General features: G+C 45.2%; 1 protein-coding gene across 2 annotated transcripts; it reads left to right on the forward strand.

Annotated features, from left to right (window-relative positions):
• Window positions 1–12747: 12747 nt before the first annotated feature.
• TTC21B (tetratricopeptide repeat domain 21B) lies at window positions 12748–99398 on the forward strand. 2 transcript variants are annotated; one of them, XM_066575922.1, is made up of 29 exons: window positions 12748–12837; window positions 15919–16048; window positions 16132–16242; window positions 18976–19142; window positions 20574–20696; window positions 21825–21982; window positions 27403–27487; window positions 28813–28911; window positions 30938–31130; window positions 32844–32941; window positions 35079–35279; window positions 39423–39552; window positions 41328–41485; window positions 42860–43084; window positions 52373–52611; window positions 55928–56000; window positions 57651–57761; window positions 57825–57963; window positions 60139–60245; window positions 63068–63256; window positions 66356–66466; window positions 69913–69994; window positions 74007–74157; window positions 79070–79231; window positions 81252–81447; window positions 86348–86572; window positions 94420–94540; window positions 96075–96142; window positions 98915–99398. In XM_066575922.1, the coding sequence occupies exons 1-29, from the start codon at window positions 12814–12816 to the stop codon at window positions 98990–98992; spliced, it is 3954 nt and encodes a 1317-aa protein (XP_066432019.1). In that variant the 5' UTR covers window positions 12748–12813; the 3' UTR covers window positions 98993–99398. The 2 variants fall into 2 exon arrangements, with proteins under 2 accessions (XP_066432019.1, XP_066432020.1); XM_066575923.1 differs by having other exon boundaries at window positions 86351–86572.
• The last annotated feature ends 44781 nt before the right edge of the window (window positions 99399–144179 follow it).

Below are 144179 nucleotides of genomic sequence, written 5' to 3' on the forward strand. Positions count from 1 at the left end.
GAGTATGATTTTTTTTTTTTACACTAGTTTGGGTTGTTTTTCAGGGAAGGATTTATATTTAAAGCTCTTCCCTGAAAAACAATAAAGGGGTGCCGGCAGCTCGATCCTCTACCGCAGCTGTCATCTGTGACAGGTGCAGCAAGGAATTCTTTATTCCCCGCGGCGATTAAGAAAACATCTGCCGCATGTGGCAGATGTGATCTTCATCCCGGCAGGGAAACAGCAGCCCAACCAAAATACAGTCCTGTAATAGGGCTGGTAAAAAAAAAAAACGGCACCAGCCTGGCGGGAAAAATACTGGCCAGGTTGGTGTATTACCAGCCGGGTGGCAACCCTACTTAGGGCCTGTTCACAGGGGTGTTTGCAGGATTCAGTCCCATTAATACACTGCATATTTATGCAGCTGAAAAATCGTAATTGCCTGTGTCTTTCAGCCAGTTCTGTGACACTGATACATGAGATAATTCTTTTCTCAGAAACCATAAAACCTAGGGAAATTATTTGTAAACAGAGTAGTCTACCTCACCTCTATGTGTATATACTGAGGAGAACTACCTCACCTCTATGTGTATATACTGAGGAGAATCTACCTCACCTTAATGTGTATATACTGAGGAGAATTTCCCTCACCTCTATGTGTATATACTGAGGAGAATCTGATTCACCTCTATGTGTATATACTGAGGAGAAACTAATACTCCTCTCTGTGTATATACTGAGGAGAATATAACTGACCTCTGTGTGTATATACTGAGAGGAATCTACCTCATCTCTATGTGTATATACTGAGGAGAAACTAATACTCCTCTCTGTGTATATACTGAGGAGAATCTAATTCACCTCTGTGCCTATACTGAGGAGAATCTACCTCATCTCTGTGTATATAGAGGAGAATCTACCTCACCTCTATGTGTATATACTGAGGAGAATCTACCTCACCTCTGTGTATATACTGAGGAGAATCTAATTCACCTCTGTGCCTATACTGAGGAGAATCTACCTCACTTCTATGTATATATACTGAGGAGAATCTACCTCACCTCTATGTGCATTGTAACATAGTGTTTGTGGATCCACTATGTCATCCTGCCGAGTGGAACCACCCGGCAGGATAGACAGCTGCCCCCAAGGTAAAGGCTGAGCAAATGCCGGTACCTGGTACACAGAACGCCAATGGGCCTTATCCTGAACTCAGATGGACTATATATCTTTGTCATGGAGATACCCCTGGTGGTGGAGAGATCCAGGCCCCCTTTCCTAACTTTGACTCCTCCCTACCTACCTGGTAAGGATGGGAATCCAGAATCAGATGTTCCGAGCCACATGGATATGCAGGAGTGGATGTAAGATGGAAACCGGAGCCAGTCCTGTGCAGAGATTGCAGATATGGGGAACAGAAAGACAAATAGAAGCAAAACACACAGAGAAATGGGAACACACTAAGACACAATATAAACTAGTAAAGAACACACAAAGAATAGGAAGCTGATTACAAATCCCCACAGGCTGGGTGGAAGAGCTGGACAGAGTAACCCTGTAAATGCTGGAAGAAACAAAAACAGACTCAGAAGACAGGATGATGCCTTGGTCTGCTGGACCTAACATACATAATATAAAGGAGAATATAACAGACCTCTGTGTGTATATACTGAGGAGAATCCAACTTACGTCTGTGTGCCTATACTGAGGAGAATCTACATCACCTCTATGTGTATATACTGAGAAGAATCTACCTCACCTCTATGTGCATTGTAACATAGTGTTTGTGGATCCACTATGTCATCCTGCCGAGTGGAACCACCCGGCAGGATAGACAGCTGCCCCCAAGCTGAAGGCTGAGCAAATGCGGGTACTCGGTACACAGAACGCCAATGGGCCCTATCCTGAACTCAGATGGATTATATATCTTTGTCATGGAGATACCCCTGGTGGTGGAGAGATCCAGGCCCCCTTTCCTTACCCTGACTCCTCCATACCTACCTGGTAAGGATGGGAATCCAGAATCAGATGTTCCGAGCCACATGGATATGCAGGAGTGGATGTAAGATGGAAACCGGAGCCAGTCCTGTGCAGAGATTGCAGATATGGGGAACAGAAAGACAAATAGTAGCAAAACACACAGAGAAATGGGAACACACTAAGACACAAAATAAACTAGTAAAGAACACACAAAGAATAGGAAGCTGATTACAAATCCCCACAGGCTGGGTGGAAGAGCTGGACGGAGTAACCCTGTGAATGCTGGAAGAAACAAAAACAGACTCAGAAGACAGGATGATGCCTTGGTCTGCTGGACCTAACATACATATACTAAGGAGAACATAACAGACCTCTGTGTGTATATACTGAGGAGAATCCAACTTATGTCTGTGTGTATATACTGAGGAGAATCTAACTCACCTCTATGTCCGTATATTGAGGAGAATCTAACTGAACTCTGTGTGAATACACTGAGGAGAATATAACTGACCTCTGTGTGTATATACTGAGGAGAATCTACCTCACCTCTATGTGTATATACTGAGGAGAATCTAACTGAGCTCTGTGTGTATATACTGAAGAGAATCGAACTGACCTCTATGTGTATATACTAAAGAGAATCTACTTAACCTCTATGTGTATATATTAAAGAGAATCTACTCACCTCTTTGTGTATATACTGAAAAGATTATAACTGACCTCTGTGTGTTTATACTGAGAAGAATATAACTGACCTCTGTATGCATATACTGAAAGGCTGTAAAGTACATAAGGAAGCAGCCATGGACTGCAGGGGTGGAGCATGCTTTTAAGGCTATGAATGGGTTGCAACCTTCAGTCTGAGGGTAAATTTGTACATAAAGGAATGTTACCCTAAGACTGTGGTCACAGGGGGCGTAAATCCCACCGAAATCTTGTGGAATGTCAGCAGCGGGACTGCACGGAAATTCCATGAGATTTCCACAGCAGAAAGGCAGCTTTGAAACCCACACCGTTCAGTGCGGGTTTTGAAGCGGCTTTGCTGCCTGTATTCCGCTGTGGCCACCTCTCCGCATGGAAAGGACAGCACCCGCAGCGGAAACGGCAATAAAATTGACATGCCGTGGCTTTGAATTCTGCATGGCATGTCAGTTTCATCACGGCTAGGGCACAACAGCTTGTCAGCAGCGTGTTGATGAGATTTTTACAAATATCGTCCACTTTGCTGCTTAAGCTCAGGTTTAAGATTGCCAGCGGAATATCCGTGTAGAAAGTCTGCACGGAAATTCAGCCCCATGTGAACCCAGCCTGAAGGGTAAAAAGTGAGGAGAGTGGGAGAGGTAACGCATGCTGCAGAAGGACATCGGTACATGCAGTCTGAGGAGAATCTAACCCTCCTCTTTGTGTATACATATTTTATTCCTTGGTTCCTCTGAAGTAACCATGACTTCATAAAATTTTCCTGTACCAAATTAACTTGGGCAATGCCAGGTATATCAGCTAGTTGAGTATAAAATCTTGTGAGCAAATTTCAGTACATCAGTTGCAGTGTGAATCCACCATAGAATGAGCAGTCTGAGTGACTTAGATAGCTAGATAGATATGTGATAGATAGATAGATAGATAGATAGATAGATAGATAGATAGATAGATAGACATGAGATAGATAGATAGATAGATATGTGATAGATAGATAGATAGATAGATAGATAGATAGATAGACATGAGATAGATAGATATGAGATAGATAGATAGATAGATTTGAGATAGATAGATATGTGATACATAAATTAGATAGATAGATAGATAGATAGATAGATAGATAGATAGATAGATAGATAGATAGATAGATAGATAGATAGATAGATAGATAGGTGATATATAGATAGATAGTTAGATACACAATGTGACAGAAATTAACCCATCATTGGGCAGCTTTGAGAACTCATGTCAATATTTACATCACCGCAATCATATACTCAAGGTCTGCAGTGGTTGACAGCCACAATCCTGTAGCAAAAGCTGGGAATTGGAGGAACCCTCCTATCTCAATGCAAAATCTGTGGCTGCACATTTGCCATTTACATTAATAAATGATTAAGTTAAGTGCTTGGAAAAATGATCTCAGCGATGCCGCACACAGAGACATTGTTTAGCTTGAGGGCATTTGCAAATAAGAGCAATGGTACAGAAAGTGAGCACAACCACAGGCCGCCCCGTAATGTACATAGTAAATGCAAATATATAGGAAATACAAAATATTCATCTTCCTGAATCCATGAATGACAACCCCACAACATGAAAACCACGGAATTTGTTTCCTAAAGAACTTACACAAAATAGTTACATGCTTTTAAATCGACCCTCCGCTCAAGAAACAAATATGGCCACACCGCTTCTCTGACTACCTGATGTACATTGTGTATTAGTATGCATCAGTAGTCTCATGTGGGCAGCACAGGCCAGTTACATCAGCATGTAGTGTCTGACTACCTGTGCATACTAATACACAGAGTGTCAGGTTGTCGGAGAAGCTGATGCGGCCATCTTTGTTTATCCAGGACAGGAGAGTCGCTTTAAATCTAATAAAATGTTTACAGCTCAGGGATCAAGATAAAGAAACTAGTAATTATTAGGAGAATATAGTACCGGTGTTTCTGGTGGTGCCATACAGCTCTGCTACATGGTACATCCATTATGATCTCCACACATCACACACAGCTCTACTACATCTATTCTGATCCTACACATTCCAGACACAGCACATTACACACACAGCTCTACTACATCCATCCTGACCCCACACACTACAGATACAGCACATTACACACACAGCTCTACTACATCTATTATGATTCCCACACATTACACACACAGCACTACTACATCCGTCCTGATTCTCACACATTACACACACAGCACATTATACACACCCAGCTCTACTACATACATCCTGATTCCCACACATTGCACACACAGCTCTACTATATCCATCCTGACCCCACACTTTACACACACAGCTTTACTACATCCATCATGAACCCACACAGTACACATAGCACATTACACACACAGCTCTACTACATCCATCCTGACTCCACAGATTACGCACAGCACATTACACACACAGCTCTACTACATCCATCCTGAGACCACACATTACACACACAGCACATTACTCATACAGCTCTACTACATAAATCCTGACTCTCACACATTACACACAGCAGATAACACACACAGCTGTACTACATCCATCCTGACCCCACATATTACACACACAGCACATTACATACACAGCTCTGCTACATCCATCCTTATTCCCACACATGACACACACAGCTCTACTACATCCATCCTGACCCCACACATTACAAACGCAGCACATTACACAGCTCTACTTCATTCACCCTGATTCCCACACATTACACACACAGCTCTACTACATTCATCCTGATTCCCACACATTACACACACAGCTCTACTAAATCCATACATCCTGATTCTCACACATTAAACACACAACACATTACACACACAGCTCTGCTACATCCATGCTGATTCACACACACAGCTGTGCTACATCAAGGCTGATTTCCAGATATCACCAGCTCAGCAGACTCTTGGATACAGTGATCAGCCCTTGGTCATGTGATCCCTGACTCTACCCACATATATGATCACATGAAGGTGACATTATCACAGGTCCTAGTAGCTGCTGTTCACTTATCCGGCATACAGTACTTTTTACTAAACTGCAGAATTGCTCCTCCCACAGCAGTGATGTCACTGCAGGTCCTTCAGACCACAGGATCTGTGTGGTGGCGGTAGGTCGTGTCTTCTGTCAGGACCACTGAGTTGTGTCTCAGATAATAACAGCTTAATTGTATTCTCATTTTGCTATTTTTGTCCTCCCATTCCAAGAGCCACAACTGTGTTGTTCTTCTGTCGGCCAGGCTCTGTGTTTTGTGTATGTTGTTGGACCTGCAATGACGTCAACAGGGGTGGAGCGATGATGTCACCATGGGCGGAGCATGAGAAGCACCCACGCACAAACATACTCACGGTCAAGTGGTCGTTAGAAGTTTGATTACACCGTTTAAGGTTTTGCTAAAGGTTTCATCAGGCTTGGATGGAGAGAGAATATCCAGTCTGTCATGATGAACGTTATCCTGGATAATACTTTTTCTCTGTGACATCACATCCATTAGTTCATATGACAAATGTATGTGACTGGGCAATTTGGAGATGTATATATATATATATATATATATATATATATATATATATATATATACGCATTATATATTATAACGAGCTGATATACCCGGCTTCGACCGAGTTAATTTGGTACAGGTGTTTACCTGTTGTTCGCACTGAAAATTTTATAATGATACTGCAAAAAGGTTATCTGCAGACCCCCATCTTAGGGCTCCTGCACACTGGCGAGAGCATAGGTGATTACCAGCTGGGGTGCCACAACTCCCAGGCTGGTAATCACTCACTGGCGCTGCTACAGGATGTACACACTGACGGCAGTGTGTGCACCCGGGATCTTCCTCTCATGACCCCGCCTTATTGGTTCCACAGGAGGAGAAGAGAGGGGAAGAAGAGACCAGGCTCACACACTTCCGTCAGTGTGTACATCCCGTAGCAGTGCAGAGAAAAGGAACAGCGGCGCTCTGAAGACCAGGAGAAGGGTGAGTATATTGGTTTCATGGGGGGTCTCTAATACTACTGGGGCTACTGTGGGGGTCACTGTTACTACTGGGGTCACTGTGGGGGTCACTATGGCTACTGGGGCTACTGTGGGGGTCACTATTACTACTGAGGTCACTGTGGGGGTCACTATTACTACTGAGCCAATGTAGGGGTCACTTTTACTACTGGGGCCACTGTGGGGGGGGGGGGTCACTGTTACTACTGGGGTTAATATAGGTGACATTGTTAATACTGAAGCTACTGTGAGGAATCACTATTCCTACTGGGGATAATATAGGGGTCACTATTACTACTGGGGCTACTGTGGGGGTCACTATTACTACTAAGGTTACTATGGGGGTCACTATTACTACTTGGGCTACTGTGGGGGTCACTATTACTACTGGGGCTGATATAGGGGCACTATTACTATTGGGGCTACTGTGGGGGACACTATTACTACTGGGGCTGATATAGGCGACACTATTACTACTAGGGCCACAATTTGGGTCACTATTACTACTTGGGCGGATATAGGGGACACTATTACAACTGAGGCCACTATTACTTTCTGCTGTCAGCGTTCCCGATTCCCAGCAGCCTGGTCAGGTGCGGTGCTGCTAGTCAGGTGATGCTGGTCAGGTGAGACCACTGTAGGCGAACAGGAAGCCGGGGAGCGTTGGCAGCGGGAAGCATCCAAAGGAGGAAGTGGGGAGCGCTGCATAGTATGAAATCAGCTGCGGTAACACAGCTGATTTCCAGTCAAAATCCATAGCAATGGTACAGATTTTGACTGTTTTTTGAATGCAGAAATGATGAGGAATTTGCTCCCTGTCTATTTTGAACCGGCACTGTACTTTTCATAATGATGGAGGAAAAATAATACCTAGTGATAAGCTCCGCCCTGACCACACCCCTTTATTTTGACCCTGGGAAAATCTAGTCACCTTACATAGGTATTACCGCATTTGTAACTACACAGACAATGAAAATATTTTGTTATTTATCTCGCATTGTGAATAATTTTAAATACAACGCCAGAATTACTATTTCTCTTTTGTTCTCCTCCCAAAAAATGCTATAAAAAGCAATCGAAAATTCACATGTACCTCCTACTGGTACCGATAAAACTTCTACTCTTCCCGCAAAATACAAGTCCTCATAGAGCTCCGATGCTGGTAAAATAACAATATAATGGGTCTTAGAATGCGGCTGTTACGTGTGCTGCTGGGATCTGTAGTTCTAAGCTTCCTAGCAGCACAGCTCTCACAGGGTTAATTGATTGAGCTGGCTGGGTGTGGTACTTCCTGCCAACCAATCTCCTGGGTCTGTGCTCACATATAAACCCAGCTCTTGGTCAGTCTCTGTCTGGTGTTCAGGGGGAGCAGTCATGAAGCCTTGTCTGCTGAAGTTTGCTGTGTGATCTGTGTCTTGCTGGTTCTTGTTCGTTTATATTCTGTCAGTTTTGTGTAAGCTTGCTGTGTGACCTGTGATCCGTGTCCTGTCCTGTTGCAGTGTTCTGTGTGAACTCTGTCCGGTTCTGCTGGACTCCTGGTTAGTGTAGGGACTAGCAGTATAACTAGGAGCCGTGAAGTTGGCCCGCTAGCTTTCACGTTTTGTACAAAATGTCAACTAATACCTGGTATTTACATTCAGCTTATCTGTTACTAGTGGTTGCATAGTGGCTGCTGTATGCTGTGTATTCTGGCTGTGTGTGTCCTGTTGTTCAGTCCCTGTCATGTGGCATGTGAATGTGATATGTTCTGGTGCGTGGCTCCTAGGATCAGCTAGGGCCCAGATCCGAAGACCGCTGGGCTGCCCTTATTGGGGCAATGTCCCCGCTTAGGTAGGGCACTGTCCTCCCCCTTGTAGCACAGGATCAGTTTGCCTGAAACCCGTGTGCACCCATGTGCGTGCATCTCTCTCATGGTCACAATCGTGTGGGCCCCATGCTTAGTTTGCCCACACGATCGTAACAGCGGCGATGCAGATTCAATTGTTTTTCTTTAAAAACATCTTTTTATCGTGCAAAAGTGGTAAAAAGTTTTAAAAATTTTGTATCGCAGTAATTGAGCTGATCCAGATAAGAAGGTTAACTCTTATTTTTTAATGAATGGTGAACGCTGTAAAAACTAAATCAAAACACAATGGCAGAATTTCTGAAAGTTTTTGTGCATTGCCCCTCAAAAAAGTTTGTAAAAGTTATACCACAACTTGTCTCAGAAATAAAAGACGTTACACCGCTATGTCTATGAGTTATGGCTCTTGTAATGCAATAATGAAAATCATTTGGTCTTTAACCTCCTTAACTCCACAGGGTGTAACTGTACGCCCTGGCTGCGGGGTACTTGACGCAACAGGATGTACAGTTACGCCCTGTAGATAGCGTGAGATCAGAAGAAATGCCACACCATCCGGGAGCGGGAGCTGGCTGTCACCGATAGCCGGCCTCCCACTATAACAGCGGGGGTGCATAAGAACAGCGATCCCCACTGTTAACTCCTTACATGCCACAGTCTATGTAGATCGTGGCATGTAAAGAGTTCACAGAGGGAGGGTGCTCACTCTGTGACGTTATCAGACCCGCATGATGTAATAGCAGAGGGCCAACAGGTTGCCATGGCAAACAGGATGCCAGACATAGGCGTCCTGCTTTGCCATTGCCTATAATCACTATTACAAGAGATAAGGCATTGCAGGACAAGTCCCCTACAGGGATATAAAAATTGTAAAAAAAAAGATAAAAATAGTGTAAAAAAATGTAAAATAAACAAAAAACAAAACCTTCTGTGCTTTTTCCTCTCTTAGTATTAAAAAAATTTTAATAAAAAAAAAAAACCACATATTTCGTATCGTCACATCTGTAACGACTCGTACAATAAATTGAACACACTTTTTATCTTGCACGGCAAAACGCATTAAAAACCCCTAGAAAACTGAGGCAAAATGCTTATGTTTTTCATTTTGCCTCCCAAAAACTTTATAAAAGTGATCATAAAAACCGTATGTACCCAAATTGGCAGCCATAAAAACTACAGATCATCATGCAAAAAAACAAGCTCTCACAGAGCTCCGTCCATGAAAAAATAAAAAAGTTATAGGATTTTGAATGCAGCGATTTCCAAAAAAGGCATTTTTATTGTGAAAAAAACTAAAAAAAAAAGTTTTGATATTGCTATAAACATACCGATTCGCAGAAAAAATGTATCGTGACATTTATGCACCATGATTAACCCCTTAACGACCAATGACGTACCTGGTACGTCATGGTGCGTCGGGGTATGTATGAAGAGAGGTTGCGATGCAACCTCTCTTCATACAGTGCGGGCATCAGCTGTTTATAACAGCTGACATCCGCGGGCAATAGCCGCGAGCGGCCGCGCGGCCGATCGCGGCTATTAACCATTTAAATGCCGCTGTCAATTCTGACAGCGGCATTTAAATCCCCCGAACATCCGCACGGCCCCCCCGCGGTGAGATCGGGAGAGCCGTGCATGTGTCATGGCAGCCGGGGGCCTAATGAAAGGCCCCAGGGCTGCCTTAGCAGACTGCCTATCAAGCCGTCGCCGTGGGGTGGCTTCATAGGCTGCCTGTCAAAAAGCAATATGACGTAATGCTATAGCATTACGTCATACTGCAGGAGCGATCAAAGCATCGCATATTAAAGTCCCCCAGGGGGACTTCAAAGTAAAGTAAAAAAAAAAATCAATAAAGTCTTTTTTTAATTGAAAAAAAAAAAAAGTTGTAAAAGTTTAAATCACCCCCCTTTTGCCATATCTATTATTAAAAAATCTAAATAATAAATTAAAAATATGTATTTGGTATCACCGCGTCCGTAAAAGTCCGAACTATCAAAGTACCACATAATTTTTCCCGCACGGTGAACGTCGTTCGAAAAAAGAAATGAAGAACGCCAGAAATGCATTTTTTTAGTTACCCTGTCTCCCAGAAAAAACGCAATAAAAAGCGATCAAAAAGTCGTATGTATTCCAAAACGGTACTATCAGAAACTACAGGACATCCCGCAAAAAATGAAACCATGCTCAACTACGTCGACGGAAAAATAAAAAAGTTATTGTGCGCACAAAATGACCGCAGAAAATAATTGAAAAAAATTTTATGTCTTTAAAAAAAAAAAAAGAGGAGTATAGTAAAAAAAAACCTATACAAGTTTGGCATCGTAGTAATCGGACCGACCCATAGAATAAAGTTATCATGTCGTTTTTGTTGCCATTTGTGCGCCGTAGAAGCAAGACGCACTAAAAGATGGCAAAATGTCGTTTTGTTTTTCATTTTACTCCACTTAGAATTTTTTAAAAGTTGTTCAGTACATTATATGGTACTTTAAATAGCACCATTGAAAAATACAACTCGTCCTGCAAAAAACAAGCCCTCATACAGCGACGTGGATGGATAAATAAAGGAGTTATGATTTTTTTAAAGGGGGGAGGAAAAAACGAAAATGGAAAAAGAAAAATGGCTGCGTCATTAAGGGGTTAATGCTGGGAAAAAAAAAACAATGGCTGAATTGATGAAGTATTCTCTCCCTGATATCATAAAAAAATAATAAAAGTTTTACAATATCTATGTCTATGTGTTACAAAGTCTATGTGCCCAAAAATGGCACCAATAGAAAGTACAGATCGCCACGCAAAAAACAAGCCCTTATACGAACGTATCGACAAAAAAATGAAAAAGTTATGGGTTTTGAAAAGTGGAGATGAAAATCTTCCCAAAAAATCATTGCATCCTTATGGCCAAAAGAGGCCGTGTCCTTAAAGGAGATGTCTCGAGGAAGCAGTTAAATTTTTTTTTTGCCCAGTCCCCCCCATTAAACATACATTACTAAGCCCCCCTGTAAATGACATTTCTAGCTGGTTCGTACTTACCGTTCCAGCGTTTCAGCAACTTATATAAGTTTCCTCAAGATGGCCGCCGGCTCTTTCCCCGTCGCTCGCTGCAGCCCGACGTGCGCGCTCCCGAGACGCCGCCAGCTGTGTCTCCATGGCAACCGGACGCATCGCAGCCGCCGACCAGACGCCCCGCAGCCGCCGACCAGACAGCAGGTAACCGGCGCTAGCCCCCGGCTCCCCAGCGCTAGACCCTCAGCCCAGGTGAAGGCCCCGGAGCCCAGCGCTAGTTCCCCCGGCCTAGCGGCAGCCCCCCCCGGCCTAGCGACAGCCCCCCCATCGCAGCGGCAGCCCCCCCCCGGCCTAGCGACAGCCCCCCCCCGGCGCAGCGGCAGCCCCCCCCGGCCTAGCGACAGCCCCCCCATCGCAGCGGCAGCCCCCCCCGGCCTAGCGACAGCCCCCCCGGCGCAGCCCGGCGCAGCGGCGGCAGCCCCCCCCCCGGCGCAGCGACAGCCCCCCCCCCCCGACAAATCACTTACCTGGGAGGCTTCTCGGGGCTGCTGGGCTGGGCTGGGCTTCTCCGCTGGGCAGCTCCAGTTTCTGCACCTTCCTCTAACAGAGGATGGTGCAGAATGGCCGCTGCAGCGCGCTCCCGAGCAGTGACAGCTCGTCTGCGCATGCGCAGAAGAGCTGTAGCGGGGAGCACACTGAAGCGGCTCGTGCTGAATGGAGAAGACCGGACTGCGCAAGCGCGTCTAAAAAAGCAAGCTGCCAGCGAATTTAGACGGAACCATGGAGACGAGGACGCTAGCAACGGAGCAGGTAAGTGAATAACTTCTGTATGGCTCATATTTAATGCACGATGTATATTACAAAGTGCATTAATATGGCCATACGGAAGTGTATAGACCCACTTGGTTTCGCGAGACCACCCCTTTAAAGGGTTAAGGCAAAAAAGTAAGCTGGTGACCAAGGGGTTAAATAAATTAGTACCGTTGCTTCAGTAGCACATGCCCCGCCGTCACCCCATAAACAGCCCCACATTATAATGCGAGGCGAATACAAGGCTTTCCCTCTAGTGCTCGAAAACTAGTCCACTGACTGCGGGAGAAGGAAGAGCGCTGTGACGTCATCACGTCAACGTTGTCTCTGTCCGAGGGCTTCGAGCGTTGTCAGGAGCGCCGGCTGCGTACTTCCGGTGGGCGGAGCTACGGAACTGGTCCATAGTAGGAGCTCCGGGAGTGTACTTCCGGCGGGCGGAGCTACAGAAGTGGTCCATAGTTGTGTGCGGAGTCCAGGCGTTATGGCTGCTGATGCTGCCGCTCAGGTGGGACCGGCTACACCTTGTTACTGACTGCTGCGGGCTGTACGCGAGCGCCGCACAGTGGCTGCTGCCTGCTAGTACTTGCATGGCGTTTATTATTAGCACCGAGATATTATGGGACATTCTGGAAAGGAATGAAAATAAAGCGGATACAGTGTTACTGAGATGGATGTGTGGCTTGTAGTGCAATGTATACCCCCCCCCCCCCCCAAGGCTCCTGCAGGCGGAACGTATTTGCACCGCCCGTTGCGTGTGCGATAAGCAGAGAATAGAACACATTGGTGCACCATGAAGGGGGGGTTGGGGTGCGCAAATGTACGTGCAATACGCTGCGTAAACCCGGCATCAGGACCTCATTAGGCTTTATAGCCATTTATTCGGGGCAGGGGTGTGCCATGTGAACGCGCCGTGCCTGCGCAGATACGCACGGTAATGTATGCAGGCGAGGGGGCAATCAAGCGGCGTTCGCAGATACATTGTGTTTAGGCGAGCGTGTTTACGCATCTGAGGGAGGTTCAATAGAGATGGAAGAACATGTACTCCCCAGAAGTATAAGAGAAAAGTGGAATGAACAGGAGCCTACTAATGTTACTGCGCCCGATGCATGTGGAATAAATGGGGCGGGGGTATAATAGAACTACGGCTTATAGGGAAATGAATCTATAGTCCACAAAAGTAGATGCCTAGTATGCAGTGGGGCAAACGGGGTAGCGGCCGAGCCTGCGGTGGGGCGACCGGGGTAGCGGCCGAGCCTGCGGTGGGGCGACCGGGGTAGCGGCCGAGCCTGCGGTGGGGCGACCGGGGTAGCGGCCGAGCCTGCGGTGGGGCGACCGGGGTAGCGGCCGAGCCTGCGGTGGGGCGACCGGGGTAGCGGCCGAGCCTGCGGTGGGGCGACCGGGGTAGCGGCCGAGCCTGCGGTGGGGCGACCGGGGTAGCGGCCGAGCCTGCGGTGGGGCGACCGGGGTAGCGGCCGAGCCTGCGGTGGGGCGACCGGGGTAGCGGCCGAGCCTGCGGTGGGGCGACCGGGGTAGCGGCCGAGCCTGCGGTGGGGCGAACGGGTTAGCGGCCGGGTCAGCGGTGGAATGAGCAGATCATCTTCATAAGATGCCTAATAATTGTCCTGTGTCGGATGCGTGTGGAATGAGCGGGATAGATGTGCAGCTTAGTGGCGTCCTGTGATTTTGCTGCGCCCCGTAGATGTGGCATTCTGAGGATTTGTGTAGCTTATAGGGGAATGAACATATACGCCACAAAAGTAGATGTGTAATTTTCCTTTACAATACAGAGATGGAATGAACAGCAGAGATGTGTAGCGTATAGTGGAATGAACAAGTGCCTGTAGATGCAGAGTCATTTTCCATTTTCACAAGTTAGACGTGAATAGAATGATAGAATGAACCCCGTGTTCCGTATACATAGAGGTGTACGCAACGACCTGAAACGGCAGAGCGCGGTGGAAGCCTGTAACCTCAGAGACCGGCGAATGAACCGACATTGAGCATCCTCTGTTTTTCCATGTAGACCTGTTTGGATACATATGGATGGCTTTTCAAATTGCCATGGGCAGCAAGCATTAGGCCCCATCGCTGGCGAATCATGCCAGCCGACCCTTTCTATAGCATTGCTATGGAAAGTGCCGACCTCTGTCTGCGAGTGGAGAATCATTGCAATCCTCCATTTGCAGTGGGCAATTCGCAGCCTATCTATGGCCCCCTGTTCACGGCCGTTGCGAATTCCTGCGGCAGATCGCCGCCGCAGAATCTCCGCCGGTCAGCCCCTCATGCTGCGAATTACCCGCCACGAACGGAGAATCACAATGATTTTCTGCTTGTGGACAGGGGCTGGCGCTTTCCATAGCAATGCTATGGAAAGCGTCGGCTGGCGTGATTTGCGGGCGGTTTACCGCAAGGCGAATACACGTCTGTGGACAGGAGGTCTATCAGATAGGGCCGACCAGCGGAGATTCGGCGGCGGCTCCCACGGGACTTTGCAATGCCCGTGGACAGAGGGTCTAAGTATTGCAGATTTTGGTTACTCCTCCTGCTGCATCGCTGAACCTCCACGCGTGACAAATAGGGCCTTACATTGAGGATGACGGCGGCTGCAGAACTACAGCGCCAATTTACAACCACTCTACTACAATTTATAGTATGATTAGTTAAAACACAAAACTAATAGACCCAAACCATAATGCCGCAATATGGAGGATGCGGCTGACCTTTCACCTTTGAAGGCCTGGGCACTTCGTACCACTAGCTACAACCTGGGAACAGCACTCTGTCAGCAGTCTTCAGCCGGGCTGATGCGTAACATGTGGTATGACGCAGCTTCTTACGGCCGTGTGAGCAGGCATATCCCGGCGTGAGGCAGTGATCTTGCACGGCGCATAACGGCGTATCTCACTCACGCTGCGATGCACATTTTGACTTGTTCTAGTTTTTTTTCATTGCCCGGTCTGTCGCTTAACTGATGTTGCGTAAAATAAAGCGCCTGTACGCAATGTACATTTATTACCCACCCATAGAGAACAATAGGGCTCCATTGTGCGTAGCACGTGGTAAAATAGAACAGACTGCGTTCTTTTGTACGCGCGTATGATATGCGATCATAAAACGCTAGTGTGAACGGGTCGATGAAAATCAATGTACTTTCGTTACAACGTAACACGTGATGAAAAGACAGTCATGTGAGCACGCTCTTAAAGTGACCTTGAAATCAATGAGAGCCGTGCCTGCAGTTACAAGCGCCGGCCACTACACGGAGGTCGGCGCAGTGGCTTCCTCTACGATTTCTGTGTATTTGCCGCGCTGCCCTGTCTTCTCAGCTGATTGGTCGGGGTCCCGAGCGATGGAACCCAGACGATCAGCTATTGATGACTTATCCTGAGAATGTTTTTTTTTTTCCTGGAAAACCCCTTTAAGATGAAATAGCTTGTTGATTCTGTGTTTTATGCATCATGCAAATGTTTTCACGCATTTTCCTGTTAGCTTTTAGTATGAGTTTACCCAGAATCCACTGCTGGTATGGGAATGGTCGGGGGAGTTCTAGCAAGCACTTGCTGCAGTAATTGTTTCCTCTTTCCAGGCATTAATTAATTACTACTGCCAGGAAAAGTACTTCCATCATGTGCAGGCGGCCGCTAACGAGGGGCTCAAGGAGTATGCTAATGATCCGGTGTTCCTCTTTTTTCGGGCCGTCGGGATGTTAATGGAAGGTAATAGATTCTATGTGAGGTTCGCTCTCGGTGGTCTCCGCCGCAGCACTAATGTCACGTCTGCTTCCTATTGTGTATCACAGATCAAGTGTCCGAGTCCATCCGAGAGCTGGAGGCGGTAAAAGACAAGGCGGACGTCTCGCTGTCGGCTTTAATGGCTTTGATCTACGCGCACAAGAAGAGCTCCCATCCAGGTAGTCATCACCGGTTGCTGTTGGAATTAATAGTCCTATCGGCGGCTGTCGGGGAGGATTGATCAGATGGATACACAGCATATAGACGTCTAGTCTTAGAGGGCTCGTCTCATGACTGACTTGTCTTACTTACATTATGGGGGTTTCACTGCTGAATACCCCATTTATTCTGAGAATGGTGACCCCCGTGCCTCCTTTTTCTTTTTCCCACCGTGGGATCACTGAACCAACCTGCGGTGATGGCATATTGCATGCAGCGTTAGCCCCACATGCGTTCTGTCTCTCCATTCATTTCAATGGGGCTGATGGTTGGCTGTTTCCATCAGTCCCATTGGAAGGAATGGAGTAGCGCATGCCTGACCACGGCTCCATTCAGCGTGACGTCGCTACGGGTTGGTTCAGCAATCCTGCAGCGATGAGAAGAGGGGGGACATGGGACCCTGTTCTTGGGATCGGTGGGGATCTCCGCAATGAGACCTACAACGATGAGACTTATCACTTTATCCTATGGTGACAGAAGTCAGCTGTCCGTAATCCTGCTGGCAGTGTACAGAGCCGGAAGCAGATAGCTCTACACTCCTTGGCTCAGGTTGGTATGTGCAGGGACTCTTCTGGTTTAACTCAATGGGGGCTGTGCCTACAATACCAACCCAGGCTGCTGCAATGTCTATGGGGTTGTCCAAAGTACCGAATTAAGTAGAAACAGTGCCAGTAAAATGGAATATGATGGGAGCAGTGCCCGTAGTACCAACCCAGTTGTCTGCTCCGGCTCCACGCACACTGACTGCGGCCCCGTGAGCAGCTAATCACGTCCTGAGCTTGGACTGAGAATAGGCCATCAATAGCTTAGGGTCCTTTTACATGGGACTATTTGACGGGTGCTGATTTCCCAACAGGTTGTCCTAGCAATTAATTTAGAGGGGTTTCCCCCTAAAACAATATATTAACTGCACACAGGATAGGTGATAAATGTTTGATCCGTAGTGGTCTGACTGCTGGGACCCTTAAGGATCACAAAAATGTCTCATTTCAAGTCCTCCTAATGAATGGAGCTGCAAAGCAAGTGTGTGATCATCGCTCCATTCGCTTCTAGGAGACTGACAGAGATAGCTGAGTGATGCACTTTGCTATTTCCATAGGCAGTAAGTTGAAGGGTAGTCACTAGAAGGGCTCGAGGTCCGCTGTTGGCATCCTCCCTGGGAGTCCTAGCCATTGGACTCCCAGCAATCATAAATTGATCACCTATTCTGTGGGCAGGTGGTAAATGATTAACGCCTTTAAATGCGTGAATTTCTCACATACAAGGTAAGAAAGACACATTTGTGCTAAATATTAAAGATTTGGGAGGTTAAAAAAGAAACGGCACCACCCTTGGTGTAAGGCTGTGTCTGGTATTGCAGCACAGTGCTGAACACAGGCTACAGACAAGAGTGGTGCATTTTCTGAAGAAGAAACTTTTTATTTTTTCTTCTAATTGTGTAATTTAAAAAAAAAATGTTTTAATTAAAATGCGAGTCTGTAATTGTAATGCATGGACGTAGATGTGTTTTTAATTGATTAGCTAATTGGACCCACCGGGCTTCATCAAAGTGCTCCTCCACATTGGAACCTCTTAAAGAAGAACTTTTTTCTTTCCTGACTATAATAGTCTGATTGGTGGGGGTTTCATCACTGAGACCCCACCGATCCCAAGAACGGAGGTCCTGTGCCATTCCCTCTGTCTTTCACTGCAGGCTTACTGCAGCACCCACAGTGAGGACCAGACTGAATGTGGAGGTGGTCGTGCCTCCGCATTTATTTTCATGGGACTGCCAGAGATAGTCGAGGGCTTGTACTTGCCTGTTTACGTGAACCACGGTGATATGAATGGAACATTTAATCTGTTGTTACTGCAGGTGGGTGACACAGTGACAGAAGAGTTGGACACGGGACCCCCATTCTCAGGATTGGTGGGGGTGCCCAGACTCCAACTGATCTCACTTTTATTTGTGGATAGGTGATAAGTGTTTTCTGTTACAACCCCTTTAAGTAAGTACTTATAATTCCGATAATAAAACACATATGGAGAATTTTTCTTAGAACTCTGTTTTGTGCTGTTCCTCAGTTATTCCTCCTGGAAATGTATGAATAAATTGACAGTTCAATAATTTTGCTAGACTGGAAACACCCTAAGCGGTCCACTAAAGCTGCCTGGATCTGGGTAGTCACAGCGTGGTGTCCTTCTATAAGCTCACTTATCTGGCTCAGGGTTGCCCTGATAAGGTATGAGGGCAATGGACAGATTACCCAGCAATGGCAGAAGAGATACCAGCTTAGTTTGCCCGCCCTAGTGTGTAAGAGATTCTACTTTGTAGTCTTCCCTTCCTAATGTTCTTAGTCACGCTGAGCGAGTTCTTCGCTGTGTTTTCCTCCTGTTTATCCTGGATTCCCCAATAGGGAATCTATTTCCCCCCGGTTTCGTAAGCTTGCAACAAAATGTAACAGAAACGGGTACAAAAAATGAGAATTAACCATTTATTTGTGCAATTTTCTCCAGTCCTTTGGCGCTGCATATATCCCGAAGTGCCTTTGTGTTTTCTTTGTTTCATTGTAACAATTATTTCTTGATATTTCATGTTTATCAATAAATGTTCCTTTAAAAAAGAAAAAACCAAAAAGCGTGTTCTTACTCTCTTTTGCTACAATGTGTGATGGTGCGGACACCTTTTATAAAGTTACTCTAAATCTGCCCAGACAGGGAAGCCATTCAGGATATGGAAATGAAGTTGAAAGAGCAACGAAAGACGGCCGGACCCAGAGCCTTATATTACGCGGGGCTGTTCCTGTGGCACATGGAGCGCCATGACAAAGCTCGGGAGTATGTCGACAGGATGATTAAAATATCTAGTGGAGACAGAGACGTAAGTAGCACAACGGCGTAATACACCCACATCTGGTAAACCTGCGGAGTATCACATGGGTGCTCCCACCTTGTAAACTGATGGCATATTGCTAGGCTGTGCCGTCACTTTATTATCGGTGGGAGTCTGACTTCTGAGACCCTCCTGCTCCTTAGAAGGAAGGGGGTATAGCACTGATTGAGCACTGGACACATTTAGGCTGTATTCACACGGGCGACTGCGGTCCGTAAGAAACGGTTCAATATTTCATGTGTTGTTTTGTTTTTTTTTTGGTCAAAAAATGGCTAAATTCAGCCTTAGTCCTTCCTTGCACAGCTGACGCTCCAGCCACGCACTGTGCATTCAAGATGCACCCGGCGTTATTCAAGTAAATCTTAGGCTCCACTCCCATCCAAAGCCTTACTGAGGATCATGCTGGATATTAGCACTCGGATCTGTGATCGCTGTGCTGGCAGACATTCTACTGAGCGTTTAGCTGCACTCCTGTATATGTTGCATTTTGGCCTAGCTCATTTGGATGTATGATTACCGTGCATTACGCGAGTGCTGTAAGCCCGTGTGACACGCAATAACTCACAGGCAATCAGTTACATTGCCTTTATGCAGTTCAGATGACATTGGCATTTCGGAATTGCGCAAAAAAGAACGCAGCATGTTGTATTTTGCTGCGTACCTATGTGAGATGGAGCCCATTATTCTCTATGAGCACGTACACATTCGCCCATTCACCTTTTATAGTGATAAAGTGACGGTGCAGGAAATAGAAACAAAAAGGCGTACCGCACCTGATAGCGTGCGTGCTGTTATGCACAGTACAATTGCGCCATTATACGCTTCAGTATGCCAGGTCATAGAGCTGGCTCCAGAGCTGTAAGACACTGCATGACCCCACAGTGTGTTACACTTACGGCCTGTGAAGGATAAAGGACTACAATTATCTACATCCAGCATGTTGTTATACGCAGGTTTTAGAGAAATGACTCTGGAGGAATTCGCACCAGATGCCCAAGCCTCTTAATACATTTGTTGCATCTTCAGCCTCTTATGCGACTCCTCCTGAAGTGTGCACTCAGACACTTCTGCCTCCTAACCCAATAGTTTAGCGCCGGGGACCCATCGCTGTCCGTGCGGTTGGCTGGATTTTTTTAACCAAAGTTTTTCAAAGTAACCTGTAAAATGTTCTAAGAGAAGATCGCAGGAAAGAAAATCCCGGAATTGTAGCAAAGGGCTGATTTATCATTACAGCAAGTAAAAAAAAAATCGCCTTCTATTTCACGCCTTGCGTTATATGCCCACGGGAATGTAAGTGCTGAAAGAGGTCAGAACTCCATCACAAGTGATTCTGTGAAGAATCCTACGACTTCTGACCTAGAAGAGATGCGTTTTATTGTCTGACGGGAAGAAATGAATTTCCGAGCTCTGGTCTTGCAGGGATTGGTGTTGAAAGGGTGGCTGGATCTGACCTGTGGGAGAGAAGCGTATGCCAAAAAGGCTGTGAAGTACTTGGAGGAAGGCCTGCACGATGACATGGATGTGTTCGCCATGATGGGAAAGGTAAGGGCTTGAAAAATACTGATTGGGCTGCAATCGTATCGGGTAAGGAATCTACTTGCAGATTGACTTTTTAACAACTATTACAACTTTCCACTAATTGAACTCAAATTTTATTCAGTAACTGAAATTACTGAAGTAACTTAAAAACCTTTTGATGTGTCTGAGCAACATGGCAAAAGTTTTGATTGGCGCGGGGGGGGGGTTGAGTGCTGAGACCACCGCTGATTACTCAAAGGAAAGGGCAGCAGCGCTTACCCGAGCTCTGTGCCCCTTCAGCTGTCTACTGCCTGTTGGCTTCTCTTGGCAGCTGATGATGGATGCATAGAAGTGAGGTCTATAGAAGTCTATGCACTAGAGAGAGGCGAGTATACTCGCTAAGGCACATTACTCAAGCGAGTATTGCCTTAGCCGAGTATCTAGGAAAGGAGGGGAGATCTCTCTCTCCCTCTCTCCCCCCCCCCCCCCCCCCCCGCTCCCCGGCCCCCAAATCTTTAGAGACGAGCGGGGAGATACTCAGCTAAGGCACTACTCACTCGAGTAATGTGCCTTAGCGAGTATACTCGCTCATCTCTACTATGCACCCATCGCCAGCTGCTAAGGGGAGTTGACAGGCAGTGAAAACAACTGAAGGGGCACATAAACGTGATCGCCATATCGAACAGCAAAAGTAACACTTCGACTTTCTCTCCACTACATAGCCCCCCGATCATTTGATCAGGGGTGGGGCATGTCAAAGGCTTTTAATCCCGAGTTACATCAGTGTCTTGTGATCTGGGGCAGAGCATGTAACGCACGCATGGACAGGTGGTTGTAGGTGTTTTGATTCTGGTTGCAGCAACTATACATTATCCATTGTATAAATGGAGTATAATGAAATTTTGGAACAAACTTTCTGCAATGATTCCTACGTCTTGTAAGGAGCCTCCACCTGTCCGAGCTGCAGCAATGCAAAGAGTTTATTCTCCATGGGAGGAAAACGTCGCCTTTCTGGCTGAGTGCATTTAACGGTTTTAGGACGCTGCGTTTTTTGGGGGGTTTTTTTTCGGTTTCTCTGTGATTATTTGGAAAGAATCAGATTGCTCGCGCCGCATTCAGCACTTCATGTATTTATCTGTTTTTCTCCTCTAGGCTCACTATTATGAGCTGCGACAGAATTATTCTGGAGCCCTGGAAGCCATGAACAAAATCCTCGCCAGCCATCCAGGCTTCACCCCAGCTCTGGTGAAGAAGATGAAGCTCCAGCTGGCCCTGCAGGACTGGGAACAGACGGTGGAGACGGCACTAAGGTTCACCACACAGCTTTCACGCCACCAATGTGTCATGTGCCTTGTTTCCCGATAGAGAGGTTGCGCTGTGTGCCCGCCGCTGGCATCTCACTTGTTAGGAAAGCGGAGAAGAACTAATTGGGGAATTAAACGGCTGATACTTGAAAGCGAGATGTCAATCTTCTGTAGCCTGAACGGTTTTTCAGAAGCCTTGCAGATTTTGTGTGGATGTAAATAACATCACTGTGTATTGTCACTGCATCCGTAGTACATGCTCCATGTATAAAGGGTAGGGGCAAATTCAGGATTTTTGCAGAGGATTTTTCCAGTGCATTGGTGAAAACAGCAAAATGCACCCTCCACCCCCCCCCCTTCCCCTTTCAACTCACCCACCTATTTTATGGACTGTCCTAGCAGTTCTGGAAGTTTAGTAGTGTAGAATAACACCTCGCTCTGCGTATGATCATGTTTGTATCCGTATATGAGCTCCTTTACATAAATGTGTTTGCCGTCCACGTTCCAACTTTTACTATAAACACAAGGCCGTATTCACATGGTTCTTTTCCTGTGCGAGTTCTTTCCGTCTCAGAATCTTACAGAACTTGTACGGGAAAATCGCCCGTGTGACTACAGCCTAAATAAGGGAAAAGGAATAATACCTCTGCAGCGCCACCTATTGGAAGGCTGCATTCCTGCAAGTCAATATTAGACTCTTTATACAAGCCTTTTAACAATGACTGGGAATTGAAAGCCGAGCCAGAATCCATACACAGACAGCTGTCTCGGGGGGTGGTGGGTGGAGTGTTGCCCCTCATCAATGTGCAGTAAGGAGAAAAGATAGCGTTCCTGATTGCAGCCTAAATAAATGTTTTACTTGCAGCCCCTGTGTTTTAGGCTGGATTCACACCAGTTTTTGGGTTCCCCTGCATTGAACAGATCCTATGATGGCATTGGACAGTGCTGAATGCACCCTGTAGACTACAATGGGGTCCGTCCTGCTTCCTTTATACCTCCGGCATTCTCTGGGATGAAATAAGGCAGCGTGCTGTTCTGTTCTATCCAGGGTTTTAGGCTGGATCTGCATCGAACGGCACCTCTGGCACAGATGTAAACGGAGTCTTACTATAGTTTAGAAAACACTGCTTGAGTTTATAGCGTGTTTAGCTGCTTGGCAATACTTGGCCACTGGGTGGCAGTGTTCCCTTGTTGTGAGATTCAGTTATTTTTCTCTTGATTTCAAGGGGTATCCCAGGTATTTACTATTGAGGACCTATCCTGGAGGATAGTGCGATGGTTTAGGTTGCTGCAGGTGGTGGATTGTTTTATTTTATTTTTATTTTTTAAATATTCTGTAGTGTTTATTGTTGTGTTTTTTTTTTTTTTATATTTTTGAAAGTATTTTTTTCCCCCCAGTTGCCATATAAGACATATGGGGTACATTCACAATTTTTCTTATTTCGCAGTTTTCCACTGTAGGTGGGGCATCCATAGGAGTCCAAGTAACATGGGAAAACATCCCGCCGTGGTGACATTACTCATGGGCAGAGCTGGGCTGGGGTCTGCGCATACCCTGCAGCTCTGTCATACTGCGGGTATCATGTGATCGCTGAGTGCAGTACAGGAAACGGTGCCGCCACTTCCTCTATTCACTACATAGCACTGACTGAGCGCCATGTAGGTTGGAGAAGAGAACGCAGAAGCTGTTATAAACCGCTTGTCTTTTCCGAGGCCCCCGCTGTTTTTTTCTTAGATTGTGGTTATTATATTTTTTCTTTGTTATGTAATATTAAAATACTGTGGTTTTTATGCGATATTATATACTGAATATATTATATCTCCTCTTGTGTTTTTACCGGTACAGAATATACGATCTGATATTATATTGCGTTGTGTGTGGCTCCCACGCTGGTATACTTGATGCTCCGTTATTAGTGTGGTGCGGGATCTTGGATTGTGCTTGTATTAACATGCCACTTGTTTATTACTTTTTTTTATAACATTTTTTCTCTTGGAGATGGAGTGACCAAAAAACTGCTTCTGGTGTGGTGATCTTTTTTTTTTCTTTCACTGGGCGATGTTCACCGTGTGTTTCTTTGATAGATTGGACTTTTATAGATGTGGCGATACCAAATAGTTTTTTTTTTTTTGTTTTTTTTAAACTTTATTATAAATACGGGAAAATGTGGGGCGGGTAGACTTTTAATGCTTTTAATTTTTCTAATAAAACCCTCTTACTCATTTTTACATCCTCCAGAGGGGGACTTGGGGACTTGAACTTGCAATCGTTTGATTCATCATATAGTATAGTACCATACTATTACGTTATACCATGATCTCACAGGCATTCTACCAAGCAACGCCACGGGCATGGCTTAATAGGTTACCAGACATGAAGGTGCTGGGGACCAACAGAAGGCCCCAGGCTGCCATGGCAGCCGAACGGCAACCAGGGATCTCATCGCAGGGGGGACCATACAGGAACCCTGCATAACCAATTGGGAAATTTAAATGTCAGAACAGACAGTGGCATGTACATGGTTAACAGCTGCAATTGGCGCTCGCTCTGATCGTGGCTGTCAGCTGTAGAGTATAAAGTGGGACCGGCTCCCGATTTCCCTCCATACAAACCCGAAATGCATAGGACTTGTACACCCCGTGTCGTGAAGGGGTTGAATCCACGTCATATATTTACAATTGCTTACAGTGTTTGGTTCTTATCTGGTTAATGAGAAGTTTATACAATTATGCCAAATCCTATTTTTAGTTTCTGTGGTTTCCACCATCACATATATATTCATATAATCCTTATTGGAAGCTCCTGTATTTTTCGAAGGTCCTTGATATCTTGTGCTTCAAGTAACCAGTGACCTTAAGGGCTCATTCACACGGCTGTATGAGTACAACACCGGTGAGTCTCGCAGTGTTGTACTCATCGCAGTCTCTACGCTCTACCAACAGAAGACCCATCAGATTGCATGTGGGCTGCGATGGGCACTACGCATGCCCGAGATTATGATGTCACGGACATGCGCACTCAGACATTTTTTTTTCTCAAATCCCCCAGGACTCCACATTAAAAAGGGTTGTCTCGCGAAAGCAAGTGGGGTTAAGTACTTCTGTATGGCCATATTAATGCACTTTGTAATATACATCGTGCATTAAATATGAGCCATACAGAAGTTATTCACTTACCTTCCCTGCGCTGGCGTCCCCGTCTCCATGGCTCCGTCTAATTTCAGCGTCTAATCGCCCGAAGGTAAGTGAATAACTTCTGTATGGCTCATATTTAATGCACGATGTACATTACAAAGTGCATTAATATGGCCATACAGAAGTACTTAACCCCACTTGCTTTCGCGAGACAACCCCTTTAAATGCATTGTGAAGGGGCGGAATTTCAATATGCAGCCCTTTAAGGTCTCCGTATGAAACGCAGAGAAATAGAGCATGATGCGATTTATTTCTCTTATGGATGTCCCCTCGCAGCTACAACGCAGGTGTAAATGGAACAATGAAAGTCCATTGCCTCTATTCACCACGTGTTACATACAGGAAATACCTGTGCGCAATACGCCGTGACAATACGCCCGTGTGAATGAGTGCTAATGGGGTGGAAGTGGGGTCTACATCTCTTAGACATTTATGGCATTTTCTGTGCATATTCGAGAAGTGTCTTAAGATTGGACTATTTCTTTAAACGTTGTTCCCATCTTGGCCAAACCTGATAGTAACACTAATCTATTTCCATAACCCCCATAGAAGTCGATAGGAGTACCTCTGCAGCTCCACCTATTGGAAGGCAGCATTCTTGCAACTCAATGTTAGATGGGAATACATCATACCATAGACTTGTTGTGGAATTGTAGCTGCCAAATCAGAACTTCCACAGAAAAGTAAATGGTGCTTTAACAAACCCCATTCGCTCACAGCACAAAGAAAATCTGTCATGGGTTCTTGGCATTAACGAAAATCTTCTGTATCGTACGTTTCCGTCGTCATTCACAACTGATTGACTCACTATTAGGCCTCGTTCACACAGGCGACAAAGTCGTGCGATTTTTCACGCATTGCGACAATGCTAAAATTCGCATTTATGTGAAGCCCATATTTTCCTATGAGTTCCTTCACATTTGCGATGTTTTTGAGCATGTGACATTGGGAGTCAAAAACTTTGCGTGTCCCGTGATATGCCCGCGACTTTTGTAGCCTTTGTCTTCCTATGAAGCCTTCCTCTCTAGGAAATCCTACTGTCAAAGCCTAAACTAAACCCTAGCTGCAGGAAAAAATAGAAAAAAAAAAATACATCACCTTAGAAGCGCTGTCCGGCTCCGTTGCATCTTCATCATCTCTTCTGGCTGGGGATTGACAATTCCCTGCCTCCTGGAGGTCCTGCCTCCTGATTGGCTGAGCGCTGTGATGCTTAGCCAATCAGAGCCAGCGCTCTATGAATCATTGAATGGCTGTGATCGGTACATCGAGCGCTGGCTCTGATTGGCTAAGCAGTTATGGAACCTCCGAACAGAGGTTCTGACGCAGATGTGAAACCGACCGTATTTACTTCTATTCAATTCCTTACTATTTTCAAGATATTGGTTTGCTGTCAGTGAATGAGAACACCTTGTTTACATTCAGAGGCAGCAAACCTTTAGGCCGGTCTCATACGGGGCGATCTGGATTCCGCATGTGGGTGCCCGCAGCTAAATCCGACTCTGACTCCAGACGGTGACCCTGTGTACCTGCTAGTTCTGTATGGTGCTCACCGTCGGTCATGCGCAGTATGGATTTAAAAAAATATATATATTTGTATTGAGGTACCTGTGGCCTATCCACAATGTCAATTGCAGACAGGCTGCAGGTCAGGTGGCCTCGATTGAGCCTGGCCCTGATGAAAGCGTCGCTACTAGGGATGAGCGAGTATACTCGCTAAGGCACTACTCGCTCGAGTAATGTGCCTTAGCTGAGTATCTCCCTGCTCGTCCCGAAAGATTCGGGGGCTAGCGCGGGGCGGGGAGCTGCGGGGGAGAGCGGGCAGGAACGGTGGGGAGATCTCTCTCTCCCTCTCTCCCACCCGCTCTCCCCTGCTCCCTGCCGCAACTCACCTGTCAGCTGCGCCGGCCCCCGAATCTTTAGGGACGAGCGGGGAGATACTCGGCTAAGGCACATTACTTGAGCGAGTAGTGCCTTAGCGAGTATACTCGCTCATCCTAGTCGCTACTTTTTGCCCTTTAGACATTGTAACAGTGTCTGATCGCATTTATCCTCTCCTACCCACACACTGTAACCTACAGAATACACTTTCCATACAATTGCCACATCACGCCTTTTCCTCTAGTACATCTAATATATATGAAAAATATTTATTTGTAGCCCAGGTAACCCCTTTAAGATTGTTTTAGAACTTTATGAAAGTTCTAAAGTTTTTTTTTCCTTGTCTCCGATAGATTACTACAGAAGGAGAGTCATAACCTGGAAGCCATCCGGATGTTGGGGATCCATTACTTGTGCAGAGAAGGGAATGTTCATGAGGTAACAGAAGCAGCCGGGCCACCAGGGTTTATCTAGATTATTGCTCAGACCGGCCAGCTGTTTTGTTGATGCGCTTTACTCTAAAGGGTCCGTCCATCTTTGCGCACCACATCATAGTTTATATATAGGGGTGATTTACGTAAAAATGGGAATTGCTATGTAAAGACATTTATAGCACATTAAGCCACCACTTATGCTTATGATGCTTTTTACCCGGTGGGAAGGAAACTACAGGAATTTATCACATTGACGTTTTGGATCCTTTATTACATTTTTCTATATACTGTTTCACTTATTTTGCACGATTTTACTGATAAAAAGCTCTGAATTCCCTGCATAGGTTTTAAATATGTCTAACAGGCTCTAAAGGGAACCGGTCATGTCCTATAAGCACTATAAACTTAGCCCAGAGAACAGGGGCGTACTTCTGATATGTGCCTGGCTCCCTGTTCCTTTGATGTCAGTCCAGAAAGCTGCTGCTTTGACCCCTCCCCGCTGCGCACGTCAGCAGTAGTTTTGTGGCTGGTTTGGCGGGGAAGAGAGAGGGACAGGGAACACAGGAAAAAAAAAAGCTCAGCAACTGGCGGGTCCCAAACAAAAATGCTCGAGTCTCCCATTGAAGTCAATGGGGTTCGTTACTCGAATAGAGCTCTCGAATTTTACGAAAAGCTCGACTCGAATGACGAGGACCCGAGCATTTTGGTGCTCGCTCATCTCTACAGAAGAGATGAATCCACTTAATGCGCTAAGTGACAGTGAAGGTACGCTGAGCCCGGAATATAAGACGACACTCCGGTCTCTGCAGCAACCGTCCTGTGAGCCCTGGAGCTTAGTTTATGGTGCTCCTACCTAGGACGTGGCAGGGTGCCTTTTCAAAATAAAAATTTGGCTTACCAAGGATCATTGCCTTGAGGCAACCCCCATAGAGCAGCAATACCCATCTAGGGGCATAGAGATCATAGGGAGGGTCCCACTGTGTTATCAGAATGAAGAGCCCTTCTGGCAGACCCATGCTGTAGTTAACCGTGGCTTTCCCCAAAAATGACAGCTGATTATTGTGGGGAGGGCGTGTTGAGAGGTTGTTGACCATTTTAAAAAGTTGTTGTTCTCTGGAGGCGTTTAACAATGTCTTAAGCTAAAAATTCCATTTTTTTCAACTTTTTTTTTTTGTTTCCAATATAACTTTACATTTTCTCTGTAGGCCGTTAGAGCGTTAGACGGAGCACAGTATTGCATGGACTGCAGTGTGACATGACTACTTCACAGCTGTTTGCATTGGTGGCTGAGATAGTTGTATTGAGTCTAACATGCTGTTTTATCGCCAGGTGACAACTAAACTGGGAGAGTTAATCAACGCTTTGGACCGCTTTGAGCCACACAACGCTCGCCTATATTATAGCATGTCACTAGCCTTTAGCAGAATGGTAAGTCACATGTTAAGTGCCCAGAAAGTAATGTACAGCATGTAGCAATCGTAGAGAGTTAAAATCGAAATATACGCCTACTTATACATTTACACAAGCTCCTATCTGGAGGAACTATCTCGTTCTTAAAGAACATGAAAAGCAAATATGTCAAAGTTAAGAAAGAAGGAAAATAGATGCAAAACACTGTACACTTCTACTCAAATGCTACAGATGAGAAACCATACTTATGGGGGAGCGCTTCATTTCTAACGAGTAGGACCCCAAATGAGAATTGCTGCACAGGAGTCCTCTGCCCGGAGAACCAGTGGCTCAGTTGTCTATTGATAGTTGGGCTCTTGCTACAGTGGCCTTAATAGAAGAAATGTCCTGTCCAGTTGTACAACCCCATAAATGCTAGGGTAAATGCTGACCTGGGCATCTAGGTAGTTGATAGAGGGAGGAGGCTCCCTTTGTCACTCATCGTCCCCCTACAATGTGATTGCAATGTGCTGAGAGATTGCTATAACTCTCATAGGCTTGAAATGACCCTCCAGTTCTGGACAAACAAAGATGGCCGCCCCATTTCTCTTACTACCGTACTTGATGCACACTGTGCATTAGCATACGTCATTAGCCTAAGGCACTATACCTGTTTTGATTGGGCAGCACTGGCAAGTCAGAGCAGTATGTAGTGTCTAAGGCCTCCCTCACACAGGGCGTTTGCAGAAACGCAGCTAGGCTGAAAACGCAGCCAAGAATGCTGAAAAGAAAAAAAAAAAAAGCTATACTCCCCTAGCCGCTGCAGTCCGGGTCGCGGCCGCTGGTCTCTGCCGCTGTTCTCTGCCGCTGATCCGGGCTTCCTCGGCACCCCAAAGTCTATTGCCGGAGGCCCCTGGCCTCCGCCAATAGAGTGCTGTGATTGGTTGTCGGTGCTTGCTCGATGCCCAATCACAGCCCTTTATTGACTGTCTCAGCCTATCAGAGCTTGCCGGCGCTGATTGGCTGAAACAGTCAATGAAGGGCTGTGATTGGGCATCGAGCAAGCACCGACAACCAATCACAGCACTCTATTGCCGGAGGCCAGGGGGCTACGGCAATAGACTTTGGGGTGCCGAAGAAGCCCGTATCAGCGGCAGAGACCAGTGGCCGCGACCCGGACTGCAGCGGCTAGGGTGAGTATTGCTTTCTTTTTTTTCTCTAGCCCGCTGGGACTGATTTTCGGGGTAGGGCTTCTATTACAAGCCCTCACCCCAAAAATCGGCGAGCGGTTAACGCTGCCAAAAACGCAGCACCAAGTGTTGCCGCGTTTTTAGCAGTGCCAAAACTGCTGCCCATTCATTTCAATGGGCGACGCAGGGCTGAAAACGCCCCAGAATAGAACATGCATCGCTGTGAAAGCGCAGCGTTGGGAGGCGCTACGTTTTCAGCCCTGTGTGAGCAGCCCCATTGAAATGAATGGGAGTCTTGTACAGCGTTTAGCGCTGGGCTGAAAAGGCAGCGCTAAACGCTGTATAAAACGCCCTGTGTGAGGGAGGCCTAAAGGCCCATTTACACGGGACGAATGTCGGGCAAACTATGCCTGACACTCGTCCCCACACATACTCGCTCTTTTGCTGCTGCACAGGAGCTAGTATCGCTAGCTCACAGCAGGGTAGCTGGAGATTTCTCTCCTCGCGCTCCCCCGCCCCTCTCCATTCATTTAACATATCTGCGGCCATCTTTATCCAAGATTGGAGGGTCACTATAACAAAGGATAGCTCTGGAGGCAGAAACAATAGGACGCATGTTGGATGCTTATCTTAAAATGTACAAGTTGTCCTGAAAAAAAGTCACATGGCTTATATTAACTACAAATGTTATGGATTTTGGAATGAGACAAAGAAAAAACATGGAAAAAAATGTGGTCCAAAATGGGCGGATCACGAAGGGGTTAATGTGTATTGGACTTGGCAGGAAAGGTAGCTTACAGATAGTTCTATAAGAGATGAGTGACTGTGGAGGTAACAAAGCCTATCTCTCCTTCTGTCCTTTCTTCTTGCCTTAGTGTGAGCGGAACCAACTCGTCCTTCAACAAACCCAAATCTTGGTGGAACGTGCGGTGACTTTGGCTCCTCATGACGCCACGTTTGCCACGGAGCTCGGCTATCAGCTTGTTCAACAAGGCCGAGTTAAGGAGGCGTTAAAGTGGTACAAAGCAGCAATGGCTCTGGATGAGTCAAGTGTCTCGGCACTTACCGGTGAGGGGTCATAGTGTTGGGGTTGGCTGCGTATCGGTCCTATTATCTTCCTATTATCCTTATGCAGACCTTGTTCGTAGTATAGCAACCTTGCAAAATGGTTGGAGGGGTTTGCTGATTTTATTCTAATATAGGTTCTTTAAACATCGGTATCGTGGGACACCGTCATGTTGAAAACGGTACCTATCGGACACCAATGAGGCTAGGGCAATAGGGCGACACTAGCAGTGAAATGGGTCAACCAAAGACTGCTGTGTAGCCCTGCCACCACACATATCAAAGTCAATGCATTGCGGTAGGAGTTCCCTAGTGATTTCATATTGATAGTCCACCCTGAGGATGGGCCATCAATGGTATACTACTGGAAACCCCCTTGAACTACAGCATCCGTCCCACTTGCCGTCAGTGAGAGACCCTTTCTCCTATCTATCTGAGTAGCTGAACATATATAGTATTACAATAAGGGCCCATTTATCTTGCTGTATATTCCGGCCTGTCCGGTCTGTGTATACCATGGCTCATAAAGTTATTCTTATGGCTGATGGGCCATATGGAACAAAAAATTTTGCTGCCTATTCCATTCTTAATCATTTTAACGGACAAGAATAGCACATACATTGTTCGGGATCCGTGAATACTGGATAGCACGCGGATAGATTTCAGTTTGCTGTCCGATGAATGTTGTGCCTGAGTTTTGCATATCGCGGTCTGAATACGGCATAAGGCTGTGATGGCGAACCTATGACACGCGTAGCCGCTGTCGGCCAGTTCACCTCGTTGGTGGTGAATACCGGCAGGGGCCGCAGCTCCCCTGCCGGTATTCACTTAGCAGCGCTGATCCCGGCACACCGTGATGTCAGTGTGCAGCTGGGAACCTCCTCCTCCTTCCCCTGACGTCCCATACTGCTTGGTTCCTTGAGAGCGTCCGGGGGAGGAGGCGTCCAGCAGTACACTGACGTTACAGTGTGTGCCGGAGTTCATCGCTGCTAGAGACGCGCCGGGCAGAGGAGGAGCCGAACTTCTACGAGGTGGAGGGGGTAAGTATATGGGTCTCGGGGGTGGGGGTGGGGGTGGGGGGCACTATCACTGCTGGGGGCTGCTGTGGGGGGGGCCACTGTCACTGCTGGGGGCTGCTGTGGGGGGCCACTGTCGCTGCTTGGGTCCGCAGTGCCCGGCTGCTGTCACTGCTCGGGGCTCATCATTACTGAGATAAGTGAGGGTGAGACTGGGAGAAGCGAGGGCCTGTGCTATGGGTGTTTGGGGTTTATTAAATACAGTTATATATTACAATTATACATTTTTGTTATTTTAACTATAAATATCGCACATTTTTTTTTTTTGGGGGGGGGGGGGGGGAGGGCGAATTTTGACACACCATGCTCAAAAGGTTGTCCATCACTGGCATAAGGAGTGCTGGGACGTGTGGTGACATCAGTCGGGGGGAGGTAACCGGTTGCTTCTGCCTGGGGTTCTTTATAACCAGTATAGCTATATTCAATATAACCTGAGGAATCTGAGATGCCGGCATGAAAAGACAGATAACATTCAAACATACCCTAGCGCTTATATTATACCCACTGACTAACACGTTCCTTCTGCCATTTCAGTAAGGTGATGGTCTTGCCATATGGGAACACCCAGCACTCCGATGTAAGTGCTCAGCGTGTAAGTGCTCAGCGTGTGTGAGTCTGGTCATTCTGTGCTGTCTTGTAGGTATTATTCGCTGTCAGATACTGGAAGGACAGATACAAGATGCTGATCAGCAGCTGGAGTTTCTGATGGAGATTCAGCAGTCTATTGGAAAATCCGGGGTGAGTCAAACGAAGGGGCTCCAAGTCAAATGATTTCCACAGTCTGTATACCCGATAGATAGATAGATAGATAGATAGATAGATATAGATATATTTTTTTATTATTATTTATTTACTTTTGAGTTTTTCTGAATAATGGATGCGGCTCTTATGGAAGCCCCAACTACAGTGAAAAAGTGTAAAAAAAAAAAAAAAGGAAAATAAAAAAAGGCGATGTGAATATCCCCAAGATGTCTTATATGACATCATGGGGGATATAGATAGTAAAATTAAAAAAACTTACATAAATAAGTTAAAAGTTACAGAATAAAGTACAAATGGATACATAAAAATACATAAAGAAAACAACCCAAAGCCGACATCAACCAAAACTGTCGCCATATGCGTCCATATGTAATCCAAAACCATGCATATTATGTATCAAAACTTCCTAAACAAAATGAGGAACCCGTTCCCATTCTTTATTTTAGCATAAATATACTAATTTAAAAAATGAACTATAAATGCTATAAAACCTTTATTTTTTATTTATCTTTTTACGCCCAATTAAACTTAAAATGTGGGAAAAAGTCAGTGAAAGAGATATTTGAAAAAATAGCCCTATATGCCACGGAAAGAAAAAATGCTGCAAGAATAATTTTGGTAGCTGAAGGAAAAAAAAATAGGGCAGTAAAACCACCACATGGGTAAAATCCCTAAAAAGTGTCTGGTCCTCAAGGTACAAAACAGTCTGGTCCATAAGGGGTTAAGGGTTTAAAGGGCGCCTGTTAGCACCTTGTAGACCTAACGGTTATAAACTGTTCTGGTGCTCAAAGGTGTGGGAATGAGGAGTCTGGGGACATATATATTTTATACTTGGTCCCTGCACATTGGCACGCACTCAGATCTTTGACTCTTCAGACGGCTCGGTTCTCTCATTGATGTCTGTGGGGACACGGCTAGTAAACACACTTCCCCAGAGTCTCCTTTCCCTCATTTTCTGAGCACCATAATGAAGTTTATCCTGCTCAGACATGCTGTCAGAGACCTTTTAGAGGGGCGTTCCGGTGATCGATTCAAAGGGAGTTATATGCTGTATAAGGCGATAAAGCGTAATTACGCAATATGTAATAACTTGTTTTACAAAGCTGCGGAAATACCGGTACTGCTTTTCCTGTGATTTCCACCGCTTCCTGCTTAGTTCTTCCTTTGTATCCAATGGTTACTTCCTGTGTGTTCCTCTATTTCACTGGTCAGAATGCTCAGTGCCTTCATATTCTGTCATGACAGTTTGTACAGTCATTGACTGGCAATGGGGCATTGTGGGAAATGTAGTTTCTGTAAGCCCCGGTGGCCATTTTGAATAACAATGCGGGAATCTGCAGCTGGCTGGAAAGCTTCCGTGGTGCAGGTCAGCAAAAAAGGTACTTGAGTTCAATTGAATGATTTAGATGGCCATTTGTAGTAACTTTTAAACTATTGCCCTGTCTCGGGAATACCCCTTTAAGTAACAGAAAACTCTGAGCCGTGCCAATGGGGTTTAAGTAGAGATGAGTGAGCATACTCGCTAAGGGCAATTACTCGATCGAGCATTGCCCTTAGCGAGTACCTGGCCGCTCAGAAGAAAACATTCGGCAGGGGAGAGTGGGGAGGAACGGAGAGGAGATCTCTCTCTCGCTCCCCCATGCTCACTGCCGCAACTCGCCTGTCACCCGCGCCGGCAGCCAAACCTTTTCTTCCGAGCGGGCAGGTACTCGCTAAGGGCAATGCTCGATTAATTGTCCTTAGCAAGTATGCTCGCTCATCTCTAGGTATAAGCTATCTCAGTCTGAACACCAGCAGTGGTCTAAGATCTCCGGTCATCAGTGCGATCTTTACACATGCATCTGTATGTTGGAAGTTCATTTTTTGACTGGAGTTTCCCCTTTAACAACTTTCGATAAGTTATGCTGAGAGTGAAACCTTTCTTCTGTCGAGTGCCCTGTATCTGGAGTTGGTTCTATGCAGAGCCTGTTAGTACCAGTCTGGAGTTACCTGATCATGTCGTCTTTGGCCTTTGTGTTATCCATGGGGGTTTCAGCTTTTCCGCCTTGGTATTATAAATGTTATCTCGCCAAATAACCGGTGAAATTGAAAGCGCCAGTCTCTTCTTTTTCAGGAATTATCTTACCTCCGTGCCGTTTTGGCTATGAAGAAGCAGCAGAAACAAGAAGAGGTCATCCAGCTGTTAAACGATGTCCTCGACAATCACTTCTCCTCCTTGCAAGGATTGCCTCTCGGGATCCAGTACTTCGAGATGTTAAATCCAGATTTCTTGCTTGAAATAATAAGGGAATATTTAAACTTTTGCCCCAACCAGGTAATTTGTCTCCATCGCTGCAAAAATTGTGTCTGAAAATGTGACTCTGTGGGCCGCCGTGATATTTTGTCCATAGTGACTATGAGTACACTGCCTTACGTGATAGAGAGAACCGGTAGTGCGCTTTGGCGGACAGGTAATAACGCAGCGCAGGTCTGGGCACACTCGGTCTACAGGGCAGCATGGGGACAAGCTGCTGATGCTGCAGCGCTATGCCAGCAGTCATGTTAAGGACTAGATCGGTATATGACTCCTGGTGCAGCGCTGCAGCATCAGCAGCTTGTCCCTGTGCCATCTTGTGGTCCGACTGTCCGCAGACCTTCGCTGCATTATTACCTGTCCCCCATACACTCTTGTAACCCCAACTGTCACCTGAGCAGTGGCAATGGTATCAGCCAGCACCTGCATGCTAACTTTACACCTGTACCCTCTTTGTAGCTGACTTCTCTCGGAGCAGCGGTAACACTATTTGCCTGTGCCACCATGCCCTTATTTAGCCCCACTTAGTGGGGCTTGGGGCTGCAGCATCAGCTCATCAATCAGATCTATTATCTAATGGTGGGGGCTCTCTGCCTTATACTACGGACAGACATTCGCATGGTGGTATTACAGTGTGTCCATGTTCTGGCTGGCACACATTCCCCCCTTTTGCATTCTTTGCTGATGGAATCCAGATGATGTGATGCTTGTCCCCTAAAAGCTACACCTCTGCCCCCCTCCTCCATCACTCCCTGCACCCCCAATGAGAAGTGAGATGTTGCTGGTAGACTGGCCTTATCAGAGTGTGGGATCCTGCAGCTCCACTAGGTATAGTCAGCAGAACTTCAGGAAGTGCGGTCAGGCCCACATTACTGTGTCCTGCAAGCGTTTCCTTCTCCCCTCACTTCACACTTGTCAGGGAAGGAGCAAGGATCTTCTCCAAATGAGAAGCAGGATCCATTAGTTTGTGTTATCCCATTAACTAGTAAACGTTTATTTATTTTTTTAAATGTCTGCCTTGGTTTTGTCCCCTTTTTTTGAAGTTTTTGTGGGCTGCTAGTTACTGCACATTATGGGGGAGCAAGACTGCGCCATTGTATCTAGTGTCACAATTATTTAGTACCTTGTAGTAAGCAAATGTCTAAGGTGGCGAGTGAGCACTGAGGAGGTAAAACAAGATAACAAGCAGAGCTGTCCTCCTCCTATCGCTAATTTATGTAGTGGTGGAGGTGCGCTGTCTTAAGGGCTATTTACGCTCACGATTGTGGCGCATTATTCGTTCAAACGAACGAATGCACGATTATCTTTAGTGTACGGAAGCTTTGCACCTTAGACTGTTTGTTCACTTTTCATTTGTCACTCAGTTTCAGCCTGCATAAAAATCATCAGTGGTCCGGTCACTTCTTGCTGCATCTAAATCACCCCCCCACCTCACTCACTCACTCACCCTTACACACACACACACACGCACGCACACTCAGTGTCTTATATAGAATGTGAAGCGCTGAATGAGAAGTGAGCGTTTCTCAGCGATGATCAGAAACGCTCTTTTCTCCTTAGGGAGAGCAACTATATACTATAAACTAAGTGAGGAGACTCAAATGGCCACGCACGCTCCTCTGGGTAATATGCAAATAATATGATTCCCAGTCATTGTAAGAAGACTTGTATAAAAAGTCTCACTTTGACTCGAAGGAATGCTGCCTTTCAATAGGTGGCACTGTGGAGGATTTATTCCATCTCCCTTATTTGCATATTACCCAGAGGAGCGTGCGTGGCCATTTGAGTCTCCTCACTTAGTTTATAGTATATAGTTGCTCTCCCTAAGGAGAAAAGAGCGTTTCTGACCCCTGTCCCAGGCCTCTCACTAGCAAAAGCCAGACTCCTACTGTACACTGATGATGGGCAATAACCCGGAAACAGCTGTATGTACATGGAGTCTGGCTTTGCTTTTGATTCCCAGTCATTGTAAGAAGACTTGTATAAAAAGTCCCACTTTGACTCGAAGGAATGCTGCCTTTCAATAGGTGGCACTGTGAAGGATTTATTCCATCTCCCTTATCAGCGATGATCTGCTTGTCTAAACATTTTGCACAAGCGCAAACAACTGGCGGTGACGTCACCTGCTCATTCGCTCATTTAAACGACATTCGACCTGCGTAAATGAAGCTTTCTACTACTGTATGCCGACCCCAACCCCATCCCACCGGTGGTCTCTGAGAGGGACCTGCCGTGAGTTACTGTCCTGTTTCTATGCACTCTGTCAATGTGTGGTCAGCCTCCTTTAGTGTTTAACCCCCTTTTTTCTAGCAGGGTGATGGCAAAAATACCTTTTTTTTTTTTTTTTCCTTGCCAAGTTGATTTGAACTTAGAATTTCTTTAGATTTTTCTAGCCCTTCTACGAAATCCAAAGATTCTTCTATATTTTTAATAGTTAACAATGGATATATAGCTGCCTAATTAAAAATGTAGTCCACTCATTCAATCCATTGGTCAGTTTTCTATGAGCTTGACCAATCACAGGGCAGTTTCGGACCAGCCTACAGGAAGTGACCAATGGAATGAGTGCAGTATATTAATTAGGCAAGTTTTCCCATAGTTCCCCTGCAATAAAGTCGGAAAAAATTTCTGATAGCTGGAGAGTGATTTCAGCTTTGGTATAATACCGATCTACTCCTTAGGCCTCTTTCACACGGGCGACAAAGTCGCACGATTTTGTAGCGTTGCTACAATGCAGTATGAGAAGCCCATGCTTTCCTATGGGTTCCTTCACACATGCAATGCGACTCGTGAGGTTTTGTAGCCTATGTTTCCCTATGGAGCCTTCCTCTCTGTTGCATGGAACTAAAGCGCGGTTCTCGTGCGGTGTGATGCAACTTTGACAGTAGGAAATCATACTGTCAAAGCTAAAATTTAAGCCCTGGCTGCAGAAAAAAAACAAAACACACACACATGCATCACCTCTCCCACGCTGTCAGCCTGGCCGCATCTTCTCCCTAGGTTCCCAGCAGTGATCTTCTCCTCTTCTGGCCGGGGATTCAACAATCCCCACATTCTGGAAGCGCTGGCTGTGATTGGCTAAGCATCAGCCAATCACAGCCAGCGCTCGATGAATGGCAGTGATTAAACCAATCACAGCCATTCATCGAGCGCTGTGTCAGCCAATCACAGCCAGCGCTTCCAGGAGGCGGGGATTTTTGAATCCCCGGCCAGAAGAGAAGATGATCTGTGCCAAGGACCCGGGGAGAAGATGCGGTGGGACAGGTGATGTATGTTTTTTTTTTCTTCTTCAGCTACAGTGTATTTTCGAGGCAGGGCTTATATTTCAAGCCTCCCCCGAAAATCCTCCCATGGGGCGCTACAAAGTCGCAGTATCACCGTAAGAAATAGCAGCGATATCGCACGAACCAGCAATGCGATATCGCTGCAATTTTTCTCGCAGTGATGCCGTGTCGCCTGTGTGATCGAGGCCTAAACATGACTTCTGGTGCACCGCTGTGGCATCAGTGGGTTGTCCTTGACCCCCATGACTCCTGGTGCACTGCGGCGGCATCAGTGGGTTGTCCCTGACCCCTATGACTCTTGGTGCATTGCTGTGGCATCAGCGGGTTGTTCTTGACCCCCATGATTCCTTTAACCCCTCTGTCCCTGTAGTAGCAGCAGCAGTACTTGCCGTTGTGCCCCCAAACACTCCCTGAAGAAGCAGCAGGGGCATCAGCCTGTGACCTCCTTCCCCCAATGCCGCCTCTAACCTTTCTGTCCTAGTAGCAGACGCACCTGTCCTTGTGCCCCCTTGTAGCCCGACCTCTCCCCTGAGCAGCAGCAGCATTTACCTGTGCCAACATGCCCTCATTTAACCCCTCTGCCTCTGAGTAGCCCTGCGGGTTTATCCTGTGCCAATGTGCTCCTGTCTTCTGAGCAGTGCAATCTCAGCCTGTGTGAAACAATTTTATCTGCCATCTGTTGGTGGAGAAGGGATATTACACCTAGTAAAATCTGCTTTCCTTGGAGAAAACTTCTTAGCGTGTTAGGTTGTCTCTCCTCAACTAGTTATATTGCGTCGCTGTGTCGGGATAACTTGAATGGCTTAACGTATTAACACTTGTTCTCTCTGTACTTTTGGTTGCGTTTAAAAACCTGCATAAAGTTCTGTTACTTCTTCAGCCCCCCGCAGCTGGACAGCCCGTATCTCCCCTGTTGAAGCACTGCACCTCCGTCCTGGAAACAGTAGTAAAGACGGCTCCGGGTCTTCAACAAGCCGTGTTTCTGATTGCAAAAGTGAAATATTTAGCAGGTACGTCTGAACTAGAGCACAAGTCCGGGATGTGATGTGGAGGAGGGAAAACTGTAGGAACTGCTGTATAATGTATTTAGCTTATCATACTCTATTTATTTTTTCTTAAAGGGATTTTTTTGGGACCTGAATATTAATGGCCTGTACTTGGGAGAGGCCGTCATAGCAGATGAAGTGTGAGTCCAACTCCAGACACATTGCTGTACATATTGTAGCGGCTGTGCTGGTACTGCAGCCCAGTTCCAAGCACTTAAAGGGGTCGTTCCCCATGTTGGTGTCAAGTTAAATTCATCCCATAATTATAAACCCTTTTTGTACTTGCACTTATTAAAAAATAATAATAATGTATCCCCAGATATTTTAGAATAAAAGCTAAAATAACACCACCTGCTCCTTTTATTGTTCCCAGACCAGTATTTATTCCAAGGTGGTCACACATGCTCAGTCTTGCTTCATTGGGTTATGTGGAGGGATCCCTGGAGTTGAACAGCTGCTCCTCTGATGTCAGTAGGGATGCTGAGCGAGTGATAAGAGAGGAGACTGCGCTACTGCAGAGAAGTAAGACTGGCCATGTTGGACCACCCCGAAACATTTACTGAGGTCAAAGTTCATAATTATGGGCTGATTTAATTCTAAACAATATTTTTTTGTGGGGCAACCCCTTAAAAGCAGACTGCAGTACAAGCCACAGCCACTACCAAATGTTCAGAGCTGTGCCTGATAAACAATAAAGGTGGCTCAATGCGGATACACCACTAATATTACAGCCCCTTTAGGGTATGTTCACATGTTCTATTTTTCCACTGCAAACTGTGGCATGGATCTGGGTCAGGTATTACATGCAGGTTTTGGTAATTTTGATGTGGATTTTATCTCCCCATTTAGAGACCTCAAATCCACTCTGGCAATCTGCAGCATAAATTGACACACAGTAACATAGTAACATAGTATGTAAGGCCGAATGAAGACATTGTCCATCTAGTCCAGCCTGCCTATCCTACTGTGTTGATCCAGAGGAAGGCAAAAAACCCCAAGGCCAGAAGCCAATTAGCCCTTTTGGGGGAAAAATTCCTTCCCGTAAGCGGATTCCAGCTGTGAGCTCAGATGGTAACCCTGCATACGGCCACGTATGGTGGCGAAATTGTACTGCGCATGATTGTGTACTCAAGCAGGCGGTCATGTGCACTACACCTTTTTTTCCCCATTTATATTTCCCACGCCGTCGCTTAGCGATGACGTCCATATGCAATGTAATTGTGTATGGGCTGTGGGTATATCCGCGACAAAGAGAATAATGGGCTCTAAGTTGCAGCTATCCGTGGTAAAAAAAAGAGCCTGCTGTTTTCTTTTTTCAGTAAGCGGATTATGCAATTCTGACCCGCTAATGTGAGCGGAACTGTGTAATTCAATGCATTTCATTGATCCGCGTATTACCGCCAATCATACGTTAGCGGAATCCGCAAATCATTTCAATCTAAATGAGATTTTGGGAAATCTTCACAATGCTTGGACTGTAAAATGCTGTGGATTCTCGGCAGCCAAGTCCACTACCGAAGCGTCCGCAGCATTCCTGCAATGTCTGAACAGACCCTTAGGATGAGTAACATTTTCAGGTGGACCATTTAGTTAGAGGGATGGGTTACTCCCATCATTTTTGGTTCCCCTCCATTTTCCTAGAATGTGTGGATTACTATGTTCATTAACCATTTGATTGAAGTGTGATCTATTTTCCAGCCCCACCGTACATTCTGTAGTATTTTCATTTCTTTGTGCAGGTGACGTTGAGGCCGCTCGCAGTAGTGTTCAGCACTGTCTTGAACATAATCCGTCGTATGCTGATGCACATCTACTGATGGCTCAAGTGTACTTGCACCAGGACAACTTAAAACTATGTTCACACTCTCTAGAGCTGTGCTTGAGTTATAGCTTTGAGGTGAGTTGTCAAAAGATATGAAATCTCATGCCACCTGTAGTTGTATAAATGACCTTAAAGAGCTCGTCTTGGACTTTGGGCATTATTTTCTATAAATGATCTATCCTCGGGATGGTTGATTGGCAGGGGTCCGTCACTGGGCATCCCTGCCAATCAGCGGATTCCAGATGCCGTTGGTAGTACGGACAGTGCAGGAAACAGACTGCACTGGCCAAAATGCAGCGGCCCGGACTGGTACTGCGGGCACAGCACACATTGAATTCTATGGGAGCTGTGCCTGCAATACCAAACCAGACTGCTGCAGTGTTGTCAGCACTATCTGCTTGCATTGGGAATCAGCTGATCGTCGGGGATCCCAAGCAGTGGACTCCCACCAGCCATCTATTGATGTCCTATCCTGTAGGATAGGACATTAATAGAAAAATGCCCAAACACCCCTTTAACCTATTTAAGGCCAGAGAGATTTTTTTTAATTTTTGATTTTTTTTTTCCGTTCTCCTCCTTACTTTCCAAGGGTCACAACTAGAGATGAGCGAACCTACTCGTTTCGAGTAATTACTCGATCGAGCACCGCGATTTTTGAGTACTTCATTACTCGGGTGAAAAGATTTGGGGGGCGCCAGGGGGCGGGGGGAGGTGTGGCGGCGCGGGGGGTAGCAGCGGGGAACAGGGGGGAGCCCTCTCTCTCTCCCTCCCTCTCCCTCCCTCTCCCTCCCACTTCCTGCTGTAACCCCCCACTCACCCACGGCGCCCCCCGAATATTTTCGCCCGAGTACGGAAGTACTCAAAAATTGCGGTGTCGGGCGAAAAAGGGGCGTGGCCGAGTAGGCTCGCTCATCTCTAGTCACAATGCATCCCACAAAAAAACAAGCCTTCATTCAGATATGGTGACAGAAAAATAGGAGTTGTAATTTTTAATAGTGCAATTTAATGTACCATACAATGTACTAAAAAAAGTTTTAAGTGGGGTGAAATGAGAAAAAAACGGACTTGTGTAATTTTGGGGGATATTTAGTTCCTACGGTGTCCATGGGGTGGTAAGATGATGCGCATGTTATTCTTCTGGTCAGTATCATTACGGTGATACCAAATTTATTAAAACATTTTTTTTCTTTTGTGAGTGATTTGCAATTTTTGGCGTTCTCATTAAAATGAGTGGAGCGTCGGCACACGTGTTCTCACTCCACTTATTCGGGGACCGTCTGTGCTCCATTCTCTGGATTGGTGGAGATCCCAGTAGTCAGACTCCCACCGTGCATAAGGGGATACCTTTTAGATGCAGGCAATCTGAGCTTGTACATTATCTGACCGCCCGTTGAGGATTTATTGCCCTGTCATGTCTGGTCTCGCGCAAATGTTTGTGCTTTTCTTTAGATTCGCGAATATCCATTGTACAATCTACTGAAAGCTCAGACCCAGAAACGGATGGGAGAAATTCAGGAGGCCATCAGAACACTACAGATAGCGATGGGCCTGCCTGGAATGAAAAAGGGAGGATCCTCCTTAAAGGCAAAAGGAAGAAAAATCGAAGTCAGTGCAAGTGACAGAGTATCCATCTTCCTGGAGCTGGTGGATTGTCATCGTATGAATGGAGAGCAGGTAATGGAGCGAAAACCGCTTGCTACATGTCACTCTTATCACAGGAGAGACAAAGTAGATACGTTTGTATTTTGGTTGCAAGAAATATACTTTACAAGGATAGGCATCCAATAATAAAGTACCAAGTAAAATACCAGTTTTTTTTAAAGAACACTTCAGCTTGATTGATGCCAGGTTTTACAGGATGCATCTTTAGAAAGCAAAAATGTAATTTCCAACTACGGTAATGCAGCGCAGTTTTACATGTGCCTGTAAATAAAACGTAATGGGAAAGAACAGCAACAATTCAAGGGTAGACTGTCTTCTAATATGGGGCATCTACGGCCTGAGCTCAACTTAGAAGAATACAAGTGAGCCAGCAGAGTAATGAACATACAGATGTAACAGGAGCCAAACGCACTTTCTTTCTTTGCCATGGTGTGCTATGCTAAAATGATCAGTGCATTGCAGGGAACCTGACAACAGTCCCATAAACTACATTTATAGGGCTCAAAGGTGAGGGAAGGGGGAGTCTGGGGCATTGGTTTTTATACTCTCTAGGTCGCCCGTTCCAGTGCGGTGTCCCCTGAGAAATAAGTGCCCATGCACACAGCGCGACTATTTTCAGAAAGCTATGGGCACATCTCTGCCATAGAGATCAATGAGAGGGCACCCGCACAGCCTTCCTAAAAGAGTCTCGCACTGACTTGGTTACGAGCTGAAACGCGTCCTCCAGCCTTTTCTTTTTAAGTGGGATATGTAATGGCAGAGTTTATTTAATAAAGAAAAGCATAACCTTTCTCGTCCGTATCATTGGGGGCCACAGCCTAGACCATGGGATATAGCCACTGCCCTAGGAGGCGACACTAAGCAAAAAAGTGTTAGCTCCTCCCTACCTGGCTATATCCCCCCTGCAGGCACTCAGCTAATTAGTCTTTAGCTTAGTGTCTGCTAGGAGGCAGACATGGAAAGAGCTATTCGCGGGAATCCGGGGAGTCGGGGCTTTTCCCTGGCTCTACTGGCCTCCCGGGGGAGACGCAGGCAGGGGGTGTCTCCACCACTACTGCGGCGTCTCACCCAGAGAAGAAAAAGGGGCCCGACCATGCAATGCGCATCTGAGTCGGTTACCCGCCAGCCATAGGGCTCCCCCTCCCTGGAGTAGCGCACTGTCTGACGGTGACGCGTAGGGGGCAGCACTGCTGGAGTAGTCGACGCAAGGGCAGGCTGTGGCTCCCAGGACAAAGACACCCCCGCTTGGGACTATGGAGCATTCCGGCGCCATACGGACAGACCGCACAGCCAAGCTTTGAACACATACCTTAAGGAGCATCAGGACGTCGGCGGTGGCAACGGCGGGGGCAGCGGCAGCGGCGACGGCAGCGGCGATAGCAGCAGCAAAGGCGGCGGCAGCGGCAGCTCTCCCGGCCAGGGATAGAAGCTTGCGTGTCGCAGGACGCCGGGACGCCGGCCGGCAGGCCACCTCCGGGCACGGCGCTCCGGGGGGCGGAGCGCCGTCGTCACGGCCGGAAAGCGTCACTTCCGGGTCGCGGGGACGCTTCCGGGGCAGGCCACGCCCCCTCCGACCGGGGTGAGTGTAAAAAGACCGCCGGACAGAGGAATGGCCACGCTCTGGGACACTTCATTGGTCTACACCTCTGAGCCCAGCACCTGCAGCTCGCCTGAAGCACACAGCAGCCTTCCAGCCGTTCAGCCCTGCAGTCCTGCAGTTTCCCTCTGCAGTTTCCTTCTGCAACGGAGAAAGCACCCGGACAGCAGCAGCACCTCCTGTCTCGGGCACCAGCAGCAGTAGCAACTCCGCAGCAGTCCCTGCCACAGCACCTGCCGGGTCACCAACGCCGCGAGATCGTATGGTACACCAGCGTCGACTTCCGACAGCATCCAAGCGTCAGGACCAGAGGCTCCAGCTGGACCGGGGGAACCGCAGAAACAGATGCTAGACCGGGTAAGCCCTGCCCAAGGCAGCACTTTGCGGTGTTCTCCCCTCGCCCTCCCCATCCCCCCTGCAGGCATTCCTGTAACGGTACTCAGCTTTCCCGCTACCTGGGAATTGTTTTCTGTTGCCATGTCTGACCCTAGATCAGAGGGTTCCAGCTCGGCCAAGGGGAGGGTGAAGCATTACGCTTGCACTACCTCAGCGGTAAGTTCGCTTGCGGTCAAGTCGACCCCCGCTGCACTAGATGTGCCGCGGTGCGCGCAGCCCAGGGTCCCCGGTGCCCCCCGCCGCCCCTGTGGAGCCAGGGCCCGAACCCCAACGGGCGAGGTCCCTGGCCGCTGCCGTTTTCTGGCTTGGCCATATCCTCTGCGGCAATGTTACGCCGGTTAGAGCCCAGCTCAGACGCGTCCTCCTCGGAATATGCACGAGAGAGGGCACACAAAAGGAAGAGGTCCCTTAGCAGCGAGGACACTCCCCATAGAGCGCGCCACACCGGGAGGTCGTCTGGACCCTCAAAGTCCAGACGATCCAGGGACTCTCATGGCTCTCATGGTCCAGGGAGTCCGTGCATGCTTATCATAGATCAAGGCATTTTTTTCACGGTCCCGGTATTCTGCGAGACCAGCCCGGGCTCGCGATGAGTCCCCTCGAGCATCTTGCTCATGGGCGCCCCAGGACACGGCCCAAACGGCAGGCAAGGGCAGTGGGTCTGAAGACTACGACCACTCTGCAGGCTCGTCAGTTTTGGAACTAGACGAGGAACAGGTGTCGCGCCTAGCCAGCCTAATGTACGGCCTGGTAATATCCATAAGGGAAACCCTCCAAGTAATGGAGGAAACAGTCCAGACGCCTCCTTCCGCGGTGTCATTTAGACGGCAGAAGGAGATCACGACAGGTCTTCCCAGACCATCCGGATTTTTCGGAGGTTCTTAATAAGGGATGGCAGAACCCGGATAAGAAATTTAGGCAACCCGGGAAGACTTGGGAAAGTACATACCCATTCCCAGGGGGCCTGAAAAAGGGGTTGGGCGGTACCTCCGGTAGTTGACTCGCCAGTGTCGTGACTGTCTAGAAGCACAGCACTGCCAACAGCCAAGGTAGCAATGCTGGCTAATCCTCAAGACAGGAAGCTGGATGCGTGGGTAAAACCGTGTTTTAAGCCACAGGCACCGCCTTACAGCCGAATTTTGCGACCGCATGGGTCAGCAAGGCATCCATAGCCTGGGCCAAGCAGCTACGGAGAGACAGTGTAGCAGGCGCTCCACCAAATGAGTTGCTCGAACTGACAAACAACGTCATACAGGCAAACAAATTTGTATGCACAGCAGAGCTAGGCGCAGCCAAGTTCGGTGCCCGGCCATCCGCCGCATCGGTGACGGCAAGGAGAACTCTCTGGCTGAAAAAAAAAAAAAAAAAAAAAAAAAAAAAAAAAAAAGAAAGCTGGTCAGCAGATACAGCATCCAAGATGGCCCTAACAAAATGGCCATTCGAAGGAAACAGGCTGTTTGGACCTAAACTAGATGACATGGTAAAGGGCGCTACAGGCGGCAAGAGCACGTCGTTACCACAAATGCCGGCAAGAAAGGAGAAGGTTCCACTAAAAAGGAAACCGTTCTTTCTTTTAGATCCTTTCGGCGTTTTTTTCATCCCACCCAGGGTCAGGGCAGTGGTCCCAGTCTACAAGAACCCCGACAGACGCAAAGAGGGGCCCCTCTTTCAAAACAAGGCAAACATGGCGATCCCGACCCGGAATATCTAAAACAGCGGGATCAAAAGAGCGCGGCACGAGATGCTGCCCCCACCCAGTGTCACCAGAGTGGGGGGGGGGGCAGGCTCTCCCAATTGCGAGAGACATAGGGGAGGCGCGTGAGTAACAAGTGGGTGCAGGAAATTGTGACATCCGGTTACGCAATCGAATTCACGACTCCCCCACGGAATTCGTTCTGCAGGTCCAGAGTGCCTACCACCCTGGAAGGAGTAGCCAACCTACAGCAGGCAGTGTGGAACCTTCTGGCACAGGGGGTTGTGAAACCGATACCGGAGGCACAAGAGAGGCAAGGGTTCTATTTGAATCTTTTTCTTGTACCCAAAAAGGACGGCAGAGTGAGGCCGGTGCTGGATTTAAGGAGGTTGAGCCAATTCATCAGAACAAAACATTTCCGGATAGAGTCAATCAAGTCCGTGATAACCTCCATGCAACCGGGCGAATTTCTGTCCTCAATAGATATCAAGGACGCTTATCTCCATATCCCGATTCGGGAAACGCATAAAAAATTCCTTCGTTTCGAAACACAGGGAAGGTTTTTTCAGTTTACGGCGCTGCCATTCGGCCTGTCTACCTCTCCAAGGGTCTTTACGAAGGTACTAGCAGCAGTGATGGCGCCACTCCATGCGGAAGGTATATCAGCCATTCCATACCTGGACGATATACTAATAAAGGCACCGTCGTGGGACGGCAACAGCGTACACGTCACGAGGAAGATTCTAGAAGAATTCGGCTGGATAGTGAACCGCGAAAAATCATGCCTAATACCGACACAACACTTGGAGTTTTGGGCATGATATTCGATACCAGCCAGCACCAGGTCCGGCTACCTCAAGCAAAGGTAGACAAGCTCCGGCAGGGGGTCCGGTCCCTAACACAGGGGAAACCGTTAACCCTCAGACACTGCATGGCTATCCTGGGCCAGATGGTGGCAGCATTCGAGGCGGTTCCGTTCGCCCAGTTTCCAGTCAAGGAAACTACAACACTTGATATTGTCACGCCGGAATGGGTTCCGGATGACCCTGGAACAGCGAATCCAGATAACCCCTCAAGGCCAAAGGTCACTGAAGTGGTGGCTGGAACCTGGGAGGCTTCAGGCGGGATGGCCTTTGGGCACAAGTCGCTGGACAGTAGTGACGACGGACGCCAGCCTTTCAGGTTGGGGCGGAACACTAGGGGATCAGTCTGTTCAAGGAGTGTGGTCTCAAAAAGAGACAAGGCTACATATAAACATCCTAGAGTTGCGGGCCATCTACTTGACTCTCCGACACTTCGGGCCCAATCTCAAGAAAAAATGTACGTATTCAGATGGACAACACCATAGCGGTGGCCTATGTCAACCGACAAGGAGGAACACGGAGCGTGTCGGTAATGAGCGAGGCAGCAGGCATACTAACGTGGGCGGAGAAGCATCTGAGCTCGATTTCCGCAGTCTACATTCCCGGAATAGAGAAAACTGGGTGGCGAATTACCTAAGCCGAGAAACAGTGGATCCCGGCGATTGGGGGCTGCACCCAGAAGTATTTCGGACGATATGCCGGAAGTGGGGCACGCCAGACGTGCACCTCAGGGCGTCCCGACTAAATTACAGGCTACGCCCATTTATGTCCCGAGCACGGGATCCACAAGCAGCGGCAACGAATGCGCTAACCATTTCGTGGGAGGAGTACAAGCTCCTATACGTATTTCCACCCGTTTCTCTCATACCGAGGATCCTAGGGAAAATCAAGCAGGAAGGATGATCAGCAGTATTAATAGCACCAGACTGGCCAAGAAGAAGCTGGTACGCGACCATCATAGAAATACTGTTCGACACACCGTGGCATCCTCCAGAGCAAAGAGACCTGCTATCCCAGGGGCCTTTTTTTCTACATCCAAATTCCAAGTCTCTACATTTGACGGCTTGGCCGTTGAGACCGAGGTGTGGAGGAGGAAAGGTTATTCGGAGAAGGTTATCCAGACTATGATACGGGTCAGAAAACCAGCCTCATCGGCAGTTTATTATAGAGTCTGAGAAGCGCTTCTTCACCTGTGTGAGGAGGGGCGGGTACAACCGATGCAATTGTCGGTGGCCAGAATTCTTGCATCCTTACAATCAGGCCTCGAGGTAGGATTGAGGGTAGGCTCGTTAAGGGGACAGGTGTCGGCATTAACGGTGCTGTTCCAAAAACCAATCGCAAAGAGGATGGCAGTACGTACATTCCTGCAAGGAGTCGCCCATACGACACCCCCGTTTAAACCCCCGGTCCAAACTTGGGACCTTAATTTCGTGTTAGACACTATGACGGGCCAGCCGTTCGAGCAGCTGAAGGAGATTCCTATGCGACTACTGACCTGGAAGATGGTATTCCTCGTCGCCATTACGGCAATCCGTAGGGTCTCGGAGCTGGCGGCTTTGGCTATGCAGGCGCCATATATGACCGTCCACCAGGACAAAGTGGTGCTGAGGCCATCACCCAAGTTTCTACCAAGGGTGGTATCACAGTTTCATACTAATGAAGAAAATTGTCTTGCCTTCTCTTTGTCCAGATCCAGTACACAAAGAGGAAAAAATGCTGCACCACCTGGACATAGTAAGGGCGCTGAGGATCTATGTGAAAAGTACAAAGGCGCTTCGTAGGACCGACACCCTCTTCGTTATTCCGGAGGGGACCCGAAGGGGCTTGGCAGCCTCAAGTCACCCTACCCAAATGGATAGGGTCCCTGATAACAGAGACATATCGCACCTCAGGGCGCTCGCCGCCATTTCGGGTTACGGCCCACTCCACACGGGCGGTAGGGGCTTACCGGGCAGTCCGTCACGGAGCCTCAGCCCTTCAGGAGGGTAAGGCAGCCACCTGGACTTCCTTACATATGTTCTCAAAATCTTATAAGGTCCACACAGCTGCATCATCTGACGCCGCTCTTGGCCGGAAGATCTTGCAGGCGGCGGTCGTTGACCGCACAGCCGAACTTTGAATGCCCACCCAATATATTGTTTTCGGGACTGCTTGTGGACGTCCCATGGTCTAGGCTGTGGCCCCCAATGATACGGACGAGAAACAGATATTTTTGGTATAACTTACCGTAAAATCTCTTTCTCGTCGCGTTCATTGGGGGCCACAGCACCCACCCCTTATTTATTTAGGCGGTTGCTGGAACTTTCTGTTCTTCGGTCATGGTTCGGCAGAAAATTGTGCCAAAGAGTTCGTTTTGGTATGTATAAAACATAATATGTATAATTTGACTCCCACTGGCTTCCTACTGCTTGCAGACAGACTAATTAGCTGAGTGCCTGCAGGGGGGATATAGCCAGGTAGGGAGGAGCTAACACTTTTTTGCTTAGTGTCGCCTCCTAGGGCAGTGGCTATATCCCATGGTCTAGGCTGTGGCCCCCAATGAACGCGACGAGAAAGAGATTTTACGGTAAGTTATACCAAAAATATCTGTTTTTAGAGAACTACCGGCTTCGTTTTCCTTTTGGAGATACTTTATGCTACTACTATGTTGCCGCTTGGGTCTGGGCGGTGAAGTCGGTCTCTCACCTGGCTGAAGTTAAAGGATTGTGCAGGAGCAGACATTCATGTGGGAAGCAGCCACTGCAGCAAGTGTATGAACTTTTTCTTTATGGTCAACATTAGTTTGACTCTGACCCACCAGTCATGGTACCCCCACTTCCTATTCGAACGCTCCCTCCTTATTTCCTTACTTAAAGGAAGGCAATGCTGGAGGCCAAGGCTATGTCTCAGAGAGAAAGTTGAGTATTTTGCCCTCTATGTAAGCATTAGGGGTTGAGATCATTCCCTTCTATTCTTATCTTACTCCTCCCACATCACTTCCACCTGCACCATTCCCTTAAGGCTCACTGCACTGTATCCCCCCCACCAGCTTTTATTAGGGTCCCAAGACATACTCTTTAGGCTTCTTCTTCCTTTTTTCTCCGTAGCAGGTAAACCTTGCCTGGTAGCTTGCTTCTCGCCTCCCTGCTCCTCCTGCAGTGCCCATAAACAAGCGCTATACTGACTACTAGACAGTCTTTTGGGCATCATGTCTGCCTCCAGAACTGAAGGCTCCAGTCGGGGTCCAGGTAGAGCCATGCAATTTGCCCGCGCTTCAGCACCGTCAATAACCTCCTGCTGGACTTTATGGCTTATGTCCTGGGCCGCAGATACCGCTTTTAGGTGGTCATTAATAGGTCTGCCTTTTGTTGGCTCGCGCCTCTTTGATACCAGACTGAGCAGGATTGTTTCTGAGACAACTGATGGTAAGAGTTCTCATTTACCACGAGACGGGAGAGATTTTACGGTAAGTACAAACATCTTGTTTTTCTTGGGGGCAGAGTGCTGGAATAGGGGACCTGGCGAGTATAAAAAGCAGCTCCTCGGACTCCCCGTTCCCTCACCTTTTTTGAGCCCTATAAAATAGTTGATGGGGCTCAGAGGTGCTGACATTTATCCTTTAACAGTGTAGAGCTCCATGTAGATTATCTTGGGGGTTTGGTTACAGATCCAAGAAGGAATTTTAGTGTCTTGAGTTTAAACGATGTGTGATCAAGGGTGCAAGAAGTCTGGAATTTGTCCATCTGCCCCATAGTTTAAGAAATGTTGCCTCCTGATCTTTTGTTCTTAATTAGGGGTAGGAAAAATGAACAGATCTTATCTAATTGGAGAGAGTGTGGGGCTAGAGGGGCTAATCAGAGTTTAGCCAAGAATGCCAGATTTGTGAGTGCATGTGAAAATTCAACCTTTTCGCATACCAGTAATTCATTAAAGTGACTCTCTGGCTTTAGAACACAACTCTGTCTTGTGACCAGAGGGGGATACATTACTTGCAGGTGTTCTTCTCTGCCATATTTCCGATCCACCTGTTCCAGGACCCATTTCTGGTTGTCCAAGATGACTGAAGCAGTCCTCAGACTACGTTATTCCCACAGTGCATTGGTAGCATTAGACTAACAATGCACTATACCTGCTCTCTGATTGTCCAGAGCTGCTCAAATGATAGGTAGTTCAAAAATTGCTGTAGCCATCTTGGACGGCTGAAAATGGACCCAGAACTGGCGGCAGAGATGAACTGTAGGTAATATACCCTTCTCTGCCTTGTCTCAGGATAAAATCTTGTCCTAAAACCAGGGATTAGCTTTAATAAGGACCACATTGGTGGTCCTGGACTAAAATACTGATGACCTATCCTTAGGATAAGTTATAAAAGTGCTGCGGCATTCATGTTAGTTTAATTGACTTGTGAAATTGGACCATTCCCATTGTCCTAATGATGTCCCGTCTCACTCTGACATTGACAGTGTCAGACTGAGGGACACTAGTAGCAAAGGTAATGCCCAGTTGCCAATTTGTAAAGTTCCGAGAAGAGTAACAGAGGAACGGCACAACAGTAGGTGCTCTAGGATTGTTTCATAGCATAGAAGTACTTACTAGCACAGATATGAGCGGAGAAGGTAGCAGGTCCTCCATCCTAACAAGAAGTAACATTTGTTACATTTACTGTAGGATCTGATTATATTCACTCTCCGGAAGAATTGGAGTATTTTCCTCCCAGTGAATGTCGTCATAAATCTGTATCACTGTAACCTTTGCTTTTTCCCCATATACAGCACGAAGCTGCAAAAGTGTTACAAGATGCCATCAACGAGTTCTCGGGGACACCAGAGGAGCTGCGCCTCATGATAGCCAATGCTGAACTGGCTCTGACTCACGGGGATGTGGAACAAGCTTTATCCATGCTCAGGAACGTCTCCCCGGAGCAGCCTTATTTTACCCAAACCAAGGAAAAAATGGCCGCCATTTACCTCCAGCACAGGAAAGACAAGAAGCTCTACATCAGCTGCTACAGGTGTCGTACATGAAATTGTGTCCGTCTTAGGTCTAAGTTACATAACCGCATCAGAGCATGGAGAGTTGTGTGTGCAGCGGCCACTAGGTGGGCTTTAGGGGCTCATTGCATGCTGTTATACTATGGGGTTCACTGTAGATGCTGTGTGGTCCTAAGCTTCCCTTAGTGGTTTTATCACTTAACCTCTTAAGGATCAAGCGAGCTAAATATATGGAACTTGTTCCTGCGCTTTAATCCCAGACGATAGTAGAAATACAGCGCTGGATTAAAGCTTCTGATCCTGCAATCAAACAGGAGCAGGTTCGGTTGTCAGCTATTAGTTACAACCAAGGACCTGTAGGAGAAGGGAGAAGCGTTTTTTAACCACGTCTGCCTCCTCCTTGCCCTGCTACATACCGCTTGATGAGCGTTATGTACTAAGAAGTGAAAGTTGAAGCGTGTCTTCCACTATGCGACCCGGCGATGATGTGACCGCCGTAATTCCCTGGCACAGCAGAGCTGCAGGGTCCTAGCGGATCCTGATCAGCTCTGCTAGTGACTATTGTCACTACAGGGGGATGTTTTCCCCTGTAACTGGGGCTCCTTTGGATGCGGCTCCAGCTACAGTGGAAAAGTGTCAAATTAAAAAAAAAAGACAAATGTGAATGTCCCCCTGAGATCGTATGATGTCATGGGGAACATGGATAGTAAAAAACATAATTACGAAAATAAGTAAACAAAATTTACAGAATAAAATAAAAATATATACAAAAAAAGAAAATGACCCAAAGCCAACTCCAACTAAAACTGTCGTGGTATGCGGCCAGTAATCCAAAACTATACCTGTCATATATCAAAACATCTGAAACAAAATGAACCTGTTCCCATACTTTATTTTAGCATAAATTTGCTAATAAAAAAAAAGGTAGCCGTATTAGCTACAGAAACATGTTGTGCCCTAAATCTAGGTGTGGAGTGGGTCTTCCGGACCTCAAAACATACCACTCAGCGGCGGTCCTCAAGAGGCTGTTAGACGGGCATCACCATGCTACCTCGAAACAGTGGGTTGAACTAGAAACAACATTGATTTGGCCCCACTTGTGGCTACTACCCTGGATCAAGAAGGAAGATAGACCCATGACTCTACCCCACACCCCAATGACACTGAATTGTTTAGAGACGTGGGGCAGACTGACGACCAGAAGGGACGTGACGCTTCGTAGAGGGGCTCTAACGCCCATATTTCACAATCCAGCATTCCCGCCAGGGTGGGAGAGACGGAACTTACTGGGGTGGCAGGAGAAAGAAGATACAAGGTACTGTCAGATCGTGGGCGCCGGAGGACTTCCGTCCTTCAATGACCTTCAGGCGTCCCGACCTGGACAAAAATTGCTATGGATGGAATACCTACAGCTATCCTCGTTTTGGAGGTCCCAACTGGAGTCGTGCACCTTTGGGAACCCCCCTGAACCCATTGAGGAACTGTTCCTAAGAACCCTCCCTCCAGATCGGGTCCTTTCCCGGATTTATGGAATCATCCTAGAGAGGCTTGCACCAGGCCTCCCGGGCTATACTGGGAGCTGGGGGAGGGAGCTGTCAGTAGAATTGTAGGACTCCGATTGGGAAAGAGCCTTCACGTTCGCACACAAGCTACCCCTAGCCTGCGCTGCGCAGGAGGAAAATTTCAAGCTCCTCTCCAGGTGGTACAGTTGCCCTGATCTAATTCACCGCATTTTCCCCTCAACCCCAGGGGAATGCTGGAGATGCGGGACCGAGCGTCGTACCATGCTACACCTCTGGTAGACCTGCCCACTTATTAAACCTTTCTGGAGTAAGGTGTTTGAACTGCGTCGCACTGCGCGGTAGTGGTTACCCTGCAGTTAGCACTGCTATCAATTATTCCTGGTCCATTCGCCACTATCAAAAAGGGCTGTTGTGGCACTTCCTTACTGCAGCCAGAGCGGTTATCCCGCGCCGCAATCTAGCCCCTTCCACACTGGATTTGTTCAGGAACTGAACCAACTAATGTATATGGAGGAGTTGGGCGATAAAGGATCTGATGGACCTAGGCAAGGCGCTCAAGCTTGGGCAATATGGAACGCATACTGCGACTCACCGCAATTCCAGCTGACGGTGGGATGGTGAGGAGACGGGTGTCAGAATGCAGTGGGAAGCAGGTTTTGCGTTCTAGATGAAGTTAGATGGAGTTACCTGGAGAAGGCCAAGGAGGACTCTCCCCCCACCTCTATGCGCTGGCAAAGTCTCTTTCCCCTGAGATTCCTTCTTTCTCCCTTTCATCCTTCACCCCTATCCCCCTCTTTGTTTACCCAATGTTGGTTTATATCTTTGTTGAGGAAGGCTCAACCAGTTGAGAGCCATATCACTTAAGCAGGCATAGGAAAACATCAGATGTGAGGACCTAATGCCATGCTTTAATTGTCATGTGTTAGTATCTTATCTCTTTATTATTCATAGATGGCCGCCTGTAGGGGGCCCCGAGAGAGAATCCCAGAAGACGATACGGTTCATTGAACTATTGTTGCATTTGTCTCCTATACTTAACCCATTTGCCTTGGCCCTGTGTGGCCTGATACAGACAGATGCCTTCATTTTCTTTGTTTTATACGTGTTTAACATGTAAAATCTTAATAAAAACATATTTAACATAAAAATCGCCCTTAATGTCACGGAAGAAAAATAGATCAAAAATCATTTTGGTAGCTGAAGAAGAAAATAGGGCAGTAAAACCACCACATGGGGAAAATCCCTAAAAAGTGTCTGGTGCTTTAGATACAAAACTGCCTGGTCCTTAAGGGGTTAAACGTTTTCCCCCATCCACAAAGTGGATAACGAGCTGATTGGTGTAGGTATGACCACTGGGACCTTCGCTGATCATGAGAATGGGGGTTCTTGAAGAGTGTTGGAGTGTTGGTCATGCATGCGCAGCATCGCTCCATTAATTCCAATAGGGCTGTTGTAGTTGGCCAAGTTCATGTACTTTCCTGTCTCCGCCAGTCCCACTGAAATGATTGGTGTGGTAGTGTGCATGCTTGACCAACATTTGTTTATGTATCTTTGGAACTCCCAATCTCATGGGGGTCTGGTACTCTAGATCCCTACCGAGCAGCTATTTATCTCCTACCCCTTTAATTCTGCGTCTATGTTTTTTTGAAGCTTTGTGTCAAAAAATGGAGCTTCAACCTCTGCTAAATTGTATCAAGTTTACATGTTACATCCTCACTGAAGTACACCACTAATTGGTAGCACAAAGCTTCATCTCGGAAGTGTTGAACTGCTCTGTGCCATGTGCATTAATATATATATTGTCTCTTTTCAGAGATCTGGTAGAGAAAGTGCCCAGCTCTCATACTTACCTCCTGCTCGGTGATGCCTACATGAATATTCAGGAGGTAAGTTTCATGTTTGGTGTGTTGGTTCTGTATTGCTGACCTGAGATCTACAAGATTAGTTTTCCCACTAATGACACTTATTCCCTCACATGATCGCGGGGAGTCTCACCGCTGGGACCCTCAGCGATCCTGCCATTTCTGCACTGCAGGTTCACTATGTGAATGGAATCGTGGTCTGCATGCATGACAACTGCACCATTCACTTGTATGTGATGGCGAGAAATTGATGCTGTCAGCAACCTCCCTCCATCTCCTAGAAGTGAATGGAGTGGTAGTCATGTATGTGAACCACCACTCCTTTCACACAGTGAATTCAGGGTGCAGAGTTGCTGGGATTAAGGGGGGTGCCAGCATATTCATGCCCCTCAGTGATCACATTTTTATCTAGTTCTTGTGGACAAAGGATAGAGGTCCTCTTTAAGCACAGCCATGATAACTGTAGTAACTACCTATGCATCTGCATGTCTCTCACATAACTAGAACTGATTCTTATGTAGTGGAAGTAAACTATGAAGTTTCCGAATGAATGACAGCCAGTAGAGATCTTAAAAACAGTGAGGAATTGATAGAAAGTACACCATCACTCCAGAAGTATTGTCTTATTAGCATGTCATGTCCTAAACCATGCTATATAAGATGCAGACCCTTGGAGGTGTCAGCCATGAACCAGTGGGTGTGATTTGGTGCTCGAGCGCTGCGGCTCAGCCAATCAATGCAGCGCTCAATAAACCAATCAGAGCCATCACTTCCTGGAGGCGGGGCTTACGAACCCCATTACCAGAAAGCGATCTTCTGTCTGTGGCTGCAAGCAAGCTGCCGGAACGCCACAAACATGCGGGACGGACCTGTACCGTGCTAGGTACGTAGCACACAGACTTTTTACTGCGATTTACTGTAGTGTTTTGAACACCATGGTAATTATGGAATAACGCTTCCATTGATTTTAATGGGAGCCTTGCAGACATGCGCTCGAACACTATTTTCGAGCACTGTCTGCTCTATTTTTGCGTTTAGCGCACCGCATCAATGATGGGGTGTGCTAAAGCCGCTGTCTGAGGAAGAAACGCTGCCTCTGAAAGCTTAAAGTAAAATCGCAGCAAAGCGCCTTGATTGAAATTGCGGTGCTCTGCCCCTGTTAGAACACACACCCCCTCCCAAAAATAAGATCCTGTCTCTGTTGGGGTCTTATTTTCGGGGAAACACAGTATTGCCCTATTGAAGCATAAAACTTTCACTTTAAATCACTGGAATGCCCCTGTAAGTACAGCAGAGGTTCCGTTATGGTCTTGGGATGTGTTATGTGGCAATACTCTGAGCATGCACACAACCTTGTTTAAAAAAAAAACAAAACACCATGTGTGCGTGTGGCAACTTTGCGGGGCCACAGCACTGGTATGGGACACCTGGTGAGTAGGGAACGCAGCTCCCCGGACTCCCCGTTTTCTCATTTTTTGAGCCCCATAAACTACGTCCAAGATGATGACAGGTTCCCTTTAGGTTGTAAGTCTATTTGCAGCCCAGTGGTTAACCGTAAAATTGGAGAGTTGCCCTTTACAATGTAATAGCAGCTTTATGAAAAAGTCTTGATTCTCCTGTCCTCTTGTATCATTTTCACTGCATGTTTTACAGTCCAGGATTTTTTCCTAATAGCCTGAAACAGCCATCGAGATCTATGAGCAGGCTTTGAAGAAGAGCCCTAAAGATGGAGCACTCGCCAGCAAGATTGGAAAGGCCTTGATCAAGACTCATAACTATACCAAGGTGCGTGTCTCTGCTCTTTTCCTGGTAAACCGTATGAGATACTACTATTTCTGTTTTTACTAGGCGATCAGCTACTATGAAACCGCCCTGAAAAGCGGTCAGCAGAACTTCCTCCGCTATGATTTGGCAGAACTCTTACTTAAACTCAAGCAATACGAAAAAGCAGAGACGGTCCTTCAGCAGGCGCTCGATCATGAGATGGGTACGTGGGGGACTTTTGTGTAGGCATGAAAAGTGAGGCTACAGGCCATACATATGATGTAATTACATCAGCCAATCTCTGGCCTCAGCAATCTCAAGCCATACTTGCTAGCATCATTGCTGAAGCCGTGGATTGGCCCAAGGAGTCGGGTGGATGGACAAGACATCCTTGCTTAGAAAAAAAATAAGCAAAGATACCGCTTACGATACCAAATTTTATTTTTTTGCTTTACAAAAAAGATCAAATTTCAAAAATTCTCTTGCCACCTTCTGACCACCATAACTTTTTTTATTTTTCCATCCATGCAGCTATGTGAAGGCTTGTTTTTGCAGAACAACTTGTGATCTCTGTTGGTACTATTTCAGGGTACATACAACATTTTGATATTTTCATTACTTTTTTTTTCTTGGAGTTACACATTTTGGCATTGAGTATTTTTTTCTCTCAGCAGTGTTCACAGTGCCTGATGTGCATATGTTTATATAGTTTAGCTTTTTTCATTATTGGAATATAATTTTTTTAAACGTCTAGTATTTTTGTAATTATTAAATGTTATTTTTCAGTTTTTAGTGATTATTTGATTGCTTATACGGTATGCTGCAATACTTTAGTATAGCAATATATTGTATTTATTCAGGCATTCTATTAAAATGTGCCACAGGTACATCTTAGTAGATAGAAATGCATGGAAGCTATAGGGTTTCATTGCTGGACTAATAAATCCTTAACCCTCTCCTGTCCGATTCCAAATTGGTAGTATAATAGGTTTTAACGAGTTTGGAGAAAAAAACCAAGACTGACACCAGCCTCCGACTGGAGGGGGAAGCCTGCTCTTCATAAGAAGGCAGAGAGATAAAATAATGAGTTTTTCCCATGAGAACAAAGCATGAGGGTAGATAGAAGAAACTTGGACATGCAAGCATACAACATTGAACACTTAACTATTTAGCTGCTGCTTGTACTAGCAGGGTGCTATATCTCTTGCCCAGTCTAGGGGACTTAATACATATGTTCCCTTATCCCTCTTACAAGCTTTCACAAGGCCCTAGGCTGTCATGACACCCTAATGGCACCCTGCTAGATCATCACAGGGTAACCATTTGGAACACTTGAAATTGCCACTGGGTCATTTAAATGCTGCTGTCAGATTTGACTGTGATACTTGCATGGTTAAAAGCCATGATTTATGTTCTCTTCAATTGCATCTCTTGCAGTCTGTTGTCAACTGTCGGAGACAGCTGGCACCCATGGTGTATGGAGCTCCTGAGCCCACCCCATACAAAGTCTGGGCACATTCTACATACGTGTACGGTGGATGTCGCTAACATGCAGACATTCTGAGGACACCTCTTATTATGACGTAGCTTCATAGTAATATATTCGGGTCACATGCCCAGAGTATTCAAATCTAATCTAAAAATGCCCCTTCTACAGTACTTGGATTTGGCATTGAATTTTGCCCTTAAAGGGAACTTGGCACGTCCCCACAGCTCCATAAACTAAGTTAAGGTGTTAGAGGACGTGACAGGGACACCTGTGAGGTACTTTTTATACTTACGCACTCCCGTGATCCAACGATGTTCCCCTCTGAAGTTGATGTTCGGCACTAAAATCTGGCTCTATTCATAGTTTCGTGCGCTTGCTTTTACCCAAGTCTATGGCAGAGTATGCGCACAGGACTCTGAAGAGTCGGATTTTTGTAATACACTGACTCTAGAGGGCGACACCGCTGGATCACAGGAGTGCGTGAGTATAAAAAAAACATCGCCTGGCTCCCTGTCACTTTCCCTAACAGCACCATAACTTAGTTTGTGGGGATATAGCAGGTTTTCTTTAAGTTCACACTAATCCCTCCCCTACTTTCATCCATTGCAGCGCTATTTGTTTTACCTGGGCAACATAAATATACCTAATGGTTAATGGTGGAGATCTCGGTTTTTGACAGCAAGATTAGCGATTATGTATATTGTGCAGTTCTTCCCATCACAGTTGGTGAAAAACCTGGGGAACTGAATGCTAGTAAGAACTGAGCAGTACTGCGGTACGGAGGGGCAACATTTTTTTTTTCTTTTTGCACTTGGCATAGTGTTATAATATCCAATTCTTGCCTTTTAATTCCAAGCATAAGATATCATTGTGAAGGTTAATCACGTTCATTGCTTTTATTTTCCTTAGTTAATGATTTATCGGCGCTCATGGACGACAGCCGCTATCTTGTTCTTCTTGCCAAAACGTACAGCAAGATGGATCGATCAGAAGATGCACTTGTGTCTTTGCAGAGGGTAATTGTGACATTTTATTCAATTTGTTTTACATAACTCAAGAGGTTGCCCCCCGAATGAAAGTGCCCCTAAATATACTACTTGGGCCATATTTACACAAGCGTGCGTGAATGAGAAAGGCGGACTGATATCGCACTTGTAAACCTGCGTTTTTTTCGCACATGTAAAAACCGCAAGTTTTAATAACATTTACATGCGACTGCGGTTTTATAGTATTTTTTTTTGGCTTCCTATAGCCGTGTCGCTGTGAGATAAATCGCCCATATAAATACAACCACTTAAAATAATGGTCTCTTCTCACCTGTGATCTCTGTATATCTAACAACGCACAGATATCGCACGTGAAAATCGCCCTGTAAATTCACCTTTGAGGCTGCATGAGGATTTGAATATTTTCGTTGGGAAGCATATAAAAAGATGCACACATCCCTAATAATTGCACTTTCCTTTTGGCGTCCCCAGCTGTTCATGCAGTATAGGTCCCTGCACGATTTTCCAATGCGGCTTTCCAAGAAGATGGTCAGACATGGTCAGTCACAACCCACCACCAGATCTATCTTCTATGGGAGTTTGGGCACAATCATTGATCAACCTATTACAAGATGTCAAATACACGTTCCATGCAATGCTGAGGAATCCGGGTATGAGAGAGTCGTTGACCTGCAGGAGTGCAAACTTATCTGCACATGCGCTTAGGAGCGCCAGGGACCTGAGATCTACACAGGTGAAGTGTCAGAATGCAGTATATGCTGGGAAAGTCATAGGAGTGACGGGGACCTGCACTCTGCAGCTCCCGCCAGTTACCCATGCTCTCGTTCTTAGAGACGGTGGCCACCCTCTTTGAAAAATGATTGCACCCAAACGGCCATATACCCATAGATATTAGGTCTGGCGGCTGTCTATGTGACACATGGGAGTCCTCTTGGGAAGTCTCATCGGAAAAGCCCTGCAGATGGAGCTCGTAGGTAGGTGCAATAAACAGAGATGTCTTCATCTTTTTTTAAACACTTCTAATGGAGCTGTTAACTTCATGTAAGGAGTATATTTAGGAGCACTTTCATTTGTAGGAGAACTTCTTTAAAGGGGAATTCAGGTTTTAGAAATTAAAGCTTATTCATACATGTGGTGAACACACAGATGCATGACTCGTTACCAGACACAACTTTGATAACTCTGTTATATCTTGCTTAAGGTATTTGGACATCTGAGTAGGAATCAGAAGTGTTTTTCTTTCATCTGTTAATACTTATTGGAGCTCCTTTGGTTTTAATGACATTGGATGCTCTCCGGGGTATACTATCTACTAACATCTGATACACTTCAGCTGGTATTTCCCTCCATTCATCTTGGAAACCTGTAGTGAGTTCTTTTAAAGAAGATGCATCGAGCTGTCTACAGCAGTTCAACGAGTGTCGTCATTGGATAGTTGAGCAATGAAAGAACGTTTCACTACTCCATCCTCAAATTAGATAGATGTAACTGGATGTGCAGGAGCCTGGGGAACGCCTTTTGCCTGAGTGTGTTGTGCCAACAGTTACATATGATGGAGGTTCCGTTATGGTCTGGGGATGTTTTAAATGGCATGGTATTGGTCCGTTGGTTGTAGTGGCAAGAACTATGAACACTGCGGTGTACCCTGACATCCTAGACTATAATGTGCTGGTGACAATGTGGTAATACTCTGGGAATGGTCAGCAATACTTCCAACAAGAGAACGCATCTTGTCACAAATCCAATGCTGTTGTACATCGGTTTGAGGATATGGATGTCCCACGATTGGACCGGCTGCACAGAGTCCCGACCTGAACCCTACTGAACCTTTTGGGACAAACTGGAATGCCGGGTCAGGAAATATGAGCAGCATCCATCTTTGTTGAGAGAACTCAGTAGATGTTTGCAGGATGAATGGAGGGAACTACCAGCTGAAGTGTATCAGGCAGCAGTAGAAAGTATGCCGCAGAGAGTATATGATGTCATTAGGGCCTAAGGAGGCTCCACGAAGTATTAACATATGTAAAAAATAAATAAAATATATATATATTTTTGAGTTTTTCTCAGGTGTCCAATTTCTTTTAGTAGGATGATGTATGTGTGTTCTTTCCATGGCTAGGACAAATTGGATGTAAGCAATGAAGGTTCCTATTGAATGGCATCAAGCGTAGATCTTGATAACAGAATTAAATTGATACAGAAAGTGTATTAGAAAATTGTGCAACTTTGGTAATGGTCTTGGTTTAGTAAAACTACCTAAGGGTATGCAGAAAATTCTACAGCATTTCCGTCTAAAAACATGCATTAAAATCTACACCGTAGGTACCCTACACTGCATATCTGCAGCGGATCTTAGTAGCTACATTGCTCCCCCCAACCCCTGTGCTGGGATACGCTGACGGCACCATGTAGTTCAAAGTAAGGGGGAGCGATGCAGCTACTAAAATTGGCTGCTGAAACAGCTGATTGCTGGTCAAAATCTGCATTTACAATGAGGGAACACTGAAGAATTTGCAGCATTTTTGCAGTATTTCTGCCTCCTGTGATCATACCCTAAAAGGAAAAATGAATTTGTTGCCCATAGCAACCAATCAGTGCAGTTTCTGAAACGGCTATGGTAAATTAGGAGCTAAGCTCTCATTGGTTGCTATAAACTACAGGAACAGGTTTGTAAAATGGGGCTCAAACAAGCTGAAACCAAATCGGCCTGTACTGTCTCCCATAGCTTATCATTGCCGAAGCCTGCTGCAGTCCCTTGGCTCTTGCTGATCATTGGTGGTCCCTGGCCTAAGATAGGCCATCGATGTAAAATATTCTATTTTATGACCTAGGCCCGAGAGATACAAGCCAGGGTGCTGAAGAGAGCCCAACTTGAACAGCCGGATGCCGCTCCTGCCCAAAAGTCTCTGGCTGCAGAAATCTCAGCAGAAATCGCTAGACATGCCGCCGTCCAGCGAGACTACGAAAAGGCCATCAAATTTTTTAAAGAAGCGCTAGTTTACTGTGAAACTGACAACAAGGTAAAAAGTGTTTACAAGGCAACCTGTACATGATTCTGCTTTCTGAAGGATTCCCTTAGGCTTCAGAGGTTTTGAGAATAGAGGAGCAGCTTTAACAGGCAGTGCGTTCATACAAGACCTACCTGCTTCTGTAACAGTGTCAGGACTGGCTACTTGTCAAGGCTTTCTGGGACTTTTGCTACTGTTTCCCTGAAAATGAGACCCTGTCTTATATTAATTTTTGCCCCAAAAGAGGCACACTGTCTTATTTTCAGAGGATGTCTTATACTTGCCTAGCAGGTGCTGTCCAGGTCCCTCCCGCTGGTCTCCAGACCTCCGGCGCTTTTGCCTCAGTCCTCAACAGCCAACAGAACATGGCTTCCTGAGTGACAAAAACCCCGCCACCAGGAAGTGATGTTTGGTTTGGCTGAGCTGCGGCGCTCGAGGACCTATCAATGCAGCACTCGGAAAACCAATAACCACCCGAACATCAGGGTAGGTCATACTTTTGAGGAAGCACGGTATTCATGTACTATTCTCAGGAAGGTCATCCATAGTTGATCGACGGGAGTTCATCACTTGGGATCCCCAATTATCAGCCATGCGCTGACAGCTCTGTCCACATTGCAGCAGCCTGGGTTGGTATGGAGTTGAATTCAATCAGAGATGCGCCTGCATTACCAACCGGAGCCGCTGCACTGCGGACAGAGCTGACTGTTTCCAACTCTGCCCACGATGACAGCGGGCCCAGTGATGAGCGGAGATCCCGAGCTGCGGATCAACGATAGATCATCCTGAGGTAGAATCCCCGGACAAACCCTTAATTTAATCCAGACGAAAGCATCTCTTGCCTTTCTCCTACACCTTCAGGTGTGGACTTGGTTTTTCTATTTTGGTTGATTACCTTGCTGCGCAGTTCATCAACCTCTTTACAAAATCTCATCCACATGCTGTGGAAATGTTCGGAGTGCAATTTGACTGGTGGTGCGGACTTTAGAGATGCTGTCACCAACTCTTTGCCCTCCTCTCTGAGGGTAGCATAACATAGTGAAAGGCACGCTGATTGCAGTGATGTCTGCCTATGTACAGTAGTTTGGGAGAGTTCTTTTTTTTTATTTGTCTGTAGCGGCACATACATAGTGGACTACAGGAAGTAGTCCTGGATATTCGTGAGTTCCAGGCTAGCCACACCCACCCCTCCCTCTAGCCAATGGCTGACTGCAGTCTACCTGCTACTATGCTGAGAGCTGCCAATCATTGGCTGGAGGTTAGGGTGGGTGTGGCCAACCTGCAGCTTATGAATATAGAGGAATAGTTTTCTGTATGTGGCTGCTACTAATAAAATGAAAGTTTCCCCCAAATTACATTGATTACAGGCATATTTCACAGTTTGTATCTGTGCATTAATTTCAAAAGCTGTTTTTTTTTTTTGTTTTTTTTTTAAGGCTCAATTCACTTCTGATATGGATTTTAAGAGCCTATAGATCAGTAAATCCCTATATATTAAAATGGCATTTGGGAAGTTTATCAGCCCTTTAGATATTTTACAGGAATTAAAGCAAAGTGCATCAGAAATTAGACCCCTTCCATGTTTTTTTTTTTGCAGTTTTTTAATTTAAAACCACTTTTTCTATAACAGGAGTTAGTAGAGAAACAAAAGTCTGAATTTATTACCTGGATTCTCCAGTTTTTAGAAATGCCCCATCTGTGGCTGTAAACTGCTGTTTGGGCACATGGAAGGGCTTTTGGCATGCAGATTTTGCTGGAATCCTTTTCAGCCCCCATGTAGAGTTTGCAGCCCCTGGAGTTCTAGTGCATTTGAAACTCCCAAGAACTGACCCTATTTTGCAAACTTCACCCCTCATGGAATTCATTGAGGCGTGCAGTGAGCGTTTTGACCCCACAGGCGTTTTTTGAATTATTGTTTTTTTTTCAATATTTGGATTTGAAGACGAAAATTTCCAGTAATTCGCAGTGGAGATAGACGAGCGCTTGTACTTGGCTATTGGAAGCAACCCCATTGAAATGAATGGAGCAGCGCCACGCATATGCAGCCAACGCTCCATTCAGTGTGATGTCACTGCAGGTAGGTGCTCCAGTGACCCACACAGGGACAGGCAGAGGGGGACGTGGAATCCCCATTCTTGGGATCAGTGAGACCCACACCAATCAGACTTTTATCACTTATCAGTTGTTTTTGGTACAGCCCCTTTAAGAAAAATACAAGTTATTACCATAAATAGTTCTGGAAACAAAGCAGCATTATTTTAGGTTCCAAATATGAACAGTTTTAGACATCAATTAGATGCATGGTTAGTAGAGATGAGCGAGCACACTCAGTAAAGGCAGATACTCGAGCAAGCATCGCTCTCCTCTCGAGTAACCGCATTCTCATCCGCGCAAATGCAGGGGTGCAAGGGGGGGGGGGGAGATCTCTCTCACCTCCCTTCCTTCCCGGTCCCCCCTCATTTGCTCGGACGAGTATGCAGTTACTCGATGCTTGCTTGAGTATCTGCCTTTACCGAGCGTGCTCGCTCATCTCTAATGCTTAGCCAAATTAAACTTCCCTGATGCAGAGGCCTTTTGCTGTTTCAAATGAAACGGAATTTGGACAGCAGCCTCTTCAGACGATGCGATCACCATTTATTTTTTTTAAATGTCACCAGTAGGTGGCGCTTTAGCAGATCAGATATCTATTGTGACAGACTTGCATCAGTGCAATTAAAGCTGGCTCACTGCGTTCAGCGGTAGAAAATATGGTTTTGTGAATGAAGAGTGTTGCTGAAAACCAAGGAGGACATATTAAACTGTTGTGGATTTGCATAGCTACAGCACCACCTGTCAAAAAACTTTGTGTTCATTTTTTTATTTTAAATCACTGTCAAGAAGTGGCTGTTGTCCAAATTTTGTGTCACTTGGAGTAGCAGGACGCCCTCTGGAGGCCTCTGAGTTGGGGGAAGTTTACTTTTGCTAGCTCTCAGTTGCGCTTGGAGAGAAATTACCCATATAGGCTGCTGCTCCATGTAGTTCTTCTGAACCCTAGATTGTACAAGTAGTCAGCGGACTGCTGATAGGTTTGTCTGTGAAGGGTTATTTAAAGACCATTTCTGTCTTACGTAGGTTATAATGGAGCTGGCGCATCTGTATCTCGCACAAGAGGACATTGACTCCTGCCAGCATCAGTGCGCCCTTCTACTGAAGAATGACCAACACAACGAGGCTGCTACAATGGTGAGTCAGAAATACATGCTGTATACAACACACAAGGCGGCGTTATAAGGACTCGTACTTTATCACAGACGTAGCAAGTAAAGGGGAAAAACTCGTCCAAGTCAAAGGAATATTTAAAAATCCCCTTCACACCTTGCAGAGTAATAAAAATGCTGGCTGTGATAAGTAACCTCCTCAACATACCATACCCCTTGTTGAATTTTTTGAGAAAATGCTGTATATTTAAAGGGATTGTACCACAATTGCAAATTATTCCCTATCCACAGAACAGGGATTAACTCGCTGATCAGTGGGGGGTCTCATGTCGATCTGCAGAACAGGACTCCTGGGGCCTATTCTGCCTGTCACTGGGGTGGCTTCCCCCTTCCTGCATTGACATCAACATGAAGGGAGGCCGGACCGAATACGGTTTCTAACAATTCTTAGCAATGATTGGGAATGGGAAACCAAGCCGGTTTCCTCATTTCCAACCATTAAGACTTGTTAGAAAGTCACATGGATTTGAAGGAATGCTGCCATCCAATAGGTGGCGCTGCAGAGGTATTGTTCCATCTTCCTTATTTGCTCATTTAAAGCGACCCTCTGGGCCTGGAGAAACAAAGATGGCCACACCACTGCTCTGACTACCCGATGTACACTGTGCATTAATATGCATCTGTAGTCTAAAAGACTACATCTGGTTTTATTGAATAGTGCCGCTCACTTGAGCGGTGCTGACCAGTCAGAGCAGCATGTAGTGCCTTCTGTCATCCCGTGTAAGTGCACCCTGTCGGGTACAGATGCCTGACAGGTCGTCTCAGTGATAATCATTCCTGTGCTTTTACGCTGGAATGGGCATCGCTGAGTAAATGTAAGCAGAGTGTGCCGGAGATTATTCCAGTCGGCCACCTGCCTCCATTCACAGTAAACAGGCAGTCGTTCATAAATGAATGACTGCCCCTTTACACGGCCCGATCATCATTCACTTTAAGCAGGCATAAAATTGAACAACGAACGAGACGCTAACAAATTCTCACTCGTCGCCTAGTTGGTGCATGCATTTACACTGAATGATAATCGTTGAGATTCCCGTTGGATACTACTTATCAGCCTGTGGATACGGGCCCTTGGACTACCGATGCACACCGGTGCACAGCATGCATCGCATAGCCAGAGACGTTGTGTGGCCATCTTTGTCCAGGACTGAAGGGTCGCTTTTAATGGTTTTCTATGGGTAAACATATGTGATATTGTTCACAGGACATCCAACTACCCTGTTTCTCCGAAAATAAGACGCGTCTTATATTAATTTTTGCTCCCAAATATGCGCTATGTCTTATTTTCAGGGGGTGTCTTATTTCGCCACGGCAAATCCGTCTGTGGCCGCTAATCCCTCAATTGGACAGCTTTGTGGACGAAATTTCTCAGAAATCTCGTCCACATGGGACAGCAAATCTGTCATGGCAAAGCTGGGAGAAGCCGGTGTTGTGGTGCGGATTTACTGGCCACAGAAACAGAAAAGCGTGCAGCCAGGTCGCTTCAAAACAAGCGGCTGAGTGCCGTGGGTTTTGAAGCAGCGCTTTCCCAGCGGAAATCTCGCTGTTTATCGCTGTGGCCAAACTGCGAGATTTCCGCTGGAAATACGCTCTGTGAGAACCCAGCCTTAAGAATCACACAGAGGTTGCCTGACTCACACACAGAGCCATAAAAAAATAAGGGCTGTAAAGTAACGTACCTGTCTGCAGACAGAAGTTCCTGTACCACTTGTAAGCAGGGATGGTATTGCAGCTTCCGGCCACCAGGGGGAGCTCTGCAGATCTACCTATACATCTGGAGGTAGGAGACAACGGGGATGGCAGCAGGGGACAGGCCTCTTGACTTGCCTGCACACTTTACTATGCCTTACTATCGGGGGTGCCTTATATTTGGGACTTCTGCAAATTTTGGGGGTGTCTTATTTTCGGGGAAACACGGTATATACTTAATAGTGGATTAGAGGGCTTCTGCAGACGTTAAGGTTGTGGCCTATGAGTTTTTTATAGTATCGTGGGAGATGTACTGCACCTCGGCGGATGACGAACTTCTGCAGGGGTGGGGGGGCTGACGACTGCGCAGACTACATATACCGTTGATGACAACAGGAAGACTTGTGATTTGTGTACTGTCAATCGTAGTTGCCAGTCAAGTGAGAACACTCTGAGCCCAGATTTTGTGGCCAAGCGAACAACGGGGTCTAATTTCATCATTTCTGAGAAAATCCGGCTTCAGAAAAGCGATGAATCTCTCCGTGAACTGACATGATGTCATTTTGCCCACTGGGTTTGGCAGTTTTTCGGTGTTTACTAGCAGTCACTTGTTTGTATGGAACACCTAATCTTCTTGCAGTTTTTAGTTTGCGTACTGGACTTGTGAATGGCTGATGTCACTGACACTGCTGTCTGGAAACAGAATTAAGCTAAGCTTTCCATTTAAGACCCATCCACACTGGCACTTTCATGTGCATTTCACGTATGTGAGAAATATACATGAAAAAGAGTGTAAACGCATGAATTTTAAGTTTTTAAAATTTTATTCAGGATATACGTTTTTTATTGATTTTTGAATCCTCTTTTTATAAGCAAAACGTATGTTTTTCATTGTAAACGTTTTTTTTTCTAATCAGGTTTTGTAGTTCTGTACATGACTATGGGAGCGGGCAGTCATCATGGCTGAGCTGCAGTTAACAGAATTTAGAGAGATGGTTTGCAGCGGAACTTATGGACTATTCACATAATGGATAGTATGGGGCCCATTGACTTCTATGGGGGAGTGTTGTGGCCATGCTCTGTGATGTGTGCATAGGTCATTGTGCAGGAAGGAGCTGTAAAACCTCACCTGTTGTGTGAACATGTATTTTCCACTGTAATCTTGCCAAAATGCGTAAAACACTCAGAAAAACAAGGATCTGGTGAGTGATTTACGCATTCTTTCTGCCTACCGTTGAGCAAAACTTTGGAAAAGTGGGACAGCAAACTAGTAGCTCCCAAAAGTTGTTGCACTGCTTTGGTCAATAATGTTTTGTTTTTTATTAGAGGTTTTCCCATCCCTTCTGGAGATGAACTGCTTTCATAAGGGGTTTTGTCACTTTGAATATGGTTTCTGCAGACACCATGTTGTAAAGCAGGAGGAGCTGAGCAGGTTGATTTATAGATTTGTGGGAAAGGATTGTATTTTTTTTAATTTAAAATCATGCTGTTTGTATGATTAGGAGTCCAGTGGGCAGTCCTATTAGCGACAGCCTTGCCTAGATGACACTGCATACAGAGATTGCTGTCAATCGCTGATAGGCCCGCCCATGGGACTTCTAATGATACAAAAAGCAGGGATTTAAATGGAAGAAAAAAATATATATGTACTTTTCACCTATTGCCTAAGTTATGATTTATATTATGTTTAGTTTCATTGTCCTTCCTTCACATTTTCTACAGATGATGGCCGATCTTATGTTCAGGAAGCAGGACTATGAGCAGGCTGTGTTTCACTTTCAGCAGCTTCTAGAACGCAAGCCAGGTAATCTTGGTAATTGTGTTGTATCTTTTATATTGGATCTCACGCTTACAAAGTGTATTGGTTTTAAAGGGAATCTGTCACCATACTAGAGCTGCCTTATCTGGGTCAGCATAAACTAGTGATGGAGACTCTGATTGCAGCGGCAGGTGACTTTGTTAGCTGTTGTACTTTTCATAGCCGCAGTGTTTCTGTTCTCAAAGCTGTTCCTATACACAGTAAGGAAGAAAGCTGTCAATCATCCACTGGAAGATGGGGCAAGCTGGGGCTCCTGAATACTGCAGACTAAATGCTGGAACACAAACGATTTAAACCTAGTGACAGATTGTCTTAATTAACATTGTGCAAAGGCCCTGATCACGTCTAGGTCAAGCTTTCCTTTTTCCATGCACTATTAACAAGTTATGTAGACAGGTGCTCGCCTAATCCCTTCCCGCCCCAGCATGTAAATGTGTGTCCTGGGTAGGAACCAGTTCATCAAGTGGTCATACATTTACCTAATATGGATGGTGCAGAAGCTGATCCCGTGTCATCTGCAATGGGAGCCGGCTGTGACTGACGACTGCCCTCTCGCTGCAACACCGGAAGTCGATGAGACCACCAGTTCGTGACATGTAATGGGTTAATAGTAGGATCAATGTTGACTTACTTTATGGTGCTTATAGAATGTTACAGGTTCCCTTTAACCTCTCAAGGACAAAGCGCAACAAACATACGGCGCTTGGTCCTCGGCTTCAATCCTGGCCGTAGTAAAAATATGGTGCAAGATTAAAGCCCCTGTTCTGCAACCAAGCAAAAGCAGGTCGGGTTGTCAGCTGATAGTAACAGCTGAGAACCTGAAGGAGAAAGGAGACGCAGTTTTTAACCACTTCTGCCTTCTCCTTTCCATAGTGCACAGCTTGAGCACTATGTACTAAAAAGAGAAAGTGCAAGTGTTTGTTCCACTACGCGAGCCGGTGGTCATGTGACCACCAGAATCCCCTGTTATAGCAGAGCTGCAGGGTCCTAGCAGACCCCAATTAGCTCTGCCAGTGACTATTGTCACTACAGGGGATGGTTTTCCCTGTAACTGGGGCTCCTATGGATGCTCCAGCTACAGTGGGAAAGTGTGTAATAAAGCATGTGAATGTTCCCCAGAGGTCTTATGTGGTAAAAAATATATGTACTTAAAGAAGTAAAACAAAATTACAGAATAAAATTAAAATATATACATAAAAAAATCCAAACCATACATATTATATTTCAAAGCGTCCGAAACAAGATGAGGAACCCATTCCCATACTTTATTTCAGCGTAAATATAATAATTTAAATAAGATTAAGAAATGTGGCAGATATAAAGGTCTGCACGTGATACAGGGTGGGCCACGAAAATGTAGCCACACTGTCTAAACAAAAGTCTTTGTCGCCCGTGGTGCGGATTTAATTTCTTATACTTTTGAGGTAGATGAAAGCTGCGATGTGATCGGTTGCTGTGGGCAACAGAGACTTTCTCTCAGACTGCTTTCACAAAGGTGCTTTTACACGGAACGATTATCGTTCAAAAGAAATCGCTGGATAGTTCGAATTTGAACAATAATCGTTCTGTGAAAACACGGCCAACAATTAAACAATGAACGATAATTCGTCTGCTTATCATTCATTACATGTAGGCATAAAGACAGATAGATAGATTTTGCAGCCTGCCCTTTGCTATAGTCCTGGGTTTGAGGCGAGTACTATTGGAAATGCCCTACATGTTGTGTAGATATCTGTATTAACGTTCACCTTTTCCTTACAAGCTCGCGTTCAATCAGACATGGAGACCCTACTGCACTCTGCAACCATGGAAGACCGTCCCAAGCACCAACCTCGTTATTGCCATTCAATCAGTTTTAACACTGTCGTAAATACAGCCGTTTAGTCATAAAATCTATAGTGTGTGTATATATGTATACATATAAGTACGCTTCTGGTCCGTACGAATTATACTCATGCGTACATCCAGTAGATGATACTTGATACTAAACACCTTCAGGCACTTTATGTGTGACCAAAAGGCATGGCTTCAGTAAATAGATGGAGGCCTAAATACGCCATTGTGTGCCACATTGTATTGGAATCAACTACTCCAATACAATGAGCAGGAAGGAAACAATCGTGTGCCTCTAGTAGTGACCTACAATCCGCAACTAGAGGTACTAAGGAAAACCGCAAAGAAACTCCATCATACCCTACACAAGGATGACCGACTGAAAACCATATTACCAGACCCTCCCATTCTGTTACAGGTAACCTCCTAACTTGAGGAACTTTATAATCAGGAGTGCATTACCCTCTGACACACAAAAAGGAACTTATCCCTGTAATGTAAGGAGCTGTAAGACCTGCTCACATATACTGACTGCGGACAGGATACGGATCCCCAACACACAGCAGGACTATAAGATCCCAGGGACATTCACATGTTCCACGTCCAATGTTGTGTACCTGATCATGTGCAGTAAATGTCCTGTTGGGGGTCTTTATGTTGGAGAAACAGGACAGAAACTGAAAGCCAGGATGAGATCCCATCGCCACACGATTAAACACAAAGAGAGAATTACCTGTGGCCGAGCACTTCTCTAACCATGGACATGACATAGGAGATATGAGAGTCTTGATATTGAAGGGTGGTTTCAAGTCACAAAACCACAGAAGAATTTGGGAATATAAATTGATAACAACCTTTGACACGCTGAATACTGGGTTCAATTATTCCCCAGGATTTATGTGTGAATGGGAAGTGTGAGACTTGATTGCACAGACAAGACCCCCATCAACAGTAATTCAGGGACCATAAACTTTCACTCCCTTATCAGTGTCTAGTTAAAAATGTTTGTGTACCTCTTGTAGCATTCCTGGTCTGAACCCCCCAACAGTAATTCAGGGACCATAAACTTTCACTCTGCTATCAGTGCCTAGACAAAGTTTGTTTTCCGTTGCAGAATTCCTTTTAAGTGCGAACCAATCACATCCATATCTGTGCCTTGTCATAAGTATGTATGTTATAAGTGTGTATAAATATTCATGCCTCTTCAGATCTATTCCAATTTTAGCCTGATGAAGAGCCCGAGAGGTTCGCAAGCTCGCTGCTATTACATCATGTAATTTTGTTAGCCATTAAAAGGTATCATATCTACAAGATTACTTAGTTTCTCTTGCTGGGAACAATCACATTGTGCCACGTTGTGGCACAGATTTTGATATAAACTAAGGCAGTGAATAGGTGGTCTAAAGTTGGGGTCCGTTTACAGCAAACAATATATATCGTTTGAATGAGCCAACAATATCGGAGTTTGCTCACAGGCAGATACATCGTTGGCTCGTTCAAACGAGAAATCGTTTAGTGAGAAGGACTGAAGGATGGCTATTTAAACCGAAACATAAGTGAACGAGCCAGCGAACGATTAGAGCTTGTAATTCCATCATTGGCTGCATTTAGACTGAATGATAATCACTTTCGCTCGTTTGAATGATTTTTTTTGAACGATAATCCTTGCATGTAAAAGGGCCCTTAGACGAGACAGTCTAAAGATGCGCCAGACTTCAGCAGAGTCACTGTGATAAATCTGCAAATAAGGGAGATGGAACAACACCCCGCAGCGCCACCTATTGGAATTTCCAATCATTGTTACAAGGCTTGTATAAAGAGTCTAACGTTGACTTGCAGGAATGCTGCCTTCCAATAGATTGCGCTGCAGAGGTATTGCTCCCTCTCCCTTATTTGTATATGACCCAGAGGAGCATGCATGGCCTGAAGTCTCCTCACTCATTCACCTTCTAGGTGCTCTCCCTCAGAAGAAACGATAGCGTTCCTGACCCTGTAATAAATCTGGTACATTTAAGGACTTTCTAGTCTTTGCGCTGTCTAACCAGTAAATCTGCCTTGCTGTATTTTGAAGCCTGCTGAGAATGCACTAATAGTGGTGTGTTAGGAAATTGCTGTGTAAGCAGTTTTCCATAGTTTGATCTAGTCATTGTTTCTCCTTTTGTAGATAATTATACTACTCTTTCTCGCTTGATTGACATCTTGAGAAGAGCTGGAAAACTTGAAGAAATACCAAAGTTTCTTGATATGGCAGAGAAATGCTCGTCTAGAGCAAAGCTGGAACCCGGCTTTCACTATTGCAAAGGGTTATATCTATGGTATGTTCCAGTCCGTTACTACCATAGCTGGTATTCCTGTGCAGGATGTACACATGGGATCGTTTCCAGAACAGTACTCCTATCCAAGCGTGTGAACTCTGGTGTGATGGGGTGCTGGCTATTTGTGCCTATGTCATATGATTAGTAATGAGGGGGTCATTCTGCATGTGTGAAGGATCGATCAGCAATTATTACTTTTCATAAACTATAGGTGAAACACTCAAAGTGGTTATCCTAGGATACAGAGTTATCCCTATCCACATGACTGACAGCCGGCCTCCTGCTGCAACTCTGGTAATTAGTGAGAACACCAATCCCCACTGTTAACCCATTACATGCCATGATCAATGTTGATTTTGGCATGTAAAGGGTTCACAGAGTGAAGGCACTTCCTCTGTGATTTCTTTGCTCTCCTCAATGTAATCACAGTGGGCCAATGGGTTGCCAGAGAATGGCATCTGGGTCTGCGATGGCCTGTATTTGCCAATAATGTATTGTCCCAGAAAGCGTGGGATTGCTGGTTTAAGTTCCATACAGGAATATAAAAAAAAGGTAAACAAATTCTTTATGCAAAAACAAGATTTTTGTATGTACCGTAAAATCTCCTTCTCGTCCTGTTCATTGGAGAACACCGCTAAGGACCGTGGGTATAGCTTCTGCCACTAGGAGGCGACACTAAGCAGAAAAGTGTTAACTCCTCCTACCAGATATACCCCTCCTGCAAGCAACAAGCTACTCAGTGTGTATGCAAGCAATAGGAGCAGCCAAGTTGGATACAACAATAATAGTTAATAAATAACAATGCTTAAGAACTGCAATTTATTCTACCGCCATGTGCGACTGCACTGAGGACCCTCCAGTGAAGAGGTGTATATGTTACAGTCCTAACAGTCTGGGCAGGTGTTGTGTACCCCAATAAACAGAATGAGAAAGATTTTACGATAAGTACAAAAATCTTGTTTTCTCGTCCATATCATTGGGGGCACAGAGCAAGACCTTGGGACGTTCTAGAGCAGTACCCAAGGGAGTGGGAGAATATAAGTAGATGCATGTGTAAAGAAGCACAATTGTATCTTCAACTGCGGCTAGCGTTAATGGATGCCTAGACATCCAGCATGCTCAGAGATGGAGTATAAAGGGGTCCGAGTAACTGTCCCGTCCACCCACCGGGAGAGAGTTCCCGACAAGGAGCTTACTACGAGGCACCCGCTGTCCGAGTAATGTGTGCCATAACACGGCCTGAAGGTATGAAGCCCCTGGCACGGTAAACCTGTATTGCCAAGGAGCGAAGTCAGTGCGAAGAGCCCACCTCAGAAGCCCGAGGACACTGGTTGGGTTGTCAGGAGTGCCAGCAGAGAGCTAGGGCTACTACAAGTTTACCCCTCAAGTGGCATTCTTCAAAGTCAGACAGAGCCCACTTGTGACCTGCGCTATAGATAAAAGTGTAAACTGAAGTCTTCATTGAAGTGGATACCTGATACCACGTGCAGTTAGGTAATATGCAACAGGTCGTATTCCAGCAAAAGCCCTGCTGACGCAGTATACCCATTTGAAGGGAGGTGCGTCAGCCATAGAGAGCGAATTGCTTTTCGGCAAACGAGATACTAGAGGATACATGACATCTCAACTCTACGGTGTAGTGAAATATTCAGCGGACAGGCTCAACTGTTGGACCAGAACCCTACATATTGTACCTGCAGAGGAAGGACCCTTTGTGAACGCTCTAGGAGCGTAGTAGAAAACTGCTCTGCATTTAGAATACGTCTTAAAGGGGTTGTCCCGCGCCGAAACGGTTTTTTTTTTTTTCAACCCCCCCCCCCCCCCGTTCGGCGCGAGACAACCCCGATGCAGGGAAGTAAAGGAAGTTTACCGGAGCGCTTACCTTAATCCCCGCGCTCCGGTGACTTCAATACTTACCGCTGAAGATGGCCGCCGGGATCCTCTGTCTTCGTGGACCGCAGCTCTTCTGTGCGGTCCACTGCCGATTCCAGCCTCCTGATTGGCTGGAATCGGCACGTGACGGGGCGGAGCTACACGGAGCCGCTCTCTGGCACGAGCGGCTCCATAGAAGATTACAGAAGACCCGGACTGCGCAAGCGCGGCTAATTTGGCCATCGGAGGCCGAAAATTAGTCGGGCTCCATGGGAACGAGGACGCCAGCAACGGAGCAGGTAAGTATAAAACTTTTTATAACTTCTGTATGGCTCATAATTAATGCACAATGTATATTACAAAGTGCATTATTATGGCCATACAGAAGTGTATAGACCCACTTGCTGCCTCGGGACAACCCCTTTAAGGCAGCAGTCCGGCTTTCCACAATAGTGGTAGATTTGCAGCCCGTTCTGCAGCCAAATCGAGGTCAACAGGGGATTCCGCCTCAACAGTTATTCATGCATCAAAGGAGTCATGAATGACCCACATCCGCATGAAAAACGTCTGATTCAACTAGCAGTCAAGTCTTTCTAGAATGCACTAGCAAGTCTCAATAAGCCCAGATTAATGCTGAGGTTGATTGGGCAGGGTGCAGGCGGCCCATGGTGCTTAGGCAGTTAGGGCCCAATAGTATTGGGGTAGAGGATGGGCTGTGCATGGAGTGTATAGTTGTCATCCTTAGTGTGTGACTCAAGCTCATTTAACGCTACCTCCTACAGAGCAGTGTCTGTCACTGGCCGTGTAGCGACACATAGGCCGCCTCTCGGCCACATAGGACCCTATGCTCTAAACACAACAGGGCTTACTTGCTCGGCTGCACAAATACATCGGCCGTGCTGATGCTGGCACGTACGCAGAATGGCCCAGTTAGTTAAGCAGAACAGCCAGTGGCAAATGCAGGCTACATGACGGCCGTCGGCAGCGAAATTCACAAACTGCACGGCGGCCAAATACACAGGCCGCATGGCGGCTATACGCACAGACTGCATGGTGGCGACCGTACACTGAGGCGGCGATACAGACATGCTGCGCAGCGCTGTATCCCACATGGTGGTGAAATACCCTAGCCGCATAGCGGGAAAATACCGAAGCCCCATGGCAATAAACACAAATGCATAAAAGCGCATAGTGGGCACAGTGGCACAGGAGCAGACTCCTGTTACAGGAACAGGGAAGCAATGGGAGAGATGCTGTCGTATTTACTAACCTACTCTGCCGGTTGTCACAGTGCTGGGGAATACTCCCTCATATCCAGCAGTGAATCCCATCTACTCACCGACCTAGGGAGAGGGGGAGTGCTCCGGGACGGGAACACCCTGGCTGGCACGTCTAGATCAAACAAAATTGATGTGCCTCCTGTTTTTCTTGGGGCAGGACAGACAACTTGCCATCTGCCCTCCTTGTAGGGGAACAGGAAGAGTCCCGCTTGCTCTGTGTTGCCGACATCCATGTGGTCTGAAGATCGTTAATTGAAGAGGTCCTGCAGAAACTAAGCTAAAACTGAGCAGCTTGGTGTTTGCAGGTGAAGTATAGCTAGTAGGAGTTAACACTTTTCTGCTTAGTGTTGCCTCCCACTTGCAGAAGCTATACACCCTCTCTTTAGCAATGTCACTCAATGATAAAAAGACAAGAAACCTTTTTTGCTGCATTTTTAAAAAATTACCCACATTCTGGTATTCTCATCTCTTCAATTAACCCTTACAATAAATTAGACACTTCTTATCCTGCGTTGCAAACTCTATTGGGGAAAAAACAGCCAAAATACTGCTTTTGTTAGTTTGGCTCACAAATTAAAGCAATAACAAGGCCATTAGTTCCCCATAGTGGTACCAGTTAAAAAAAACTACAGCTCGTCGCGTAAAAAAAAGCCCTCATAAAGCTCAGTCGATGGAAAAATAAGTGTTATGGGACTCTGAATGCAGCGATGCAAAAAAATAAATAAAACCCGAAAATGGGTTTTTATTGCGCAAAAGTGTGTGGTGGGGAATAAATATACTTTTGGTATTGTGGTAATCATACGACCCGCAGAAAAATTGTATTATGTTATTGATGCTGCATGCTTAATGTAAAAATGGCACAAAAAAGGCAAAATTTAGATCTTTTTTTTTTTTCCCCGCCCGCTTTACAGTTTCTTTTTTTTTTTTTTTAAGTTATGCAATGCATACCAAGAAAAACTACAGCTTGCCATGCTAAAAACAAGCCCTCATACGGCCATGTTGATGGAAAAATAAAAAGTTAAAGCTTTTGAAGAGTGGAGATGAAAATCTCCCAAAAGTTATCGCTTCCTTAGGACCAAAATAGGCCATGTTATTAAGGGGTTAAACCACCACTTCTCAAAAGAAAGGTTCCAAAGTTAGCTCCTAGGATAGGCCAATGTTTCCTAAATAGGGTTCCCAGGACTTTCTGTAGCTCTGATTGGGGTCTCCAGAACCCAACAAGACCCCTCACTTTTACAATAGGGAAGTCAAACTGATTTTAGCCTGCTCAAAGCTGGAATATGCTATCAGTATGTCATGCTACTGTGTTCTCCCAAAATAAGACCTTCTGAAAATAAGACCTAGCTACAAGTCCCCAGCTTTGGGTCCCTCACGCCGGACTGTGACAGTCTTCCATGTAGCTTGAGAGCACTCTCTTCCTGGTAACGTAATACCCCGCCTCCAGCAAGAGATTTCTTTGATTGGATCGCGAGCGCCGTAGCTTAGCCAATTAGAGCCAGCGCTCGATGAACCAATCACAGACGTTCAGTAAATGGCAACATTGAATGGCTGTGATCGATTCATCAAGTGCCATAAGTATTAAGACACCCCCCGAAAATAAGACTCTGTGCCTCTTCTGGGACAAAAACTATTATAAGACAGTGTATTATTTTGAGGGAAACACAGTATGAATGTATCTAATCCAGGTCTAGCAGATGGCTTTTGAGGAAAACTATAAGTATTGAATTTCCACCCTTCATTCTTGATTCTTTAATGTACAGGTACACCGGTGAGCCTAATGACGCCCTTCGACATTTTAATAAAGCTCGTAAAGACAGCGACTGGGGACAGAATGCAATCTATAATATGATTGAGATCTGCTTGAACCCTGACAACGAGACAGTAGGAGGAGAGGTCTTTGACAATCTGGATGGCGACATGGGGTATGAATATAATATATTGGCCGTGTGGAAGTTCTGTTTCGATATGCAAGACTTTACATTACTTGATTATTTGTGTTTTGCAACCATACTGTTACATCTTGTATTAGAAATGAAGAACAGTAGATGATGAGAAATAACCTTCCAATTTTCCTTTCACTAATCCGTCCCCAAAATGCAGAAGACCTGAGCACTGTAAGGCAGCAGTGCTTACCACTGAGCCACCATGCTTCTTCCTCCTCCTCTTCAATAAATGTATATATGTACTATGCAAATGAAGGTGACTATTATGAAGAATTAGCCGACACAAACATGGAAAACATACAAACTCCATGCAGATCATGTTCTTGGTCAGATTTGAACCTTGGACCCCAGTGCTGCAATGTAACAGTGCTAACCACTGAGCCACCTTACTACTTCTCCCCCAGAGGTTGACTACCTCTGCTTTCCTGGAATTCGCCACTAGATTGCAATTCTGTGTTCAAAACAAGTGCTGCACTTATGACCATGTGAGGCTTCTCAGCAGATCAGGGTGAAGTGCATTCTAATTTGCATATTTCCTCTTTGGCCATGTAGTACTGCACACCGCCGTTATGTAATACTAGATTGTCTGACTGCCCATGGCTTTCCCTGGTAAGATGAGCTATTTCCAGGAATGCTAAGAGCTGGACCCCAAGAGCTTAGCCGGGGTCCTGCAATCTAAAGGTGATTGTACAGCTAATGGTTTATTGTTCAAGCGAACTATGTCAGATTTCACTAAGGCAGACTTTTTATACAAGCCGATAAATCGTTTGCTCGTTCGTTCACTCGCTAAATCCTTCAGTCGTTCGGTTTTAAATATTGATTGATCAGTTGTTCTCATTCACTGGTACAATGAATGCGAACAATTGGCGAATGAGTCAACGATTATTTTCATGTTTCCAAATTGTCCGATCGCCGGCTGCGTTTACACTGAACGATTTAACTTTCATTCTTGAATGTTTTATGTTCCGCATAAAAGGGCAGTTTTGTATGTTGGGACAATCCCCTTAAGGACCAAGTGCTGTAAATTTACGGTGCTTGATCCTGGGCTTTATTCTCACCTGATTGCAGAAATAGTGCGCGGGATTAAAGCCTCTGATCCTGTGAGCAAGTAGGAGCAGGTCAGAGTCTCTGCTGTTAGCCACAGTGGAGAACCCGGAAGAGAAGCATTTTTTAACAACTTCTGCCTTCTCCTTTCCTTGGTAAATAGCGCTTAATGAGCACTATGTACTAAGAAGGGAAAGTGGAAGTGTTTCTTCCACTACTCGAGCTGGTGATCACGCGATTGTGATCAGCTCTGCCAGTGATTAGAGTCACTACAGGGGATGTTTTTTCCTCCTATGGCTGCCTCAGGTACAGTGGAAAAGTGTCACATTAAAAAAATAAATAAAAATGTGAATGTCCCCCAGATGTTTTATATGACGTCATGGGGGATATAGATAGTAAAAAATAGTTACAAAAATAAGTAAGAAAAAATCACAGAATAAATATACACAAAAAAGAAAATGACCCAAAGCCGACGCCAACGAAAACCACTGCCATATGCACCCAGTAATCCTAAACCAGACATGCTATATATCAGAATGTCCGAAACAAAAAGAGGAACCCCTTCCCATACTTATTGTAGTGTAAATATACTAATTAAAAAAATAACTATAAATGTTTTAAAATAATCATTTTTTTTTTACTTTATACTCCCAGTAAACCCCAAAAAAAAGGGGGGGGGGGGGGAGTCAGTTTAAAAGATGTTTATGAAAAAAAATGTCACAGAAAAAAAACACAGCAAAAATAACTTTGCCGGCTGAAGGAAGAAAAACAGGGCAGGTAAACCACCACATGGGTAAAATCCCTGAAATGTGTCTGGCCCTTAAGGTACAAAACAGCCTGGTCCTTAAGGGGTTAAATGTCTGTTTTAAAACCTCCAATCAAAAAATCCTCCGGGCAAGAAATAGACCTTGAGTAGTAGCGGTAGTAACCAATTTTGTTCATTTTTTGTTTATAGGAATTCCACTGAAAAGCAGGAATCTGTACAACTCGCTGTGAGAACCGCTGAGAAACTTCTGAAAGAGCTGAAGCCTCAGACTATTCCGGGTCACATCCAGCTGCGGATCATGGAGAACTACTGCTTGATGGCAACCAAGCAAAAAGCAAATGTAGAGAGAGCCCTGAGCACATTTACTGAAGTGGCCGCTGCGGAGGTAACATGACATCTTGTGTCCTGTACCTCTTAAAGGGGTTTTCGCGACTTCAGCCATTTTTTCTGTTCTTGACATCCCCTCAAGATAGGACATCGATAGATGATCGGCCGGGGTAGTACAAGCGCAGCTTCCATTGCATTCAGTAGGCGTTGTGCCTGCAGCACTGCTGCCAGTTAACGCATCCCCGTTGATTTATACATTTCTGGAGTGTCCCGTTGGTATATCCCTAGGCCCCTGCGCACAGCACTATGGTTTCCAAGTTATAGTCACATCCATTAAAATAATGAATAGTAGAAAATGGCAACCTAAAAAGTCAATGGGATGATATAGTTTTCCAAATTAGGTTCAATTCTATTGTGTCAGAGGACCTGTCATGTCCGTGGGCTCAGCTGCATGGCTTTGCAACCAAGATTTGACTCCTAGAACTTTAAATCCATCAAGTAGAATAACTAGATGATCATTGGGATCTAACCATTCGGACCCCTACTGATCGCCATAACGGGGGTCCAGTGTCCTCCTGAGGGTGGCAAATGAATGGAGCTGCCGCACTGCTCCGCCTTTTTCAGTGAGAGCACCAAAATAGGTCTGCGTTCAAGTGCTTTGCAATCTCTGGTGCTCTCATTGAAGTGAATGGAGTGATCATGGTGGCGCTCTTTTTGTCAGTCTCTCAAGGAGCATGGGCCCCCTTGGTGGCAATTGGTGGCGGTCCCAGCAGTCGTGCCCCCACCACTCGACTATTTAACACCTGTGGTTAGGGGATAACTTAATCTTATTGAAATAACCCTTTAATCCCTCCCCGTCATGCAAGCTGTTATATATACCTCCTAACTCCATATTCCCCGTGCTATTAGGATGTCTAAAGCTGGCCGCAGCATATGCTGTATAAGTAGTGGGCTCGGGAGCCGAACCTGCTTCATACATGGAAGGTATTGGTTGTCTTTGACAGCTGATACCAACTCGCAACAGTCGCCATTGGAGACAACTCTGATCACTACTGTTAACCCTTTAAATGTCGCTGTCAGTTCTGACAGCAACATTTAAATGTCCTGATTGTTCAGGATGTAAATGTCCAAACCCGCCCTAATATCGTGGGGGTGCCGTCTTGCTGTAATGGCAGCCAATGGGCTTCTGAAGGCCCCTAGGGCTCCCGTGATTGTTTGCCTATTAGGATGTGCCTGTGACATGTCTTTAAAGGGAGCCTGCCACTGGCTATGAGCTCCATAAACTACGTTCTGGTGCTCATAGGAAAGGTTACCAGGAGCCCGGGGAGGTATTTACTATACTTACCCGCCTCTCCGCATCTGTGCTATCAGCCCTTAAAGTCAGCACGGCAGAATGTGAATCGGACTCAAAGCTGCACGCTGTTTCAATGCCCTCCCATTGGTCTCTATGGGAACGCGCCCCCTCAGCCTGCAACTTTGAGTCTGCTGCACTGTCCGTGCGTCAACTTTAGTTACTGACAGTTGTAATGGTATTCATATAATTATTTGATTGTAAGGTATTATAATAATTAGATGAATTTAAAAATGCGCAATGAGAGACACCATTGAAATATACCAGGAGAAGTTACTTCACAAACTAGGGACATATGTCTGGATGAGATAAGAATATCAAGAGGCTTCCACATGTTAGCTGAAGGGGCCCTAGGAATATCAAGATACTAAGGGAGGGGTTGACTCCTCACACTAGGAATAAAAGAATAATGTTCATAAACTAGAAATGTGTGGATGTGTATATATATGGATATACATGTATGTATATATGTATGTGTATGTATATATGAAGGTGCACATGTATGTATGTGTGCCTATATGTATGTAAATGTGGGTATATAAGTAATATTTAATATTACGCCACAGAGTCATATGAAAAGGACTACACAAAATGGCCGACCACATGTTTAGCTAAAGTACAAGGAATACATACCCTGTTTCCCGAAAATAAGACGCGTCTTATATTAATTTTTGCTCCCAAATATGCGCTACGTCTTATTTTCAGGGGGTGTCTTATTTCTCTGCGGCAAATCCGTCTGTGGCCGCTAATCCCTCAATTGGCCAGCTTTGTGGACGAAATTTCTCAGAAATCTCGTCCACATTGGACAGTAAATCTGTCACAGCAAAGCTGGGAGAAGCCGGTGTTGTGGTGCGGATTCACCGGCCACAGAAACTGAAAAGCGTGCAGCCAGGTCGCTTCAAAACAAGCGGCTGAGTGCCGTGGGTTTTGAAGCAGCGCTTTCCCCACGGAAATCTCGCTGTTTATCGCTGTGGCCAAACTGCGAGATTTCCGCTGGAAATACGCTCTGTGAGAACCCAGCCTTAAGAATCACACACAGGTTGCCTGACTCACACACAGAGCCATAAAAAAGTAAGGGCTGTAAAGTAACGTACCTGTCTGCAGACAGAAGTTCCTGTACCACTTGTAAGCAGGGATGGTATTGCAGCTTCCGGCCACCAGGGGGAGCTCATCAGAGCAGACATGTACAGCAGGAACAGAACGTACAGTATAGACTTTTCCAGCCAGCAAGGGGAGCTCACAACAGCACACTCATACAGCACAGCAGGGACAGGATAACAGCAGACTGTCTGCAGATCTACCTATACATCTGGAGATAGGAGACAACGGGGATGGCAGCAGGGGACAGGCCTCTTGACTTGCCTGCACACTTTTCTATGTCTTACTATCGGGAGGTTCCTTATATTTGGGACTTCTGCAAATTTCAGGGAGTGTCTTATTTTCAGGGGGTGCCTTATTTTCGGGGAAACACGGTATGTATTGATAAGATAAGAATTTTGAGCCACAGGGGCCCATCGGCACTCTGTGAACATGTTACTCAATACTGACTTGGGAGTTTCTGGGTGGGATGAGAAACTAGCCAATAAACGGACATAGTTAATGCGACCCACCTATGTTGGGAGCTATAAATAAAGATGCCCGACATCGATTTGTTGGGAATTCTTTGATGAATCCATAACTGTGTGGGCTCTGTCATTTAATTCCTCCGTCATATGACGTACTGAACTCTAGGTGTGGCAGCCCTACTGCACGGGTCACCTAGACTTCAGTCACAGGGTACACTCTGCTGTCCCTCATCAGGCTATCGCCGTAGCATGGTTCATATTACGTCATTCACAAGGTACACTCCGCTTCCCCTAGATGGCCATATATTTTTGCCGCGACACAGTGCAGGCAGTGGGTGGTGGGTAAGTATAAAACCTACTGCTTCAGGCTCTTGAGAACCTGCCCTATGAGCACCAGAACTTAGATTATAGTGCTCACAGCCAGTGGCAGGTTCCATTTAAAGACATGCTATAGGGCAGTGATGACCTTTTAGAGACCGAGTGCCCAAACTGCAACCTAAAACCCATTTATTTATCGCAAAGTGCCAACACGTCAGGGGGCGGGGCTTATCACGATGAATGATTTTACCACCGTCGTTCTAAAAAGGACAGGGCTGTTTCAAAATAGACCGGGTGCAGATTTTGACTCCCTTTTAGATGCGGAAATAATGCAGAATGTCCTCAGCGGAAATTTCTGTGGAAAATTCTGCAGCATTTCCGGATCCAAAAAGCAGTCAAAACCTGCACCCTGCCTATTTTGAAACAGCCCTGCCCATTTCCGCCACCTGTAAACATACCCCAGCGGTAATAGTGACACCCCCCAGCAGCCCCAGCGGTAATAGTGACACCTCCCGGCGCACACTCTGACTTCAGTGTGCTGCCGGACTCCTTCCCCCTCCCAGTGGAACCAAGTAGTAGGAGACATCGGGGCAGGGGGGAGGGGGATTCCAGCTGCACACTGAAGTCAGTGTGTGCCGGGATCAGCGCGGCTAGCAGTGCCGTTTGTGAATTCCGGCAGGGGTGCCGCGGCCCCTGCTGGTATTCACAAGTGGTGAGCAGCCGATGGGGCGCGTGCCAGTAGGGAGGGCTCTGCGTGCCACCTCTGGCACGCGTGCCATAGGTTCGCCACCACTGCTATAGGGAAACCATGGGGACCTTCAGAAGGCCCTCTACTGCCATTACACCCAGGCAGCACCCACACAATCTGTTGAAATACAGTATAATGAAATACCATAGTATTGCATTGTACTGTATAAGCGATCGCAAGTTCAAGTCCCCTATGGACTATTAAAAAAAAAAATTACGATTTTTATAATTTATTCTAAAAATTTTAAAAAGGTTTTGTTTTAAAACCATCTCTTCCCAGTTGTATATAAAAAAAGACATGTCAAGTCCTGGGGTTGGTTGTATAGCTTTGCAGATATGACCCCACTTTTCGCAGCATTTCTTTTCTCTCTACTTTACCCCACCATTGCCAGTACGGTCAGATTTGGCTTCCCTTTTACTTTGTCAACACGCATTCAGTAGGTTACGACAAAGTTGGGGACAGAAGGGAGTATGACTGCAAGAACAGTACACAGGGTTTGTTTGTTTGTTTGTTTGTTACAATGGAAGTACATAGTTTTAGCATAGGAGCTACAGAAACAGCAATAGAAAATTAGTTAAGACTTGTTGCAAAGTTACTTCATTTTTTTTCTTTAAGTTTTAGACACATTGCCACAATGAAAAGTAATCTGGTTGTGAAGGTAGATGAGGGCTTAAATGGGGTTTAAATGACTATAATTATTGTATTTGATTACAGCCATAAAACACAGCGGAGTATGGTCACATTCATGGGGGTCACTGGTGTAGTTTTTATAAATGCCTGTTATTGGTGGCACATACCCACCCAGCCTGAAGGGCAAAACTGTCAAGTTCTTCTTCCTGCTATTATGGTATGGGCTATTTTTTTGCCAGATTATCAGGATTCCCGGACTCTCAGGTTCCTGATTACCCGTTGACTGTCCAGCCTTGCTTTTCTCACTTAGAGTTTGTCATATTAAATGTATGTTTTTGTCGTCCAGAAGGACTATGTGCCCGCTCTTTTGGGTATGGCCACAGCCTACATGATACTGAAGCAAACCCCAAGAGCAAGGAACCAGTTGAAAAGAATTTCCAAAATGAACTGGAACCCAGTAGACGCAGAGGAGTTTGAAAAGAGTCTGTTGCTGCTGGCGGACATTTACATCCAGTCGGGGAAATATGACATGGCGGGCGAGTTACTGAAACGTTGCCTCCGTCATAACCGAGTATGTATGAGAATGGAGGGGCGGTTCTGGCACTACTTGGCTTGTTCTTTGAATTTTGCGCACACTGGTTAAATCCTCATTTTGTTTAAATAGTAATTGCTGGGATTGTTAAATTGCTTTTAAGAGAACTGTAAAACTCATTCCCATATCCGTAATTGTAATAAAAATTAGGTTTTTCTCATAATTGACTGTAGATAGAAAAAAACCGACAACTAGCGAGCGGTATCAGAAAAATACCTTTTATCAGAGGGAAGAAGAATCCTCTAAGGGCTTCTAATGTTCCCTTTCCAGAAGCAATTACACTGACAATGCAAACCGCCTGACTGACTTCTTCTCGTTCATATACAGATTTCGGCTCCAAAAAAAATCTCATTTGTATTCCGGGCTTGTAAAGCGCCATAATATTCACACTAATCCCTTCCAAATATTCTTGGAGTGTAGAACTCCTCTTGGTCCTCAGTGAAAATGTCAATGAATAAATTACAGCTTGCTACCCCCCAACTCCCCCTTTAATAGTTTGTGGTTTACACCCATGGACGGGTTTATCAGTCGTATGTAGGTGGGTGAACAGTTATCAGTAGTCCTTTATTCCAGTGTCAATTAAAGGGCCACTCCTGTGATTTTACTTTTTTTTTTTTCTTTTTTCATCCATTATGTAGCTATCCCCTGGTATTATTTATATATATATATATATATATATATATATATATATATATATATATATATATATATATATATAAAATGTGAGCTTGTGTTACCTTGGTTAATTATTCTTTCTATCTGAAACTCCTGGCATCTTTTTCTTCAAATAGTCATGTGATCTCAATTTAGATCTACTTGGAAGTTATGCTGTCTGAAACTAGTTAATTTCACAGTCTGTGTGATGCTGTTACATGAATCCTACCATAGAAACTACCTAGACTGGACGCAAATACTATTGTCACAGTTACTGATGATGATCACACCGCTCCTGCCACACAGTTGTAATGGAGGAGATCACAGCTCATCCCTCTGACTGTATATTTATGGTCTGTAGCTTGTTGAGCAGAATATAGAAGGTAATCCTGATTAAACTGTCAACCCAGCAGGCCAAAATGCCATAGTCTCGGCTAATGCAGTGCTGATGCATTGTGGGATAGATGTGAAACGGAAAGTCAAAAATCTCACCATCACGATGGTGCCTGATAAGCATCAGACAAGGGGCTGAACTGCATGGAAATGACTGCAATACACACAGGAGACCTGCAGAGTGTGAGGGGGACAGGGATGGAAAAATGTGTTTTTCCCTCCGACATCATGACGGCATACACCTGGAGGTTGCTCACCTGCTGACCTGATGGGACAGGAAGAGGCAGAACATAAAAAGCACCTCCCCTCCACCAAACACCAGTGCTTTTCCTGTCCCTCCAGGACAGCAGCGGTAGAGCTCCAGCGATGCTGTCCCAGGACTTACCGGCGAGCGGCGGCATCTCTTCTGGCAGCCCCGGTTGCCCCAGTGGGAAGTACCTCATCTGGGAGCTAACCGGGGACTGCGTGGGCCTGGGTCCAAGGACGGACTTTCCGGGAAAACCGCGGTCGTCAACCAGGCGGCGACCGCCATCTCTGGGTCCTGGCTGTAGCGGGCGGAACACAAGGAGTGTGACGCTAGACGCTCCGCAAGAGGGCGTGTCCTCGATGGAGCGCACAAAGGGGGCGTGGCCTGGCGCGGCTTGGCGCCAGATTCAAAATTTAAAGCCCCTGCACCAGGGGGAGTCGGCTGGTTTTTGTTTTTTCACGCTAGGAATCGATTCTAAGGACAGGAATGGATCCCACAAGCGCAGGATGTCGGCCAAGAGAGGACCCAGAGAATCTCCAAACTGTAAGTGGTCCTGTTGGCCAACCTACAGACACCTGCACTACACTTCCCTTACTAACAGAGATCTCCCTTGTCATATACGACAGGGATACTCAAAAACCTAGGGAGGCTAGGAGGAGAAGTAAAAAGCGTCCTGTATGCTTACAAAACTTGATGACTCCTATTCTAAAACATTATGCGCTTCCTGCTCAGCGACAATTCTGCAGGAAGAAAAATCTTCCCCCATGTCTGAAATCCAGTCAGTTGTCCGGGAAGAAACAGTCCTACCTCTCGGACCTCCAACCAGGGCCCTTAGGGGCCACAAGAGGGTCTGCTCCGGCAGTGTTAGAGTCCGACTCTGACATGGCAGAAGAATTCGATCTTGTAGATCTTGGAAGTGTTGCAGGGAGAGAAAAAATATCTCGTTTTTGAAAAAACGCTAACAGAGAAACCTTGCACTGTACAGGACGTCATGTTGCGAGTCAGCTTCCACAACGTAAATCTACATTCCCTGTAAACGCCACACTTAAACCATTGATCCTTAATGATTGGAATTGTATGGATCAAGCTCCGTTAATTTCTAAAAGAATTTTAGGAGTGTCCTTTATTTGATGAAGTGGCTATCCTTGAGGAGACGCCATCTGAGGATACGTCCCACTCAAAGGCAACAAAGTAGACAGCTTGGTCCACGTCCAGCTTCATTATAAAGCTAATACTGCGGCCACCTTGGTGGCTCGTTCTACGGCGGTTTGACTAGGTCAGCTTCTACGGTCTGCTTCGGATCCCGCGTGGCAGCCCTATCCAACACGAGCATCTCTTCTGCCAGCCCCGGTTGCCCCAGTGGGAAGTACCTCATCTGGGAGCTAACCGGAGACTGCGTGGGCCTGGGTCCAAGGACGGGCTTTCCGGCACCACTGCGGCAGTCATTCAGGAGTGGTCAAGAGACATAACCTCCAAAAATAGGTTGTGTACCCTACCCTTTCGGGGCGTCTAGTCATCAGACTCCGCAAAAAGCGCCTTAATTCCATTCCCTCGTCTATAACATAAGTGGGGAATGGAAAGACCGGAGGAAGCGGTAAGGCTCTTACTGTTGTCCCTCAACCTGCATCTTCATGCCCGCAGAAGATTAGTTCACTTCTGCACTAGTTGGAGAAACATAGCTACTGACGGCGCCTACCACATGCTGGGAAACGATCCTAATGACAGGAATCGATCCCACAAGCGCAGGGGTACAAGATTTGAGCTAGAACCCCGCCCTCCAAATAGATTCATTTTAACTTCGGACTGTGTGGGCCTGGGTCCAAGTATGGGCTCCGGTTCCACCGTGACCGTCATCCCGGCACCAACCCTAGAGCAGGCTCTACTTAAGGGTGAACAAATCGTGCTGGATATCGGTGCAGTTATCCCCATCCCTAACACGGAATGGGGGAAAGGGTTTTACTCCCCTCTCTTTCTGAACCAGATGGCTCCCACCGATGGAGACGATCAGAACCGCAACCCCCCTGATTGGTAGGGATAACTTTATGGCTACGATTGACATAAAGGATGAGTATTATCTCATCCCCATTTATGTCAACTCGCAAAAAGTTCCTAAATTTGCGCTGAGAATGGCGCCTCCCCTTTGGAATCTCCTCTGCTTCACGGATCTTTTCCAAAGGGGTGATTGTGCAGAAAGGCTACCATTTCAATCGTGGGATTATCATCATCCCCCATCTGAAAGGGGGCATAGCTCAGCAGATGGGTTCCTGCTGGTGGCAGATCCCCTCACTATTCTGAGGTCACACTGGGGGTCCACGCTTCAGCTGTCTAAGGGTCTGAGCTGGATCATTAATGATTTGAAATCCAATATGGATCCGGACACCAGGAAAAAATTCCTAGGAGTCATTTTGGATCTTCGTCTCCAATGTTCATCCCTTCCTCCTCTAAGGAAACAGCTCATTCTAGAGAATGTTCTGCTCTAGATAAAAAATCTACAGTTTCAATAAGATGCGATGCGGATCCTGGGGCTAATGACTTCATGCATTGGAGTGGTTCCCTGGGCCCAGTTTCATAGCTGTGATCTCCAGACACTTATCCTCCAGAATGGGGACAAGTCAGTCCTCACTTGACAGGACAATCCCTATTTCCACTAGGGCTAGATTCTCACTCCGCTGGCGGTTTTCCTCAGACAACCTTTTAATGGGGATCCTGCGATAACTGATGCCAGCGCAAAAGGGTGAGGGGTCACCTTTGAAGGTGGCCATATACAGGGTACTTAGGACCCTCATGAGAGATCCAGGTTATCTAACGTTAGATAACATGATGGCAGTGCCACTCATTCCCCTCCAGGGTACCACCAGGAATCCTCTACTTCAGCATTTGGCGGGAAGGTTCCTTTAATGGGCGGAACTCACAACTAAGTAACTGTCGGCCTTCCGTATAAAAGGAGCCGAGAATTCAGTCGCGGGCTTTCTAAGCAGGAAGAAAGTAGACGCAGGAGAGTGGGGACTCCATCCCGAAGTGTCTAGCCTACTCGGGACAAATAGGGGGCACCCAAAATAGTTTTGTTTGCGTGAAGCGCAAATACCAATTGCCGTCTTCTCTTTTCCCGAGACTCGGAGAAACAAGCATTTAGGCACGGGCGCCCCCTCTCACCCCGGGATTTGGGACTTAGCTTACGCTTTTTCCCCTTTACCCCTGATTCCGCTACTCCTAAGAAATTACTGCGGCCAGGGCTGTCAGTAACGTTAGTAGCGCCTTATTGGCCCAAAAGACCTTGGTTTCCTCTCCTGAGATCTGTCAGTGGGAGAGCCACTCCATCTTCCGTCAAGACTGGACCTATTGCTGCAGGGTCCTCTCCTCTACCCGGAGGTTCACAAGTTCAGGCTTACAGTCTGGATCTTGAACGGGTAAAATTCTTAGAAAAAGGTCTATCATTTAACGGGGTTTCCACTATGTGCGAGACCCTTATGCCCTCGACGGAAAAGATTTATTCCAAAGTCGGGAAAAAATTCTCAGAATGGATGGGTCAGGACATCCAATCAGACATTCGTAAAAATTTCAAATTTCGTCCAGGCAGGCCCGGATAAAGGGTTGAGTCCAGATTCCCTCAAAGCCCAAGTAGTGGCTTTGAGGGCATTCTTTGATCTCACGCTTGCTGAGCACAAGGGGATCAGGAAATTTCCTAGAAGGGCGAGTAGACTGCATCCATTCATAAAGCTGATGGTGCTTCCCCCCTGGGATCTGACTATAGTCCTTCAGGCCTTCTGCGATTTTCCCCCGTTTGAACCTATTAGAGACCTATCCATCGCCTTGCTGACGTACAAGGTAGCCCACCTTGTGGCAGTTATGTCGGCTATGTGCGTGGGTGAAATTCAGGCCCTTTCGCAAAGGGCCCCATATATGACTATGCACCCTGATGAGATCGTATTCTCCTTAGACCCTTCCCTCCAACCCAAAGTCTTGTCAGAATTCCACGGGGGCCAGCCAATAGTCATTCCAGCCTTTGTCTAAATTTTAAAAACGAAATGGAGCAGAGGCTCCATAATCTTGACGTTAAAAGAGCTGCATTAGCGTACCTTGAGGCAACGGAAAGTTGCAGAAAGACTAACTTTCGTTCAGTTTCAGGGGCAGGCCAAAGGGAAGGCCACTTCTAGAGACTCAATAGCCAGGTGGCTCAGAAGAGCCATCCAGGAGGCTTACAAGGCCAAGGGCATTCCTCCTCCAGAAGGTTTGAAAGCCCACTTCACTCGGGCGGTGGCATTTTCCTGGGCAGAAAGAGCGCACGCCTCAATCGAACAGATTTGTAACGCAGCCACGTGGACTTCTAGTCATACGGTTATTAAACCTTATAGGCTGGACATTAAAATCTAGTGAGGATGCAACCTTTGTGAGGAAGGTGCTTCAAGCAGTAATCCCTTCCTAAAAAAGCCCATGCCGGTTATTTGGTATTCCTCCAGTTGTATGCTGTCATGATGTCGGAGGGAAAACGGGAATTTTTCTTACCGATAATTCCCTTTCTTGAAGGCATCATGACAGCATATGGGCTTTCCCCCCCCCTACCGACACGGTTACCCTTGTTGGTTTAAACACATGAGGTAATGTGTATACTTATGATTTCTTTGTCTAAGGTGTGTGGTACCAATAAAACACACCTTCTGGTTAAGTATACTGTCACTGTGGTTATTTGGAACGCACTAGTGTTTGGTGGAGGGGAGGTGCTTTTTATGTTCTGCCTCTTCCTGTCCCATCAGGTCAGCAGGTGAGCAACCTCCAGGTGTATGTCATGATGCCTTCAAGAAAGGGAATTATCGGTAAGAAAAATTCCCGTTTTTGCCGGAGTGTCCCTTTAAGATCTGATGGGTGCATGATTGTCAGAGGCTTCTTATTATTGGACATAGATTTTCAGGAAGATGAAAAGAGTGTGTTAGCGAACGATATGCTCTCATTTAAAGTGGACCCCTCACCGCTCTTGATTATGCTTGTTTTAGGAAATGTATCCCTCATGAAATAGCAATTCTGGAGTATCTTGTTTTATATCTCTGCCTTGTGCTGTTCCTCTGCTATTCCTACTGGTAATGTATGGATACATTGACAACTGTGTGCTCCCTGTTGGGGGCGTGTCTCTGAATGTCCAATCGGTGCTAACTGTGTAGGTAGGGGAACGCTCACCCAAGAGGAATAACAGAGGAACGCCACAATGCAGAGTTACAAAAAAGCCAGCGAGTCCTCCTTAAAGGGGTTGTCTGGGTGTGAAATGATTTTTTTTTTTAATTGAGCCAAATCTGTTAAAACGGTAAAAGCAGTTGCACTTTTACTCCCGCTATCCTCTGTTTCAAGACCTCATGTCCACGGGCAGATTCCACATGCGGGAGCCCGCAGTGGAATCCCACCCTGCTGTGCGGTTCTTCTGTGTCCTGTCCTGTCCAGATTTTCTTTTTCCTTCGCTGTGGAAGCACCAGTCGGCGCACCACGTGTGTGCGCAGTGGATTTTTTTTTTCTAAACTCCTGCTTTCCCATGGTAATTGCGGCCTGTCCGCAATTGAATTGCGGGCGGGCCGGGGACCGGACGGCTTCCATTGACTTCAATGGCACCTCATCGCTACGGCCTTTAATTGGCTGCAGTGATCAGGTGGTAGCCATTCCTAAGCAAAAACTGGTAGGACCCCAGGAGCTGTGACTTTTCTGCATTGGACTCCGCTCTTTTATGAAAAGTGGGCAGGACTTGTCAAAAGGGGGTGTGGCCAGACTAACATATATACGTATAATTTTGCCAGAAACCGGTATAAATTTTATGCTAGAAATATACGCCAGCTTGATACATGGAGGGGGCGAGATGCGCCTCTTCATGTGTTAGTCACATCGTACACTGGCTTTGGGAATTTCCCCCTGTGCATGACACCTGATGGCGCCCATTATGGTCAGTGGAGTTCGTTGGCTGCCATTGGTGTCCATCATATAACGATGCAGCACACCGTAATGGAACAGAACAATGAAAATAGATGTGAATAGACCCTACAAGGCCTGTAGACATTGGCACAGTCCGTAACGAAAAGGAGGAAACAAAAATTGGTTTTGAAGGTGGACATAGTCCTTATAGGTTGTCCAGGAAAACATGGCTGCTCTCTTAAAACCTCACCACACTGGTCCACAGCTTATGGGTGGTATTGAAGTTTAACCATATTGACTTCAATGGAGCTGAACGGCAAAACCAGACATGGTCCATGGACAGTCGTAGCGCTGGTTTTGGAAGAACACAACCATGTTTTTCTAAATCTGAATGACCCCTTTGGGGGGAAATTTCAAAATTTTGGCTTTCAATTAAAGATTATCATTCTGTTTTTATGCTAATCACATTTACCAGATGTGTTTCTCTATCCTCAGATACCAGATTAAATAGATTTTTAACTACATAGAATCTGCATACTCCGTAAATCTACATATACATGGAAAGGCTTTTGGCAAATTATAGTAATTCTAGCAACAACAGGTTTTATGTAACCTTTGTTATCTTACGGTTACTCTTTTGTTCCAGTCGTGCTGTAAGGCTTATGAATACACCGGCTACATCATGGAAAAAGAACAGGCGTATAAGGACGCAGCCAGCAACTATGAACTGGCCTGGAAGTACGGGAACCAGACCAGCCCCACCGTTGGTAAGGAGAAGTTACATCATGGGCCCCATGAATACAGGCAGTGGTTATTTTCATTGGGAGGAGAACAGAATATCTAATAGTCATCTGAGACAGTGGTCCAGGCTTTATTCTCCAGACCACCAACAGGCCGGATAGTGTAGGATTACTGCTATTGGCAGAGACATATGCTTCTATTGGTCATGCGAAAAAACTATGCTAGTGGAAAAAAGTTTTCAAATGGGTTTTCCGGGATTTAGCGTTGATGGCTTAGGTCCTGTTCACATACATGGCAGGAAAAGCTCCAGGCATATACATAAAATGACATATACAAAACTGCGTACTTTTGGTTTCTGTGAGGCTAGTGTACAGTGGCATACGTCTAAAGCTTCTATCGGAGGTATACATTGGGCAATATTTCCAATGTATATGTTTGATGGAAGGCTTGAATGGGGTGTGAGTTGAGCCTCAACTTTTAGAAATCGAGTGCAACCTCTGCTGCCCTCAACAATCAGCGGAAAGAGAAGACTGCTTTTCTAGCTGTGACTCCCCTCTTCCATGTGGCTGTGTCTAGTACTGCAGAGTTACCCCACTCACTTGAATTGAATTGACATGGATGGCATCACATTGGAAGCACATGGCTCTTCCTCCTTCTCAATGCTTCTCTGAATCCTGTGGTTTGGCCTACTTTAAAACTGCATTCAACTAGACAACCTCTTTCGAGAGTAAGGCTACCCCAACCAAAGTCCAAATACCATAGGCTCCAATCCCTTTAAAAAATAGCTTTGATCCATGAGGGTCCAAGCGCCAAATTAGTAGTGGGGGTACAAGAAGTCTATTGATCAGGGAAGAGTTTCCATCAAATGATATGTTAGACGTTCTAAATGACGGGAGGCTATTTATTTAGTTTGCCAGTCTTATACAGATGTCATGATGACACATGGTGACACTAAATTGATCCCGGGGTGAAATGGGGCAAGTCATCGGAGTCTTGGTACAGCAGTATGACAGCAATGCAGATCAAGCTATGGAGGATTCTGTGCTGCATACACTGTAGTGGTCATATTTGTGATTTTATTTCCAAAGATCAGGTACTTGTTCCCCGTTACTTCTAGAACAACTCGCAGTTACAAAACTTAGGGTGCATTTACCTGAACGAGTTTCTCGCATTGTGAAACGCACAAAACTTGCACTGAAATAGAGCCCATTGTTTTCAATGGGCCTACTCACATGTGCGGTCCTCCTTTCTTTTTTTTCTTTCTCGCAAGAGAATATGCATCAAATTTTCATTTTCTGCAAATCCAACAGGTGAGAAATAAAATTGGATGTTCAGTGATGCAACACAATCGAAACCTCGCAATGCACTGACAGTGAACTGCACCGTTTCTCAGACCAGTTTCACTCTTGCCCCTTGTGAATGCACTTTCAAAAGGTTACGGATGCTTCTAAAACACAACTGGAATGGTCCTGTCTGGGAGCACCTGCTTGCAATGCGTATCTGACGCTGCATTCATGTGCTGTACTCGGATGATAAACATTGTATCACTTTTGTTTTTAGGTTATAAATTGGCTTTTAACTATCTGAAGGCAAAGAGATACGTAGATGCAATTGATGTTTGTCACAAGGTAAGATCATCTACAAGTATACATTTATACATAAAGTACTCGAACGACAGCTGTTTTGCAACCCTTGCCACTATTCATGCAGACCACCTGGCGGCAGCACTAGTCATGTGTCCGAAGTGGTCACTGAACCCCTACTATGTCGACCCAACTTAAAGAGGATCTGTCGCATCCTTTGATCAGGGGGGGCGGCTACATGTCTCTGGTTGCATCCCCGATGACTCCAAGGCCTTTTTCTTTTTGTTCTATAGCCCCCAGACTCTATTACATACGGAGTCCAGTAACCTTCCAGTGTCAATCAAACATGATGTAAGCCATTGGCACTGAGTGGTAAAGACTGAGCAGACAGAATACTAGTACTGTGCTTCCACTTTCTCCCCTCCCCTCTACCCCTTTCTTCCCTCCTTTTCTGCCCCCTCTCCCTGCCCCCCCCCCTCCAGGTTCCCACAAGTTCCTTTCGAGATTGTTTTGACAGAACTAATCATATGCTCCGTAGACCTCTCAGTATTTGCGCCAGTCTTTGGTTTAGCAACATAACTGGCTTTGTACTTATTTTAATATTGTGGGTTCAGGAGACAAATTTTAAAAAGATTAAAAATTTTGACTTTTTTGACCTTTTCGACCAATGGTGAGGGCTGACACAGCAACATGTACAGACTAGTGAGCCCCCAGTAAAGAGATAAATATTGAAAATCCCTGCTTGAATGTTCAATATTTTTTGTGATACAAAGTTCCAGATCTCGCCACTAGAGGGAGCTGTTATGCATAGAACACCTTTATCACAGTATGCAGTACACTCCAAAGCTCCCTCTAGTGGTGGCTGCAAATTATGAATTTTATCAATGACTCTGCGGTGGATTATTTATCAAAAAATGCTACCAGGGCTAGTATTAAGAAATCGGCATGTTGGGGATGAAAACTGTGATGATAAAGTGGGAGGTTCACCTTCAGGAGTGTAGTGGAGGATGCATCAGCATGTGAAGCACAAAAAAGAAGCCGGGTCAGCAAGAGAATATTGTGTCCATGCCAAAATTGGAAAAAGAATGAAAGCTAGAGATCCCGATCATTCCCCGGAGGAGTGGTACAGTATGAGATTGATGAATGTCTGGTAACTCCAAAATTTAACGACAGTGACCCAAACCTTTGTGAAAGTATTAAGGAGTGACCTGAGACAAGAATTTAGATTTCTGTTAGTTCTGTCTGTTCTGATACTACGCAGGCAATGCAAAAAGAAGAAGCGAGTCAGCAGCTTTGATATCACATCAAAGACATGGGACACCGCTCCTCTTAGCAGGTGGACAATAGTCACCACGCTTGCCAGGGATAATTTGTTTGATTGTTTTCATATCCAAAGAGACTTCATGCTAATTATTTTCTTTGTCTGCCCTTTATATTTCTTTTCTGCAATATCTAGTATATACATGTCTCAGCCTGATGTGGTGCGGTTTATCAAAACAACTCATGTTTATGTATTATGTAATAATGCCTCGCATTCACTCATCATCACCATAGCATCTACAGGTGGGCCACGGAAAAGTAGTCACCACACTCTCAGGTCACTTTCACACAGGTGACAAAATTGTGCTACAAATCGCATGTATGTGAAGCCCATGCATTCCTATGGGTTCCTTCACATTTGCGATGTTTTGTAGGCTGCTACATTGCGAGAAAAAAAAAAATCAAGAGAAAATATTCAGCATGCTGCAATTTACTGTTTTATAGCCCATGTTTTCCTATAGAGCCTCCCTTTCCTTTGCATCACATCACATTTTTTTCTATTTTACACCTAGGTGATTTTTTTTTTTTTAATTCAGCTATCTGGCACTGTCCACTCCAGTGCACGTCTTCTCCATAGGTCTCCAGCACTTGTCTGTAATCTTCTGCCAGCCCTTCCTGGTGACTGGGTTCAAAAACTCCGCCTCCAGGAAACGCTAGCTCTGATTTGTTCTCGAGCGCCATGGCTCAGCCAATCAGAGCTAGTACTTCCTGTAGGCGAGGATGTTGAACCTCCAATCCAGGAATCGCTGACAGAAGATTACAGACAAGTGTCAGGGACCTGTGGAGATGGCATGCACCAGAGCGGACAACGCCTGATAGGTGATGGATTGTATTGTGTTTTTTTGGTTTTTTTTGTAGATGGTTTATTTCTGGGCTTTTGTAGTAGGATTTTCTACTGTAAAAGTTGCACGACACGAAAACCGCGTTTTCGTATGATGCAACAGAAAGGAACACTGTATAGGGAAATATGGGCTACAAAACCTCACCAATCGTTGCAATATTCAGCAACCCGCAATTTTTTTTCTCACAATGTAGCAGCCTACAAAACGTCGCTAATGTGAAGGAACCCATTGGAGAGCACGGGCTTCACATACATGTGCTTTGTAGCACTGTCACTGCGTGAGAAAATTGCACGATTTTGTTGCCCGTGTGAAACTGACCTTATTCCTAATTCCACGCAATCATTTTCTTGAGCATGGGTATTTATCTTATATAGATTGCAGTCGTCTTCTGAGACAGACTTTCTCCTGGCTCCAGTATAGGTATTGCCATATACATTTACTATACAATTCCTTTAATCCATTCTGGATTATAGGAGTGATTTTAGAAAGGTGTATATGATGATTTTGGAACAGTAGGAAACTTGAAATTCTGTCCAACCAGGATGTTTGGACTATCAGATACCAGATTAAAGGAATATTGCTGTACGATTTCTTTATACAATTTGAACTTGGTAAAATTACATTTTTTAGTCACTTTGTTGCTTTTCTTCAACAGGTCTTAGAACTTCACCCAGCTTATCCAAAAATACGAAAAGACATTCTTGACAAATCCAGAGCTGCCTTGCGGACGTGATGCTTCATTAGGAAACTATTAAACTAGTCAAGACTGAACGGGGCTTATTAATGGCCAAAGAACAATCCGGTAATTCGCCACACTGTGTAAGCTGGAGATGGTACATTATTGCCATCGCCGGCTCTGATGCACTTGGCCTTTGTGGTCGCAGCTGTATCGGTGCTATATACTGCAGTTCTTCTCATCAGGTCAGAGCACAGTGCAGCGTACGGCTTCTTCTTCAGGCGCCTCGAGTTTCTGAATGGCCGTATTATCAGTGCAGGGTATTTACTACGGCCACATTCAGAAATGTACTTCTTCGTTTAGTAGATAAATGAGACTAGAAGTGAATGAGAAGAAAAAGAATAAAAGCCGTTACCTGCTGAAAAAAAGTCATGCAAAGAAAGTGGGTAAAGGCCTATTTACAAACGATCTGTGTCTCTGCGCTCCCATGCAATAGCACAGGAGCTAGCGGGGCTTACTCACGCACAGAGCGGCCAGCAGGGGTACGGGGCAGTGCAGGCGATTTTTCTCCTTTTGCTCCCCCACCCCCCTCCATTGAGATACACAGCGGCCGTTCGCTATTGAACAGCCATTGTTTAAACTGCACGATGAGCTTCATCGCTGATCTTTTATGCTGCATTAGCTTAATTGTATCAGGCACTAGTAGAAAGTATGTCATGGAGAGTACCCAATGTCATTCGGGCCAAAGGAGCCCACTAAGTAATAACATATGGAAATAAATACTACCTTTTGATTCTTACTAAGGTGTCCAATTACTTTTGTAGTGTACAGTATATGAGGAAACTAGATCCTGTAGGATATCAGCCACTATCTTTTTTTTTTTTTTTAACAAAACCATAGATCTGTGATGAGTCAGATGGGTAGCACTGTTAAAAAAAATGCATTTTAATAGCTGCATGTATACTTGAAGTCTCTGCATGTATTTAAAATGGTGTATATTCTTGTGTAATCCTTAAAGGGCAAATCCAGTCAAAAACATTTTTCTGATATAGATATGTCCACTCCTAACTTTCCTTAAACTTAGCGAAGGACTCCAATTTACCAGGACACAAATTTAATACAATATTGTGATGGGTTATCAAATCCCTTGACTGGCTGTAAGTCACATCACAACCACCGGGTGGCCACACACAGACAAATATAGCATAAACCTCTCCCTACAGAGTACCGTAAAGTCATGTATTTTCTTCAAAGTTATCTCACACATCAGCATATGCTCAGCCAAGAGAATAGATGAGGTAGGACAGAAGTGTCAATTGAACTGTTGTGGCAACTTGGGGGTATTGAGCCGCTTTCAGATGGGCAACAAAATCGTGCGATTTTCCTTTTTTTTTCTTGCGATGCGACTGCTACAGATCACATGTATGTAAAGCCCATGATTTCCAATGGGTTCCTTCACACTAGCGATGTTTTGTAGCCTGCTACATTGCGAGAAAAAAAAATTGTGGCATGCTGAATATTGACAAGATTTGCAATGTTCTGTAGCCCGTGTTTCCCTATGGGCCTTCTTTTGTGTTGCATCGCATGAAATCGTGGTTTTCATACAGTGCAATGCAACTTTAACAGTAGAAAGTCCTTTTTCCCCTAAAATAAGCCCTAGCTGCATTTAAAAAAAACAAAAAAAAAAGCGCTGTCCACATTTGTTTGCAGTCTTCAGCCGCTGCTTCTTGGTTAGGGGTTCATAAATTGCACTTCCTGGAGGCAGGATTTATGAACCCTCTAACCAGGAAGTAGCAGCTAAAGATTGCAAACAATTGCAGCGGAGCGGGCAGCGCCTGTTAAAGGGGTTGTCCCGCAAATTAAAGTAAAGCTAAACACTTCTGTATGGCCATATACATGCACTTTGTAATATACATCGTGCATGAAATATGTGCCATACAGAAGTTATATACTTACCTACAGGGGGTCCCCCCCCTGTGTTGGCATCCCCGTTGCCATGGCGCCGACCAAAGTCCTCTTCTCCTCGCTGGAACCGTCGCGCTTGCGCAGAAACAAATCTTCTCCAGGATGGTCCGTGCGCACGAGCTGCGTCCTGACTCCTCCCTCAGCCGTCCTCTTCTCGGTGAGGTGACTGGAATCGGCAGTGGAGTGCACACTACAGAAGAGCACCCACGGTGCAGTGTGGGAGAAGTCCAGCGGCGCCATCTTGGAGAGAAGATTTTTAAAAGTTGCTGAAAGGGGATCCAGGTAAGAGAATTTTTTTTTTTTAAAAGTAACACATGGCTACGGTATTCCCTTTGAGGAACTGGGGGACTGGGCAAAAAAATTTTTTAGGGTTTTGGCGCGGGACAACCCCTTTAAGTAATCTAATTTTTTTTTTTTTTAATGCAGCTAGGACTTTTTAGGGGGTAAGGCTTATATTTTAAGCCCCCCCCCAAAAAAAAAATCCTGGCAAAAGAGTGCTACGAAGCCGCGATATCGCCATGAGAAAACGCAGTGATATTGCATAAATTGCAGGAACACAGCTGTGATATCGCTGCAATTTTCTTGCGGTAATATCACTCAATGTGAAAGATGGCTTAAGCTCACGGGAATGCCATCTTTCCTCAACCTAGATGGGTGGTCATTAGAGATGAGCGAGCGTACTCGGAAAAGCACTACTCGCTCGAGTAATTTGCTTTATCCGAGTATCGCTGTGCTCGTTACTGAAGATTCGGGTGCTGCTGCGGCTGACAGGTGAGTCGCAGCGGGGAGCAGGGGAGAGCGGGCGGGAGAGAGGGAGAGAAAGATCTCCCCTCCGTTCCTCCCCGCTCTCCCCTGCAGCTCCCCGCTCCGTGCCGGCACCCGAATCTTTAGACCCGAGTACAGCGATACTCGGATAAAGCCAATTACTCGAGCGAGTAGTGCTTTTCCGAGTACGCTCGCTCATCTCTAGTGGTCATACCTCAGTAACCCACGTCCAGGCCAGAATTGTTCTAAAACACAAATCCATCTTTATTGTGGTACTTGAACAAACCGCTTACTAACAGACTTTATTTCCTCCCTGCCACATCTGTAAAGGTGTTTTCTCTAATTGACTAGCAGAATGACTGCTCTACCGCCCTCTGCAGGCCATCTGTGCTGCCACACCGCTCAGGTGAGAAAAAGCCTGCAAATTCCTGGGACTGTTATTCTGAAATGCTGTGGGGCTCCAGAGTTGCGTCAGTCCTGAGATTAGATGAACTAGTGAAGGGTCATGATATAATGACACAGCAGTCTGAAGTTGACCGTACAGATGAGCGAAAAACTGGAAGATGAGTGGATTGGCATTAAATAGAAAAACAAAACTGAAAAGTAAAAACTTTCTGTTTTTATACTGAACGATCGGCCCTTCAACCTTTTGTTCTATGATGGCTGATTGCTGGCCAAAAATCCAACAGAGCATACAAAACTTCAGAAAATGATCCGTCATTGATGAGTTGATTCTGCACAGCAATGACTGAATGATGCCAGATAATCAGCTGGAAGGGACATTTTAGGTGATTTTTGTCCAATGTGTTTTTGACCTGTAGATTTGTATGTCAGAATTTCAGGTACAGAAATCTGAGTAGTGACAGGGGTTCCGATCTACACGGCCCTTTCATTTTAGTGCTGAAGTCTGTCAAAGATCAGACTTGACAAGTTGCACATGTACAGATATGTCCACCGTTAACTGTTCTTTAAAGAGACTGTTGCCTACGTGTAGCTCTATAAGCTAACCTTTTGGGCTGAAAGTAGATGACCCATGGAGTCGAGGGATTTAAGTTTTATACTTACCTTCCCAGTCGCTCCCCTGGTGTGGAAACCACTGCTCGGTGCGGTGAGCAGCACTGCTAAGTAGTCCACCCGTCCTAAAACTAGAAAGAACAAACTACTTGGCAGCTTCGCTCAATGCATTCAGAGGTGGCTTCCAGGGCTGACAATTCGGGAACAGGGAAGGTAAGTTTTTCCCATGTCACTTTGTTTTTTCCATAAACAAACCATTACTCCTCTTTGCCATTTAACCCCTTGAGTGGCACGCCCGGAAAATTTCCGGGAGGAGCTCCACTGCTCATAGCAACATAGCCCGGAAGATTTCCGGGCTATGTATCACTATGGGAGCTGCAGAGCACACTGCCACAAGCTGTGGCAGTGTGCTCTGCCTGCACAGACCCACAGAGAACAAAGCAAGGGCTTTGAAAAACCAGCAGAAGATATTGCAGATATGTCGGCAATCTCCTGCTTTGTTTACAGGTTGCCATAGAGACCATCGGCTTGTCAGAAGCAAGCCGATGGTCTCTGTGGCAGGGAGAGCTGGTTGTTAGCTGTCAGAGGACAGCTAGGTACTAGCTCTTACAGCAGAGATCAGAGAAAACCTCCGATCTCTGCTGTGTTAACCCCTTACATGCTGCAGTCTATGTGACTGCAGCATGTAAAGGGCTGTCACTGCAGCATGTAAAGGGCTGTCACCATAGGACCCCCGGAATGTGATCAGGGGTCCTGATGGGTCCCTGTGGAAGTCCCCCAAAGGGACAAAAAAAAAAATAATTAAAAAATTGTAAAAAAAATAAAAACACTTGTCTCCCTTTACTTTGTAAAAAAATCAAAAATACAATCACACATGTGGTATCCATGCGTCGTAATGACCCAGAGAAGGAAGTTAATGCATTATTTAACCCCTTAATGACATGGCCCCTTTTTTCTTTTTTCCCCATTTCTTTTTTTCCTCCCCCCTGTTTAAAAAATCACAACTTGTCCCGCAAAAAACAAGCCCTCATATGGCCGTGTCAATGGAAAAAAGAAAAAGTTATGGCTCTTGAGACGCAACTGCAAAATTAGTTGAAATTCAATGATTAGACCATTTTAAAAAACCTGCCCTGGTGGGCACGACAGGGTGGTAGGAAACCCGCCACTCAAGGGGTTAACGCCTCAGATGCCACAGCCGTTGTTTCCCACGGCATCTAAATGGTTTTACGGGAAAAAATGTACATCTCTTTGAATATTAAAAAAATCAAAATAAAGTTACACAAAATTGATATCGCCACATTTGTAGCATCCTTTTTACCATAACATATTATTTATCCAGCATGGTACAAGGTAAAGTCCCCTGGTTCAAGCACCGAGTCATGACTGACTGTTTGCTAAGAAAATGTCACGATATGACATTACCCAGAATGTTTTTGCGGGGGGGGGGGGGGGGGGGGGGTTTGCCATTGCCTTCCCCAGTCATCTTTTTACCTCCACCATGCTGGGTACTCATTTTACCGAGCTCGGAAGGATGGAAGGCTGAATCAACCTTGAGCCGGCTACCTGTGGGGATTGAACCTGCAACCTTCAGGTTGGGAGCGAGAGCTTAGGATCGCATTTCTGCTGCCCTAACACTCTGCACCACACGGAGCTCGATGTATGATAAGTTCCTTAAACAAAAAAAAAAAAAACTAAAATAGAAAATAGTAGTGTTCTGCTCATCCAAATTCCCCCAAATGAAAATAAACCTAATCAGAAAGTCTTATATACTTCAAAATGGTACCAATAGAAACTACAAGTTGTCCCGCAAAAAACAAGCCCTTGTAGAGCTGTCAATGGATCTGGAATGTAGATTACAACAAAGGGCACCACAAAGTTATTCATATAAGGCAGTGCTACTACCCTCCAGGCTATACTGTTAATGGTCCATCTACTGGTAGAACAACACCGATGGGTAGCATATACTCTAGATGGCAACAATTGAGCAACGTTTCGGACAGAAGACTTTTTTTAAGACGTGTAGAAAGGTATCTTGGTAGTCCGAGCATAAGAGGTCTATGAACAACTGCAGGGCTGGGTGATGGCAGGATCAGGGACTAATTTGCCTCAGTCAATCCTAAGCAACTAAGGCCGCCTGCACACGAACCGGTCAGATTCCGCCGGTTTCATCTTTTTCTGTATTGTGGATAACCATGGACGTTCGCCGTCGGACATGTGCAATACAGTACAATGTTTATTTTTCCCGCGCCATCACTAGCCGATGATGTGGGTACCTGTGACCTATTCGCAATGTCAACTGCGGATGGTCCGCGGGCCGGACGGCTTCCATTGACTTCAATGGAAGACGTCTTTGTGGACACCACACAAAAGTAAGCATGCTGCGATATTTCCTCCACTCAGGCCCCATAGGGATAACAGTGTGACGCAGAAATGGCAGTGCGGACTAATTCAGTCCTGTGTGAAGGTTTCCTTAGGGGTTAATGCAATCTTGCGCTGCCCAGTGAAAAAATGTACACATTGTAAGTATGTATGTATATAAATATGCAGAGAGAATGCAGCTGAGCTGCAGTACCAGACACGGCCTGTATACAAGAGTGGTGCTATTCCTGAAAGAAAACAAGGCAAACCTATATATTTCTACTTTTCTAGAAAGCCTTTAAAAGTTTTTGCTACTCTAGGCCCTAACTCGTAATCCCACTGGCATAACACTGTGTAACATTGCATCAGAGTAGAGCAACAGACTGTGTTAGTGTGCAGCTAATATTACTTGGCCTGGTTCGCAGGCAATATCATTTTCCACACTCTCATTCCAAGCCAGCAGAATGTGTGGTCTGCAATTGTCAGATGTGATGTGTGTAGGAATCCAGTGTGTCCAGTAGAAGGAGCTCTAGCCTATTGTTTGCCCCCTCATTCACTGCCCGGTAAATCCCAGTCTGCCGTGTTCTACATCATGTGTGTTCATGAAAGAAAGTTACAACTTGCCTGACTACTTTTTACTTTATTTTAATATGTATATTAAAAACCTAATCTGGCATTTTGTGTCAGATGAAATATAACAAATTATTATTTTACTTAAGGGGATATCCATCTTTATAATGTTCCGGGATATTATAAGCGTTATTGTTGCATCGGACTTCAGTGAGCAGCTGGCTGCTCTTGCACTTCGCTGTAATACCCATAGACTTTAATGGAAAGGGCGCAATGTTCACCCACTAGGTGGGGGCCCTGTAGATATGCCATAAACACTTTAATTAAAGGGCTTTTCCCATTTCAAGGGATTGTCCTGGGTAAGAAAAACATGACAGTGCCGCTCTTGTCTATCGGATTATGTGTTGTATTGCAGCTTAGCTCCATTAAAGTGAATGGGAACTGAGCTGCAATACCAGGCACAACTCATGGACAAGGGTGGCGCTGTGCTTGGAAGAAAGCAGCCATGTTTTGTAAATGCTGCTCAACCACTTTAACGACATTGGAATAATAGGCAATCACAGTTGTTATAATTGGCACAACTGTACCCTCTATTCAGTCCCAAAAATAGCAAAGTGGGGGGTTAAAAAAGAAACCCATTAGTATAACTCCTATCCATCCTGTGGACTGAGAAGGATCATGTACTAATGTCTGACAATCCTATTCTTTACAAGGCCGATCATTGGGTGTGAACATTGGCGATCATCAGGCCGTGTACGAGGGCCAACGATTGGCTGATGAACAAGGAAACGCTTGCCAATTGGGTCATCGGCTCATTTATGCAAGCATGAAAATGTTCACTGTTTTGGCAGTTTGTCTCCATGTGAACAGGAAGAAGTACAGGTGTGTATGGGGGCGAGCAATCATTGTAACAGTCGTCCATACCCGTACTGGAGGTATTCTGCCCCACAAAGGGAATAAGCATTGACCTACATTGTAGGTATTGGCTAAAGCGCGCTTTTGGCCTTGGACAAACAAAGATGGCTGCACCGCTTCTCTGACCACCGGATGCCCACACTAGTCAGAGCACCATACTACTGATGTATACTAATGCACAACCAGTGTTGCTGCCATGAGCAGCATGTAGTGTCTCGGTGCATTAGTATACAGCAGTAGTCTATCCGGTATACAGCGAAGAGCAGCCATCGCTATTGGCACAGGACCAGAGTATGCCAGGTGATAAAGCTGACTGGGGAAGGCAATGGCAAACCACCCCACAAAACAGTCTGCCAAGAAAACATCACGATGTGACGTCACCCGAGGAGTCACATGACTTTACCATCTTAGAATGTAACTGATGCGGATTTCCACTGTCATTCTGCCGCACTTATCAAGAATTGTTTATTCGTATTACTGTGTGACCTGATACCCACCCTGTCTATATATAATTTTTTCACACACTTTCTACTTATGTGCATACATGGTGCTGGGCAGCCGCCTCGTCCATATTGGGAGGATGTCATCAGTAACTGGCACCTGTGCTCCTCCTATTGTAGGTCGACTGTCTGCATGCTGAGGGATATGGTGCATTATCTGCACCCCCTATGTTACATAATAGGACACAAAACAAAATGGCCAAATACTTAGTATCTGCTTAGGGCTCCTGCCCAAGGACAGATATTTGCTGCCGAATCCGTGGCAGGCATCCACACCGCAGATCCATAGCGAATAGTGCCCATAGCATGCTATGGGAAATTGATTCTTCCTGCACACTTGCGGATACCAATTGCAGTTTCCGCAAGCAGAGGAAAAATAGCGTGCTCCATTTTTGTCGCAGATACCTGCATGGACTACTTCCATTGGAGTCAATAGAAGACGTCCGATCCATTGCCCTTCCGCAATGAATTGCAGAAAGGGCATGGATAAGCAGTAGTTAAAAAAAAAAAAACTGTACTGTGCATGTCAAACAGCGAGCCGTGCGGACCATCGGCAGTACAGAAGGAAATAAAAGTAACCATATAAGTGGAATGGTGGGTGGGTGGGGGGATTATTTAGAGAGGTGTATCTTAGAATGTAGTGTAACTGATGCGGATTTTCCACCGTCATTCTGCTGCATTTATGACGGGCATGATGGTGGCCTAAAGGAGTTTCCCGGATTAGAATAAAGGTTGTGCTTTTTTTTTTTTTTTTTTTTAATTCCTCAGAAGTGTACTGTGTCTGGTATTGCAGCTCAGCCACACTCAAATAAAAGGGGACTTGAGCTGCAATACCAGACACGGCCTACAGACAGACGTCTTGTTTTCTAAACCTGTACAACCCTTTAACAAGTGCTTGTTACCCAGTCAGTATCTGTCATTTTCCAGTATCGCTAACTAACTATTGCCGTAGACTTTTGAGACCTCAAACCATTGCAGTCAACCGTGCTGATGGTGATCAATGAGTGGAACAGGTTACCACGGGAGGTGGTGAGTTCTCCTTCAATGGAAGTTTTCAAACAAAGGCTGGACAAATATCTGTCTGGGATGATTTAGTGATCCTGCACTGAGCAGGGGGTTGGACCCGATGACCCAGGAGGTGCCTTCTAACTCTACCATTCTAGGATTCTATACTGAATATGATGAAGGCACTTGAACAAGTTGTGGCATCTGAAATCGCTCTGTAACTTATAGACACAAGTTCCTGATCAAACCCACTCTCTATCTGGTGTGTCGGTCAGAATGTTGAGTGTTGCAATGACCTAGGGATTGATCTTGCTGAGCTTGTAGCTTTTGCAGACCTGATGCACAACCGGCACTCGAGCAGTTACCGGAAGGTTACTCATCCCTAGTAAAGTGGTTCTAATAAACCTCTGGGAACTAAGCCAAGTAGGATGCGGATTCATTTCATATTATTTTATTACATTACGCTGGGCACGATGCCAGGACTACAATGTACACTGAGAGGTAGAGACTCTTCAGTGCCTCAAGGTCAAGTGTATTCATTAGCTTGGAATACACAAGTACCAAAATCTATATGTCCATAAGTAACAGAGGACACGGGGTCTCGTTGAGACATTCGACTCTACTTATTGTGTTCTCTGCTGGCTTGTTTTTTTGCCCCTTTTGTAAATTGATGTTTATGAGCACAGATGACCCAGGAGGATTAATGACCCCTCCTTTTAGGCTTCTTAATGAAGCACATGGGACTCAACAAGACATTGGCCTTGCTCCTTTATTTGGTTGTTAAGGCTTGTGGTTTATAATGAATTTTAGCTTGGCCAAGAAACGAGGTCCGTTAAACTGGAACTATAGGAAGATATTTAGTCAATAGAAACAGTCTGTCTTTGTAGTAGGAGCTTTAGCATTTGATGGATGGATCAGCTATATGATGTAGAGCCACATAACACATACTAGGTACCAGCTGTAATGATGTGAATAGTGGGGAAAAGGGCATGAACGCTATATTTTCTCCTTAGGGAGAGCACCTAGAAGGTGAGTGAGTGAGGAGACTTCTAAGGCCATTCATGCTCCTCTGGGTAATATGCAAATAAGGGAGATTGAATAATACCTTCACAGCGCCACCCATTGTTCCTAACCCATGTCTCAGGCCTTTCGCTACCAAAGCCAGAAACCTACCGCACACTCATAAGGGACAAACACCCTGAAACAGCTTTCTGTGTATGGATTCTGGCTTGGCTTTCAATTCCCAGTCATTGTTACAAGGCTTGTATAAAGAGTTGCAGGAATGCTGCCTTCCAATAGGTGGCGCTGCAGAAGTGGTATTGCATAGTTGAAAATACAGATGGTCGGCTTCACATAGGTGATAAAATCACATGAGATTTGTGCACTGCGAGGCACACAAATATGAACCCCATTCTTTTGAATGGGGCCATACACATGAGCGATATTTTCCCACATTGGCACCGCGATGCTATGCGGAAAAACAAATTGCGGCATGTTCTATCTTGTGCGCACTCTCGCACCGCACCGGCCTTTGTTTTCAACTCTTCCATGAAAACACCTCGCATCCCTTGGGATTTCACATGGTGGGCAGCGCGATATGAGGACAGGATTCCCAGTTCGATATCGGGCTCGCCCATGTGAAGTTAGCCTGTTTGTTTTTTTTTTTAATGCACTAATCTGTTAATCACTTTAAACGGGATTTCCACAGAGATTATATGGACCTTAGATAATAAGCGGGTCTCCTGCCCAGTCCCCACTATATTAGTTTCATTTGAGAGCTGCTGCAGCTTGGTTGCATTAGGAAGCAGGTCGTCATTACTCCCTTTAATTTAATTCATATGCCCTCCTGCAAAATATTCAGCCCCGAACTCCGTACTACTAAGGTGCAGAATTAGAAAATAACAGCATTGAGCTGGCAATACCGCATCAAAATGCAAGGTTAGCAATTCAACCCTCTTTTTATTTATTTAGTTATTTTTTGTTTCCCTTTCACACTTTCAAAAATAACTAACTTGTTTTTCCATCAACATGGCTGTCTGAGGTCTGGATGTATTTTTGGTGGTACTATTTGATCTACCATATAACGTACTGTAAATTTTTTATAATTTCTGACTGGGGTGAAATGGAAAAGAATGCAATTCTGTCATCTTGGAATATTGTTTTTAGAGTCTGTACACTGACACAACTTTTATTTTCTGGGTCAGTAAGATGATGACAAAATGAAATGTTTTTTTTCTTTTTCATTTTGCTCGACTACTTGAAAAAAATTTTTTGAAGAAAAATTCTGTTGGCATCTTCTAACCACTACATATAGCACTTTTTATCTTTCCATCAGTGGGGCTGTGTGATCTTCTTTTTTCTTTCTTTTTTTTGTGGGACGACCTGTGGCCTGTATTGGTAACATTTTGGATTTTATGCGACTTTTTGATCACTTTTTATTCTTTTTTTTTTCTGTCAGCTTGGGTACTTGATGTTGCGATTAATGATGGTACTTCCACCAGCATTGTAATAAGAAAGGCCACAGGCCCATCTTAATGGGCTTAAAAACATGTCTGCCCTTCAAAAGGCCATGACAACCAAACAGCGCCTCCCAATTTCATCAGCGGAGGGGGTGCTAGGGATATTTCAAGATCCCCAAACTCAAATCGGAACATTTTAAATGCCACTGTCAAAATTCGCAGCGGCATTTAAAGGATTAACAGCTGCGATCAGCATGAATGCTGATTGCAGCTCTTGTGAGCGGAAAGACTGCTGGTACCTACCGTATATGGAATAGGCTTAACTCCAGTGGCAGAGCCCTATGGAGCAAACCCCGGAGGGCGTACATGTATGTCCTTTAGCGTCAAGGGGTTAAAGGAGGAATATTTGAAGAATTACTCTGGGTAGCTGAAAGTTTGGTTAGCTGTCGAGCCATGGGCAAAATTTATTGTTGACCTTGGAGCTGCTTGAGTCTGAGCAGGGCCAATTTAAAGGGGTCGTCCCATGAAAAGAATAACTATCTGAACACTTGGGGTCTACCTGCTGGGACCCCACTGATCATGAGTATGGGTGTCCTGAGTTTCCCCAAATGGAATAGAGTAGTGGTCATGTATACCTTCTACCGCTTGTATTCAACTATCTCCGGCAGTCACATTGAGATTACTAGTGTGGTAGTGGGCATGTGTGACCTTCACTTTATTCACTTGAGGACCTCCACCAATTAGATGGCTATCTGTGGACAAGATATAAGTTGTTGTGGTGGGACAACCCCTTTAATTCAGTGGGGTTGCATATCCCACCTCTGGGATCTTGACGCTACCTGACCCCCTGTCATAGCCACTTATATGGAAGGGGACTAATTGCCATTCTAAAACACATTTGTTATTTATACATCTTACGATGAGGGCTGGTTCTGCCTTCCACCATTGGCAACTTACAACATGGCTGCCTAGTTGTGTGCAGTTGGCACAGGACCTCATTTATCAAAACTGTTGAACAGGAAAAACAACTTTCTTGTCCACAGCGACCAATTGGGGCCGAGCTTTCATCTTGAACATTGCAGTAGATGCATGAAAGCTGCACTGCGATTGGTTCCAATGGACAACAATGATTCTCTCTTTATCTGCCTGCTTATCAAATGGGTAGAAGTAATCAATTTAATGGTTGATTCCAGTCGCACAATTGTAACCGTTTTTACTCAGAAATTATTTAGTGGGAGCTTCCATTAAAATATTAAATGCTGGCTGCCATGACAACCACTGATATTTTTTTTTCCCTTTTGAATTTGAACTCTGTGGGCAGATTAATGAAGCTGATGGTGTTGAATCCAATGGATAAAGCAATATTAACATATGCTAATGCTCCTCTCATCTGTAGAGACACAGGACGAGCCCAAAATAAACCCCTCATTCTAATTAACATGGGAGAAAGTTCAAACTATCTTCTAGTAATAACCATGGAAAGAGGATCTTTCTAGGGTTTTAAATGTATTTTAGGGTGTGTTCACACATTGTGAGAAATGTGGAATATCTGCAGCGAACCTACAGCAAGTCTGCAGGCTAGAGTTACGGTAAAGTTAGGCTATATTCACACAGCCGGGAATCTCATGAGAGTTTATTGCGTTGCAAGGACTGCAATTTCACAGAAACAATGCGAGGCGTTTTTGAATGAAAAACGCCTCTCATTGCTGTAAAAAACGCATGTTGTCAAGCGCAATATCGGGCCGAGAAATATCGCGTTTGCCCAGGTACTAGAGCTTACATGCCCGCCCGTATCACATCTTGTATCCAAGGTAGAGGTAGTACAACAGGGTACTAGAGCCTCCATGCCCGCCTGTATCACATCTTGTATCCAATCTAGAGGCGGTACAACAGGGTACTAGAGTCTCCATGCCCGCCTGTATCACATCTTGTATCCAATCTAGAGGCGGTACAACAGGGTACTAGAGCCTTAATGCCCGCCTGTATCACATCTTGTATCCAAGCTAGAGGCAGTCCAGCAGGGTACTGGAGCCTCCATGCCCACCTGTATGACATCTTGTATCCAAGTTAGAGGCGGTACAACAGGGTACTAGAGCTTACATGCCCACCCGTATCACATCTTGTTTCCAAGCTAAAGGCGGTACAACGGTACTAGAGCCTCCATGCCCATCTGTGTTACATCTTGTATCCAAGCTAGAGGTGGTACAAAAGGGTACTAGAGCCTCCCTTCAAGTGTTCAGTTTTCTGCAAAAAATGATCCTTTTGTCTGATATTGTAATCCCTTATCAACATTACAATCACACATAAAAAGTTTCATTTCTTTCTGGCAACTCCTCCTTCGCTGGATGCGAGATTTGTGTGTCCAGGATGCTGCTGCCATTACTGCCACCGGTTGGTGACCAGTTTGAGTACTATGACAGGGGAATTTAACTGGAAAAGTCCATACCTGCTTTTGAGGAGTTTTTCCGAATTATTCCTTACATATAGTTTTGGGTCCCCCATATCCAAAAGTATATAAAAGACTTTTTACCCCATCTAGCCAACACCAAACCAATTACGGTTTTCTCCTCTCTTCACTTATGCTGCCTGTATAATCTCTGAACCTGACACTCGGTCTTTGGGTACTTTCTCCCCTCTAATACAACTTTGCTTGTTCTGCTACTTTTGCCCCCCTCCTAGCTGGTATCTCTGAAGGCCGTCTTACATGGGCAGATCGGCCAATGAAGAGTTTTATGACTGCTCATTCCTGACTGCAGCCTTTTATGTCAAAGGTAGCCTGCTACCACACTCTTCCGAAAGCGTTCCCATAAAATCCAATAAGAAATTAGAGCTGTGCTGATGTTTTGGTTGCCCATAGCAACCAATCAATTTGCTTTTAGACAGTTTTCATAAGACTGTTGTGCCAAAATACTTTTCTGTGGCCGACCCAGTAGAAGTGCTAATTGGTGCTCTGGGAAAGTTGAGACATTTGTAAGCTCCACTCAAAAACTGCCAAATATTCCTATAGAAAAACTGGCGTTCTGGTGGGTATGCAACTGCAAATAAAACTTAAAAGCTTCTCCGGGGACTTATAGAATTTTAATTTTTTTAAAATATTTTTTAAATGGTACATTTTTTTTACAGAAATTGGTATTTTTGCAAAAATTTGTGACTTTCCCATTTTTTTGAGCCTGCCCTGCCACTTTTTTGAAAAGTCAGTGGGGCTTGTTGGGAAGGGACATTCTTGCCCCAGACTGACGAATTTTTGATTCATACCAAAAACTGGTAGGTCGCACCTGACGTACATATCTGAGAAGGTGCTTGGAGGAGTCTAATCATGTACTAAGCGCACCGCATGTCCCGGGGAAAATCATATGAAGGCTGGCGTCACACGAATGTATACATACTTGCTTGCACATGGGCACTGCGCGTTTGTGGAACAAACAGTTTTTCGTGCTTGCATCAACTTATTTTACTGTACTCTTTCACACATTTCCTAGAGTATTTTGCACACACTTGTGCACCCCCATTGACTCGCGCCAATTGGGATGGAATGACGTTGCTTGTTTGACCCTCATTATCTCTGTTGGTTGCTTCCGAATGTATTTGGTGAGGGGAGGTGGGAAGGCAAGCTCCCTTTAAAATCCCTCAGATTGACCCATCTATCTCTAGGGGCCCCATAACAGCCACACGTGCTGCCTCTTTGGTACATATGACCTCACCGCCCGCCACGTGTAGGGTTAGAGAGTTGTATGAGTACAGATGGAAATCTGCATGTAAATCAAAGATGATGATTTTGTTGGCTCCTCTATGCGTTGTTTTTTTGAGCCATTCATTCTCCATGCGGCTTCTTTCCCCGCTGACCTCCTGAATACAGAACGTTCCCGAGGAGGAGTCGGGTAATTGTGAGTGGGTCAGCTTTGTTAATCTCCGAGGACTTCAGTCTATGGTGCCTTGTTGCCTAGCAACCCACCTACCCGTCTTCACATTGACTGAGCAAAGGGAACGGCGCAGATTCCTCTCTCCCGTTCATTCATTTATTCAGGCTGGTAGTTGAAACTGAAGTGCAGCGTCTCCATGGAAACAGAATGCAGGTGTGATCCGCTCTAGAACTTCCTATTTTATGCCGTCTGCCCAGGATCATTGTGTGTACTCAGGTGCTAGCGGATTACCTGGCAGATCGGGAGGCACCATTTTTGGCTTTTTTTTTTAACGAAAACAAAAATGTAGGAGTCTGTTTTCAGATTTCTGTTAAAAAAAATTTAAAAAATGATGCAATTTATTTTATTTTATTTTTTTTACGCTCTGTGGTTATTTTCCACTAAATTATTAAGATAAATTCTCTCTGTTGAAAAACAAAATCGCTTTTGGCCGCCGTGTCACCTTCTACGGGAAAAGTATTGCAGAGTCCTGAATAACCACCTAGTTGTGACGCGGTTTAGGCACTGTGAATGGACCTCATTGATTTTAATGGGTTTGGTCATTTGTGTGTTTCGCGCCACACATTTTGGTTGCTGCAGCATGCCCTATTTTCATGCATATTATGCACAAATTAGTCCATATTAAACTTAATTGGCTATTAAAATCAAGAGCGTGCGTGGTTTTTTTTGCACACATAATCCATGCATATGGATTCAGACTTGGCTTTCACTTCCCAGTCATTGTTACGAGGCTTGTATAAAGAATCTAACATTGACTTGCAGGAATACTGTCTTCCAATAGGTGGCGCTGAAGATGTATTATTCCATCTCCCTTATTTGCATATTACCCAGAGGAGCATGAATGGCCTTACAAGTCTCCTCACTCACCTTCTAGAGGCTCTCCCTAAGGAGAAAAAATAGCATTCCTGACTTGTACCAATATCATGCTTGTAAAATGGTATATTGCTAACATGAAATTTTCACGCATCGCACTCGCGTGAAATCTGCATGTACATACGAGTGCAAGGGGATTCTTTTCTCATCCATCAGCAACAATGGGAGAGATTTTTGCAGAATCACAGAAAAATAGAACACGCTGTGAGAGAAAAATCACACAAGCACATAGACCCATTGAGAACAACTGGGTATGTTTCAGTGAAAAATTTGTGCGTCTTGCTCCTGTGCTGGCACTGCCAACTTGGTGTTACCTTTCCTCTTGTCAAAAGGGTGTCGCCCTACACAGTCTGATGGTGTCTGGTTAGTACTGGGAATGCAAGTGGGGGTAGGATAACACACACAATGGACAGTGGGAATGAATGAACCTATTCCCCTTTAAGAGGTATTAGGGAAACAGTGCCACATCTGTCAACAGGTTGTGCATGGTATTGCAGCTTATCCCCATTCATTTCAATGGAGTAGAAATGCAACACCAGACGACTCATGTTTTTTTAAGGGCTCCTTCACACTGGGGATTAAATTGTGCGATGCGAGAGCAAGTGAAAACGCAGAATTATGAAACCAATGATTTTCAATTGTTTTGTTCACATTTTGTGATGTAGAGTGAAAAAAAATCGCAGCATGTGTTTTTTTTTTTTCATAATCTGCCATGTTTCTCTATGGAGCCTCTTTTTTTTTATCACATTGCAAAGCATTTTTTTATCTTTTCGTGAAAAAAAACGCGCTAGAAAATCGCAAGTGGCAGTGAGAAAAAGCAGCGCTGATGCTCACAAATCATGGGGGAAAAGTTGCAATTTTGCCTCAATTTACTGGCGGCAATATCACAATCGCTAGTGTGTAGGAGTCCTAAGGGTGGTTTCACGCGGTCGAAAAAATTGTGATTTTAGCATGATGCGAGAGTCAATAAAAAAGCGGATTATGAAACCAAGGGTTTTTAATGTTTCCTTCCCATTTGTGATGTTTATACTCATGCCGGGGCGTAACTATGGATGATGCAGGAGATGCGGTTGCACCCGGGCCCAGGAGCCTTAGGAGGCCCATAAGGCCTCTCTTCTCCATATAGGGAGCCCAGTACTATGAATAAAGCATTATAGTTGGGGGCCCCGTTCCAGGTTTTGCATTGGGGCCCAGGAGCTTCAAGTTACGCCTCTGACTCATGCAGTGTTGAGAGAACAAAAAATTGCGGCATGCTGTATCGGTCTGCGATATGCATTTTTTGTTGTTTTTTTTTCCATCTCCCATGTTTCCCTATGGAGCCTCCTTTTTATCGCATTGCAACAATCTTGCGTTGTGATGCGATTTTCACATTAGAAAGTCCTATTGACTTCTGTGACCAGAAATCACGCATTTTAATCACGTGATTTTATCGCAGGCAGCAGCGATGTGATGTAAGATTATTCTACAAAAAAATCATTGCTGATGCCAAAAATCACGGGAACAAAGACGCGATTTTCTAGCGGCAAAATCGCAATCGCCTGTTTGAAACTTGCCTAAGGCCCACGTCACACGACTGCAGCATTTTTCACAGGCAATATGCAGTGAATAGAAGGCCTTGATCTCGATGGGTTTATTCACACGAGTATTTTGCGTGCGCATTTCAGTCGCACAAAAAATACGCTGCATGCTCTATTTTCCTGCGCATTTGGGCAGGAATATGGCACATATTGAACTAATTAACTTAATTGCCATCTCAATGAATAGGAGCGCGGCTGCATGTGGTTTTTTTTTTGTACGTGAAAATGCGCAGGATTTGCAAGTGCACGGTAAAAGACGCAAATACGCAACGTCCATTGCGCAAATACGTAGTATAACTGCAATTACACGTGTGACACCGGCCTAATTCTGTACAAGTCCCATAGTGACCGCCAATACGCCTTTTTACGGCAGTCACTAATGGGCCTTATACCGATATATTCGCTTTTTCTTGAAGCATCAGCCATCGGCACAAGATTAGCATTCTATTCTATAGCCTGTTGCCCCATTACAAGAAATAATTAAGGACGTGTAGTTTCGGTGCCACGCGGGTGCAGGTTTCCTCTTCTGTTACGTGGATCCAGAAGCAGGTGACTCTTCTGCCAAGTGTCAGCGCCTCCTAGCGCACACAGAGCCTCCTCCGACCCCGCTGGTCTGCCCTGCATTATTAGGTACAGCTCACTGTACAGAAGCGATCCGTGGATGGGGCTGCCCTCTCCAATACTGTAAGTAGACCACTTCCTATTCACTTTGTTACTTCGACTGCGCCATTTTTCTCCCGGTAACTCTTCCTACGCAGCAGCGGACGGCGAGCTCTGAGGTTGGTGCAAAATGACAACTACCAGCGTTCTAAGGGGCCTTTCGCGTGGGGCAGAATTGTCTGCATGACGCAGCGCAGATGTGGATATGGCAACTTTGTAGGGTTTTTAACTACGCAATGCGTTCTGTGGGATGTCTTGCGTAACTTTATTCGTGTTTTTTTTTCTGCAGGCTTTAATTGGGGAATTCCATCTCCTGTACGTTAGAAATCCGCAACAATTCCACAAGACGCCCTTAATTCTACAGCAGAAAGCTTTTCCCACAGGTTGCTGACCACAGCAGGGCTTGTCTTCTTGTAAGGCCTCCTTCACAAGGGCGACAGTCGCGCTGCGACAATGCTACAAATCGCATGTATATGAAGCCCATGCTTTTCTATTGGTTCCTTCACACATGGGATGTTTTGTAGTATGCGACAACCCGACACAAAAACCTTGTGGGTCCGGTGATATGCCCTCAACTCGCAAGGTTTTGTAGCCCATGTTTCCCTATGGAGTCTTCCTCTCTGTTGCATCACACGAAAACGTGATTTTCGTGCGATGCAACTACTGTCAAAGCCTAATCTAAGCCCTAGCTGCAGGGAAACATAAAAAAACACATCACCTAGACGCGCTAAGAGACACAGCTTCTTCTTGGTCCCCGGCACGGTTTCTGTTCATCTCTTCTGGCTGGGGATTGAAAAATCTCTGCCCCCTGGAAGAGCTGGCTGGGGACTGAGAAGGAGCTGGCGGCGGAACCCCCGGACAGCGCTTCTAGGAGAGGATTCTTTTTTCTGCAGCTGTCACATATTTTCGGGAAAGGGCTTATATTTTAAGCCCCCCCCCCCCTCCCTGAAAATCCTCGCATGTGGTGCTACAAAATCACGGTATTAGCACGAGAAGCCACAGCAATATCACACTAACCAGTGATGCGATATCACTGCAATGCCGTGTCGCCCGTGTGAAGGAGGCCTAAGTTACTGCATATGTCAGTGAAAAGAAACTTGTAAATAAGGGAGATGGAACAATGCCTCTGCAGCGCCACCTATTGGATAGCAGCATTCCTGCAAGTCAATGCTTGACCCTTTATACAGGTCTACAGAGCAATGATTGGGAATTGAAAACCAAGCCAGAATCCATACACAGACAGCTGTTTTGGGGGGTTTAGCCCTCATCAGTGTGCAGTGGGATCTTGGCTTGGCTGGTGATTGGCCTGTGATGTGTATCGGGAGGAGTAACATCTTCTTAGGGAGAGCGCCAAGAAGGTGAATGAGGAGACTTATATGGCCATTCATGCTCCTCTGGGAAATATATGCAAATAAGCGAGATGGAACAATACCGCTGCAGCGCCACCTATTAGATGGCAGCATTGCTTCAAATCAATGCTTGACCCTTTAGGCCTCATGCACACAGAGCAAGTTGAGCAGCAGATTCCGCATTTGTCAGCAGGTGCGGGCGACCCGCTGTTCAATGTCCCCATTGACGTGTGTGGAGATTCCTCTCTCCATGCACACAAGCGGATTTTAGTAGAGGCTGCTACGGCCGTAACCTTCAGGTCGTGAGCGAGAGCTTACGGCTGCATTTCTGCTGCCTTAAAGGGGTTGTCTCGCGGCAAACATCAAAATTTTACATTAGCCCATTCGCCCTGTCACCCCCCCTGGCATAAAATAGCATTTTAAAGCGCTTTTTAAACCGCTTGCTACTCACCGATGTGATGAAAGATGAACTTATAAAATTCTTCTCCCAAGATGGCCGCCGGTCCTTTCCCAGGGATGCACTGCGGTTTTCTCCCATGGTGCACCGCGGGTCTTCTCCCATGGTGCACCATGGGCTCTGTGCGTTCCATTGCCGATTCCAGCCTCCTGATTGGCTGGAATCGGCACACGTGACAGGGCGGAGCTACGCGATGACGCGTAGAAGGGGGCGGAGCCAGAACGCCGATCGTGCCCGGACCGTCCAGAAGGTAGAAGACCCTTCTGCGCAAGCGTGTCTAAAAAAGCAAGAAGACCCCGAAATTAGACGGAGCCATGGAGACGGGGACGCCAGCAACGGAGCAGGTAAGTGAATAACTTCTGTATGGCTCATATTTAATGCACGATGTACATTACAAAGTGCATTAATATGGCCATACAGAAGTGTATAACCCCACTTGCTTTCGTGAGACAACCCCTTTAACACTCTGCACCACAGTTTTATAAATGTCACATAGTGCAGGTAGCTGGAGGCCGCTACAGAGTTTGCACGGCACGGAGCTTGATATTACATCTCTAAGACTGGCAAAATGGATCACAGGAAAGGTTTGCGTCTCTGTCTGCTGGGATCTGTTCCCATTTGTGTTGAAAATTAGAAGTAGAGAACACGACTGAAAATACGTCAGTCACTGCTTGTTTGTCTTTCTTATTTAATATGTCATTTATTATAAGGTGTGGTTTATTTAAAGAGGGATACTTTTGATTAGGACTTTTAAAGATCACTGCAAGTAAGGAATGAATCATGCTTTTCTTTGTACTGAACGTCCCCACAAGGTCGAACCTCTAAGCTACCAAACTGCGTGGTGGTATAAGTATTGATTTATATATTTACAATCTTCTGTTTGTGTATGTCTAATTTAGAGAAATAACGCAGAAATGAATCACAAACAGCTCACCTCCTCCCCCTCCATGCACAGTGACCTCTGCACAAAACTAAACGTATGCCCACAACACTGGCAATGGCTCTATTTCTAACTTAAAACACGTTTAGACCAAGTTAGAACTGATATATATATATATATTTTTTTTAAATTCTTTATTTCTCATTTTCAAAACAATTACAGGTAACCGTAGTTATATTTCAGGCAACAAATGCCAGGGATTATTAATAGCAAACAAATCTCTATTTTTAACATTAAATCAGCAATATAATAAAGGGCGCTTTAGACTTCTTGCTGACTCCTCCTGTCACTGGATCTTATAAACAAATGTGTGCTCAGCCTGTGTACGTAGAGCTGTCCATTTTTTAGAAATTGAACCGGTTTCTCAGGAATGCCAGTTCAACTGGGGCATGCATCCTTTTTCCAGTTCTTGCACTCCTGATCCCCAAATATTAACAGAGCTGACATGGTAAACCAGGAACATGTTTAACAGTTAAACAACAAAGACAGGAAGCTACAATAGGGTTCAGACACAGGGGGTAGAGTGGGTGGGGGGAGTATTCTGTGACCTTTAACTGTTGCTGTTTAGAAGCATCCGGTATTCCGCTGAACCCTGGAACTGCAGCCAGTAATGCCATGTCTTCGTGAACTTTTCTTGGTTTCCTCTGAGTTTTGCCGTAAGGTCCTCCATCTCCATCAGCCCCTGTACCGTGTTAAGCCACAGCACTACCGGGGAAGGGGGAGGAAGTAGTCTGCCGCCAGAGTCTTGAGATGCAGGACCTCGCCTAGTCAACCAGGTGTGGTACTATTGATTTCTTGTAAACCGAGAGGGGGATCCTGTTGTGATGTAAGAGAAAAAAAGGCTGGAGATTTAGGAATTGAGTAATGTGTGAATTTGGAAGTGATCCGCCATACCTCCGCCCAGAAGCCTGCCAGCACTGGACAGTCCCAAAAGACATGTAGAAAAGTCCCCTGCTCAGATCCACATCTCCAACAGAGAGGTGAGGCCGAGGGATATTTCTTGTGTAATTGGGAGGGCACCCTGTACCAGCGTGAGAGCACTTTGTAACCAGATTCCTGTATCCTGCTGGCAATCGATGCGGAGTGTGTCAGTGTAAAGATTTTCTCTCTTCCCGATGGGGAGAGGGTAATTTCAAGGTCCTCCTCCCATCTCTGTACAAAAGCCCAGTGGATGGAGCCCGGGATGAAAATTGAGAATGTTATATAGGCGTGACAGTGTGTGCCTAGAGGGTCCTTCTGTGCTGCAAATTGATTCGAATTGTGTTTTTGTGCGAGTAAATATGCTGGGGTGAGGAAAGGACCTGACAAAGTGTCTTAGTTGTACTGTCTCCCAGAACGGTATTGGGGAGGGGTCCGATAGTCTAGCTAGGGTGTCCATCGTTAGCCATTGTCCTTTCATTAGGAAGTGGAAAGCTCTAAACTTGTCTCTCTGGGACAGAGGCGGAAGGCCTTGCTCTCGGTTGCCCTGTGTGGGGACCTTAACCTTATAGCGGATAGATGTGTGGACACTAGTTCTCCAGATAAGCGAAGAGGTCCAACCCTATCCTCCTGGATTCATAAGGCAGGGCAGACCTGTATGACTCCTTCAGATGTCTAAATGGCAGTTCTAGGGAATATATGTTCCTGGTGGACTTTCAGACTCTCAAGGGGGTACAGGATGCGAAGATAGGGGTGACGACATGGTCGGATCATGCGCCAGTTACACTAAAACTAAAACTGGGTTCCCAGGTTTCAGTTTATGGAAACTGGAGAAACAATACATTTTTAATGAAGACACCAAATTTCCTAAAGAGAGTACAGGGTGGATTAGAAACCTCTATATCCTTGTTACTATGAATGCTCTGTATCTGAGGACCATGAATGGAGTGGATTGCAAAGAGTCTGGGAGACTCCTAGTGGCAGTCACTTCAAACGTGATTTATAGCAGTGAAGCAACAAAATTTTTAATGCATGTATATTACATAAATGATGAGATTAACACAAGCTAGTAGTTCAACATAGGTTGTCTGAAAGGTTAGTGCCCCCTTTTAAGTTTACCACAGTTTGTTTACCTTTGCTTCACAGTGGTTTGTGTTGTGTTAAGATTGTATGACAATAGCTTTTCAATGGCTTAGGATCATGTTTGCAGAAAGTTGTCACATTCAAGTTACACTTTGCTTAATCTGTAAATATGACCTAGTATCTTAATAACCTAGTCCATCAAAGTCAAACCATCCAAATCAAACAGTTGGAGGGTAATAACATTTTATGAAATAGATTAAATAATCTTATAGGTTCAGTAAGTGGAACTTCATGTTTAATATGCATTATTTGTTCTAATGTCCCTCTTTGTTTCTAGGTGAATGTCACAATGGATGGCTGGAAACATTGCTTGCACGAATCACGGAGAAACCCAATGCATTAGTGTGCACTGATATTAGCACCATTGACACCATTTCGTGGGTTAACAGTTGGGCTCTGGAATTTAGGTGGGACTCCATTCCTAGATTAGCAATGGCAAGACCAGACAAGACCTACCCAATACAGTAAGAAACAGAAACAACAAGAAAGTGTGAACACATAAAGCTTATGAAAAATATCGTAAAACTGTTACAGACTCTGCACAGATTTATATGAAAAAGTTTCAGATCGTCCTTAGAACTGGAGATACTTTGGAAGATAAGGTAGTGATTATCGAGGCTGACCTTTTTCTAGATGGTCAATCCAGTCTAGATGGCTTGATATTTAATTGCTTCGTGTGGCAACGCAGCAGAAATGCAGTCTTTAGCGCTCATTTATGACCTGAAGGTTGCCAGTTCAATCCCCGCGTGGTTCAGACAGTCGGCTCAAGGTTGACTCAGCTTTCCATCCTTACACGGTCTGTAAAATGAGTACCCAGCTTGGTGCCAATCCGAGCTCATCAGTCATAGTCACTAGTCCTAATGTGCGCACACTAAAGTCGTTGGATCGGTTTAACATTTCTTGCCGCTTTCGTTGATTACTAGTCCATGGTGCCATCATCTTCTTTCGGGGACCACGTTCCCTGTTGGAAGGGAGGCTCTGTGCCCTTCCATGTGGTCTGTAATCTTTTTGCCCCTTGATCATCATGCCCTCTCGCTGACATCTCTGCTAGGTCTCTGATAACGGCTGCCTACACACTGGTCTGAAGTTTTATCTCTGCCTCTGTAAAGCAGCTCCTGCTTTTGCCACACACACCACTCAAATCTATGGGCCAAGATGGCCTGCCGTGACATTACCAGAGGGCAAGACTTAGTCCTCATGCACAGCTCCAGCACACAGAGATAATCCTAGCAACTTTTAGTGTCTTTAGTGATATGACTTTTGTCTCTGAAGGTCATTCTACCCATGTATAGGCATGCATATCAAAAATGGATTTAACTGTTAATATTCCTTAACTCTATAGACACTATGATGTAGCCTACTTGCCACTATATTTGTTGTTCATTCTTTATATAGTATTTTATTTTAAATTCTATTGTTAATGAATAGGTTTTGCAATGTGGTAGGCAGCTGGAGATCTTGCCATGTTCTTGTGTTGGTCATGTGTTTCACAAGAAAATACCATATAAATTTCCTAAGGGATCTCGGGAAGTCAGCATTAACAAGGTCCGCTTAGCTGAAGTGTGGTTGGATGATTACAAATACTTATTTTACAAGAGGAACCCTGATGCAGCAAAATTTTCCAGACAGGTGCAATATAAAATAGGCAACTTGAAACAAATACATGGGTACAATAGGTATTCCAGGCATTGAGTGCTGCAAAAAAAAAAGGAAATGTTGACTTTCCCACAACAAAATAAGAAAGAGTACTTTTATGCGCTCTTCAGATGCCTCAAGGATGTAGTAACACAGGTGCAACAGACAATAGGTTACTAGTGTTCCAGTTCAGGTGCTTCCTGGTTTTGACCCTCTGCCTGAAGACCCATTTTTCCATACACTACCTGTCCTGTCCTCAGCCTGTTTATTGACCACCTGCCCTGACCTCCTGCCTGTTTACTTTATTGCATTAACTGCCCATGTCCTGACCTCTTGCCTGAATGCCTTTTTTCATGACCTGTCCTGACCCCTGTTACCATGCTCTGGTGCCTTTTGACCCATCCTAGTCGGCTGTCACTGAACTGAGACCACTCCTAAGGTAATGTCCACGGGGTTCCCTACAGCAAACATCAGATTCCACTAAAAAGTGGTTACAGGGTGAGGACCAGGGACATCTTGGAGCTGCCCTCAGGATTATCCAAAAGTGAAATTGGCTAGCACTGCATTATAATGGTTTGGAGGTAAGAATAGATTTTTGCCCAACAACGTTTTCTCAATATCCTTTATTGGACCACTCCCAAAGGCTGAAAAAAAAAGTAAAGGGGTATTCCTGTTTAAATACATTTATGGCATGTCAGTAGATTATATTTCATAAACTTCTGATATATCTATATATTTTTTTTTTAATACTTTATTTAACATTTTCAATATATTTTCCATACATTCAGTAATCTGTTAAATGGTTCCTTCTGGATACACAGATATTTAGATAACTTTGACAGATGTTACAGTATCGGCTTACATATGCTCTAACCGGTTCGGATTGTATTTCTGTTTGGTGCAAGAGTCTTGTTTTCTGGGCCGGCTCTGTCTGAACTGTTGATTTTCAAATAAACTATACTGTATACAACTTCTAACGGTGAAACCTTAATGAGAACTTACATTTATTAGGGAAGGAGGTGGGGCGGAGAGGTTGGGAAGGGAAAGGTGGGGTACCACATATGTCTGTGTATGGTCTCAAAGTTGAGCATATGACGAAGATCAGTGGTGATAGTGGGCAGCCCTGTCTTGTCCCGTTTGTGATGGGGAAGGAGGACGAGAGCTGGCCATTTACTCTGATCTCTGCAGTTGGTTTGGAGTACAGACTCGCTAGCCACTGTGTCATGTGGGGTCCCGTCCCGAGTTGTGACAGGGTGGCAAATAGGAAATCCCAATCCACCCTGTCGAATGCTTTTTCTGCATCCGTTGACAATATGCACATTGGGGTGGATAGTTTTTCCGCGAAATGGATCAGGTTTATGGCTTTTATAGTATTATCTCGGGCTTCTCTCTGTGGGACAAAGCCCACTTGATCTGGGGGCGTGGCCTAGATGCAGACCCGAGCAGAAGTGTCTCCTTGAGCTCTGCTCGTACCTGGTATTTTAGCAACTTTAAAAAGCATTTCCAGCGCAGATAACTTGCCAAAACTACTGTTAAAGATCCCTACAGCAGGAAAAAAAGCAAAACTTGGATACCGAAGAGGGGGACCGGGAGGAATAGAGATCTCCGTCACCCAGCACAACCAGGAGAGGTGAAAACAGCTGGAGCCACATCGGAGGACTCACCCATCTTCAGAGGTAATCCCTGCAACGGAGGAGAGGGATCGGAGTTCCAGAGCAACCTCCGCTGGGTCTCCCGGTGAGTTGCTATAATTAGAAGCCTCCTGAAGCACGGGAACGGGGTGCCATTTTAGCCTCTAGGGCCGTGACTGAGTGCTGTGTGCAGAGAGAAGTGAGTGTGGCAGCTCCAGACTGCACACTATCTCCCCGAGTCTCCCGACACAAGTAAGCTCAAGACAGCTGTCTGCACATTCTAAGAGGCTGGGAACAAGAAAACTTGCTGCCCACATCAAGCAGCGGGCTGAAAACAGAGAGAATAGCTCTGTAGCACCTGAGTACCAGCAGTAGGGCTCCTGAGAACTGTGATTTCCCTACACTAAAGCTTGCTGATTAAGCTCCCCTGACAGTGCATGAGCTGAAACTGGCTGTATACCAGGACACACACTGATTTACTTTCACTATAAATGAGGTTAGCAAAAAATCACTTTGGAGGGAGTGTGGACTGAAAGTGAACCAAGACAGTCACATAACACGGAGCTCTGATTGCTTCCAGCCTACAGTGACTAAAAGCGATCCTAGCCACTTCAACAACACCCAAAAGCAGACCGGTGGTCTTCTAAAGGAGAATGCCTAAAAGAAGGAGCACCAAAACGCCGCTGAATAAAGTTTCGGACTTTTTCACCACCCGCGGTCCGAGGAGACAGGGTCCGCTGAGCAAGGGGAGCTTCCCCTCGCCTACAAGCCTCGGAGAGGATGCGGGGGTCTCTCCTTCTCGGTCGCCTGGCATGAGAAACCAAGTTGCTGCTCAAGAGCTGCAAGGAGAGGAGACACCGAAGACCATGTCCAGGCACGGGGTGAGTGTTACCTCTGGGGAAAGTGTTAATTCTGCTCCATATGGCCAAAAAATGGCGCCGGCGGGCTCTCAGCCATCATCTGCCCTCTCCACTCCCTTATCAAGCCCAGAAAAACAGCGCCCCCGACTCTCCCCACATACCAACCTACATCAAGGGGACCCCACATCTGAGCCTGATCCCATCATAAGTGTCCCATCATCCAATATGCCTGCTACGGAAGATTTTATAAAACAAATGATCCTAGCCTTAAGGGGATCCTTGCAAAAGGACATTAAGTCTGTCAAATTCCCTAAACACCTCTATACAAGATCTGGAAGAGAGGACCGACCATATTGAAACTAAAATGGGAGAAGTTACTGCATCTCATAATAAGCTAATAGATGCACACTACTCCCTGGAGGAGGAAGTAGAAGACATGAGGAAAAAACTCACAGATCTGGAAGGTAGGAGTAGGAGATGTAACGTCAAGTTCAGAGGCATCCCAGAGAGTGTCCCACAGAACGATCTAAAAAGCTTCCTCACCAAGCTAATCAAAGGCATCCTTCCAGATGCCTCAGAATTAGATTGCACAATTGATAGAGCGCACAGATTGCTAAAGCCGAACTTTCTACCAGACTCGGTTCCAAGGGATGTAATCGCCAAATTTCATTTTTTCCACATAAAAGACGCCCTGATGACAGCTTCAAGAAAGCAGGGCACCCTACCATCTCCATTTGCAAACATAAGCCTTTTTACCGATTTTTCGCAGAATACAATCCAAGCAAGAAAGGCTTTCTCTTTAATCACCTCATCCCTGAGAGCTGCAAAAATACCCTACAAATGGGGCTTCCCTACAAAAATAATAGTGCATAAGGATAATGCAGTGCATGCCCTAAACTCTCCAGAAGATGGCGCCAACGTCCTCTCAAAATGGAACATCCTACTCCCAGAGGAACTGCAATCTACCCTGTTTCCCTGAAAATAAGACATACCCTGAAAATAAGACATAGCATGATTTTACAGGATTTTTGAGGATGCTTGAAATATAAGCCCTACTCCAAAATTAAGCCCTGCTAACAGTTAATTAAAAAAGTCAATTTAAATAGTGTCCAGGCAACTATACATGTAAAAAAGTTAAACCGTTTTGAACAAAAATTAATATAAGACACTGTCTTATTTTTGGGGAAACACGGTAGTAAGCCTCAGAGACCTCTGAAACCCTCCCATCGCCGCACGCTCCCTTCTACTCCTCCGTGAAATCAGCTTAAGCATTCCAAGTGTTCTTCCTCACATGGCGCTGGACACACTCTACGCTGACCTTCAATACCAGGCTGATGGTCTGTAAGCCGAACTTTCCCCCCCACAACAGGATTCAGGTTTTTACACTTGCTTTTATCCAAAGTTTTATTTGTTTAGTTTTACAAGTTCATTGTCTTTTCTTTAGAGGGCTCATCTTGATGCTTCAAGCAATAAGATTGATTATCTTAAATCTGCCCTCCTAAATAGCATAAATAACGCAATTCATATATCATTCAATGTTAACAGGCATATTACTGTTTCCGCCTGTACTTTTGTTTTAAGTTCATATGTATGCTATGCTGCTAATGTGTTCCAAATAGAAATGCTCACAACTTACCTTTTACAATGCATATAAAAGTTTGCTCCCAGAACGTTAGGGGATTAAACTCCCCTCTCAAACGCTCAATGGTCTGGAAGGATGCTAAAGCGTCCAATATAGACATTTTGTGTTTGCAAGAAACGCACTTCGCCCAGCAGTCTTGCCCTAAATTTTCAAATAACCAATACCCACATGTTTTCTTCTCAAATGCCCACAAAAAACATGCTGGAGTACTGGTCGCCCTGAGAGATAGTCTTCAATTTTCTCTTAATAAACAAATTTCAGATGTCAAGGGCAGATACCTGATATAGCAAGGCACTATAAATAATTCACCGATCACCCTGGTGAACATCTATGCACCTAATAAATCCCAAATCTCTTTCCTGAACAAAGTAATAAAGAAGATCAAAAAAGTCCTCACAGGAAAATTGATCTTATGTGGCGACTTCAACATTATAGTAGACAGGGAAATAGACTCCACAGCATCCACCAGGAGCATGTCGGTCCTCCACCCTTGGTTACACAGAGAGGGTTTATATGACACATTTAGATGTCTTAATTCCTCTTCAAAGGAATTCACTTTTTTCTCTCCAAGGCACAAAACATATTCAAGGATAGATATGTTCTTAGTAGACAGAGAGACTCTCACTTCAATTACTGATTCCACGATTGGAGTATCCACTTGGTCGGACCATGCGCCGATATATATGGAATTGAACATGGGCACCCGTTGCACCTTATCAAAAATTTGGCGCAATGGCACTAATTTGTATAATGTCCCTGAGAACCAAAAAATCATCAATAAAGCTTTAGAGGAATACTTCTCTTTTAACTCCACCCCTGATATAAGCAATGCCACATTGTGGAACGCCCACAAGGCAGTTATAAGAGGGGTACTAATAAAACTCAAAATACAGCAAAATAAAAACAAACGAGAAAAGATAGACCTCTTATTAGAAAAAATAAAGAAGCTGGAATCACTCCATCAAGAATCTTCACAGAACAAACTCCTAACGGAGCTATCTTTCTTGAGGAGAGAATTAAAAAAACGCTACTAGACAACTATAATAGGGGTCTGATGTATTCCAAGGCAAATTTTTACTCTTATTTGGACAAGCCTTCAAAATTGATGGCCGATCTTGTTAAAAAAAAACAAATAAAAACAAAAATCCCATTCATCATCAATAACAACGCCCCCCAGGTAAAAATCTCCCACCCCCAGCAGATAGCTGAGCAATTTAAGGACTACTACAATAACCTGTACAATCTTAAAGATAGTCCCTGCACCTTTCAACCCACTCCAGAGTTAATAAATAAATTTCTAGACGGATTAGCTCTCCCCACGTTAGACACCCAAAAAGATATATTAAACAAACCAATTTCCAACGTAGAAGTCCTTAAGGCCATTCAAGATTTAAAAAACCACAAATCCCCTGGGCCTGACGGTCTTTCAAACGAGTACTATAAAAACTTCGCTCAACTGTTATCCCCACATCTAAATTTGCTATTTAACGAGGCGATGGACCAGGGTTCCATGCATGAAGAAATACTCCAGGCCACTATCGTCACCATACCCAAACCAGGCAAACCCCCTATAACACCAGCAAATTTCAGGCCTATTTCCCTCTTAAATTCTGACTTAAAAATATATGCTAAAATACTAGCCTATAGGCTTCTGGAGGTCCTGCCCACGGTCATACATAATGACCAAGTGGGTTTTACGAAAGGAAGAAGTGCCACCGATGGCACACGCAAGATACAAAATTTGATGGATCAAATCACCTCGAATCGGACGCCTTCTCTCCTCCTTTCCCTGGATGCAGAGAAGGCGTTCGATAGAGTGCACTAGGGCTTCGCATTTGAAGTGCTCCGGAGATTTGGGGTGGGCGAGGGCTTCTTGCGGGCGGTCCCGGCTCTTTATACAAAACCCTCGGCCAAGGTTTTGGTTGACGGGGTGTTGTCCTCATCTTTCTACATATTGAATGGTACCTGACAGGGATGTCCACTATCCCCATTGCTATTTGTCATGACAATAGAACCCCTCGCAGAAATGATCAGAACCTCTCCAGAGATTAGGGGTGTATCTATGGGCTTAAGACAACATAAAATTGGTCTTTTTGCCGATGATATCATCGTTACCATGACAGACCCTTTGAGCTCTCTAAGGGGCGTGAAAAATTGCATTACTCAATACAGTAATGCCTCTCTGTACAAGCTAAACTCCGATAAATCCCAGATATTGGGTATCAATATTGATTCTGACTTAAAACTGGATATTCAGAGGGAGTTCCCTTTCCAATGGAAAATGGAGATACCGTATTTAGGTACCAAAATATGCCAAAACTTATCTAAAACAATTTCCACAAACTTTGATCCCCTATATGCCTCCCTCCAAACAGAGATGGAAGAATTGGGTAAAAAGGAACCATCTTGGTTCAGCAGAATGGTACTTTATAAAATGTTATTACTCCCGAAAATCTTGTATCTCTTTCGTACATTGTGCTATCCAATTCCCCCGCCCACGATTCAAAAATTCCAGAAACAACTACTTAACTTTATTTGGTGTGACAAAAAACCAAGATTAGCGGCATCAATATTATACCAAAATAAGAAACAGGGAGGCCTTGGTGTGCCCAACCTACAAACCTACTACAAGGCTTCTCTACTAAGCCAATCGGGTGTTTGGCTGAAATCCCAACTATCCCCCTCTTGGTGCCATATAGAGAAAAACAGGAATGGAGGCAAACACCTGGGCTCCCTAATCAAAGCCTCCATTCTTGGAGCCCTGACTCCAAAGATCTCACCACTAATATATTCCCAAGACATCTCTTTATTAATGTCAAATACCCTCCAATATTGGAACCAACTGGCACTTGGATGTAGGGCTGACTACAGAGGTCCTCCAGCTGAGCTTCCATTCGAAGTCCTCTCTTATTTTATTCGAGACCTAAACAGGTGGTTATGAAGGGGAGCAAAATTTATCTCCGACATACTAAATAAAGGTAAACCTCTTCCTTTTCAAACAATCCAAAACAAATTCAGTATACCTGACTCAGAAGCTTTCTCATATATAAAAATTCTCTCCTTTCTCAAACAGGCTGATATACACAATTTCTCCTTCCCGAAGGAATTGGAAGACATATTTCTCAGATGCAAAAACTCCCATGCTTCCCAAATCAAAGTTTTTTTACAGCACAATCACTCAAAACGCTAATAGATCAAAAACGATCCACCTACTAAATTGGGAGCACACATTAAAAGAAAACATACCACTTCTGATGTGGTTGAAAGCCTTTGAATGGGCCAATAAAGCTACTCTGTCAGCCAACATTCTCCAAACCCATTACAAAGTAGTAACCAACTGGTATTATACTCCCTCAAAAATGGTACAATTTTTCCCGGCTTATTCTAATTTATGCTGGAGAGACTGCGGCCAAGTAGGCACTTTATATCACTTGTTTTGGGAATGCCCCCTAATCCATGAATACTGGAAGGAGGTATTCAATACCATTTAATATATAATTGGCATACGTTTGGAGTGTTCGCCTCAACTGGCACTCCTTCTCATTGACTGTCAAGTAATTCCGAAAAAGAAAAGAGGGTGGATATGTCACTTTCTACTGACCGCCAAAAGTATTATAGCTAAAAAGTGGAAGAGAGTCCCCCCATCCTCAATTGGTGACCTCTTGGGCGCAGTTTCAGACCACTATTGCTACGAAAAGATATATGCTAAATTCAACAACTGTATTTCTAAGTTTAATAGCACTTGGAACAATTGGCAGAAATTCGAACTGGAAAATAAGTTCTGACATGTTCAAAATTGTTTTGTTGAATTCTTTCTACTACTGCTTAAATTCAAAGAGTAATCTATCACATTTAAAACATATATCACTACACTAATGTAAAGCTTGATATGTTTATCGTCATATTATGAAAACTCTGTAACGATGTATATATCTGCTACCTATATATGTAATGATGTGTATATGCTCTTGCTTCTTTATAAAATCTAATAAAAATTATTGGTTAAAAAAAAAAAAAGCCCACTTGATCTGTGTGTATCAGTCGCTGTAGGTATGGGGATATTCGGTTTGCTAGAATCTTGGAGAAAATTTTTAAATCCATATTTAAGAGGGTGATGGGCCTATAACTCTGGCACTGTGTCAGGTTTTTCCCCTCCTTTGGGATCACCGTTATGTGGGCCCTTAATGAATCTCTGGGCATTTCGTGCCCTGTTGTCAGTGAGTTATACGCCCTTAAGAAGTGGGGTGCTAGGATTCCTATGAATTTTTTGTAATATGGTAAGGTTAGACCGTCTGGGCCTGGTGCTTTCCCGGAGGGGGTTTCTGATATGACTTTGGATAATTCGTTCTGCGTTATTGGGGCGTCCATTACTTCTATAGCTCCTTGTGTGAATTTACCTAATTTCGCTTGTTGAATGTACTCCTGTTTCCGTTTTTTGCGTGATTCTCTGTCCTGCTCTGATTGGGGGGGGGGGAGGGGTTGTATAGTGTTTGATAATATTCTCTGAATGCCTCCGAGATCTGTTTGGGTATGTGCAAAGTCTTACCTTTAGAGTTTGTAATTTGTGGGACGTATGTTCTCTCTCTTGTGTTGCGTAGTGCCCGCTCCAGTGTCCTGCTTGGTTTGTTGCCAAATTCAAAAAAGTGCCTTCTGCCCTTTAATAGGTTTATTCTTCGCCCGGTCTAGACTTATTTTGCGGACCTTGTCCCTCAATTGTGCAAGTCCCGCTCCCTGTGTCTTATCTAATGATGTTTTATGGGCTAGTTCTAGGTTTTGCATACGTTTTAGTAGCTCTTGTAGCTGTTCTCCTTTTTGTTTTTTGATATGAGCCCCTAAGCTAATGAGGGACCCCCGTATGACGCACTTATGTGCTTCCCATACCATCAGGGGGTTTACTTCCGGGGTATTGTTTTGTTCGAAATAATCTTGTAGAGTTAGGCTTAACTTCTCTAGTGCTGTCGGGTCATTAAGCAGGGATTCGTTTAGTCTCCAATTCCATTCTCTTTTGTGAATAGTGGGAAGTGATAATGTGAGGGTAGTTAGGGCATGATCCGAGAATGTGATACTGTCTATTTCGGCTGATATAAGCTGGGCCAAGGAGGAGTGGTGTACCAGAAAGTAGTCAATTCTGGAGTACACGTTGTGTGGCGGGGAGAAGAAGGTATAATCCTTAGTGGTCGAGTGTAGGATCCTCCATGCATCAATCAACTGATGCTTGTGTAGGATCTTTTTGAACCTGCGGTGTGTGGATGTTGGGAGGGAGCTGCTTCCTCTTGATGTGTCTACCTGTGGGTCTAGTGGCATATTGAAACCCCCCCCCCCTAGTATCAGGGTGCCCTCCTTGAATTCGCCCAGGTCCTCCAGGGCCCTCTCCAGGAAGGACGCCTGCTTGGAGTTGGGAAGATACAAGGACGCCAGTGTGACTTGTGTATTTGCGAGCTTACCTTTGACGTATAGGAATCTTCCCCCTGGATCATTGCGCGTCTCCCCATGCTCCCACGGGATGGTATTGGAGATTAGGATTGACACTCCCTTCGCTTTTACCTCTGCATTTGTGCTGTGATACCCTTTCGGAAACCTCGGAACAGCGTCTGTGCAGAAGTGGGTTTCTTGTATGAAGGCTATCTTTGCCCTTTTTTTCCAGAGGAGATGGAGGATGGAGGACCTTTTTTCAGGGATGTTGAGCCCCTGCGCGTTAATAGAAATCACCGAGAGGTTAGCGTGGTCTGTAGACATGGTCAATTGCCTAAGAAACCTGGAAATCAGAGACAGTTGGTAAAGACTTGCAGTTGGGAACTTGGGTAGGTGTGGGGAGGGGTAAGGGGGGGAGGGTAAAGAAGGGATGGTTAGTGGACGAGGGACTTGACAAACACAGGGGGAATAGAATATTAATCACTCTATACTTTCAGTTTATCCGGAGGCCTGGACTCCCCCTGCCCAAATAGGGGCTGAGCTGAGGACTCCGGAGCCCTAATTGGGGGTACGAAGAAAGGCTCTGGTCGGAGAGGAAGGCCACCGGGCCGTTCTCTGTAGTATTTCCCGTCGGTGTGACCTTCACGAACTGACGTTAACGAAGGGTAAATAATTTGCTGTTGTGGGTGTGAGCTGCTCCGCCGCAGCTTGTCTGTCCATGTCTGTGGAGAACTGATCATTTGAATGGATTGTCCATTGGTTCTCAGGTATGGCGGCTCGAGATAATGGGGATTCCTTCTATGGAGCTGCTTTGTGTCCTTTGGGGGGACTATGTGGGTAAGGTTTGTTAACATTTTTCTCTTTGCGCCCGTTTGGATATGAAGCCGAGTTCTGCGCTTTGGTATAAGATGACCATGCATAAGTCCTTCTTCTTAAGGTTTTGCGTTGCGGGCGGTGGTGATCCTCGGGCGTCGTAACTGGTGTAGGTTTTCGGTTTCTGGTAATAGCAGGGGACCTCACCTTAATTGGATGTCACTGGGGAGTCTATAGGTAGTGTCCAGTAGTGTCCAGTCTGGGAATGCAAACGCCCCTTCTAGGTCAGATGGTGTTTTGACCGTGTATAGACGGCCTCTTTTGCGTAAGATCAGGTGGAAGGGGTGTCCCCATTTGTAGGTAGCTTCTGCTCTACGTGCTGCATCTAGTAGGGGACGGATCAGCCTCTGGCTATTTAGCGTTAGTCTGGATACGTCTGGTAGGATGGTGATCTCGCTTCCCCGAAATCTGACCGAGCCTTGTTCCCATGCCAGGCGCAATATCTCCTCTTTTTGTCGGTAAAAATGTACCTGGCAGATAACATCTCTGGGAAAATTCGCGTTCCGTGCTCTCCCCCCCAGTAAGCGGTGGACTCTGTCGAGCTCTATTGCCCTATCTTCTGGTCGGTGTAGGAGTTTGTTGAATATTGTCGTGACGCAGTCCTGTAGCGCTTCTGGCGGGATGTCTTCTGGGATGCCTCTCAGTTTTAAGTTGTTGCGGCGTCCTCTGTTTTCTACATCATCCAGATGCAGGGTTAGATCTCTGATTTGTTTTTGCTGTTTTTCCACTGTTGCAGCGAGATGTTGAAAGTCCATGCTTGGAGCGCCTGTTGTCTGTTCTAGGGTGTTGACCCGTTCCATTAGTTCTTGTACTGAGAGTTTCACCTCTGATATGGCTGATTCTTGTTTGTCTTCAATACACCTCAAGTGCGTTTCTAGGTCCAGTTTTGTGGGTAGTTCACACATCATTTTCCATAGTGCCTTTAGGGTCTGAGTGTCGTCTGACAGGGGGTCTTGTGAGTTTTGGGTGGCACTGGCTGCCATTGGTTGTGCATTACTTGCAGGTATGCTGTGCCCCCTGCCCCCTGGGCCATCTGAGTGTGGGGCTGCATTGAGGATGGAGGTGGTGGTAGTTGCTCCATTTACACTGCCCTCTGTGCATGTTATTTGTTGTGGGCATTCTGGGGCTTCTTGACTGGTGTACTCTCTGCAGCTGTGCCCCTGTCTCTGCATCTCTTGAGGTAATACCTCTGCTTGCTGGGCTCCTGTCTTCCTGGGGGTGCTCAGGACGCCCTCCTGTAGCTGTATTGGGCTGCCCCTGGGAGACCCTCCCGGTACCTGGTGTATTGTGGAGCTTCCTCTGCCTGGCGGTGGTATCCGGCTCTCCTTCCCTTTTCCCACCGTTAGCTGGGTGCCTTCCTGTGTGGGGATGTCTGCGGGGACCTCCGCTGACTGCGCTCCGCTTTTTTTCCTGTCCCCTCTCTGTGTCTGTGGCGCGGTCCGCACTGGCGGCAGGGCTTTTTCAGCAGAGCGCGGGGAGTGCAGCTCCACGTGTCTGCCCGGTGCCATGTTCCCTGTCTTGCGGCCGGTCTCCGCGGCTCCCGCTCCTTGCAGATACCTGCTCAGCGGCGTGCTTGTGGTTAGTGGGGGGTCTCCCCTGCGTCTTCCTCCTCTCATTTGCCTTTGAATCTCCTGGATGGTATCTGGGATTTGTTCTGCTGATAGCGGCGGAGGAGCTCTTTCCCGTGCGACCTTACTCCTCCATGCCTAAGCCACGCCCCCAACGTCTGATATTTTAAGGACTCTCACCTATGGGTAAAATAGGGGTCCCCAGTATTGCTCATTGGAACTCGACAGGTGATGAGTTGACTGTACACAGTGGTTCCATTATAGTTTATGGAAATATTTATAGTATATCTTGTGGTATAGCTGCAGGTCTATGTGAACGAATCCTCCAGCACTGGAAGAAGGAGCGGGTAAAATAATCCCTTCCTCCAAGTGCATGGTGACAGCAACCTGTCTGAAGAGGTGAACTAGTGAAGATACTTTGCCCTAAGCTAGTAAAAGAAAGGAGGGATAGCCATGCCTAGGAACGGAGCACTATTCCTAAGAAGGACAACTCTATGCTCTTCCTCTAGGTGCTAGCTGACCCTTACACGTAGAAGCCCTATACACCAAAAGATAAACCAGGACCGGGAATAGTAGAGAAACGGAGGAAAGGACAGACCTACAAGAACAAGACCGGAACAGGTGATGAAACTACTGACAGAAAGGGTGCAAAGGTGGAAAGACAACAAACAGAAGGATGCTGGATAACAACAGAATAAATGCAGAAGCAGGAGCTAAGCAGGTTATCAGAGAGAGCAAACTCACAACAACACTGAAGCACTGTCTGAGAGGCACAGGGCAGCTTTATAGGGCGGTGATTGGAAAAGGTGCATCAGCTGAGCAGGAGACCCAGAGACTGGAAGAGAATAGCTCAAAGAACAAGGAGAGCAGGATGATACCCACGTCTGCCAGAGGCAGAGGATTGTGTCTGAACAGTGCACCTACCACATGGCATCTAAGTAGTTTCAAAAACAATGGTGCCAATGTGATCCCCAACAGTGAGAGGCCTGACAATGGCCTCTGGGTCTGCCATGCAGTGAATTCATTAGGCAGGATAGACCTGTCAGTGTAGGCAAATGACTGAATGAGCACATCTTTAAGATTCTTTTGCCAGGCTAATAAGTGTGGAAAAAAAAGTTAAAAATCCCATCTTAAAATAATTTTTTATTTCCATAATAATTAAGAGAAACAAAACACAATTAATATCCCTCTATTTATTACAGCCCGAACTATAAAATTATCATGCATGATGAAAATAATTGCTATTTTGTTCATTTACCTCCCAAAAAGCATTTTAAAAAGTGATCAAGAAGTTGTGTGGACTCAAAAATGGTACCAATAAAAACTACTGATTGTGCTGCCAACAACAAAACCTCACACATAAAATAAATTAAAAAATACATCTTGTTATTTGTATAGCATCATCGTATTAAGCAGCTCTTTCGAGTAATTTATTTATTACCCCTCACCAAGCTGAGTACTCATTTTACTGACCTTGAGACAGTTATCTGAACCATCTGCGGGTATTGAACATGCAACCTTCAGGTCGTGAGTGAGCGTTTAGGACTGCATTTCTGCTGTGTTAGCACTCAGTGCCAATCAAGGCTCTAACAAATCTCTGTTGTAAAAGTAAAATAGTCATGGGTCTAGGAATGTGACAACGTAAGTTATTTTTAAAGAACTGTTTCTATTGTGCACATGCAGTAAAACTGTATCCAGTTGGTATTACTGTAATCCTATGCCCATAGAATAAAGTAATCATCTTAATAAAAACACACGGCGAACATCATTTTAATAAAAACAACAAACAAAGAAACCAATTTTAAAATTGCTAACATTTTAAAACCTTTTGGTGTGCCAAATTAAAACAAAAAAACATAAATAAACTGGTATATAAATTTGGTAAAGCTGAAATCTAGACCACTTTCACACCTGTGTTATGACTTCTTTAACGATTTCCATCTCTCTGCTCCATTTTTCGAGGAGATAAGCTGAAACAAAATGGAAAAAAAAGCATTTTTTTTTCCCCGTTAAATTCAATGGGATTTCAAAAAATTGAAGCCTTCCATTTTGCTTTCTGTTATTTATTTATTTTTTTTAAACTCCATTGAAATCAATGAAGAAAAAAAACCTGATTTAGGCCGCCTGCAGACGAGCGGGTCGGATCCGGCAGCGAGAATTCTCGCCGCACGATCCGACCCGAGCGCCTGCAGGGACGAGCGCGTACTCACCCGCGCCTGGCGGCCCCGGCTCTTTCATGTGCCGGCTGCCGCGCAGCCGGCGCATGCGCAGACCGGAGCCGGCGGCCGGGTGAGTGCGTGCCCCGCAGAAAATTAGGACATGCCGCGGTTTGTTTGCCGCGCGAGATTTCGCGCGGCCAAACCGCGGCCGTCTGCATAGGAGTGCGTATTTTAATGCACTCCTATGCAAACTTTCAGCGGCGGAAATCCCGCGGGAAATCCCGCGGCGGGATTTCCGCTCGTGTGCAGGCGGCCTTATTCATTTCATTTTATTTTTGTTTCTCCCCTCCAAAAATGGAGCAGAGAAATGGAAACCCTAAACTGAGCCCTAACGCAGGTGTGAACCGAGCCTTACCGACCCAGCAAGTAAACGTATGTTATTTATGCCGCATAGTAAATGGTGCATAAATGTAAATGCAAAATTCAATTGCAGTTGTTTTTTTTCCATCCCCATCTAGAAAAGTTTATAAAAGTAAATCAATAAGTTATTCAATATTTGCAGATGATACAAAACTATGTAAAGAAATGAACACGAGAAGACAGAATGCGAGTGCAAGGGAATGCTGAGCGATACAATATTACATGTTACATTCACTGAAAACGGCCATATACTTACTAACACAGGAGGGCAAACGTGCACCAACCTCAGCATGCAGGCAGCCAAAACTGCCAAATGAGGGAGCCAATTCACACTTGTGGAGGACACCAATGAGACAGGCACTCACACAGCCTCTTAATATAGAGGGGGGTGGCTGCTTGGTGTATACACCTGCACAGTGTAGATACAAAGTGTCATACCATTCTGGTATATGTAGTGCACCATGCAGGCTAGCAACCTATTAATGAGGCCATAATAGTTCAGCAGGCTGCACTGCACTTCAAAGTGAACCACATTGGTACTGTCACCTTGGTCTCCCCCAGTGTTTAAAGCCGCACTGCATGTGAATAATACATAATAAATGTGAGGTATTGGTTGGATTTTGGTCAAAATATTTGAGCTCACAAGCCAATCGTCAAGGCTCCTCGGGTCTTGTGAATCCTTATACTAAATATAAATGTATCACAGAAAGGGAAAATTAAAAGCAAACATTTACTAAAAAAGGGCAATATACTTACTAATACAGGAGGGCAAACGTGCACCACCTCAAAAATTCCTCAATGAATATTTTTCCTCAAATAGGGAAAAATCAGCTTCTACTTTATTTGTTTTGTTTTTTTGCCTTCCTCTGGATCAATATTGAAGGGGGTAACAGACTGAACTGGATGAATATGTCTCTTTTGGGCCTCTCAGCAGTATAAATAATATAATAAAATAATTCTACAGGCCAGTACGATTATGCCAATACCAAATTGTAATAGTTTTTTTTCTTTTTCACACTTTAATTAAAAAAAAAGTGATAAAGGTTTAAATCGCCCTCCTTTTGCCATATCTATAATAAAAAAAATCTAAATCATAAAAGAAAAAGACATATTTGGTATCGCCGAGTCTGTAAAGGTTGGATCTATCAAAGTAGTGCATTATTTACCCCGCACGGTGAACGTAGTTCGAAAAAAAAAATAAAGAACGCCACAAATCCACTTTTTCAGTCACCCCGTTTCCCAGAAAAAATGTAATAAAAAGCTATCAAAAAGTCGTATGTATTCCAGATTGGTACTATCATAAACTACAGGACATCTCCTAAAAAATGAGCCCGTGCTCAAGTACGTCGTCGGAAAAATAAAAAAGTTATTGTGCACAGAAGATGCAACAGAAAATAATTTAAAAAAATTAAATGTCTGAAAAAAAATACAAGTACTACAGCAAAAAAAAAAAAAAAACCTATACAAGTTTTGTATCGTAGTAATCGTACTGACCCATACAATAAAGTTATCATGTCATTTTTGTTGCCGTTTATACGCCGTAGAAACAAAACGCACTGAAAGATAGCGGAATGTCATTTTTTATTTTATTTTACTCCACTTAGAATTTTGTAAAAGTTTTTCAGTACATTATATGGTACTTTAAATAGCACCATTGAAAAATACAACTCGTCCTACAAAAAAAAAAAAGCCCTCATGCAGCGACGTCGATGAATGAATAAAGGAGTTATGATATTTTAAACAGGGGGAGGAAAAAAAGAAATGGGGGGAAAAAAGGGGGCGTGTCATTAAGGGGTTAAATAATGTTCTAACTTCCTTCTCTGGGTCATTATAATGCAGGGATACCACATGTGTAATTTTATTTTTAATTTTTTACAAAGTAAAAAGAGACAAGTGTTTTTTTATTTTTATTTTTTTCCTTTTTTTAATTTTTGTCCCTTTAGGGGACTTCCACCGAGACCCATCAGGACCCCCTGATTACATTCTGGGGGTTCGAAGGTGACAGCCCTTTACATGCTGCAGTCACATAGACTGCAGCATATAAAGGGTTAACACAGCAGAGATCGGAGGTTTTCTCTGATCTGTTCTGTAAAAGCTGGTGCTTGGCTGTCCTCTGACAGCCAAGCACCCGCTCTTCCTGCCACAGAGACCATCGGCTTGCTTCTGACAAGCCGATGGTCTCTATGGCAACCTGTAAACAAAGCAGGACTTTTAATTTAGAAGCGGGAGATTGCCGGCAGATCGGCAATATCTTCCTGCTTCTGTTTTTCAGAGTCCTGCACTGTTCTGTGTGGGTCTGTGCAGGCAGAGCACAATCCCACAGCTTGTGGCATTGTGCTCTGCAGCTGCCATAGTGAAACATAGCCCAGAAATCTTCCGGGCTATATCACAGCTATATCGGCAATGGAGCTCCTCACGGAAAATTTCCGGCGTGCCACTCAAGGGGTTAATATAGCTATGTCAATGGAAAAATAAGTAAGTTATGGCTCTTGGAATGTAACAATGAAAAATTAAAAAAAAAACACTTATTATTAGTGCTTATGGAGTATTGTAACTGGCTGAAGGGCTATCGGGAACTGCCCTAATGATTCATCTGTTCCTACATGTTTGCCTACTTATTTGAACAGCCGTTTTAAAGTAGAACACTTTCCCTATAATGTCAACTGTACCGGAAATGAGTAATCGGGCTAAATACCATCTGACTGAAGACGTTCTAGGCACCTGAGAAGAGGTTGTTCGGCAAGAGAGCCTCTTTAGAGACTTGTTACTTTACTGCAATTTGATTATCCCTATTGAAGTAAACTTCCAGATTGTGAAACACAAAATGTATCTGTTTTTTAAGGTTATGTTGTTTAATGTTATGTTACACCTTTCTAGAGATACCTAATTTGGGTGCTAAAACGTGTTTGACTGATATAGATAACCCTAAACATGGGGGCGAAGTGTTTAAACAGGAAACTTGTAATAACTTCATAGCAAAACAGGTAAGTTCTTAACGCCATAGAAAAAAATATATCACGTACCTTCCTGACTTATATCACTTACCTTTCTATCTACCTGTGAATTCACTTCTTTTATTTTTATCTGAATTTCATCAGAATAATGGAAGCTATTAGAAGTTGAGACAATGGACAATCCTGATCTTATTCCTAGACTCCAGTAGTGGAGTCTAGTATGCTACAAATAGTCATGTATCTATTTATTTCCCTCAAACTCAACGGGATTATATCATTGTAGAAAAGGAAAACAAGCCGATGGTTTACACCCTGCACAGTTTAAATTTACATGAAATGCTACAAAACTTTGAAGATTCTTTGCACTTCTCTTCTTTAATTGAACTTTCAGTTAAAAAAAAAATAACTTAAGGGATCTCTGGTAACATCCCATTATGTGAACACTAGTGTAAAGTGAACTGAAACAGTAGAATTCATTTTGGCATAAACCCGAATCCCAGGTAGTTTGGCTTGGCCGAATCTGTTAAAATATTTCTTTTTTGCTTTTCCTCCAACTCCTTCCTTCTCCTCCCTCTCCTCTTTTTTTGTCCGTATCATTGGGGAACACAGCTTTTACCATGGGTATAGCTACTGCTACTAGGAGGCTAACACTAAACAGAAAAAAATATTAGCTCCTCACACTGGCTATATCCCCAATGCAGACACCAAGCTAACCAGTTTTAGCTTCGTGTCCACGGCTTGTTTTACGGCATGGGTACCCAAAACGGATGGATCTTTCACGCGTGTCCTGTACCTGAAGAACCTGAATCAGTATGTAAAGGTTTGTCATTTCTGCATGGAGTAACTGAGTTCTGTCATCGCATCCATGGAGCCAGGGTAGTTTCTTGCCTCCATCGACATAAAGGATGCCTATCTCCTCATTCATATCTGTCAAGTGCACCAGCTCTTTCTCCGATTTGCTGTCTAGTTTGATCACTATCAGTTTATGGCATTTCCGTTCATGCTGGTCACCACCCCCTGTGTATTTCCAAACATTTTGGCATCGGTGATGCTCTTCATGCCAAGGACATTGTAGCCATTCTCTATTTCAACAACAGACCACGACCTGAGCTGCCAATTCAGAATGTCTCCTTATCACTCTGGACACTGTCCAGATTTGGGTGGATAATCAACCATCCCAAGTCGTCCCTCTCTCCTTCACACTGTCTAAACTTTCTGGGCCTTTCCTTTGACATGGCTCAAGCCCATCTATGGTTACCACCAGAGAAGTGGCTTAATCTCCAGAGGTACATTCTGTTACAAACTCCAAATCCCTTGTGTATTTGCCACTGCATGAGGGTGCTGGAACCTGATTTCCTCCATCGAGGTGGTTCTGTTTAGCCAATTTCATGCTTGGCCTCTCCAGTGGTCCATCCTCTGAAAGTGGGACAGGTCTGTGAGCTCCTTAGATTTGAAGATATGACTACCTCTGCTAACTCAGTAATCACTCCCCATAAATCCAGCTTAGGCACTCCTTTATGACCCTCCAATGGCAGATACTCACCATGGATGCCAGCCTCTCTGGCTGTGGAGGCACGTTACAAAATCTCACAGTGCAGGGCACATGGGATGAACAGGAATCCATTCTGCCGATATGTGTTGCAACTTAGGGCCATTCTCTGGTCACTCTATTATTTTGCATCTCAACTGACGGCTGCACCGTTCGGTTCCAAACTGACAATGCAACTTCTGTTGCATACATATATCACCAAGGAATAACTCGCAGCAGTAGGACCATGGCGGAGTGGCGGAGGCAGAAAAATATTAACATGGGCTGAGAGACACCTGCTGGTAATCCTGGCGGTACACATACTGGATTGCCGACTTCCTCAGTCAAGAGCCAGTTGATCCAGGAAAACGGGAGCTTCATCCTGAAGTATTTTGGACAATACCTTAGAGTTTAGGCCATTTGGACGTCGATCTGATGGCCCCTAAGATCAATCACAAGTTGCCAACCTATGTGGCTTGTTCTCAGGACCCTCTAGCTTGAGCAGTAGATGCACTTGTAATCCCATGGTGACTTTCAGTTCCCGTACATCTTTTTCCCTTCCTACTAATTCTGCAACTTCTCAAGAAGATCAAGGTGTCCTGGTAATTCTCATAGTCCAAGATTGCCCCCACTAAGCGTGGTACGTGTATCTAGTTTAACTGTTAGTCAACTCTGTGTGGCCTCTCCCTCTTTGAAGCAATATTCTCTTTCAGGGACCCCTCTTCCACCAAAGTTTATCCACACTTCATTTAATGGCATGGCTATTGAAGCCGCAGTCTTGAGAGATGGCAGATCTGCCCAGCTGGTCATTCGGACCATGCTGAAGGCTAGGAAGCCTTCTTCCTCTCGGGTGTATCATCGTATTGGCAAGAGATTTTTTCTCTGGTGCAAACATCACAATTTTAACCCTATACGTTTTTCCCTTTCCTGCCTCCTGTCCTTTTGTGAAGGAGGATATGGGCTTAAGACAGTTCTCTAAATGGTCAAGTATCTGCATTATCTATACTTGTTCAATATCCACTGGCCTTGAAGTCACATGTCCGTACTTTTTTGTAAAGAGTAGCTTATTTCACCCCTCCATACCATTCTCTCATACTGCATTGATACTTTAATCTAGTGCTGGGCGCACTTCAGTCCCATTCCTTCAAACCATGGCTGAACTTCCAGTGTACTT

Source organism: Eleutherodactylus coqui, chromosome 8 (assembly GCF_035609145.1).
Source record: "Eleutherodactylus coqui strain aEleCoq1 chromosome 8, aEleCoq1.hap1, whole genome shotgun sequence".
In the NCBI taxonomy this organism is placed as follows: domain Eukaryota; kingdom Metazoa; phylum Chordata; class Amphibia; order Anura; family Eleutherodactylidae; genus Eleutherodactylus; species Eleutherodactylus coqui.

Excerpts from the sequence above, each read along its gene's own strand:
- TTC21B (XM_066575922.1), top strand. The coding sequence starts at position 12,814 with ATGGCTGCTGATGCTGCCGCTCAG. Across the intron at positions 27,488-28,812 it reads GAGAAGGGAATGTTCATGAG|GTGACAACTAAACTGGGAGA; the intron begins GTAACAGAAGCA and ends TTTTATCGCCAG. Across the intron at positions 60,246-63,067 it reads CACTTGTGTCTTTGCAGAGG|GCCCGAGAGATACAAGCCAG; the intron begins GTAATTGTGACA and ends TTTATGACCTAG.